Below are 144,179 nucleotides of genomic sequence, written 5' to 3'. Positions count from 1 at the left end.
GCCCACTTGCAGCCATTCTTCTTTCTTTCTTTAGGTAAGAAAATACCTCTGAAGTGATACTCCAATAGGACACAGGTTACGTAGCAAATTTATAAAATAAGCTGATCCTGTACTACTAGTTCTTGAGGAAGATTGAAGTACATATTCAGTTTAGGCCAGAATTCAAATCAATCTATAAAATAGAAGAATTTAAAACTTGGAAGTACCCTATTCTCTTCTTTTTTAAAATCAGGTTAAGTAGAATTTAAGAAAAAGTGGTAAGTGAAAATAAGTAGAAACAATGGCATAATTTACAGAGTAAGGAAGCTATTCTCTCTTAGCCTTAATATTACTTATGAAAAGAAGAACAGAATATTTTGTTGGAGTGAACAACGATGACATTCCATCTCTATTATAGTAGGAGACTGGTGCATTGTGATGACAGGAAATGAAAATTGTAGCCTACTATCCCTCAGGACAAGCTGGATTGTTTCCAGATTGACAATATAATTCCAAATTCCATTTTGTAACAGACACCTGGAGTTATGCCATTTCTACAATGAATTAACTGGAGTGTGAAAATACAGCATCAAAACAGTTGCAACTAAAATAAGCCTGCAAATACGTATTCTTACGGATGTTTCTATAGCTGGTTTAATTTCTTATCCTCTCATGTAAAGCTACTCATGTATCTCTGTGTGTTTAGCAGATTTGTGCAAGTTTAGTGCAAGGTGGACCCTGCATTGCTATAGTTGTGTTTTTCTCCTATTGCTAGCTGATGTGTCCAGTTATAACACTCTGTATGACTGGACTAATAAAATAATGAAGTGACATATAAATATATGCTATTTACAAGTATTACCCATGACCAGGACCTTTCTTAGCTTACTTTCAAGTACAGCAGTAGTAGACATCACGTACTTTGAAAACCAAAATGAAGAAATTCATCATTGTTTGTCCTATGCTCTCTTTACTTTCTCCACAATCATTCTGTAAGCCAAGCTGAAATTTCTGTGTAATATTGATAAATTAAAATTATATCCCCAAATAAAGAAGAATCCAAATATTTCCACAAAAAATATTATGATCAAAAATAGGAGAGAAAACACATAAACAATTTCATGTTCCCATTTAGTAAATACAGAAGCAATACAAATAGAACTACTGGTTTTCAGCTGAAAAACTCCAATCAACCTGTAGATGCCAGTAAAGAACTAGTGAAGTCTTCTGCATTCCTTTTCGTTTTAGTATATTTGTTTTCATTTTCATTTCATACACTCACATGTATACCCCATACAGTATTAAACAGTAATTGCATCAATTCCTCTTGTCGACAATGCCCCAGAAAATAAAAGCCCAATATACCTGTTCCGTTCGCCATACACCTCTTTCTTCCACCACCCTCCAACTTTCTATCTTCCCTCCATCATCCCCTCTACCCTACTTCCCCTCGCCCTCTACCACTCCTCTCTCCATATCCGCTCCCCCCTTCCCTTTCGCCTCCTCCTCCCTTTCTCCTATCCCTCTTACCCATCTTTCTTCTTTCCTACTCCTACTCTCCTCGGTGTATTTCCACTATATGTTAATGTTTTGCTTATCCTATTTTTAAGAGAAAAATTAGAGAAAAACAGTAACATGTGAAGTCACATTGCATTGAGATCTAACACATCGTGTCTAGCCTAATGTATATCCCTCCCTCCACCTCCCCCCCGACCCCACTCCTCCCCCCGACTTCCCAGAACCCGTACACCATATGGATTTTTAACAAACACAGTCTAAAATCTATTGAGAAAAAAGAAATAAAGAAATTAATAACATCTCTACCTTGATCTTAGCTTCTTCTTGCTAAGCTAACTTTAAACAATTTAAATCATTCCTGATCTTAAGCATAGGCTAACTGGAATTTCTTGGTCCCGTATTTATTTTGTATATAGTCAATCCATTTTTTCCAGTCTCGTTTATATCTCTCATTTGAGTGATCTTTAAGATATGCTGATATTTTAGCCATCTCGGCTAAGTTTGTAACTTTCAATGTCCATTCTTGAGTTGTAGGCAAGTCTTCCTTCTTCCAGTATTGCGCCACCAACAGTAAGTCTTCTGCATTCCTTAATGGCTAGAACTTACTTTGTGTTATAATTAAATGTTGCAAAATACCTAATACAAACTAATGAGTTGTAAGTACAATATACAGTGAAACTGAAATTGTTCCTCAACGCAATGTAATAACAATCCTAGTACCAAAGCCAAAAATCTAACTAGCACAATAAATTTAGTAAGATAATAAATATGTACATCAGATCAACAACTAACATAATGTCGGTAATCTATTTCAAAACATTTGATCCCAGTGAATTTCCATAGGGTAATGAACTTAGCCAAAAATCATCTAAAGTCATAATATTTTTTCCACTGGAGAAGGACATCAATAACATTGTTTTTAGTTCCTCTTTTAAAATTATATTAACTCAGACCCTAACTGAAAGTTCAAAGGAGAGCTTCATAAAGTTGGCATTAGATAAAGCGAACCCAGAGATAACATTTTGTAGTCCAGATGAATGGAGTTGGCAATAACAAATCGGCTAGTTTATTCACCAAGGCACACCCGAAAATAATAAAGCATGAAAGAGCATCTGAACTGAGACAAGGAATCTAAATTAATAGAACGACTGGATTAATAGCCAATGTTCTTCTCATAAAGACAGAAGGATATCCAAAACAGTTTTCATAAGATATATAATACTGCAATCCATACATCCTGAAAATAAAAGGGCGGGGGAGTAGAAAAAGGAAAAGGGAGGGTTTGGACAAAAAGAATAAAAGACAATATACTAAAATAAATGTTGGGTCTTTTGTTTTACAATAGCATAAAGCCCTTGCAGCAAATTTGAAATTGAAGTTAATTGGTCTATAAGATCTCCCTGCATTATGATATGCTTCATCCTGTATTCTTCAGAATGGCCTGAGAACGCTGGCTTCTTTGATATCTCTTGAGTCAAGATAACTTGAATGTCTCCTTTTTAGCCTGAATTTCTTCTAATTTTTTTCCAGTTCTTTCCTTGGGGATGTTTTGCAACACTGTTGGAATCTGGGTCTAAACATAATCTATTGCTTCTTTGAGAAAGATTTAAATAACATGTTGTGTGAGGATACTTCTGCTTGTGTGGTTCAATTATCCCATCCTCTTCCTCCTCCTAGCTCCAAAGGCTTTCTTATCCTGTTAGAAAGGTGTTTAGGGCAAGTGGGAAGTTGTAGAGGGAAAGACGTAATCACTTCCTACTTGGTCTATTGACAGAAGATGTTGGTGTCAAAGGGTGGGAAGTTGAATTTCTGGGCTTTGTGTGAACATTCTAGGCTTATTCTTTGGGACATGCTTTGCAGGTTAGTTGTATGAAAACTGAGTTGTATGGAAACAACTGTAATGGAGGTAATCCTCCCCCCCCCCCCCAGATACCAAAAGGGCTAAGATGCTGAGCTTGTTGATCAGAAAGGTCGGCAGTTCAAATCCCTAGCGCCACGTAACGGTGTGAGCTCCCGTTACTTGTCCCAGTTTCTGCCAACCTAGCAGTTCAAAAGCATGTAAAATGTAGACAAGTAGAAAAATAGGAACCACCTTTGGTAGGAAATTAACAGCGTTTGGTGCACCTTCAGCATTAGTCATGCCGGCCACATGACCACAGAGATGTCTTTGGACAGCGCTGGCTCTTCGGCTTTGAAACGGCAATGAGCACTGCTGCCTAGAGTTGGGAACGACTAGCACATATACGTGAGGGGAACCTTTACCTTTACCAAAACAGAAGGGTGAAAAAAGGTGAGGCATCAAGACAGTACCTTGATGTTCATGAATTTATTTTATTATTATTATTTATGTATTTATTTATTATTATTATTTATTATTTATTTTTATTATTATTTATTATTAATTATATTATTATTTATTATTTATTATTTATTCATTATTCATATTCATTATTCATTTTTATTTTTATTTTTATTTTATTTATTTTATTTTTTTTTATTTTTATTTATTTTTATTTATTTTATTTTTTTTTTATTTTATTTATTTTTATTTATTATTTATTTATTTATTTATTTATTTATTTATCAATCAATATAATGGCCACTTGGAGGTCCAATAACTCTAACTTTTTAATTGATTGATTACCTCCCAGATAGATTATTTCAGAAAGTTACCAATAGGTAATTCATAAAATTTTAATACAAAAATTACTGATAAATTATTATCATTGGGAAGTGAAGTGCTGGTTGGGACGGGGGAGGTGAGAAGATTGGTTGTGGGTCAGACTTCACCATCACAAGACCTACTGACCGCATGAAACCAACCTACAAGCTAAGACCACATACCACCACCCTCATCCTCTAACCGAGCTACAGATATTCACCACAATTGCCAATAAATAGAGTTTCTTCATGCCTCAAATAATAGAACTTAGGAAAATTTATTGAAACTGAATAAGGATTGATTTAAGATTTTTTAAACTCAGCATTGAAATTTGCTGCTGCCTGATGAGGTGATGATCATAAGTTTAAAAAGAATTCATTAATGCCATCAGTGCCATCAGTATATTTATTACTTCCTTAATCACAGGCAACATATTTGAGGAGACACAACATGGAAGGAAAGTTTCACTCCTATATCCTGTTCATTAGCATCTGGCAGGCTACTTTGTGACACAGAATATTGTCCAGAATGTGAATTTGCTGCTCTTCCTTGAAACCTGTTGGATTTTGATTTTTTAAGTCTACATTTGTTGCTTGTGAATGTGTTTTATATGCTTTAATTTTTTTCATTTGTAATCATTATTGTGTTGTATTTTTTTAAAAAATATTTTTGACAGAGCTTCATCCAGGAAGTTTTTGCCTGGGCAAAAGTAGAACTAAAAAATTAATACAAAAAGTACTGATAAATTATTATCATTGAGAAGTGAAGTGCTGGTTGGGCAAATATATGCAGGAAAAGAAAGAAACATGCTTTTAACATGCTAACGCTGAACTTACAATGTTTGACATAATAGCTCCTTAAGAAATTGGGAGTTGTTTGTGGTTACAATATGGTTGTATAAACATATATAACAGTAAGCTGTAGTAAACATCTGTTGGGCTTTGGTTTGGATACGAAATGGTGCAGCTGTGCAACGTGTCTTAACCAGCAGACCCTTCAAGACAGATGCTTTCTGAGTCAGATAATGAGCAGTTGAAACTTGTAGGCTTAATCATGGTCTTACACTAGGCTTTGGCAAACAGAAGGTTCCATAGGGGGAAGTCTATTGCCAGGGGAACAAAAGGTGTAGGAGTGAGCTTGGAAGCTGGAGAAGAATGGAAGGAAGATATTGTGGTTAAACTGGGTTCATTCCAGCATCTTCCAAAATTCCAAATGAAAAAGTAACCAAAGAGTAAAATCTATTTGTTCTTAACCAAGTTTCTAAGTTTTTTGTAATGTGAGGAGTAGAAATTCTTTTCTGGATTTTATAACAGGGAAAGGTTTCTTTTCATTGCAAGGAGACAGATGGCTTTGATATGCCACACAAGGACAACTATAAATGAGATCAAACTCTATCCTCTATGGTCCATCACAATGGATCACTGTTCAATAATGTAGCTTACTAAAGTAATAGATTATACAGAATATCCCAGATGTCTTAATAGCATAGAGCAGTCTCATCTCAATTCTCAATTTTGGTCATTGATTTTTAAATTTCTTTGATTTGGGGAGTTAATGAGCAGAGATACATTCCAATTTTCAGGAATGTCCAAAAACAAAAATTGGATTTATATTCTGCCATTCTATTAGATGAAAGTACAAGAAAGCAGCTGGCAATAATTTTACTTGTTTTGTTCCAGCCATACTTTCCCTCTCCCCCTCCTACAAAGATGGCATGCTTTTTTTAGAAATAAAAGCATTACTAGTGAATTTTGAGAAGAAACAGCAATGGTCATAATGAATATGAAATGAAAACTGATCACAGAACTGTGGCTTAAAAATCTTGCTGAGTTCTGATAATATATAGGCTATGCTAATGAACACATCTCCTTATCTTTAACCAGACAATTCTTCCATCGCACACTGTTTAGAAGAGTATGCATAGACTCTGGCTTGGGCACACTCTTCCAGTTTGCTACTTGTAGCCAGTAAAACAGACTTTACCAACATTCCCAATTCATTGTCCCCTAACTGATGCCTATGCTTCACATTAAAGGTTTGTAACAGAAGAAGACCATAGGAACAGTTCAAGGAGTCAGTCACTGAAAGCCCTGGTCCAAGCATAACAGTCAAGGCTATGGTTTTCCCAGTTGCAATGTATGGCTGTGAAAGTTGGACCATAAAAAAGCCTGAGTGCCAAATAATTGAGGCCTTTGAACTACGGTGCTGGAAAAGATTCCTGCGAGACCCTTGGACTGAAAGGCGATCAAACCAGTCAGTCCTAGAGGAGATCAACCCTAACTGCTCATTAGAAGGCCAGATCCTGAAGATGAAACTCAAATACTTTGGCTACCTAATGAGAAGGAAAGACTCATTGGGGAAGAACCTAATGCTGGGAAAGATTGAGGGCAAAAGAAGAATGGGACAACAGAGAATGAGGTGGCTGGATGGAATCACTGAAGCAGTAGGCATGAGCTTAAATGAACTCCAGAGGATGATAGAGAACAGGTTGTCCATGGGGTCGTGATGAATCAGACACGACTTCACAACTAACAACAACAATAGCCATCCTTTGGACCCAAACTCTGCTTATTTATCAACTGATATTTATTAATCACCTCAGTCCCTTGTTTTTACTTTCACAACAAACCCCCCAAAACTTCACCCTTCCCCTACAAAAAAACCAGTACAACAGACAAAAACGTGCAAACAAATGTACAGGTGTCCACCCAGAATCAATTGGCTGAAAGAATTTGGAAGGTCCTAGTATCATATTGAGAGGGTACTCCAGCAGTTGAAAATCTGCTGCCTTGTCCCCAAGGAGCAGAAATTTTAAGCAGACCTTCTTGAGATGACCTGACCCAATGGACAGGGTTATAAAGATAGGGCAGATAGGGCAGGTGACACAGATCTTCAGATGAAGACCTATCGATCTGGAAAACAAGGAAACCAAGGAATACTAAGAATGCTAACACTAAGTACTAGAATGTAGTAGAATACTATACTAGTACTACATTATATATTAGAATAAAATATTAGAATACTAAGAACTAAGGAATGCTAAGAAGCAAACATCTGGCATGGGTAAATTTATTAGCCTAACATTGAGGATCAGGAATGAGCAGTGTCAGTTGTGCTCAAGTAGAGACTATGAGCTTCCTGTGGTTCAAGATATTTAAATACCCAGTCCTGGAACAAACCTTGCATAATTTATCTCCAGTTCCTTGATATGCAGCTTTCTTAGAAATGCTAGAACTTTCACTCACAGCAAGTACTGTAATTCCTTTTGAATTTGACGTGTTTGTGACTTAAAATTCAACTAAACTTACTCCCTATTTGAGAGACTATGACAATCCCAACTTCTAAATAAGGTATCTGAATCTCAATTGTTGCAGAAACCAAAGTTTGGTAAATTTATATGACTCTATTAGTATATACCTTCAGACCCAATAAATATTCAATTTATTTTACTTTAGTTATTGATAATTGAAATGCAGACCTGAATACAAGAAGACCAGCATATCTACACACGTGAAAATCTACGAATACATATATACATCTGGAAACCAGACCTAGTCAATAAAGAGATGGCAGCTCTGAACACACTTTACTCGCACAAGCACAAAGCCCAAAACACCAGCCTGAAGATGGTGAGGGAGACTTTGCCGAAACGTCGCTAAGACAATCTCAATCTTAAACGGGAAAAGACCCGAATACAACAAGACCAGCATATCTCTATCTCTATCTCTATCATCTATATCTCTATCTCTATCTCTATCTCTATCTCTATCTCTATCTCTATCTCTATCTCTATCTATATCTCTATCTCTATCTCTATCTCTATCTCTATCTCTATCTCTATCTCTATCTCTATCTCTATCTCTATCTCTATCTCTATCTCTATCTCTGTCTGTGTATACCACCAAATCCAAATAAAAGCCTCTCCATCAGTGAACAGATCCAGCAAAGAATCATCCCAGAGAAAAATCTTCCAGATGCCCCAAACTCTATGGCCTCCCCAAGATACACAAAGAAGGAAACACACAGACTCATAGTCAGCTCCATAGGCTCACCTCTACAGAATCTTGCCAAATTCCTCACCAAACAACTCCAACCCTACGCAGAATCCATCACCTCACATGTACAAAACTCATTCCACTTCATAGAAACAATAAAGAAACAAAACCTACAACCCAGTGACCTACTTGTGAGCTTCAATGTCATATCCTTCTCACACAAGTGCCTATAAAAGAAGCTGTGACAGCTATCCAGAATAAACACAACCCCCACTAAACACATCCTGGACCTCACCAACCACTGCCTAACCAACACATAATTCCTCCATAAAGGACAAAGATACAAACAGATAGAAGGAGCACCCATGGGATCACCCCTCTCACCCATCATTGCAAACTTATACATGGAACATTTTGAAATTAATGCCTTAGATAAATCTGAACACAAACCCAAACTCTGCCTTAGATATGTTGATGACACTTTTGTGATTTGGCCACATGGGAAAGAAAAACTGGACAACTTCCTCAACACATCTCAACAGCCTACACCCCAAAATACAATTCACTATGGAAATAGAAGCAAACAACCAACTTCCCTTTCTGGATGTCCTAATCTACAAAAAACCCAATGGCTTCCTAGGACACCATCTACCAGAAAAAAACACACCAACTGCTATTTAAACACACAATCCCATCACCAGATCAACTGTAGCCAAGACCCTCATCTCCAACCAAACACCTAGCTGACAAAGACCACCTGAAAACTGAATTACACACTCTCACAAACCTATTAATCTCCAACAGATTCCAAAGAAAAACAATTACCAACCTAATCCAAAGGCAGACTCCCCCAAAAAACCAAGTCACAGAACAGGACAACGGCATCGCCCTCCTCCCTTACATCAAAGGCACCACAGATAAAATCAGCAAATTCTCCAGAAACACAATATCAAGACAGCCTTCAACACTGACCAAAAATAGCCAACATTTTAAGAAACCCCAAGGACAAAATCCAGCTAGAAAACCAAGGAGTCTACGAAATACCATGCAAAATCTGCCTGAAACATACATAGGACAAATGAACAGGAGAATAAATGCACGCATCACAGAACACAAGAACGCAGTAAGAAAAAAAGAAAAACTTCTCCCTTTTCGAGAACTTTAAAGCTACAGGACATGAAATTAATTTTGAAGGAACCAGGTTAATCTCTAAACTGAACATTTCAACAAGAGATAATTATGGAAGCTATCAAAATAAAACCCCCACAACATGAATACACGTGATGATACCTCCCTCCTACCAGACATCTGGAAACCAGCCGTAGTCAACAAACAAGCCGCACCCACCATCCAGGGCGTTACAACATGAAACAACAACGGACACACAGCCAGCACCAATCAGCACCAATCTACCAATCATGATACAACAACCACCAATCATTCCACTTACTGAAACAAAGCCAGCACTCCACACACCCCCACCAAAATTTATAGAAAGACGGCAACTCCAACCACGCTTTAAGCCCAAAGCCTGAAAATGGTGTGTGTGTGTGTGTTTGTGTGTGTGTGTACATATACACACATACACATACATACACATAAATACATACATATACACACACACACATATATATTATTCTCTCTCTCAGACACACATACACAAATATAGACATAGCTGAGGTGGCGCAGTAGTTAGAGTGCAGTACTGCAGGCCACTTCAGCTGACTGCTATCTGCAGTTCAGTGGTTCAAATCTCACCGGCTCAAGGTTGACTCAGCCTTCCATCCTTCCGAGGTGCGTGAAATGAGAACCCAGACTGTGGGGGCAATATGCTGACTCTGTAAACCGCTTAGAGAGGGCTGAAAGCCCTATGAAGCGGTGTATAAGTCTAAACTGCTAACTGCTAACATAACAATATACACACATACATATTACGATGTATTTAGCACAAGCATTTTTTTCCCATTATGATGAATGGGTATCATAAGGTGAGGCTCCTCTCAAATCATATCATCTTTGGCTCTAAAAATTGGCTGTCTTTATCCATTGTGAAGCAGGCAACCATCACGTAGCATGATTTATATGTGTATTGAGAAATGTGGTAGTATTTCTTTGCGGGTTCTCCCAGCTGTTTAGCTTTCTTTTTACTCTAATAGCACAAATAAATTTAAAACACCCATTGCAAAGTTTTTTCATCTTTTTTTTAACAAAATCTTTGGAGAGAAAAAAGGCAATCTATCCAATTTAAATCTCACTTTTTATCCTACATCTGTCGAGGTATGTTTCTCATTAGGGTTTTAAGGAATTTCCGTTTACAGTAAGTACAGTCTGTTTTGGGGTGAGGTCATTTGTTTTGTTTTGAATGGCTTCTTTATGAAAGAAATCTAATCCAAGAACACCCTTAAAGAGTGTTGACACTACAGGATATTAACATTAATGTCAGTACATATGCAACTTACAATAGTAAAGTAGGTGTAGTTAGAAAGTATAGTTGTATCCAAAATGGTTACATTCATATGCTTTCTAATTCAAAATGCTTACTATTTAAACAATAGTTAATTGCTATTATTTTATTGTCTGTTTGCTTTTATTATCTGATGCTCTTCTTTTATTGTATTATGTACAATATTGTGTATTCTTTCTGCTCATAGTCCTTGATTAAAATAGTAGATAAAAACCCCGGGAAAAGTACAAGTTTTAAGCATGCTCAATCTTCTTAAACCCAGAGGTAAATTTCATAAGAAATGCATTGAGACAATCCTAGTTAACAAATATTATTTACTAAAAAATCAGATACCAGTACATTTTGGGTGAATCCTCAAGTCATCTGTTTAAACATTGACAATACTTTATAGTTTTAATAAGGTCAGATCTTTCTAGAAATTTCATCCCTTTTGAGGCCTAGGAAATAAAGTGCAGTATACTTTTTTTTTAAGTGCTCAACCAATATGTCTACATTTAAAATCTTTTTCTTTCTTTCCTAAGTAACAGCTACTGGTAAGGAATGCATCCAGTTCTGTTAATTGTCAGTTTCCAAAGATAGTCAACTTTTGCTTTCAAAGAGAAGTTGAATCCAGGCCTCACGTTAACTGATGGTCTCCAAATTGGTCCAAAGTCTTTTTTCAGTGGTGGAAGAATCTCAAATTGGCTTACTTTGAACGGAATTGTATGGTTGTCTGTTCATTCTACTCTTGACTTTTTCTCTGGCTGCATTTCAACAGCCAATTATTTCTATTCCAAACAGATGGACACAGGTGGGGATATACGCAGTACACACCAGTTGTCAGTTCAAACCCAATCTATGTCATCATCCAAGAAAATCCTTATTAGGGTACCCCGAGAGATTCTTTTCAAGACTGCATGCGTTTCTTTCCTCTAATCTTTAATCAAGAAATTGATTTGGAAAGCAAAGCTTGGGTTGAGGCAAATGGAAAGCTTTATTTCACACAGAAAGATTGCATTCTCGCCAGCAAATAACATTCCATCCTCCTGATGATAATGAGTTCAGCCCAGAAGGTATTGGCTGCTCATTATGGCTGGGATGAATTTTTTCCATCCTGTTTGAACTGACCTAGGGGAGTCATGTCTGTTTGTGATTGCATTTCTGTGACTTGGGTTCATTTTTTTTTATAGTCTCCATTCAGTTACTAGTATCACAGCTTAACAGGTCAAAAAGGCCAGGAAAGGGATAGGAGAAATAATCTTGTCATTGAAATTATGTCATTGAAATTATGGCCATAATGCTTTGAAGGGAGGCTCCAGTAAAGATCAAGAACAATGCAAAGACAACAGGGACCCTGCTGGAAGAAAGATGAAATCATTGTCATTCTATATACCAGTGTTTCTCAACCTTGGCAGCTTTAAAATGTATGTAATTCAACTCCCCGAATGCCCAGATAGCAAGGCTCACTTAGACAGTGAGATGGGCAGTATCTAAATTTGATAAATTCTGGGAAAACAGCACTTCTTGAACACAAGACTTCACTATAGATAAGAGACTTCATGGGACCAGATTCATGTTATAATGCAAGGATTCTTAAAATTAACATAAAATTGAAACTTGAAGTTTTCCTTCTAGCATTATTAGACAAGAAGTTGGAAAAAGATTTGGAGCTTTGTATTGGTATTATGTTGTCTGCAGCAAGAATTCTGTAGGCGCAGAGATGGAAGATATATCAATCCCACAACAGAAAAATGGATGGAAAAAGTGACGGAGCTAGCAGAGATGGTAAAACTGACTGTTTAATTAGAGAAACAATTATGTTTTGACTTGGAAATTGCTTCTGAGCTTTGTCTATGTGACAGAAAAAAAACCCTCTTAACTTTGGATTTTGCTGATTAATCTAGTTTATTGCTGTAGAAACGGCAAGCACTTGTTAAATTGGTGAAGTAAAATAGGGATGTGATTTTATTTTGTATTTTATGGTGCTGAAAAAAGTTGAAAGCCAATGCTTTCCTCCCCTTTCATCTTACATGTTTTCCTTTCCCTTTCTTCCCCTTCCCCCTTTCTTATTGATAGGCCGCTTAGTGTACATTCAAAGTGACAATAAAGTTATTCTAAGTCTACTCTAAGTCTTCCTATTATGGGTGAGTTGAAAGAAGAGTTTCCAATTCTATCCCCTTGAGTACAGGTTCCCCACAAAGCCATGTCTTGAGTCTACTACTGTTCACTGTAATGACCCATGACTGCTGTGCCAAATCTGCTACAAATCATATTGTTAAGTACACAGATGACATGGCATGGTGGGTCTTATCCAGCATGACATTGAAGATGCATATAGGGAATGTCACATTCCGGCGTTCACGTTGCATACAAACAGAGATTCAGTTTGCTTGGTGAAAATTTTTTATCTCTATATAAGAAACTACCTGATAACCAACAGTAAATGACAATGATACAAAGGTAATCAAATCCAAGTCAGTTCTAACCAAGTTAACACCATCACCCATATGTATGTATGTATGTATGTATGTATGTACCCAACCAGCTCCACCCACAACTCTACCCAGATGACACCTTCCCACCATCACCAATCACCATGACCCACACTCTCAGCCACGCCCCCACTCGGTGTCATCATAGCCTCTTCCTGGTATTCGAGCAAAAGAGTTACATCAGAATAGGCAGTTGCACCCGAGTAGAAGAGTTACATCAGAGTAGGCAGTTGCACCCAAGTAGAAGAGCCACATGCAGCTACAGGCTCAATCGACATCAGAGCGGGCAACATCAACGTGGCAGCATTAGTGGCATGTAAGCATGGCCTGAGCGGGCATGGTGATGGACAGATTCCCCCTGCATGGCAGCCTGAGGGCTGACAAGGAAAAGGTGAAGGCTCTGGTGGACTGGTGCAATAATAATAACCTGGTTCTAAACAAAGGAAATCATTGTAGATTTTAGGAAGAGCCTACATATTCATATTCCCTCAGTATCAAGGATGTAGCTCAGGGGTAGGTTCTGGCTGCTGCTACTGCCGGTTCGCTTAGGGATGCGATGCGCCCGCTTGATGCCCACTACACACGCATGCGCAGTACTAAAAGAAATTCTTCTGTGCATGTAGCAAAGCCAAAAACAAGATGGCGGTGCCTATAGTAACTGGTTCAGGAGCATGGCAGGCCTGGGTTGCTGTTGGTTCCAGTGACCCAGGCCTCCAAGTTACTAACTCTTTGGCTGAACTGGGCCGAACCAGTAGGAACCCACCTCTGATGCAGCTAGTCAACAGTATCAAGTATCTGGGGGTACAGATAATTAACAATCTGAACTGGTCTTTCCACACATCATCCTTAGTGAAGCATGGAAACTAGCATCTGTATTTCCTGTGTCGGAAGAGGAGAGCATATCTTTCTCCTTCTGTCCTGGCCACTTTTTACAGAGGCACAAGTGAGAGCATTTTAACAAAGTGCATCCCTGTTTTGTTTGGTGGCAGCAGTGCCTTGGATAGAAAGTCCATACAGAAAGTGATAAGGACAATCAAGAAGATTATAGGACGCTCGCTTCCTATTATTCAGGATACTGCTTATAAGCTCTATGTGCTTAGAGATCAAAGCATTGTTAGAGACCCCACACACCCACTTTATGGTTTGTTTTTGTTGCTCCCCTCTGGGAGGAGGTTTTGAAGTATTTCTAGCAGGATTACCAGATTCTGTAATAGCTTCGTTCCCTATGCCATCCATCTGATTAACTGGCAAAATTTGTTTCTTCTCACCATGTACATGTATACATCCAAACTAGACTGTGTTGTTTCTTTATAATATATGTGGATATATGCTTATGCATGTGTCTGTCTGTCTGTCTGTCTGTCTGTCTGACTGTATTTATTTATTCATTCATTCATTCATTCATTTATTTATTTTGCCATGTTTATATACAGTAGTGTATATTAGAGGTGGTGATCTTTTGAGAGCTGTAAATTTTCATTTTAATGTATGCCGATTAATGTACATTCAAAGTGACAATAAAGTTATTCTAAGTTTAAGACTTCCTATTATCTTTATTTTCATTTGTATTTTATACTATGATAATCTTAATAAAATTCTTGTGGGGGGGGGGGGGGAAAATATACTTGTGCAGCAGCCTAATGTCTCAGGAACTATTCCAATATTAAGAGCCAAGATAGTGCTTGAGTATAACCAGAAGAGGGAGGGACAGAGGAAGAAAGATAAGATCTCCCACCATCTTTGGTAGAAGTAATTATAAGCCATAAACATTGTGATAATCTTCCTCATGGTATTAGTTTTTGTCACTTTCTTGCTGACTGAAAGGAAGTTGCCCCCCTCTGGCTCATAAGAGATCAGGAGGAGGAAGAAGAAAATGGATCAAATCAGCAAATAAAAAAAAAAAAACAATTCTTGCTCCCAGTTGCTAAGAAAACACTGTGACAGGATTTAATTTATGTCAGGCCTCATTTAGGTTCATCTCCAGCACCCGTTTTCAAATGTAGTAAAAATTGATGGAAGAATGCAACCCTCCGGCAGTGTCTGATGAGTTGAAAGGGCTCCCTCCATCTTTTAACTTGTTTTTAATTGTGCTTTTAAATGTATTGTTTATGGTTTTAGAGCTTTTGTTTGTAAATTGCCCATAGTCACTTAGACAGCGAAATGAGCAGAATCTAACTTTGACAAGTAAATAAATAAATAAAATAAGAATACAGGGGGATTGATCCAATTATGGACCTAGCCCCCCCACACATACACACTATTAAAGAATAATCTTTCAACATAGATTTGGAACCAATACGTTTCTTTTCTTTGCATTTTTAGAAATTAGGTACTGATGTGAGAAAAAAGTAATATTTGGATACGGGTTAATCCTTCAAAGGATGTGATTTGGCTTAAGGATCACCAGTCAATTCAATACTGTGCAAATACAAAAGAAATATCAGGATATTGCATATTTTAAAACAGATATTACTATACATTTACAAGTTTAAAGAAAAGAAATACTAGGGCTAACATGATAGCAGTATTCCAATATTTAAGTGGTTGTCACAAAGACTGGATCCATTTATTCTCCAAAGCACTTGAAGGCAATAGATAGAAACTAATGAAAGGGAAAATGAACCTGGAACGAAGGAGATATTTCCTGACAATTGGAACAATTAATCAGTAGAATGGCTTGCCTACAGAAGTTGTAGGTGCTCCATCACTGGAGGCCTTTAAAAGATTGGACAACTATTGGTCTGAAATGATAATGGGTCTTCTGTTTGAGCAGGGAGTTGGACTAGAAGACATCCAAGGTCCTTTCCACCTCTGTTATTCTGTTACAAATGATTCTTATTCACAGTGCTTATGAAAATAATAAACTTTGAAAGATAGTCTTTTAGCAATCAGATACAGTATTTTTCAGGGTTGGGTTCCTGCCAGTATTATTACCGGTTCGGTGCCTGAAAAATTTTGTTCCATGTGCATGTGCATTTACACTTAAAAAGTCTGCACATGCACACACCATTAGAAAAGGAGAAAATTACATTTTTTTTTCAATGAAGATTGTTCTGCGCATGTACAGAAGAGAAAATAAAGATGGTGGTGCTCAGGATAGAACCGGTACAGTCACGTGTCCGGCCAAGTTACTATTTATTCGACCAAACTGGTCCGAACCAGCAGGAGCCCACTTCTAGTATCTTTTGCTTTTTTTTCAGCTAGAAATATGGATCCAACTTATTCTGAACAGTTGGTCTCCCTCATTTGCCAGTGAAGAGATGGCAAAAATGATACAAGCGTTTTAACTAGACTAGGAAATGTGGGAAGGTAATAAATGGAAACAATTCAACATTTAAAAACAGCAGTGAGGTATCACATGAGTCAATGTTAAATTCCAGAACTGAAATATTTACAGAATTCTAATTTATGCTGCGGGATGGAATGAAAAGGTTTCCAAATTCACAGATAACAATTTAGTTAGCTTAGCCATGTCAGATGGCCCACAGAAAGTTTCAGCAGAAAAGTTACACTTCGTCAGTTCAATGTTTTAGTACTTTAATCTAAAAAGTAACAATCTTTGTCAATGTTTAATTCTTTAAGAATCACAATTTATTCAACATCTAACAAATAACTTCATTCCAAAACTGTAAGCACATAACTACACAGGAAATCCATTTATCTCCTGTTTGTTTTTGCTCATTTTTTGCTTCAGTTTAGACATATGGAACTACTAAATTGATTAGGGAAAGAGCACTGGGAAAAGGGTATTTAATCTTTTTTTCATGCATTTTTTCCATTTGAAATTCATACTTTTAAAGTGGCTATTAGCTCTATATGAGCATACATCTCCTGCAGGGGAAAAGTCCTAAGTTCAATTAGTTTCTCTTATACTCTTGCTGGAAAAAGCTCTTTCCTCAAATCCTAAGAAGTCACTGGAACAATATCCCAAGCCAACATAAGATAGCTTCCTATCTTCTCATTTCAGTCCTACTTATCCTTTACTTTCTGTCACTAGCACTACCTGTTTTTGTACTGAAGTACAAATAAAAGGCAAGTAAGATGACAATTTCACTTCTTATACCAGAGAACGCATTTATTTCTTCAAACTATTTCTTCATTTAATCAATTTGCCAAATGCTTTGGGTGGCTTGCAACATGATTATTTAAAATAGAAACAAAAATCACAATAAAAACAATCAAATTGGGAGGATGCCAATTCAGAGTAGACAACATTTAAAACCCAATCTGTATGGGAAGATTGAAATCTTTAACCATTACTTTGATCTCAGTGATGATGTCACTTTAAAAATACAGTTCTTATTAGATGAGATGTGTGTTTGCATTATCATCACTAAGTTATAGAGGCCTTTTTATGAAAGGATTCAATCCTGGGAATCATTAGCATGAGGGAGACACGCCTTGTGTCTGTTCAATGAATTTCATTGACACATTCCTTTATGTCATCAAAAAAGACTAAAGTACTTGCAGTGGTTCAGTATCCCAGAAAAAAATGGGCTGGACCTTGTCTCAACCACAAGTCCATTGCTTCTCTCATTATCTGCATCTCCCTGCTGTGTTACTTAAGCAAACATTTAACCCTAAGAGTCAGAGATCAACCAAATTCCGCCCCAGTTTAACAATAGCTCCATATTTTCAAAAGCCTTCCCCTTAACTACACATTTACAATTATAATTAACTGGCTGTTTTAAAGTCTCATTGGAATCCACAGCTGCTTTCAGGAATCCTAGACTTTGATTTGTATTATACACCCTTCCATTCCCCTTTGTCCACAGCCTTGACACCAGATTCAAATGAATTGAATGACCTATGGAAAAAAAGACATCTCATGCTCGAACAGAGAAAAGTTTCTCTAAGAAATTCAGCCTTCAGATTAATTCAAAAACAGGTTCTATTTTGACAGAAGGATCACAATGCTTTGACCTGATTATCAATACCAAAAAGAACCTGAGGTGATCATTAACAGGCATCAAACTCTCTAGTTTTCTGTTCTAAATTTGGCCATTGCTATGATTCTGTTGAAAACTCCACAAGAGTTATTTAACTGATATATTCCACGGAAAGTTGTTTAAGAGATATAAATCAATTAGCAGAGTAAGCTTGCCTTCAGAGGTTGTGCTTCATCATTGGAGGTTTTTAAGAAGAGACTGGATAGCCATTTGTCTGAAATTGTATAGGGTCTCACACTTGAGCAGGGGGTAGTCCAGGTTCTCTTGTGCTGTATTCTGATTTATTGGAGGTGCCCAGAAAACCACTGTAGTAATAGGGGACTTTAACTACCCTGATATCTCCTGGGAGACAAATTCTGCAGCAAGTGGAATATTAAATAGGTTTCTGACATGCATTGCTGACAACTTTATCACTCAATAGATGAAGGAGGAGGCGAGAACTAGACAGACAGTTATATTGGACTTACTAAAAGGAATGAGGAAACTGAAGGAGTGGAAGTTGTAAGAACTTTGGGAGAAAGTAACCATGACATACTACTGTAGAATTCACCATAGTGCAAGGGTAACTGAACAAAATCAGACTACACTTCTTTTAAGAGAGCTGACTTCAACAAACTAAGAGAAAGAATAGAAAGGATTTCATGGATTGGAAATTCTAGAAGGGAAAACAGTTCAGGATGCTTGGGAAGCTCTAAAAATTGAGATAATTGCCCCAACAAAACAGAGAAGGAAAAACAAGAGACTCCCAACAAGGCAAGCTTGGTTACACAAAGTTTTCTGACAAAATAAGGGACAAAATATAAAAGGACAAGTATAAAAAATGGAAAGAAGGGCTTCTAAGAGCACTAGCAAATAGCCCAAATTTGCAAGGACAGATTAAGGAAGGCTTAGCTCAGAATAAGCTAAGATTTACAACAACAACAACAACAACAACAACAACAACAACAAAAATTTTTCCCGATATGTTAGGAGTAAGAGGAAAGTCAAGGAAATGATTGAGCAACTAATGGGAGAGAATGGCAAGAAGATGACAGACAGCAGGGAGAAGCCAGAACTGCTTAATTTTATTTCTAAATCTGTCTTTACACAAAAGGGAAAAAAAATACTTCAACCTGTCAAAAGCAGCACTGTGGAGATAGAAAAGACATGCAGGTCAAAATAGGCAAGGAATTGGTTAGACAGTACTCAGCTTCTCTCCTGAAGGAGCTGAAGGAGCTGGCAGATGTAATTTCAGAACCAATAAATGAAATCCTTGAGAGCTGCTGGAGTATGGGGAACTGCCAGAGGACTGGAAAAGAGCCAATGTGGTTCCAGTCTTTAAAAAGAGGAAAAAAGGGTATCCAGGAGACCAATCAAGTTGAGATTGATACCTGCAAAAATCCTGGAAATGATTATTAAGCAGCAAATTTGTGAGTACCTAGAAATGAACAAAGCAATCATTATAAGCAGATCATGCCAGACAAATCTTATTCCCTTCTTTGATAAAGTGACTAAATTAGTGAGCCAGGAAAATACTGTGGATATAATAGGATTTCAGTAAGGCATTTGATATAATAGACAACAAATAGAACAATGTGGATAGAAATAGAACAAACAGAACCCAGATGGATTTGCAGTTGGCTGGCCAATCAAACTCAGCAGGTGGTCCTTAATGGAATTACATCTATGTGGAGGAGAGTATACAGTGGGGTTTCCTCAATGTTCTGTCTTGGGTCCAGTACTCTTCAATATCTTCATAAATGATTTAGATGAATGGATGGAAGCAGATTCATCGAATTTGCAGATGATGCCAAACTGAGCAGAATGGCTAAACATTAGAAAACAAACTCCAGATTCACAAGGATCTTGACAGACTTGAACATTGGGCCCCATCCAACACAATGCAGTTCAGTGGTAAAAAAAATGTAAGGCCCTGCACCTAGGCAGGAAAAATCAAATGCATAGATCTACCTGCTTCAACAGTAGTAAGTGTGAGATGAATCTACGCTAGCACGCAGTGTGCTGCAGCTGCCAAAAAAGCAAAGACTGCTTCAATCAAGATTTCAAGGAGTGATAGTATCACACTCTACTGCACAGAACTGTATGGACACTTTTGGAATACTGTGTCCAGTTCTAGTCACTACAACATGAAAAAGATGCTGAAGCCCTACAAAGAATGCAGAGAAGAACAGCAAAGATGATAAAGGGTCGGGAGACTAAATCCTATGAATACAACTAATGCCATGGTTATACTCTCTCCTTCTCTGTTGGGAAATTCTAACACAGGGGATTCTAACTCTCAGGTTCTGATTTAATATTGGCACCTGGATTCATTACGGTTCTTTGTTGAGACAGCTGGTTCCTCTTCTCCACCATCAATGTCCTGCAGCTGCTCAGCATTGGAGTCCTGACATTCAGTTAGCTGCGCTAGTATGAAAACGTGCTTTATTCACAAGCCTTCTAGAGCAGGAGTGAATAGCTTGAGGGCTTCAGGTTAAATACAGATCCTTGCTTCCCTAGAAAAATTCTAAGATCACACCCCCAATATTGTGCATAATGGCAGGAGTAATTTTATTTAGTCATTGTGGTTTTTCTCTTTGCAAACCTGCCTCCCCCAGCTTTTTTGCTCCTCCCCCAATGAATAGCTCTGTACACTAAGACATTGTATGCAAAATGCCCTATTCCCATGATGGCGAATCTATGGCACGTGTGCCACAGGTGACATACAGAGCCCTCTCTGCAGGCATGCGAGCTGTCACCCCAGCTCAGCTCCACGGTGCATGTTTGCACACCTCCCACTAGCCAGCTGATTTGGGGGTCTCTGCCATGCATGCACGGGGGGTGGGGTGCATGCATGAGACCAGTGGTGCCTTCCAAAAATTTTTAGAACCTCTTCTGTAGGTGTGGCCTGCTTTGTGGGAGTGGCTTGTTGGCCATGTGACCAGGTGGGAGTGGCTTGCTGACCATGTGACTGGGTGGGCGTGGCCAACTTGTAAAATGTGGTGAAACTCACTTAACAACATTCTTGCTTAGCAACCAAAATGTTGGGTCAGAAATGCTGGCATTTGAAGCATGCAAGTCTTAAAGCTATCAAGTTACAAGACCCTTGCACTCCTAATCCTTTAGGGAAAAAACACCCAGGGGTGTTCAAACTTGACAGCTTTAAGACTTTAACTCCCAGAATTCTTCCTCTCGCTCTTCATCTTGATGATGTGCGGATGGGCGGGGGGGAGGGAGCTGGAACCGGTTCTAAACAGCACTGTAGATTTGTGGAACCTCTTCTATAGAAGAGGTTAGAACTGGCAGGAACCCACCCCTGCATGAGACACATGTGCATGCACGGGGGAGTGTGGCACTCCCCCCCCGTACCCCTTGTTTGGTCTCAGGAGGCTGCAGGGCCCAAAATGGGCCACGGGGTGTGTGTGGCGTGCACTTCCACACCCCATCTTTGGTCCCAGGAACTGCAGGGAGGCCTGCTAGGCCCAAAACGGGGCAGGGGGGGTCACACCTGCATGCATGGAGATGGTGGGTGCATGGGGGCCAGGCATGCATGCACAGGGGGGAGCTGTGCCAAGGGGAGTTGCGCACACTTTGCATTATGGATGTGGGCACACGTGTGTGCACTTTCTGCACATGAGGATGAAAAGGTTAGTCATCTCTCCCTTATTGTTATCCTTAAACTCTTTCCACATTCAAAGCAGCCATTTCAATTTTCTGCCGCTCTTTCTCTGATAAATCCCTTTGAAAATTGGAAGGCTGAATTGCAACACTTGACATGGAAAACACTCTCTACCAATTGCTACCTCAAAAAACCCTTGTCTAAATATAAAATCTAGTTTTGGCAAGGGGAAAGTGCTTGTTTGATGGTGGATAATATTTCACATAGACCTTTGTGAATTAGCAAAGGTCTGAGGGGGATATCAGAGGAAGGAACTGGGAGCTCTTAGTAAAAACAATTCATTAGCCACAATGAGAAAAACTACACTATGTACATATCCCTCTTTTAGACATTTACTGAAGTTTGCTTTTATTGGTCTCAGGTGTAACAAACACAAATAGAGAGCCAAAGAAAAATACTTCCTAAGAACAGTTTCAGTTTCCAATACGTTCTAACTTCTTGTTCCCAATTCATGCCATCACATACAGACTACTGAACAAAATTAACATTATAAGCTTCAGGGGGAACCCCTCCCCCACATGTAGTTGTATGTTACCTACAACTTTAAACTATTAGTGATAATGTTTGATTCCTCCCCAGCAGAGAGCACTATACACACCAGGGGTGGTTTCCTGCCAGTTCTAACCTCTTCTATAGAAGAGGTTCCACAAATCTACAGTGCCATTTAGAACTGGTACCAGCTCCCTCCCCACCACCTGTCCGCACATCATCAAGATGAAGAGCGAGAGGAGGAATTCTCGGAGTTGAAGTCCACAAGTCTTAAAGCTGTCAAGTTTGAACACCCCTGGGTTTTTTTCTAAAGGGTTAGGGGTACAAGGGTCCTGTAACTTGACAGCTTTAAGACTACCGTGCTTCAAATGCCAGAGTTTCTGAGCCAACATTTTGGTTGCTAAGCAAGAGCGTTGTTAAGTGAGTTTCACCACATTTTACAAGTTGGCCATGCCCACGCAGTCACATGGCTGGCAAGCCATTCCCACAAAGCAGGCCACACTTACAGAAAAGGTTCTAAAAAGTTTTGAAACTCACCACTGGTACACACTTAAATAAAAGATGCACTTGAAAGTTGAAATTATCTAAAATCATTTGAATACTGATGTCCCCACTTGAATATTGAAGTATAGAAAGCTTTTCTAATGCTACCAATACTTATACTATAAAGTAGAAAATAAAAAAAATGGCATTATATTCACCTTTCAAGTAGATATGAAATTTTTTTCCTTCGTTCCTTCCAGGAAATTAATCTGTAATATAGTCTTTGGTGCAACTCATTGTAACATGTTTGTCAGAAAAGCATTAGAATATTACTTTCATCAGGAACTGACTGTTTAATTACACTGGTGTATTTTGTGTGTGTGTGTGTGTGTGTGTGTGTGAGAAATTTATTATTTCAGATTAATTAAAATTCTGTTCCATATCACAGCAATAGTGAAACCGAATAATCATTCAGAAGGAAATATAAGAATCACTATGCTATAAAGTTTAGAAATTTGATAGAAGCAAAGAAGGACTACCTTAAGCGATTGAAATAGGATCATTTTGTAATAATCAAATTATAAAATTATGTATGTATGTATGTGGCTAATACAACTGCCTGATATGTAATACAGCCCAGGTTCGATTCCCAGTAAGGTAAGGTGACCAGATTTTCAGATTGGTAAAGAGGGACACCTTTGACCGGGGGGGGGGGGGGGCCTTGATTAAAAATCAACAAAAATTTTCATACAACGCAAAAATAGTATTGTAATATTTTTTTTTATTTCAACATAACTACAATTTACAAATATAAATTGTAACTGTTGCCAAACATCAAATTTTTTTTTCTATCCTACATACACCCTTCCTTCTACCCCTCCAACTTTCATTTCTCCCTTCCAACAATCCCCTCTTCTACTTCCCCTCCCCCTCAGCCATTCCTTTCTCCCCTTCCCATGCCCTCCCATCCGGGAAATCCAGGAAGGAACAGTTGCTACTACTCTAGGCAAAGTGTTTCCTGCAGCTCTATGGTACTTGGTCATTTTTCTTATAAAATGAGGTAAAAGGTATTGTAACTTAAGACTGAAGACAGAGGCTCTGGTTCGGTAACGCTGTAACCAATTTAATATAACAGTAACTATTAACAAAGTATCTAAGGAAGACTGGCTGTGAGCACGGTAGAAACAATTGTAACAAAGATTAGACCGGTAGTCTGTGGAGAAGAAGCAGCAAAGCAGTTCCAGGTAGACTGGTATGTTCGGCTGCCAGTTGAAGAATCAGTTGACAGTTGGAAGAGCCTGCCTTTTATATACCAACAGCTCGGCAACTGACAGGCACGTCTGATTGGCTAAGACGCGCCTGGCTGCTACCGAGCTGTCATTCGTAACTGCGAGGACTTTCTTTCAGTATACAACAAAAGGGGCGCGGGGGGGGGGTTCCATTTTGTTGCTTTAATGTTTTAATATCTTCAATGAAAGTACTGAGACAGAGAGAGGGATTAGACAGGGTGTCTTTTGTCTTGCCCCGGTTAGGATTTCTTAAGCAAATCCACTGGGCTTTCAACATGAAGCCAGAAAATCGGGACATTTTTAAAACGCCCCGGGACACGGGACAAATGGTTATAAAGCATGACTGTCCCACTGAAATCGGGATGTCTGATCACCTTACAGTAAGAGTATGACTAGCTGATGAGAGCTAAATAGCTTGAAATAGATCTATACTAGTCTCCCTTTATTTATTTATCAGCACAAATGCAACACACACACACACACACACACACACACACACACACACACACACACAAACACACAATCTTTACACCCAAAAGTACCAAACTTTAGCTTCTAGTGCTGAGCCTGCATCCCCCATACAAGTGACAATAGCCTTGCAAATGTTAATGGTGTAACAACTGGAACTGAGCCAAGCCCTTGGAACGAAGTTGTGCCAAATTCTTTGTTATTGTTATTAGATCTCCTTTCTCACCTTAAAAATAGAAAAGTAATGACATTACTTTTCTAAACTCTTTGTTTTACTCTAGAAACCTAGAGTACATCTGGAGTAAAAGTATGTCATATATTTTACTATGTAATTTTAAATAATATTATAAACAACATAACAGCTAATTATTGGGACACTGCTCTCCTGGCCAAAGTGTATGGTCATCTAGAGCACTAATACAAAATGCAAAGCATGAGTGAAGAGACTACTTACCCTTGCTATTGCTCCAACTATATACAGTAGTACTTGCCTTGCTATTACTCAGACTATATACAGTAGTGTCATTTAATTCTAAACATACAGTTCCATTCTCAGCCGTACCATATGATATATTGAATATACAGTATTACTTGGTAAAGAAATAAAAATAATAAATTATGCTGGTGGTGGGCTTTAATTCTGAAGTCACTATCAACACATCTTCATTATTTTAATTTGTAGATTTGTTTAAGACATTTGATGGGAGAACAAAAATGTTAATCTACATTTAAGAGGCAGAAGATACATTATGCAATTTCCCACAAGTATTTTGGCAACTTCCAAAAGTATTTCAATCCATCTCATCCCTTCTACCTGAAAACAAATCTTGTTATAGCCAGATGTTTGAGTGCAGTGTTGCTGATCAAACTATATTTTTTTCCATTTAGCCTTGATTCCTTTTACATATTGTATCTATTTGATCCTGCATAACCAACATGTAGGGAAAGCTTTTCCATTTGATGGTGTGAGGTATTCTAAATGTAGAATAGATACCGAATGGTGTCACATGACCTGCATTACATCCCCTAAATTATATGGTTATTTATATGCCATGGAGGATTTTGTCTTGCTACTAAAGGTGAAAGAAGTTTCAATTCCTTGTAAGCAAATCTTATATATATACTATATAGCATATATCTCTTATATACATATGTATATTGTATAAACAGCGGTATAGAATCAAAATCATATGAAGTATTGGTGTAGCTTTATAACCTGGAATACTGTATCCAGTTTTGATGACCACATTACAAAAAAGATGTCAAGACTTGAAAAAGTGCAAAGGAGCACAACTAAGATGATTAAAGGTCTGGGACAAACATATATGAAGAATGTTTGCAGGAATTAGGTATGACTGTCTAGAGAAAAGAAGGACTAGGGGGTGACGTAATAGCAGTTTCCCAGTATTTGAAGGGCTGCTACAAAGAAGAGTGGTTCAATTTATTTTCCAAAGCATCACAAGAACCAATGGATGGAAACTAATCAAGGAGAAAACCAACCCGGAATTAAGGAGAAACTTCCAAAGCGGGAGATCAATTAACCAGTGGAACAGCTTGCCTTCAGAAGTTGTGGGGGATTTATCACTGGGGGTGTTTAAGAAGAGACTGGACAACCACCTGTCTCAAATGGTATAAGATCTCCTGCTTGAGCAGGGACTTGGACTTGAAGACCTGGAAGATCCTTTCCAGCTCTATTATGATTGATTGAAAAATCACCAAATGCAGCAGCAAATCTCCATCTACATACACTTTTACAAAAAAAGAGAAAACTCATCCTTCATAAAGAAACATTCTGTTGTGTTAAAGAGAAAGGTGAAAGAGAAAACAGAATGACACAAAAAGAAATAGTTGCAGCTCAAAAACAAACACTTCTTTCTTTGGCTGACTCTTAGGAGAACTATGAGACTATCAATCTATGAGCTCATAAAACTGAGACTTTAAAAGGGAGAATCAACAGAGTCCCAGTCTTTCCTGTTTCCTGCCTCACAGCTTCCCAACAGGGACTAACTGTTGTCCCTAACAGATTTCCTCCTGGCTCAATGTAACCTAATTCCCCCTTGCCCTCCCCTCCGGCTAGCTGTCATTGTAAACTAATGGAGTAGACCAGGCATCCCTCAAGAGACATCTCATGTTTGACTCTGCTTTCCCCTGCCAAACTAAACTTTGTAAAAGAAGTTGTTCCCAGTGCTCTTTATATTCTGTTCAATGAATGCTTGGCTGAGCAACAAATTTGATTGCAATTACATTAGCATGTTTCCTTGACAAATGAGTGGCTAATGGGGGTTCCTTACCATTCTTTTATTTATTTATCGTTCTGTCTATCTTGAAGGGTTGCTAGCTCAGCAGCTTTTCAGAGACCAGGTTGAATAGGTGCCAATGAACCAGTAGACTGGCTCTGGTGGTATTTCTTGAATCTGTTCTATAAAGTAATAACAAATCAGAAAGAATGGTTGGAGCATTCAAAGTTAAATGCATTTTCTGTGGATTATAATAAAGTAGCTTATGATCAATTGACTGTTCAGCTTGCTCTATTTTTGTATGGTTAAAATCGGGCTATGCTACTACATTTCGTATAGTACATTTAGTGTAGTATATAATATAATGAATGCTGTCTTTGTGCAGGAAAATATATGTTCTGGTTTTCATTCAATGTGATGAAATTTAATGAAAATTAGCTGTGGACACCTATGGTGGAAGGTGCTGTTTTTGCACATATTTTGGCTCCAAAATGGCCAACAGAAGAACAAGAATGTCATGTTCTTTCACAATCAAGTCTCTAGTTATTTGCAGGATTTTTGGATTGCTTCAGATCCATTACATTTCAATCCTTAATTTATCAAATTAATCAAAATTTTAAATCATAAGAAACTTCATACATGAGGGTTTCCTTTTCAAATTACAATATGTGGGCACAAATTGCATGTGACCATCCCAAGAAAGAGTCTCTGGAAGGTGAAAACAATATTGCACTCTGGCAATACTAGCCACACCCCTTTTTTGACTATCATATTCATGGATGTATGTGAGTATAGAAAGATTGGAGCTTGTGACTTGGTGTGACACTATTATCCTTTTGACATAAATAGGAAGCTTCTGAAAATATGATATTATCCACAGCAGGGGATACCAACTTTTCAGACCTCAGGGACCACTAAATTCATAGTTTTAAATCCCATGGACCACTAATATCATCTGCCTAATAACCAGCTGGGTAGGCGGGGCTAGGTGGTCATGTGACTGGGTGGGTGTGGCCAACTTAATGTCACTTACATCGAGGGGCGCCTCAACAGCCTCTACTCGCCCCATCCAGCCACTCCTCACCTTCTTGCCCAAGCTCCTTAGGGCCCCAACAGGAAGCAGTTGCTGGAGCTAAGCAACCACCATTAGAAAGAGTTGGCAAAACAGCTCAGTTCAAATTGCATCTGACCAAGAAGGACACTCTGTAGAAGCACTATGAGCTTAGGCTTTCTAAGCAGAGGGAGGACCTGCGGGAATGCAAGGCCAGGTACCGGTGCCTGGAGGCTCAGATGGTCAGCCAGTTCCAGGCCATGATGCAGTCCCACTGGAACAAGGTTAAGGTGACCAGACGTCCCGCTTTTGGTGGGATAGTCACGCTTTTTCACATTTTTTCCCACGTCCCGGTTTTTTTTTTTAAAGTCCTGATTTTTTTTAAAGTTACGAAAAAGCCTCCAGCCGCCTAGGCTCTCCTAGCAACTGGGAGCATATATTCTTCTTCGAGATGAGTGCATTCCCGCCCACGCGTCCCTGGGAGCCGTTACCAATGGCTGAGGGAGGAGAAGACTTACTCCATGTGAAGACCACAGATTTCCCCTCACAGATTTTTTCTTTTTCTGTTGCTTTGAGCAGCCCCTCCCTCCCCCCTCTCTCTTCCTTTCTCTCTCGGAGTTAGCTAGCAGCTGCCTCCAAGGCTGTCCAAGCTCAGCCCCTCCCCCACCCCCACCCCGGACTGCTGCTTCGCCTCGGCTGCTCGGGGCTTCTAAATTGGCATTGCGTGTTGTTTGAGGAGGGGATTACTGTGCCATAGAAACACAGCGTATGTCTCACGTGGCTGATAACCTGGTCTCTACAGAACAGGTAATTTTAAAAACTTCAGAGCGAAACCAGAAAGAGGGGAGAAAGAGGCTGAAGGAGTGTGTGCACAGAAGGGGGATTTTCTAAACCCCATTTAATCCAGGGGAGGGGGAGAGAGAGAGAGAGAGAGAGAGAGAGAGAGAGAGAGAGAGAGAGAGAGAGAAAGAAAGAGGGAGTGTGTGCATGGAGGTGAGATTTTCTAAACCCCATTGAATCCAGAGGAGGAGGAGAGAGAGAGAGAGAGAGAGAGAGAGAGAGAGAGAGAGAGAGAGAGAGAGAGAGAGAGAGAGTGCACGGAGGGGAGATTTTCTAAACCCATTGAATCCAGAGGAGGGGAGAGAGAGAGAGAGAGAGAGAGAGAGAAAGAAGGAGTGTGTGCACAGGAGGGGGGATTTTCTAAAAGTCCCATTGAATCCAGAGGAAGAGGTGTGTGTGTGTGTGTGTGTGTGTGTGTGTGTGCGTGTGTGTGTGTGTGTGTGTGAGAGAGAGAGAGAGAGAGAGACTATCACTAAGTGTTGTAGCTTATGATTCTTTATGAATGTATTCTATTTTATTTTTTTTATGTACACCGAAGACAAATTCCTTGTGTGTCCAATCACACTTGGCTAATAAACTATTCTACTCTACTCTACTCTACTCTACTCTACTCTACTCTACTCTACTCTACTCTACTCTACTCTACTCTACTCTACTCTACTCTACTCTACTCATTTCTATTTCAATTCTAATAAGGAGTTTAGCTTCTCTCTCTTGAAAATGTAAGCTAGCATAAGGCATTATAATGCAAGCTAGCTTTAGCTTTCAAACAGTTCATTTAGTGACCAAAGTTACAATGGCATTGAAAAAAGTGACTGACCATTTTTCACACTTAGTGACCATTTTTCACACTTAGCGACCGTTGCAGCATCCTCATGGTCACGTAATCAAAATTTTGATGTTTGGCAACAGATTCATATTTATGATGCTTTCAGTGTCCTGGGGTCATGTAATCACCTTGTGTGACCTTTTGACAAAATATAAAATTTTTAATCAAGCCCCCCCCCCGGCCCCCGGTCAATGGTGGCCCTCTTTACCAATCTGAAAATCTGGTCACCTTAAACAAGGTCCTCTGGCTCTTTGCCACCAGCAGCACTTCCCTCCAGCCTTCACCAAAGCAGCACACCAGGAGGCTAAAGCAGAGCCCAAGTGAGAATTTCTGCCCCCCTCTGACCAGCACAAAAAGACCCCAAAGAGCGAGATACTCTGCAGCAACAAAAATACTCCTTGCATATATCTGGCCCAGGGTCCATAGTTTGAGGACCCCTGATTTAGTGCAATATAAAAATACAAATAATTTTCTGCAGACCACCCAAATTTTCTCGTGGATCACCAGTGGTCCACAGACCACCAGTTGGTGACCGCTGATCTACAGTACATAACATGATGTAAAACTTGATTGTCTAGCAGTCGAAAAATGACATGACAATGTGGAGCTTCAACTGTTAACAATACATCCATTTAAAATCTTTATATATGACAAATATCCAAATAATTTTCAATTCTTGGATGAGATGAGAAAAATAATTAAATAATTATTTTCAAAAGAAAAACACCAAAATCAATTAGTACATTCATAAAATGCTTGCAGTCATGTTATTATTTTAGAATATCAATACTAATTAAATGAATACAAGTAAATAAAAATGCATCCAAAGATTTTAAGATAATTATTTTATTAGGGACAAAAAAAAATAACAAAATTGACAGCAAAATTGACTTTGGGTTGGATTCTATTACATATTCGTCACTTTGAGATTAATTCTATGACAATTTAAAAAAAAACCTAAAATAAATCTTATATGAAACTAAAAATAATGAAGACATTGAATTTGGGACATAATCAAAAGGCTCCAGTATGATCTGATTTTAGCAATGAAATTCCCTGAATTAATGCTCTCTTTTTTTGCTACGATCAATTATGTAGATATATTTAATTGAACTTTGAACATTTCTGTGTGTGTTCTTTTTTTTAAAGTACTTCATGTATGCAGTCCAGGATCATGCAGTTATGCGCATAGATATTTTGAAATATGTACTTATTTATACAGAAGCCTTTAGCCCAGTAGAGGCAGCTAAGAAAAATATTGGTGTGTGTGTGAGAGAGAGAGGGGGGCGGGGGAGAGAGAATATAAACTTTTATTTCTCAAATAATCCTAAAAGTATTATAATAATTATATGTTAAATTTAAAACAAATTCTTCAGAAAACAGGATAATATCATAGTGAAGAATTAATGATGGGAAACAGTTTAAGATTTTTTTTCTAATGTGCTCAGCACCTAATTTAAAAATTAATTCATAAATATTGTTATATTATAACATAATATCTGTTCAGTTATTAAAGGAATTTGCCTTCTGGGCCACAACTTAATCTAGCTGCAGTAATACAGCTTATAACAATGGCTTTCCCATTTCATTTGTTTTACTTTTCCTGTTTTTTAATTCCAACCCTTAGAATGGAATGCTAGTAAGCTGAAGCCACGTGAATTGGAAAAGAATCAGTTATCAGTGTAACAGTTGTTTTGAAACATTAAAAGGAAATACATTAATGGAGTTTCTAAAAATGCAGATGTTCCCTAAAGTGGCTATGTTAATAATTAAATGTGGTTTAGTGTGAAATATGGTTCATCGTACAGAATAATGATAAAGTCTATATATGTTTATGATAAATTTTAAAAAGTTGTACATGAGTTAGATGTGTTCATTAATTAGCCTTCTAAAGGTTATAGGTAAAGGTAAAGATTGCCCTCACACATATGTGCTAGTCATTCCATACTCAAGGGGGTGGTGCTCATCTCCATTTCAAAGCCGAAGAACCAGCGCTGCCCAAAGACATCTCCGTGGTCATGTGGCCGGCATGACTAAACACCAAAGGCACATGGAACACTGTTACCTTCTCACCAAAGGTGGTTCCAATTTTTCTACTTGCAGTTTTACATGCTTTCGAACTGCTAGGTTGGCAGAAGCTGGGACACATTCCATTACGCGGCACTAGGGATTCAAACTACCGAACTACAGACCTTTCTGATTGACAAGCTCAGCGTCTTAGCCACTGAGCCACCACTTCCCTTTTCTAAAGGTTATAGGAAAATGTTTGTTCAAGTTTTAAAGCTATAACGAGTTTCTCAAATTGTACCCTTTTTTTGTTTATAAAACTGCCATTCAACTCTTTCTGAAATTCTCCATACAGGCTAAAATGCAGAAGCATTTATGACATTTATATTATATCATATGATATTGTTTCATTGGTGTGGCCAATAACAGAGGAAGCCAGTTTGAAATTATCATACTGGCACTCAATATCCATGACCAAAGGCACTAATAGCTCTGTGGAGTATATTGTAAGCAAAGTTTATATTCTTTGCATTTTCCGATGATCTAATGAATGTTTGCAATTTGAGTAATCTGTAAGAGAAGGATTTTGGAAAAAACAACCCAAACACATAGATTCTGGAATTAATTATAGATAAAACCCATATAATGGTCCACAATACACAAGTAGGCTGCAATAGTTATATAGTAGAACAGTGGTTCCCAAACTTGGCAACTTTAAGACTTGTGGACTTCAACTCCCAGAGTTCTCCAGCTAGAAGAGCTAGCTGGAGAATTCTGGGAGTTGAAGTCCACAAGTCTTAAAGTTGCCAAGTTTGGGAACCACTGTAGTAGAAGATTATTGAGACCTGTGTATGGAGATTCTCAGTCATTCAGGTCATGGTTGTCTCAAAGGTGCTTTTTCAAGAGGCAACTGGACTTTCTTGGTTTTTCTTTGAAGATGTTTCACGTCTCCTCCAAGAAGCATCTGACTAGATGTTGGGAATGGAAGGATTTATATTCCTACATGTTTGGTGAATGCTTCCATTTCTTGTGTTTTGATCTCGACCGAGGTATTATCCACATACTGTACCTATACCAATGAGTGGGTGAAATTCCTGTGAAGGTGTTGGTTTCTACCTCTTCTATGTAGATATTGGCCATAGGAATATTAAATTCTTCCATTCCCCATCATTCAGTCAAAACTGAAGAAGCTTCTTGGATGAGAAGTGAAACATCTTCAAAGAAAACCAAGAAAGTCCAGTTGCCTCTTGAAAAGGCACCTTAGGGACATTTTTGGGACCTATATCCACGGGAAAGGCAAAATAAGAGCATCTAAATTAAACTACAAACATATTGTAAGTAAAGGTAAAAGTTTCCCTGTCAGTCATGTCTGACTCTTGGGCACTGTGGTCATGTCCATTTTTTGCCCAAGGGATCCAGCATTGTCCATGAATAATTTCTGTGGTCATGTCTCCAGTTACCTTCCCCCTAAAGTGGTACTTATTAATCTACTGGCATTTGCATGCTTTATAGTAAGGCAACAGTATTATATCCCGGAGGAAAGAATATTCCGAATTCTTACACTTCATGTCATCCTGAAATTCTTAGTTTTCATTATGACACATATGTTATTCCTAGAAAATGGATATATCCTAAAAGCTAGAATTAGTTTGCAGATTGGTGTTTTTCAGTTCCAGAAATTGTCATAATTCCTTCTTAGATAACTGAATAAAGCAATAATTTGGACTTGTTGGCATATCAAATTTAAAAAGTAGCCTGTTTGTGGATGCTATTATTGCAAATCAATCTTTGGGACAGAATAGAAATCTTCACATTTCTTAGGTGTATTGTTGTCTTCTTAATGAGTTACATTTGGGAATCAGAAAACAACCACCACTATTTAATTTGAGAGCATTTTTTCTCCAAATCATATGATTTTATGATTGTGTGAGTTCATATACTGCTATATACAATATATGAATCAACAATAACAGCCTATTTATCAGGTTATAGAGTCCAGTGATGCATCTTTGTTTTTTCATCTATTCTTGTATCAGTAACACACAGTGCAATCTGCCAACCAATTGACAAGTGATGGAGAAGAATTAATATTGAGAGTTCTGCCTAAGACCACGCACATAAGCTCATATTTGTTGGGTATTAAATGAAATCGATGTTAGACACAGGTTTAAAGATACCAGCTTAACAAATGAGACAGAAGAGACCCAGCCCAAGATAAGTTTGTAATAACATCAACTAACATTAACTCATCTGGCAGCCTCCCTCTGCATATTACAGTAAGGGCTGACCAACAATACAAATCAATGATGGAAGTGCTTTGTATTTGCTCAGATGGAACTGGACATTTTAATAGGGGGGAAATAGTTTGGTGGTGATCCTTATCTGTTAATAGCAAACAAATATTTTAAAAATGGTCTGCATTCCACACCTTGGAAAAGATAAATACATACGTTTGGATCCTATTACCATTCAAATAATAATAGAGGAATGTAGAATCCAGATGTGAGACTAGAGGGAAAAATACTTTTTTGCTATTTGCTATTTAATGTCGGTACAAGAAACAAACCGGATGGCATTGATTCTCCAGATTCTTTCTTAAAAATGTAAAGTTGTACAAAAATCTGATCAAGGTGGTTTTGTAGGAATGTAACATTTAGCCCTTCAGCTGTGCTCTTGCCCAAGACTAAATTTATATAACAAACCTCTATTACTCTACATGAATGATCTAAGTCCCACTCAACTATGTGATTCTGTTCTATTAATATTTACTTAATGTGTCCTCCTGATTCAATTCATTTGATCATTAGATACAAATTAATTAATTGGTATGCAACCCAGTTCCTAACAACTCTGGGCCTCTTACATGGAAAAATATTAAAATCAAGAAAATTGAGAAAATAATGAGACAAAACTGAAAATATAGAAGTTGACAAGGATGACAAAGGATGTGATAGAAAAACAGATCCATCTAATTGAAAGGTCACCCTCATCAAAGGTCTTAGCAAAACACCAGTATGTGTGTGGGGGTGGGATCTGGATCCCAGAGGAAACCTCATGCTACAGAGATGGCACACTTCCAAGGTCACAATAGATGGCATTGTTTAATCAAAGGAGCCCAAGGGACACCAACCTTGCCAGATACTATAGAAGACAGGCATTCCTTCAAGTAACCAGGCAGCCAGTACAGGCATATTGAGGCCATATCAACCCCTGCATCATGGCATTCTGAAAATCGAAGCTTCTGGGTAGAGCAGCCTCAGAGAATGCATTGCAGTAGTCAAGATGTGAGGTGGCCAGGGCATGAGTGATTACCTAAAGGGCTTCCTAATTGAGGAAAGGGTGCCAAGGTACACCAGATGCAACTATACAAGGCGTTCCTGGCCACAGGTACTACTACCTGCTCAGTGAGCAGTAGTTGCTTCAATTTGCACACTTTTGCAATGAGGAATGGAGAAGTGCAACCCATTTAAGGTCAGAAATATATTATTCCCAGATCTAGGTGATGTAAACTCCCATAGTAATTCAGTCTTTCTAAGACTGTTGGAAATGGTTCGCCTCATTCAAATCTACACAGACTCCAAGCACAGGACAGAATCTTGACAGCCTCATTTGGCTTTCTTGAGGTCAAGAGATATAATTCAGTATCAAGGTACTTTTATTAGCCAAACACAAACCAGCAGATGACTTCACCCAACAGTTGTAGGGTTTAAAAAGGCAGGGAGATGTTGAACCTGTTTTGATGATTTTTTTTAAAAAAGGTAATAGTCCAGATAATGTAGAAATTTCATGTGATGAATTCCATCACATCAAAAAAAAAACCCATTAAGCCATCAGTTCCATAAAAGGAAAAACCGTAAAGTATTTTTTGCCTTATTAACGTTGGATTAAATTATTTGAATACGTTCTCAGAAAGCAGCAATCTGATGAGTAAGAACTACTGTTGCAGTTCTGTGTAATTTTAACAGAGAAAGAAGGTTTTTTTTAAATTGGAAATATATGGGATTGGGGTAAATTGTGAAGTGCTGAGGCCACACTTCCCATATATTAAAGAATGGAACTACAACCTTGCTTTGACTTGCCTATTGGTTAGTACTACCACTTATGGTAAGGTATCTGTTGCCAACCATTTTACGCCTGACAACCCATATCCCATTTCTGTCTTAACTTTTAGAAACAAGGAGAATTCTATTGTCATTCCAAGAAAAATGTATTTCCTATTGATGGCACTGAGGAATAAGTCCAGGAAAAAAACCTGGAGAAAACCCAGTGGTTGAAAGTCAAAGATGAGTAAGAAGATACAACTCCTCTTTGAACTTGGCTGTAGTTTCATTATAGTTTCATTTTTCTCCAATTAGAAACATTTGCCATGAAGTATTATTTGGCTTCCTTGCTCATTGTTAAGAATAAGCACAAATCATACTTGGACGGTACTCAATCTGAAATACTCATAGATTTTAAGATATGAAAAAAGGCAGAATAGAAGTTGAAGTGCAGTATTTATCAGTAGCCCAATTAATTTCTTCATAACCTGCATTTTTAATTCAGAAAATGCATTTCGTCGGTGTAGCTTAGTTGTGGATTAATACAAGTATTCAAACCTGTTTCCTATTCCCCTTTTCTTCCATCTCTGCTTCTGACTCTTTGACATGGTTTTTATTTTTTTTTTGAAAACAGAACTTTTTTATTTTTCTTTAAAAAAAAACACAAATATGTCATCATTTGTCAATCATTAAGACATTGAAATACAATTTTTTTTGTGTGTACCCCTCCCTCCACCCCCCACCCCCCCTCCTCCTTCCCCCCCCCCGACTTCCCAGAACCCGTACACGGTATGGATTTTTAACTAACACAGTCTAAAATCTATTGAGAAAAAAGAAATAAAGAAATTAATGACCTTCTAGATTGACCTTAGCTTCTTCTTACTGAACTGACTTTTAACAGTTTAAATCATTTCTGATCTTAAGCATAGGCTAACTGGAATTTCTTAGTCCCGTATTTATTTTGTATATAGTCAATCCATTTTTTCCAGTCTCGTTTATATATCTCATTTGAATGATCTTTGAGATATGCCGATATTTTAGCCATTTCGGCTAAGTTTGTTACTTTCAATGTCCATTCTTGGATTGTAGGCAAGTCTTCCTTCTTCCAATATTGCGCCACCAACAGTCTTGCTGCAGTTATCAGGTGCAGAATCAAATTGGTCTCTACCACTGTAAAGTCAGTACATATACCTAGTAAAAATAACTGAGGAATAAACTTTATCCTTCTTTTAAAAACATTTTGCATGACCCACCATATTTTTATCCAAAATGCCTTAACCTTTTGGCAGGTCCACCATATATGATAATATGTAGCGTCGAGAGAACCACACCTCCAACATTTAGGCTGTACATTCGGATACATAGAAGCCAACTTTTTAGGATCTAAATGCCATCTATAGAACATCTTGTAAAAATTTTCTCTCAGATTTTGAGCTTGTGTAAATTTCACATTTCTTACCCAGATTCTTTCCCATGTATCCAACATTATTGGTTCCTCAATATTTTGAGCCCATTTTATCATACAATCTTTAACTAATTCTGTTTCCGAATCCATCTGTATTAATACATTATATATCCTCTTTATATGCATTAAGCTTTGATCTCTTATTTGTTTAAACAGATTATCCTCAACTTGGATAAAACCAATTTTTTGGTCTATTTTCCACCTAGCCTGTAATTTTCCACCTTCCACCTTCCACCTTCCACCTATTTTCCACCTAGCCTGTAATTGCCCATACCTTCTCCTCTTTTAATACCTCTAAAGATTTTAATTGTAATACCCCCCTTTCCGAGGTAAGAAGCTGTCTGTAAGTAATTCTGTCCTGTTTTTGTGCTGTATTCATATTTTCAATTGCGTGTCTAGGAATTGCCCACATGGGTATCTTGTCATTTAATTTATATTGGTATTTCTTCCAAACCCGCAATAAAGCATTTCTTAAAATATGACTTTTAAAATTCTTATCCAATTTTTTGTTGAATAACAGGTAAGCATGCCAACCAAATACCAGATCGTGTCCCTCAATATTCAATATTCTATCATTGGTTAAATGAGTCCAATCACTAATTACAGATAATGCCACTGCATCATAATATAGTTTTAAATTAGGTAGTTTCAATCCTCCTCTCTCACGTACATCTTGCATTATTTTCATCTTTACCCTCGGCTTCTTTCCTGCCCACACAAATGTGTTGATACCCTTCTGCCATTCTAAAAGGTTCGCATCTTTTTTAAGTATAGGTAACATTTGGAAAAGAAATAAAAATTTTGGTAAAATGTTCATTTTCACTGCCGCTATCCTACCCAGCAAAGATAAGTGCAATTTCTCCCATTTTTTCATCTCTGTCTGTATGCTATGCCAAAGTGGTTCATAATTATGCTTATATAATTTCCCATTTGAAGTTAAAATGTTAACTCCAAGATATTTGACTTTTTTAACTACCTCACATCCTAGCATCACTCCTAATTCTTCCTTTTGTTTAATATTCATATTTATAGCTAATATTTTGGTTTTTCCTAAGTTTATTTTAAAGCCCGACACTTGACCATATTGATTAATCGTATTCATTAAAACCATACTGGATTCCTGCGGTTGTTCCAATATTATGACCAAATCATCCGCAAAAGCGCAGACTCTATATTCTTGCTGCCTAATCTTGATCCCTTTTAAACCATCCAAGCCCCGTATTTTATTCAACAATACTTCCAAAGTTATAATAAACAATAATGGGGACAAAGGACAGCCCTGTCTTGTACTTTTTCCAATTTGAAAAGAGTCTGTTAAACTTCCATTGACTATGATTTGTGCTGTTTGCTGTTGGTATATTGCTTTAATTGACTGTAAAAAATTATCTCCTATCTGCATTTTTTGCAGTATCTTCAGCAGAAATTGCCAGTTAACTCGATCAAAGGCCTTCTCAGCATCCAAAAATATAAACGCAGCAGGGATCTGGTTGTTCTTTCCCAAATATTCTAATGCATTAATAATTAATCTAACATTACTTTTCATCTGTCTCCCTTGTATAAAACCTGTTTGGTCCGTATGTATCAATTGTTGAATGACCAACATTAACCTATTTGCTAATATTTTAGTAAAAAATTTATAATCTACATTCAGTAATGAAATAGGTCTATAATTTTTGGGTTGAGTAGTATCTTGATCTTCTTTGGGTATCAAAGATATAAACGCTGTCTTCCAAGATGGAGGGACTTTACCTTCCGTTTGAATCATATTAAATAATTCTCTAAGAGGTTCTACCATTTCTAACTGTAAGTTTTTATAGTAAACCGCTGTCAAGCCATCTGTACCTGGTGCTTTCCCTGACTTTAATTGCTTAATTACCTGCAGGATTTCCCCCGAGGTTATTGGTTGATTCAATTTTTGCCTGTGTTCTTCTCTAACTGAAGGTATTTTCTCTTTGTCTAAATATTTGTCTATGTCTAAACCATTAATTTTATCCCCTTTATACAGTTCTGTAAAAAATTCCCAGAAAGCCTTTTGAATCTCTTCCTGTTGAAACACCTCCTTCCCTCTATAAATCAGTTTAGATATATTTTGAGTTTTCCTTTTTTTCCTAATCTGATAAGCTAACCATCTGCCAGGTTTGTTTGCATTACAAAAAGTATTGTGTTTTGCATATAATAAATTAGTAGCTACCTGGTCAGAGATCAACATGTCAAATTGAGATTTTAATATGTTAATAGCTTCCTTAACCTTTGTATCGTCTGGGTTCATTGTTAACTCCAGCTCTTTTCTCTTAATTTCCTCTTCCAGTTCTGTTCGTTTTAACCCTTGCTTATTTCTATGTGTTTTATTTATATTCATCAAAACTCCTCTCATATACGCTTTGCTTGCGTCCCATACAAATTCCATAGATGTACCCTTATTCATATTCAAAACAAAATATTCAGATAGTAATTTTTTACAATCATTAATATACTTTTCATATCTAAATAAGTTTTCATTCAATCTCCAAGACCTTCTTGCCTGCACTACCCTTCCCAACTCCATCCAAACTGGGTTATGGTCCGAAAGGACCCTAGCTGCAATCTTTGTTTTCTTGACCCTAGAAAGCAAATCATTAGTGGTTAGAATAAAATCAATCCTTGAGAGGGATTGATGCCTGTCCGAGAAGAAAGTGAAGTCATATTCCTCTGCATTTCTTTCTCGCCAAATATCTCTCAATTCAAAATCATCCATAATGTCAAAGAAAGATTTGGGTAACTTTGCTCGCATCTTGGTATTTAGGCGGGAAATCTTCTTATCTCTCTTAGTGTCTATCACTCCATTCCAGTCACCCAATAGTATACAGGAACTATAGTCCCACTGTACTAATTTAGCATGAAGATTTCTATAGAATCTATCTTGCTGTTGATTTGGAGCATAAATTCCCAAAAGTAATGTCTTTTTCCCTTCTAAGATTAAGTCTAAAGCAATATATCTTCCGAAGGGATCTGCTTCTATTAATTCAGCTTTCATATCTTTTCTTAAGTATACAACTATACCATTCTTCTTTTCCATAGCAGAAGCTGCAAAATGTTGACCAAGTTTTGAGTTGATCAAATATTTTTGATCAGTTGACTTGATATGAGTTTCTTGCAAACAAATTACATCGTTCTTAAACTGTTTGAGATAATGAAATATTTTCTTCCTCTTCTGTGGAGAGTTCAGTCCGTTGACATTCCATGTTAAAATCTTAGTTGTCATCTTTGGTTGGTTGAAGCATTTTTAGAGCTTCCTGCACGGCCTGTTTAACCTTAGGTCTAGCTCCTCCCACTGCTTCCAGATTTGTTATTGTAGTTCCTTGATCGATGGCCGATGATTGTTGATGCTGTTGCTTTTTAGCTTGTTTCTCCATACGTCTAGTAGTCATGCGGCTAGGTCTTGGTTCCATAGCACCTTGCACTTCTAGAGAAGAGAGATGCTCCATCTTGTCTGGTGGTTGTGTAGTTTGCTGTCTATCCTGTCCTTCTTGTGGTCTTTCTCTAGGTCCAGATGGTGCAGGGTGTCCGGCCTTCAATATATTATAATAAAAACCTCGGGCTTTCCATACAGAGTTGAGGCGGTACCTTTGCTTATCAAATGTAAATATGATGCCAAATGGTGCATCCCATCTATACTGTATCTGACGATTTCTGAGTTCTTCGACCAAAAAAGCGTAGTCTCTCCTGGCTCTTAACATTTGAGGTGGTATCTCTTTCAAAACAGCCAGGTCTTGACCGCCAATTTGAAGCTTAGTGTTATAAGACGCTTGCAGTACCATATTTCTAAGCTCTCTTGTAGTAAAATATATAACGATGTCTCGAGGAAGCTGCTTCTGCTTTGCCAGCCAGGAGTTAACGCGGTAAGCTTTGTCAATTTGCCAGTCTTGGTTGGTCCCTGGTCTTCCCATCAGGTGGTCAAAAGCTTCCGATAGGATCTGTTTCAGGTTCTCCTGTTTCTCCTCACGCAGCCCCCTTACTCTTAATGCGAACTCCATTTGTCGGTACTGTATCATAATAATTTCTTTTTCAGCATTTTCCACTTTTTGTTCCACCACCTCTGTTTTCAATGTCAAGTTAGCATTGGCATCATTAAGAACCTCTAAATTATCTTCCACTCCAGAAATATGTTCTGTTAATACAGTTACAAGACTCAGCATGTCGTCTCTAATTTTATCAACCTTAGCCTCAAATTTCTCATACAGCTCCTGTTTAAGTCCTTTTATTTCACTTTTAATTTCTTCTTTCATTTCTTTTATTTCCTCTTTTCTCTCCTCTCTATTATCTCTAAATTTATCTTCCATTTTAATTGTCTGTGCATTAAGAGCCTCGCTTAGATTATTCAGGAAAAATTCTTTCGTTAACACATCCCCAGCAGGGGGCGTAGGAAGCGGAGGCTGCAGCTTTGTGCCAGGCACTGAGGATGTGCCCCTGGAAGTAGAGGGTGACGACTTCAAGTTAATATTTGGTTTTGAGGCCATTTCAAAATTTATCTGCCTGCAGTTAATAAAACTCTATTGCCTGAATATGCAGCTTTAAGTAAAGAGGCTTTTATTTTGAAGTTTAAGGCTAGGCAAAACTTTCAGTGAGTAAACATTGTAACAAGACCGTTCAGCAGATTCATCACCATTTAACTTCCAGATAAGCAAGGTTAATGAAGGAGTAAAATTCTTCTATTGTGAAACCAAAACATATGATAAGCAATCTCTTTTGTTTTGAATTCTTGTGAGGATTAGCAAAAAGTGTTCGTTATTACCGGAGAAACCAGCCTGCTCGGCGCCATTTTAAAAGCCTCTAAGTAAATAATTTTTCGGAGGAGAAAAAGAAAAGAAGCTAAAATGTTGATAAACAATTATTGTCCACGCAGTAAACGGATTCAGCTCGTGATAAGATTAAATCAAACAAAACTTTGAGCAGAGTGGGGGAGACCTACTTTGTCCTGCACAAGGCAGTTTGAAGTTCCCAGCATGGACAGCCATTCTGCCTTGGGCTAGCCCCCCTTTCCTTGCAAGCACAAAGCTGCAAAAATCGAAGAGCATTTGCCAGCAAAACAGTTTCCTCTTTCCTTCTTGCCTGAAGGATAAGAAAACCTGATAAGACGTCAGATGGAAGATCCTCTAAACAGGTACGTAGCCAGGAATTTGGAGGCAGCTGATTTTTTGCTGCCACCACCAGCAGGCTCCTCCCAGGAAGCCCGACATGGTTTTTATTAAGAACATTACTCTATACTATTTCCTGTACAAATGCATGTAAAGGAGGCAGTTTACAAAATAAAATATCCATAGGAAAACTAAATTAAAAACAATATGTACTATACAATAAAAAGTTGGTGAAGAAAATCAAAGAAGAAACAGAACCTGTTAATCCAACATTTAGAGAAGCACTGGGTCTTCTATAGTGCTTAAAATAGGTATCCATAAGCAGCTTGCAAAGTCATTGAGGGAACATTACTGAAGGTAGGTACTACCATAGGGAGTCTCCATCCATGAATCACCACCAGTTGATATTTTGGAGGTGTAGCTTTCCATCACAATCACATTAAACTTTAAAAAGTACTTGGGGCTAAACTGTGACTTTAGACACATCAATACAGAGGTGCTAGGGTCTACTCCAAAGGCACACCTAATAGTACTTTTTAAAGCCATTTCTTACAAATAGAAATAGAACCACCATAACAGCTCAGGCTCACAAAGATGGTTCTAGAGGATGCAATAACTGGTAGTATCAAAAGACTCTGAGCATTTAAACAGGATTAACAAAGTCATGTTCCCTCTTTTTCTTCTGAATTGGATCATCAGTCAGAGTAATCAGGGCAAACAGATTCAATCTCGTAAAAAAGAGTAGAAATAATTGGTTTCTTCCAAGAATACCTACCACAGCACAGATATCACTCCCTCAAGCACTTTGGCCCAAAGATGGCATTTATCTTTCAGTAATAGTTGGAGAAAGCCTCTAGATTTTTAGGGAAGTGTCTTCTGAGTGTGAACATGCATACCAAATATCAGAGATTAATGAACCATAACGAATACTTGTGAAATCTCCTTTACTCTCTTATGGTCAAAACTGTTAGTTTGACATGTCAGAAATGTCCTAGAAGGACCATTTTTTTTTGTTGCAAAAGTTGTATCCCACAAGATATTAGAGTATTCCCAGTCCTCTTTCACTACTTCATGCCTCCTGGGAAGATATGCAGCTTGTTTTTGGAAGGTTTTATGCAAGTTTTTCCCTTGGTTGGGCAGGCAATAGTAAACACCAATAATACCATAGTTTAATTCAGACACTGTGTAGTATTGCCAAGTTCATTCACTTAACTTTCTATTAGCAATAGCAATAGCAATAGCTGTTCTGATCAAATATATATACAGTACTTTTAACATATAGCCATTCTAGTGTTTCTGTTTATTCTGAATAAATAGTATCCTTAAATTCCTATATTCCAACTATGGGGGGTCATTTCATCAGACTTCCATTTTATATATATTAACTTTGTTTTCCCTTTCTTTACTAAGACTTAATCTTATTTGCTATACTCTGAACAGTAATGTATAGACAGCAAGAGTCAGGAACCTGAAGCAAATGTTCTTTCTGATTTTTCATTCAGTAGTATAATAGATTCCCAATAAACAGCAATCTCACTTCATTTTATATTGCACAAGTCTTTATATGAAATCTTTACGCAACTGAATTTAAGTTTAAGTTTCAAAGTTGCCATACTTCTTATGAACATATATCTATTGGTCCGGGTGAGCTGAGCCTGCACTAGAATCATCAGATATTTCTGAACATGATTCCAAAACTCAAATTTCTCCTGTTGACACTATTTGAGTAGCCATTTACACATCTATTTTTTATTTTTTATTAACAAACATGTAAAATACACACACACACAAAACCTAGACGTACACCACATTTACACAATACAATATGAACAGGAGTTTCCTGTTCTTTCTAATAGCAATTATCAATCGATACCGCTCACCTTATATTATTTCCCCTTCTATTGTATTTCATCTATTTTTATTTTGTTTCTCTCTTCCTTTTTCCCTGGGCCTTAGTAATGGACGAGAATACAATCTGAACCCTAAGGTGCTTAATTTTCCCCCCCAAGATAATCAAAATCCATCTTTGATATGATTGTAGCTGTTCTTTGTAATACAATTTGTCCATGCATTAATTAGCAAGAAGGGATAACTGTCAGTAAACTTGATAAGTCTTGGAATTTGTTCCACTTCCTTGGTCTATGTTCCTGGCATACACATTGTTTTGTTTCTTGTAATTTTGAGTCAACAATCCCTATTTTTTTAATGTTTTTTTTTTCATTCAGGGCACAGCTGCATGCCCTCTGTCCTGTCCTATTTTTTGTTCTGCCATATTTTGTTGCAGCAAAACAAGCAAGACTCAGATTGTTTGCTGTTTTGCTCTGTGAGGGCCATCAATCTTTTTTTTTTGAGTTCCAATAAGGTAAAATATGTTTTACAATTCTGGTTTTTAGGACTCTCTTCCATTGGGCTTGCTTGATTTGATTGTTTTCCTTGCAGGGAGTTGCTTTCTCCTCATTTCTTGTAACAGTGCCTCCAGTTTTTGAGTTGATCAATCTTCTTTCTTATGATCTTTGATTAATTGATTTTAGGCTCTCAAGATAGTATTGACCCCTAGCAACTACGGAGATAGATTTTCTCCAGAAGAACTGGTCCCAACTTGGCTCTTTAGATCTTCCAACAGTGCACCCGTTACCTGTGTAATTTGAGTACATTTACCTTGTTTTCTTCTCCCCGTTCCTTCCATCTTTTCTGGCATTGTGGACTTCTCCAGAAAGCTAAGTCTAAGGAAGTTTATAATGTCTCCAAGTTTTCATCATTTTCATATGGGCTAAGCACACTCATCTACTTTTCCAATTCTCTGACAGCTTTTTTTTATTAAACTGTAACAAGTGGCAATACTATAAGACTTCTTTAAAAAAAACTGTTTGCCAATATTTAATTTCTGTTCTGCTTATGATTATTTACCATGCCTTTCATTTTTTGCCCTATTTAAAATTATTAATTTTGAAAATGTATCACTTAGATAGATATTAGAGAGAAAGAGACAGACAGACTGACAGACAGACAGATTGCTATAAGTGTAGTCATGTTAAATTTGAAAAAATGTAAAAGAAAAATAGATACAAAATTAATAGGACACAGCAGGTTTTAGAATAAAAATTAAAAACCATCCATTTTGTTACCAAAAACGTATTCTGGATTTCATTGCAGTCATCTGTATTTCTCATATCTTTGTGCCAAAATACTGAATTTGAGCATTTTTAAAAAACTTTCTTTCATGGTAGCGTCCCTATCATACAAAATCTCTGTAAAATGTTATTAAACCAAATTTCCACCCATTAATGCATGGTGATTATTAAGTAGGATATTAAAATTGAAATGAAAAGCAATTAAATAAATAGAGTCTTGTAGAGAAAAATACATCACACTTCTCTGAAATTTCCAAATTGTAAATCGTAATGGTTTGTGAGAATGACCTTGGAGATAATGGGAAGAAGGGACGCTGCCTAAGGAACAATCACTTAAGGGAGAGCATTGCCTACAAATGCCTTACAACCAGAAAAAGAAACTCACAAAGGAATCTAGCTAATCAGGCAATAGGAGATTCTGTTAACAAAGCCTTAATAATAATTAAAAAATAGAATCAGTTCATCTAGACATGTTTTCTACATGGGAAAACTAGCATAAATGGTGATTAAGATGTTTTAGTGCATGCATGTCATCTTTACTGTCATTAGAGTTTTGAAAAGCAAACAGCTAAAAATATTCTAAGAGAACTGCTCCTTATGTTTGTTTAAATTTTTCACTTTAATATGCATAAGGGCAGGAGGGAAAACAGCAGAAAGAAGTAGCATTAAATAAACAAAAACATCTATGATATTTGTTATTTATTAAATTTGTATAGCCACCAATCTCACATATTTGACTCTGGGTGGTTCACACAATTAAAATAACAGAAACTAAACAATCAAAACACTGAAATAATTCAGTCTAGTTTGTAATCCAATGTTTAAAAAGTGATCACATCATGTAATATTATCACTTTTTCCATTACACTGATAAAGAACCAGCTTATAAACCAATAGGAACCAGATGTAAACAGATGTAATCTTTCTAATGTTAAAAATGCTTCCCTTTTGAGTGCTGATTGACATATCCATATTTCTTCATATAATGCTCCATGTTTTGGGTTTATAATGTACTTTATAAGGAATACAACTCTTAATTTTAAATCTTTTCTATAATATTCCCAATCATCGAGTTTGCCTTTTTGTCACAGCCACCATAGCTGCTGTGCATTTATCCATGCTGGGTGAGGCTGATGGAATTTGGAGTCCAATGCACTTATAGAGCAGCAGGTTGCTTGACCATGAAGTTAGCTACATCAATCATTCTGAAGCCAAAGTAGCCTTTGTGCAGAGCAGAAGACACGGAAAACAACAGGAGGAAAATAAAACAAGGACCAAAAATCTGGCAACAAATAAGAGGCAAGGTTGAATGTAGCAGAAGAAATAGGACTGCTGGTCATCAAACCTATAAAACTGTTATATGCTGGCCTCTTGGACTTAGAAACATTAGTTATTCATAGACATAAAAATAAAAAGAGGTCTAATAATGGAAGAAGTCATAGCCCTCCTGACCCAAGCACTAGCAACAATGCTAAGAAAACAAAACAAATCATTCCTTAGCCCAATAGGAAAACTAGTGAGGCTCTCCATATGGCATTAGTTATAAAAATAGTTCTGGCCCAGCTGTTTCTTCCTTTAGTTTCTTGCCTAACAGACTGTTCTGTGAAAAAAGAATTAGTCACAGAGGCCAACGGTGAGTCATCTATTGAAATGACAGAATGCAGATTATTGTTCCTTCTCCCTCATCACAGGCTCTGCTTCTTTTCATCAAGGTAGACATCTCTGGAATGTCAGGATGGGGGAAAAATGAAGGAGGTCATCTCACTTCCAGCCATTGCTTTCTCAATGAATCGGTGTACTCCATCTTTTCCTTAATTCAGTGGAAAGGCATTTTAGATAAGAAGCATATTTGGTCAGAACTGGTGAAATACTTAGCCGGACCCCTTTGTGTGTTTTAAACAACTGCATTACAATAGACACACATGTGACCTATTACTACAGCAGAGATACACATTTTCCATATTTCCTTTGCATATTTAAAAGCACAAACAGTGACCATTTAACAAGGAGAGAAATGTCTAAGATAAACCATGTATTGCTGCAATTTGAATATAGAATATATGAATATATTCTACCTTACTTTTGGCTAGCTGTCATGGATTCTTCTGGGTTTCTTAGAGGCTATAAAAACACACATAAGAAATGCTATTTTTAAGGATGGCCTATTTAATCAAACAGGAGCTTGCAATGTTGAATATCAAGTAGTATAATAATGGTGATCCCCTATGATCTCCTCCATATTTCACCACAGTGTAACTCCCATCATTCTTAATCATTACTATAGTCATAAGGAGCATTGTGGTTTGTGTGGTTAGGATGCTGGGTTGGAGGTTAGCAAGCCCATGTTCAACACCCAAGTGCTGCTATGGGACAGCCTGAGCTCTTGGTCTTTGCTCTAGCTCCTGCCAGAGACATGAAAGAAGCCCCCAATTGGATGTCCCCTGGGCAGTAGAAATGTCACTAGCTAATCCTTTCAACCAGGAAGTGCCTTGAGGCTTCCAACACAAGTCCAATGAGATGATGGTCATTGTGTGATCTTAACAATCTAACTCTTAATACTGCTATTTAATTTTATTCACTGGTCATCTTTCTTTCTGACTACTGTTGATATCTAGGTTAAGTTACCTGGGCCCACAATAATTGTGGGAGAAGTTGTACATTCCTATTGTTAAGAAATCACTCTTGTGTATGCTTTGCAATGGTCTTTCCCCTCCCCTAAGGTGACCCGATTTTCAGATTGGAAAAGAGGGACGCCCTTGACCGGGGGGGGGGGCTTTTTTTTAAAAAAAATTTTTTGTCAAAAGGTCACCCCAGGACACTGAAACCAGCATAAATATGAATCTGTTGCCAAACAAAATTTTGATCACGTGACCATGAGGATGCTGCAACGGTCGCTAAGTGTGAAAAATGGTCGCAACGGTCGCTAACTGTGAAAAATGGTCATCAGTCCCTTTTTTCAATGCCATTGTATCTTCCTGATTATTAAAGTGCAAATTCACTGTGTCAATCATGACTCCTGAGTCCATTTCAAAGTATTGTGCATAGAAATTTTAAAAATGGCTTGTTTCAATTTATTTTGGATAGAATCTTTTTTTAAATAGTCTAAGACAATTTAAAAAAAGAATCAACACAGAATACCACTATTTTAAAAAATCATATGCACAATAAATAAAATATTATTTTAAAATACATTAAAAAAATAAAAGAAAAAACCCGGCTCACTTACCAACAGGCAGGCAGAGTCAGCAGATCTTCGTAGCGATGGATGGAAGCACACAGGGAGCCTAGTATATACGCAACTGCAGTAACAATGACAATGATGAAGGATTGGATTGAGTTAAAGAATAAAAGAATTCTGATCTTAGAAGGCCATGACCTGCAGGCAGGCTGGCATAATTTCTTATGGAATGACAAACATAAAACGCACAAATACTTTCAAAATCATTTAATTGGAACTTTAGTGCAACAATGGCTCAAAATAAAAAAAAACACTATGTGAAAACCCCAAATTGGCTATCACCAACAGAAAGAACGACACACCCAAATTTTACAGATTGGAACAAAATTCTAAGATACAGAGATCTAATTGATAGACAGGGAAATTTAAAAACAATTGAAGAATTGGCAGATCAGAATATGAAAGGTGATTGGCTAACCTACCTCCAAATTAAAACTAAATACAATAAAGACACTAAAATATATGGTATTGAAACAGAACCACACAAATTGGATAAAATTATTCAAAGTCTGGACAGAAAGATGATAGGGAAAATATACAAATTCCTCTTGAAGTATCAAATGGAAGAGGAAATTGTAAAAGAACCAATGATAAAATGGGCACAGAACTTTGGCTATAACATTGAACTAGACAAATGGGAAAAATTTTGGGGAATAAATTTAAGAATGACACTATCAATCCCATACAAGGAAAACCAGTACAAAATGCTTTATTATAGATGGCATCTGGCACCGTCAAGGTTGGCCAAAATTTCAACAAATACCTCGCTAAATTTCTGGAAATGTGATTCAATACATCATGGCACATATTATCATTTATGGTGGACTTGTGAAGAGGCAAAAAAATTCTGGAAAAGGATCAAAAATTGGTTGGAAGAAATAACAAAGGTTAAGTTAGATTGGAAACCTGAACTCTTTCTATTAGGAATTATACCGATGAAATACAAAAAAGAAATACAATATCTAATACTACATATACTTACAGCAGCAAGGATCGCTTTCGCCCAGAAGTGGAAAAATAAACTAAACCTAAATAAAGAAGAAATAATAAGAAAAATTATGGACTGTGCCGAAATGGATATATTAATGCAGTGTTTTTCAACCTTTTTTGTGCAAAGGCACACTTTTTCCATGAAAAAAATCACGAGGCACACCACCATTAGAAAATGTTAAAAAAAATTAACTCTGTGCCTATATTGACTATATATGACACAAGGTGTTATATAGCAAATCAGATACTAAGGCCTAATGCCACAGAGGGGAGAGAAATTCATAAGTTTTCAAGATTTCCTGCACTGCTTCAAACATATACACTTAATACCAATGAATCCACAGCTATTATTTGATACAAGAAGATGGGTATGGAGAACGGAAAGAAATTTAAATTAATAAAAAAAGATGCCACTGAAATCATCCGTTTTAAATTATAATCCCTCTTCCTGACAGTGGATCAATAAAAAAAGATTATGCCCAATTCAAACTGGAAAAATACATTTAGCTCAAAAAAATAAGATCGTCATGGTGATGAAAGAACATGGCAAGTATCCCTAGGAATTATCTATCTCCAGGCAAATAAGGAAATACCTGTTGCTCTGGTCTTTAATGCAATTCTTGCTTAAGGCAGAGCCCTCCCCCCCGCCCCAAACGACGAGGCAAGCCACCTTGAAGCAAACAGCCTCCGCCACAAATTTTTTTTAAAAAAAAACCATGCAGTGGCAGAAATGTCAGTTGTAGGAAAGCCGGGGAAGAATGGCTGGAGGGGGAAGTGATTTTATGAATTACCTCTCTCTCTCTCTCTCTCTCACACACACACACACACACTCTCTCTCTCTCTCTCTCACACACACACACACAGATGAAAGAACATGGCAAGTATCCCTAGGAATTATCTATCTCCAGGCAAATAAGGAAATACCTTTTGCTCTGGTCTTTAATGCAATTCTTGCTTAAGGCAGAGCCCTCCCCCCCGCCCCAAACGATGAGGCAAGCCACCTTGAAGCAAACAGCCTCCGCCACAATTTTTTTTTAAAAAAAACCATGCAGTGGCAGAAATGTCAGTTGTAGGAAAGCCGGGGAAGAATGGCTGGAGGGGGAAGTGATTTTATGAATTACCTCTCTCTCTCTCTCTCACACACACACACACACACACACTCTCTCTCTCTCTCTCTCTCACACACACACACACACACACACTCTCACACACACACAGATGAAAGAACATGGCAAGTATCCCTAGGAATTATCTATCTCCAGGCAAATAAGGAAATACCTGTTGCTCTGGTCTTTAATGCAATTCTTGCTTAAGGCAGAGCCTCCCCCGAAAAAATGCTTCTGCCGGGCTGCGAGAGCCGCGGAAGCCACGTGGAAGTTGTCTGCACGGCTGAAAAATGGACTCTGTTTGCTGGGCTGGGGGGAGGAGACAGCCCCCTGCCTTCTCCCCCTTTGGCTTTGCGGAGTTCACAGCCAGCCCCTGTGCTGAGCTGGCACGGGCGGCAAGTCTGGATGGAACCATGTGGAAGTTCTCTGCGCGACCGGCAGCCGCTTTTTACTCCCGAGTAAAAATTTTACTCGGGAGTACTCGGGAGTAAAAAGCGGCTGCCGGTCGCGCAGAGAACTTCCACGTGGTTCCATCCAGACTTGCCGCCCGTGCCAGCGCAGCACAGGGGCTGGCTGTGAACTCCGCAAAGCCAAAGGGGGAGAAGGGGGCTGTCTCCTCCCCTCAGCCCAGCGCCTCCCAATTCCCACGGTACCAAATAAGACAATAAGAATAAAATAAGTACATTATTTACAAAACATGATTTATTTTACTCACCACCAGTAAGCGCAGCTGCAACCCCAACAAGAAAGACAAAATAAAATGGAGACTCGCGCATGCGTCCTCAGCTAAGGAGTCCAGCCAATCAGTGAGCTGGTTGGCCAGCTCACTGATTGGCTGGAGTCCAGCCAATCAAATCAGTGAGCGGCAGGCTGGGCTGGCTTAAATTTGTAGGTAGGATAGAACAGAACGATGAGCCAGCCCAGCAGCTGATGGGCGGGAGCTGCGAGCACCAAAAAAAGCGTGCCTTTTTAAAAAGTGGGCGGGACGCGGGAAAATGCATCAAAAAGCGGGGGTGTCCCGCCAAAAGCGGGACGTCTGGTCACCTTACCCTCCCCCAAACAATAATCTTCCATTTAGACCTTTTATGGTTCTCTTAACTATTTTCTGTGTATTTGTTCACCTCATAAAATGAATTAAACAGAGAAAGATGGAATAACATTTGATCATGTTCGGATTTTTATATGGAAGCATGTAAAATGTGCTACCAAGTGTTTCTCTTTAAGAAAACTAGTTAAAGTGTGTACTACGAATTCTTGACCTTTACCGATTTATAATTTACTACCAATAAACAATACCAAATGTTATATATTTTTTACTTCAGGGGGTCAAAGTTTGTTCCTGCTGGAAAAACAGTAGCATTTGCTTGTATGTAGTAAGCCAAGAAATCTTACAGGGGTATTATGCCAGGATATATTGCCATTAAAATCATTACTATTTATGATAGCCAATAATAAATAACATTTATATGGCTGGGCATACTTTTATTTTTTCTTCCTTCCTTCCTTCCTTCTTTCCTTCCTTCCTTCTTTCATTCTCTTTTACCTCTTCTTCTTGTATCTTTAAAAACAATACAAACTAAAAAATGCAAACTAAGAAGAGGGAAGAAAAGGGAAAAACATATATCCACTATAGCCATTGATTTAACCAATGAATTCACTACTATAATATGAAGAATACATTATATAATTGTAAGATAACACAGAAACTCTGCCATTGTAACCAATAGTGCTACATCCTTTCCTAATAGGGAAATATGTCTGAGATGGAACAATGTCTTGAGAGGCAGTGGGTCAGGATATCTAACAATGACATTAGAGAAATTTGGGCTCTTTTGAGGAGACTTATTAATGAAACTTTATAAATATTATAAACCATTGTTTCTCAACCTTGGCAACTTGAAGACGTCTGGATAGGTTGCTGCCAAGGTTGAAAAAGACTGTTATAAAGTCTTCAACTGAAAGTCACATAAAAACATGCAACATGCTCCAGAACAAAGTAGTTGGTGAGGGGAAACCTTTCAAACAATACCAGATGTTGATGATTATTAAAGATAATATGCAAATGATATTTACCACAAAATATTGCATTGCGGAATGTTCTTTTTTAATTGTTGCAATAGGTTGGGCATGACTTCCAATTAAATGCTTCAATTTGCATTCCATTACCTTTTCCCAAATCAATTCTATAAACCTTTGAGTTATTCCAGATCTGCTGATACACCCACATTTTATCTGTTTCTGTGTTTTGGGAGGTGGGTTACTTATTTGGAGAAAAATCATCATTCACCCCTGAACTTGATAAATAAGAGGAATAATCTCTATTATCATACACAGTAATCAAAGCAGTATTTAAAAAAATTTATATACTAACTGGTTGGTATTTTTTATATACCAACTGATCTAATAGCAGTGCAATGAAGCAAGTCATAATAAAATAATCTTTTGAATTATTTGGAATCAACACTTTTTGGTGCCTTAAAATAAAGCATTATTTATTTCATTACCATTGACATGTATATGATTTCAAAAGAAGCATGCAAATCCTTTAAAATAAAACTTCAAAATTGGAGCATTTTGTTAATATATTGTACATCATTTTGGATAGCTTTTCTGGCTATAGAGTCTTTCATGTCAAAATACTTAAGATATTTACATACACGATATGTAAATAGGAGGAGATAGGTCTGTGATGGTAAAACTATGGCATGCGTGCCACAGGTGGCACGCAGCGCCCTCTCTGTGGGCATGCAAGCCGTCACCCTCTGTGTGCATGGCCAGCTAGTCGTCTGGTCTTTGCCCTGCAAGCGTGGGGGACAGGGCACATGCAGGGGGATGTGCATGGATGCATGGAGGTCAAAACATGTGCGGCGGGCCATGTGCAGAGGGTTAGATGGAGCAGGGGGAATACAGGCATGCGCAGGAGTGGGACATGTGTGTGGGGATATGAACGCATGTGTGTGGGGCCATGCATGCATGTAGGGAGGTGGGGAATGTGTGGGAAGAATGCATGCATGCATAGGAGGTGGGGTGCATGCAGGGGTGCATGTGCACGAGCGGGGGCAGGGCATGCACAGGAGCCATGCACACATTGCATTTGGTGGCTTTGGGCATGCACACATGCATTTTTGCATACACGTACACACTTCTGGCAGCCACTCCGGAAAAGGTTAACCATCATTGGGATAGGTTGACTTGAAGTAGCAGTTGAACAAGGAGTTTCTTGACTGGGGCTTTCAGATCTGGTTTGCAAAAAATTTGATAACCACTAGATTGCAGCAAAATAGTTATTCATATTTTTGCAGGTCTTCTCATGAGCAACTGTGCATTAAAAAAAAATCCTTAGATGCTGGTTCTTGTGGAAGGCAACTCAGCATCAAACCCTGACGCTTTATAGAAACCTGAAAAATTGAAAACATCACAGATAGAAATTAAAAACATAGAATATGTTTTATGCGCTAAATCAAAATGAAAGATTTATACAATCCAGATCCCCGTTTTTCAGTGGCCGAGAAGCACGACATCAATGCAAAAGTATCATTCTATTGATGTTCCCTAGCAATTGATACTGAGAGGGAACACAATGGCTACTATTCATGCCAGCTATGCAATATCAAGCTGGGTACAAATAGCCTTTCAAAGTTATCCACCAAATCTGTGTGCAGAGTAATTGGGAGGACAATTTCTCTTAATTTCTCAAGGACAGGAACAATTCTTCAATAATCTCTCAGGTGTAGACTCTTCTAGGTAGGTATCTTGTAGGTATCAGGAGTGGGTTCGGGCAGAGACTACTGCCGGTTCACTCAGGGATGCATTCCACGCATACTTGATGTACACTGTGCGCACATGCACAGTATAATTAAAATTGCTCTGTGCATGCGCAGAAACAAAAAACAAGATGGCGGCACCTACGGCACCACCAGGAGAACCAATTTGGAGATGTGAGAGGTCTGGGTTCTGTAGGTTCCAGCAACCCAAGCCACCAAGCTACTACCAGTTTGGCCAAACCAGTCCGGATTGGTAGGAACCCTCTGCTGGTTCCTTCTTCTTCCAACCTGGTGACCTTGAGGCAGTGTCTCAGGGAGATACAGAAGTTACTTTCGTTTTTCCCCAAGCATTCTCCCTCCTATCCACCCTCCCCAGAGTTCAAGACAGACTGCCACTGCATGGTAGTGAAGCCTAAGCAAGTCTCCAAACTTCTCAGTTGAAAGTGGAATATTTTTTCCTCATGAGAGTAAATGAAAATGGGTAGGAAAACATTACACGAGAATTAGTCTGCTCAACATTAATACAGATCCATTCATGTTGTATTGCATGACAGTATTTGAAGCACTTTTCCTCACTTCACTGAAGGAACATCACTTCACAAAGCTTCTTTTGGGCAGCAATCCTCAAGTTGCAAGTATGTACACGCAACACCACACTACTTCACAAGCATTCTGAGAAACAATGTTGTTTATTGTGCAAATAAATAGATAGATGATAGATTGATAGATAGACAGCAGACAGACAGACAGACAGACAACTTGGGAAACCCTTGAAACCCTTGAACCCAAACTTCCTCCACACTTTACTTGTATTTTAGTGCTTTACAAGGAATCCTTTCAAGTGTTTTCCACAGCTTTATTATGTAGCCATTGTGTTTCATACCCAATGATGCCCTGTCCTCCACTGGTTTCTCTAAACTCTAGCTAGTTGTCAAGATGTCAAGACTGTTAGTCAGCATTACCTTTTTAAAATTTTTAAGTTTTTTTAGTTTTTAAGAGCTCATATACCAGTGCCAAAAAACCAAGAGTACAATAATACTACACGATAACATAGTTATTATCAGCACACTAAAATCATCTGAAAACAAATCTTTATTACCTGTATATCCCTTGTTCATGACTCCTTTAATAAATCAACCCATAAACCAACCATGTAGTATTGGCTAATCCCAATGTTCTTAGCTGTACAGATAATCCATGAGTAAACTGTTTGTTTAGAGACTGTTTGAAGTTACAACAGCACTGAAAAAAGTGACATATGACCGTTTTTAAAACATATGACCTTTGCAGCATCCCTATGGTCATGTGATCAAAATTGGGATGCTTGGCAACCAGTTCATATTTATGATGGTTGCAGTCATATGATGGTCATGTATGATTATCTTTTGAAACCTTCTGACAAGCAAAGTCAATGGGGAAACCAGATTCACTTAACAACCATGTTACTAACTTAACAACTGCAATGATTCACTTAGCAATTGGGGAAATAAAAGTCATAAAACTTGCCAAAAGTCACTTAACAATTGTCTTAACCAGAAGAGCAGCTGGCTGCCACACACAGGTGCACCATCCAGCTGCTGTCTTCTAGATTCTGGCACATGCATACGCATGCACACACATGCACACTCCAGTTTTGGCCCTCTGTGCCAAAAGTGTTAACCACCACTGGTATAGGGTCTCCTGCTTGGCAGTGGTTGGATTAGAAGTCCTCCAAGGTCTGTTCCAACTCTGTTATTCTATATTCAAAAATGTTTGCCGAAGAAGTTTCCTCTTATTTGTTCTTCTGTTGTCCCTTCTGCAGGAGGATGCTGTAATTTATAAAAGTCATCCTGATAGAAAGCTATCAATAGAAGTAATAAATGCAATGTGGAATAATTGAAGCAACACCTGTTTTAAATTCAATAAAAGTTTTGCCTCTGTCCTAAAAAAAATTATATGGCTGAAAAATACAATTATACACAAGGAGGAAGTTGCTTCAGTGGCTAAGTATTTGTTCAAATCAAACAGACATTTTGAATGAATTATTCATTAGATTTTAGATCTCTCCATCTATAAACAAAATCTAACAAAGTTAAATAATAAACACACAAAGTTATACAGATATATAATTTTCTCTCACACACACCCCTACATATTCACATATACAAACAAGTCAGAATATTGCACCCAAAGTTGAAATTACTAGCTTGAAGCTATTAGTCAAATTAGCATCTCTGCAGATCTGATGCTTAACTTGGAACTTTTTTAAATTCTTGGCAAAATCATGCATATTTTCTATGGTTAAACATGTCAATATTAGCAGAGTGCAATGAACATTGAATTTCGTCATTTTCCATGGAAAGCAGTGGTATGTGGTGTTTATATTACTCTTCTCAACAACAACAAAAATCCAAAGGTTATTCATCTTTGGAGTGAAACAAGACTTTGTACTCCATTCAGTTGCATTTTTAAAAGGAATCTCTGTTTAACCAAGTATAACTCTAAAGTATTCCTAATTTTCCAAAAGTACAGGTGTTGTTTTAGATATACCTAGAAATATTTCACTGTACAAATAACTTAAAAAAAAAACTGCATGTGAAAAATCTTTAAAAGCCAAAATAATTGCTTTTTATCCATAAATTATAATCTGCTTGTATACTAATATTGTCTAATACGTCTATTTTTGTAGCACAGGAAAAAGGTTGTACAATAAATGGGACAAAATGGATCCTGCAATGCTGTTGGATCTGAAAAGCTAATGTGACTTGCTTAAAATTGCGTAATTAAAGAAATAATAGCTTTCTGGATTTGTGATTAATTAACACTTGATTTGGGCAAAATAACCTTGTACTTAGTGCCTAAATGTTTGCTGTTATATTTGGGATAGAAAATACCAACTACCCAAATACAAAGAGACAAGTGTTTATGGCTTCATATATTTTGTGACCTAGGCTATCATTATCATATGATTTCCTTAAGCTGGATATCACATGATATGATATTCATGAAGTAAAGAAAAATTTCAGCATGACATTTCATAGGAAACCTATGTTGTAAATAATCTGGAGATGAAACAGAAATAAGACACAACTTCTTAAAGGTAGATGTAGTATGTATTTGTAAACACCAGTTACAGAAATAATTATAAAACTCAAAAATTGTTTAATAAGAATCAGCAATCTTCTAAAATACTGAATCTATGATTTAGAAAAGTTTTGCTTTGAAGAACTCAAATATTAGAAAATTTCACCCATTCCTCAGCAGTGATTTTCACTACAACCAGATGACCATCCATAATATGCAGTCCACCATTTACTGGTTTTAAAGTTTACCAATTTAACATGTGCTGCTCCATCAACCTCAACTATTCTGTCTCAACAAGACTGAGTAAGTGGTACTGTACTTAAAGATTTAATTCAGGCAAGTTAAGCTAAGTAACCAATGGTATCTCTTGGGTCCATTTACCCAAACACTAAGCATCACTTTCTACTAGGGAAATCAAATCACTCTCCTTAATGTAGGGTTGGGCAAGACGGGATGTGTTTAGTGAGATGCTTTAAACTATGGGTTTAACCACCTTTCAAATTAGCTAACAGTCACTTGAGTTAGGGCAACTTCTGGAGTCTGGACACAGGTCTGGTGTCTTTTGAGAGTATTAAAGTAATACTCTCAAAAATAATTCAGCTGACACAGACTGGGGAGGAGTGGCAGTGAAATGGAAGGAAACCCCCTCTGAAACCATCCCCATCTTCAGTGATAGCTGATTGATGCTAGAAGGCATCATAATTGATTTCATTAAGAAAATAACCTTCCTTAATTTAAAAAAAATCAGTGGCTAAGAGCAGCTGAAATACAGAATGTTACTGAGGGAATTGAAAATAAACAAAAGAAGACAAAATTGAAAAACTGACAGAAGAAGGAAAGCCATTGATATACTCCTAGAATAAGAGAGAGGAGGGGGAAAAGGGGAAGGGAGAAATTTGAAGATGAAGGGCCAAAGTATCTATAGCAGGGGTGTCAAGCTCAAAGTCCAGAAGCCAAATCCAGCCCACAGGATGCTTACGTCTGGCTCACAAAGCCACCCTGGAAACAGCGAAGGACTGGTCCACAGTGCCTCTGTCAGCGAAAATGAGCTCCCGAGCTCCGTCTTTGGCGGAGCTGGCACAGTGCTCTGGCTATGGCAGGGTTCCCCCCCCCCCAACATGGTCGAGCTGGCTGTGCCCTTCCCAGCCCCACTGAGGTCAAACACAACCCTATGCATTCTGCAATGAAATTGTGTTTGACACCCCTGATCTATAGGGGGAATCCCAGATCATGCCTTTCTTTAGGCTTCTTTACACTTCGCTCCAGCAATGAATGGTACAACTGGATAACTGAGCAGCAGAATGTTGGAAAAGGACAATGAGGCATGAAAGATGAAAGCTAGATAAAGAAAAAGGCATCCTAACCTCTACACTACTGCTCACTCAATAGTACTCAGCATGCCATTGTCAAACTATAGAGTATACTCTTGTAATGGAATAGAAAGCATTTCCTATATTAGTTGTTTATATAATTTATTTTGCATGAAGTTACTCAGCGCTAAGATGAGAAGGCAATAAGTTTAATAAATAAATAAATAAAATGCCCTTTCAAGTAATCTAGCAGTATGATTTTTATGCTCACTGAATTCAGAAAGAAAAAGTTTATTGACTTCTTAGGATACGAATGAACTGACAGGTTCATTTGACCCAACAGAGAAGAATAATTCTCACGGTGGAGATCTCTACAGTGCCCAGAACCTTTATAAAAACACCCTCCTTTGCTGAACTTTGTCCTCTTTTAGGAAAAAAAAGAGAGAACTCAGAAATATAATCCAAAATTAAGTCAGGATACACTGAACTGAAAAGCTTAGTTATGAGAAATTCAGCATTGCCATCTGATTCAACTGCTCACTGCATGTTAGCCATTTCTTTGTGGTTTATAATATTGTTCCATGCTCAAAACAACTATTTGGATTATCTGGAAAATTTCATTGGTAAGGTTAGGGCTTCAGGAAATCCCAAGCAGCCTTTCTTTTAGATGGGGGCACACATTAATCCCAAAGCTTGAATAGTAGAGAAAGTTATTGGATTTAGTCATTTGACCATATAAAATATATAAAACTGATATAAATATATACAAAGAGATGTTTGTGTAATTAATCTCCCTTACAGTTAACCCCAGTCTGATCTAAATATTGTGTCCTCTTCAAAATGGCCTTTGAAACAAAAAGTGCAGTCTTATTAGTGATATGCAGGTTCATGTAAAAAGCTTGTTATTTAACTTGTTGTTGGGGACGTTTTCTAATTACTAGCATCCAGGGGTGGGATTCAAAAAATTTTTTACTACCAGTTCTGTGGACATGGCTTGGTGGGCGTGGCGTGGTGGGCATGGCAGGGGAAGGATACTGTAAAATCTCCATTCCCTCCCCACTCCAAGGGAAAAAATACTGCAAAATCCCCATTTCCTTCCGATCAGCTGGGACATGGGAGGCAGAGAATAGATGGGGTGGGGCCAATCTGAGGTGATATTTACCAGTTCTCTGAACTATTCAAAATTTCCTCTACCGGTTCTCCAGAACTGGTCAGAACCTGCTGAATACCATGTCTGCAAGGATCGCTGTCATGGTCATCATCATCATAGAAAAAAAATCCCACAGAAGTTGGTAGGGAACAATGAAGACTTTGGAAAAGATATTTAGCAGTGATGCCATGTATTTGACAGAGATAAGAATCATGCAAAGAATATCTTTCCTTGTGACACCCAATGGATGCAAACATGATGTTGGAGAAGACTGCCAATAATAACATGAGCAGCCAAGAAAGCAAACAAATGGATCATAGAGCAATCCAGAGATTTTACCTGAGATACAAATGACAAATTAATATAGTCTGAACACTTTATGGGAAGACCTAGCTCTCTTGAGAAGTTTGTCATTGGATCTCTAATAATAGCTATGTTGAGCTAAGAGAGCCAGTTTGGTGTAATGGTTAAAGGTGTTGACTAGAAATCAAGAGATTGTGAATTCTAGGTCTCCTTTAAGCACGTAAGCCATTATATATATGTGTCTGTGTGTGTCTATTTAGAGTTACAACCCCCGGTATGCCCAAATATGGGAGGAAGATCACTATTTCCATTCTCTGTCCATCGGCTCGTCACAAGAGACCGTCTGGATGGTCTCTTGTGACGAGCCGATGGAAAGAGAATGGAAGTAGTGATCTTCCTCCCATATTTGGGCATACCGGGGGTTGTAACTCTAAATAGATACCTTTCACCCCGGCTCAGCTGATAAAGAGTCGAACTCTGTGGCTTAGTGGTTAACACATCTTCCTAAGATGCAATACCGCACAGGTTCGAATTCCAGTAAGGGTATGGCTAGCTGATGAGAGCTAAATAGCTTGAAATAGATCTATACTAGTCTCCCTTTATTTATTTATCAGCACAAATGCACATATGTGTGTGTATGTATATGTATATGTATATGTATATGTGTGTATATATATATATATATATATATATATATATATATATATATATATATATATATATATATATATATATATATATATATATATATACATACATACATACATACATACATACATACATACATACATACATATATATATATATATATATATATATATACACACACCTGTTGTGGCCCATATGTATACATATATGTATACATATATACATATGTGTGGCATAATATTTGATGATGACAAGATGTAGTGATGGGAAAGGCAGAAGGCAAAAGAAAAAGAGGATAGACTTAAAGTGATGGGCAATTATTGAAAGACCAAAAGAAACAGGTTAGGAACAGATCACCCCAGAAAAAGCTCTCTGTATTGTTTCTAAGAGTCAGCATTAATTGTATGGCATATAGTCAAGAAACAAAAATCCTTCCCAATGATTTGCTCCAAAATCAACTTTAATAACAATGTGTCTCAAACATGCTTTGACTTACATTTTTTTCTTATATGTGTTATACATTTCTGGGTAGAGTGGAGGAGTCAAGGATGAGTTTGGAAGCTTTTTACATTTTTCAACAAAAAAAGAGGAATAGGAAGATTCCAAGGTGACAAGAGCAGCTGCTTCTTGTGAGTAACTTGCATCAAATGAGATTTTTGCAGTTGGCTCGTGAGTTGAGCAGCTGGGAGTAGAGGGATTTCCACTGAACTCACAGACATAAATTCCTACCAATTTATGAATTTTCCATAAACCATAAATCTAATTTTTTAATCAGTTTTGGAACTTGCTTCTTAACTGCTTTTCAACTATTAAGAACCCTTTGATCAATAGGCCCTACAACACATCCTGAGACAATTTCCTTTAATACTTAGTGAAAGAAGTTTTAAATATAATCTTAAGACATTAAAAGGATTTGCTTTTTAATCAGCAGCAAAAAGGTGATCAGAACATTAATTCTGGGAAGTTATAAACAGACGAAGGATTTCAGTGAATTTGAGATGAGATTTTAAAGTTAATCATAAGAATCCTTCCTATGGGAATACGCTGTTGCTTTGAATTCTTAAAAGAAAACATGATAGGTTGGGAATTTGAGGATTGGAATTAGAGGGAATCCAAAGGAATTAAAGATTGCAATTTAAAAGAACACTTAATTTTGCTTTGACTCACTTGAGTTATTTCTAAAGTGTATAGGACTGCCAAAATGATGCACCAACTAATGAGATTTCAAGCACTTGGATATTATGTATTGCTCATTAGAGCTCTCAAAAGCATATTGAAAATGAAAGAAAGAATTAATTAATTTATTGATTATGACTATACAACTAGATTAAGAGAGACGTACCCTGTTTCCCTGAAAATAAGACCTCTCTGGATAATAAGCCCAATCGGGCTTTTGAATGCATGCGCTAAAATAAGCCCTCTCCTGAAAATAAGCGCTCCCCGAAAATATTTAAACGCATGTGCAGCCAGTCCCCTCTGGTTGGTTGCTGCACAAACACTATAAGGTGAGGCGAGGCCAGAGGGGAGGGAAAGGGAGGGGAAACATGCCCCATGCACTCCACATGCCCTTTGGGTTGCCGCTCCTGTCATGCTAATGGCCACTGCAAAAAGAGAAGCAGGCCCAGCGACAGGCAACACAGCAGCAGCCATGAATTTACCATGCTCGCTGCCTCCCACACCTCAAAAATAATAAGACCTCCCTGAAAATAATGCCAAACGTTTATTTGGGGGGGGGGGGGGCAAAAGAAAATAAGACCCTGTCTTATTTTGGGGAAAACATGGTAGTTAACCACTCTGAGCAGTATAATAAATATGCCATGTAAACATTTACTTCTATATTCAAACTTTAAAATTTAAAAGTTTTATTTTAGAAAATAGGCCCTAATGAAACAATAGTAACACCTGTCTTCTACACCTCATTTTGGCATATTGTATCTGGGCAATTAATTTCATCTATTAAATTGGATGGCAAGGGATAATCTATTTTAGTTTTTTTTTAAATCCCAGATGGAAGGATTTGTGGTTGTGCAGTTTAATGAATTTTTCCTGAGTTCTTTGAGTGCCCAAAATGAGGAGGCATATTAACACACTGAAGTTAATCCGGGCTCTTGGCAATAGTTATATTCTGCCAGGAATATTGAAATCTAATATTAGCTCTAAGCTGTCTTCTGGCCTCCCTTGTTCCTTGTCCCGTTACCAAATTGGTAACATACCTCAAAACTGGGGTGTGGCTATAATTGTTTCTTTCTTTCTTTTTTCTTTTTAAAAGCTGAGCATAGTAAGCAAGCCTTATCCTCATTATTTAGAATGGAAACTGCAAGAATCAATGGAGAAGGAACCATTCTGGACTTTAAGCAAGCAGATTTTAGGTTGAAATAAAGGTAAAGGTTCTCTTCACACATATGTGTACAATACAATATAAATACAAATTCAATACAATACATATGTGCTAGTCATTCCCTACTCTAGGGTGTGGTGCTCATTTCTGTTTCAAAGCCAAAGAGCCAGCGCTGTCCGAAGAAGTCTCTGTGGTCATGTGGCTGGCATGACTAAACGCCAAAGGTGCACAGAACACTGTTACCTTCCCACCAAAGGTGGTTCCTATTTTTCTATTTTCATTTTTATGTGCTTTCAAACTGCTAGGTTGGCAGAAGCTGGAACAAGTAATGGGAGTTCACTTCGTTATATGGCACTAGGGATTCGAACTGCCAAACTGCCAACCTTTCTGATTGACAAGCTTAGCATCTTAACCACTGAGCCACTACATCCCTAGATTTTCACCTGACTGAGAAACATATTGATAAACCTAAAACTTTTCCCTATGTAGACTTTGCTATTTGCATATGACTTAATACTGAGACCTAAGGATTTTTTAAAGAAAAACGTTGATTTTTGTTCAAAATTTGGAGTCATGGAAAGCATACATTTTGACAAAAGTATTCAGATCCTATAGAGGACCATGGATCTAGTGGTCTCATAGACACAAAGAACTTCGGGTGTCTTTTTTTTAAAAAAAAACCTTCTACTCAAAACTTGTAGGATGTATTTATGCAGTTTTGAAAGTATTTGTTTCTTGACTTTTAACTCAGCTGTTCTACAGTTCATAGATTAAGGGGTTCCTTATTGTAGTCAGTGAAAAAATGTACAAAGTTTATAAGAGTGGCATATGAAACCCTTAATGTATATCCAGTGGAACTCTGAGATTGCAGACTGGCCTATTGAAGGTTAAAATAAAAGCAGGCCATTAATTATTCACTATTGGTATGAACACTGTTCTTTTCCAAAAAGACTGGTAATTCTTGTCTTAACCAAGCAAATTCAGTTGTCATGGTCTCAAGCAGTTTTGGGACAACTCTTACCATGTGACGTCTCTAGAGCAGAGGTGTCAAACCTGCTTTATCATGGCATCCTCACATGACTTATTGCGACTTTCCCCCCTTTGCGAAACCAGGCAGGGGTGTGGTCAGCACATGACGCATCTGAGCTGCAGGCCACAGGTTTGACAGCAGCGTTCCCAGCGACTTTCTACATCTCTTAGTCAAAGATAAGTTTTTACAGCTTAACCTGCTCTCAGAGCTCATCAGAGAGCAAGACAGAAATGAGATAATAAGCTGGTTATAATTCAATTCTACTAAAGATTTAAAACCAGGCTTGACATCTTATCCTCAATTCTTCCGAAATTTAATATATCCCTATACTATAACTTGTCCAATTTGATCTGGCCCTATTGAATCCATTCTTTATGTACTGCTGCATTGTTTCTTTTCTAACGACAGCTGAAGAAACCTTCTTTTTCTTTTGTTGTCACATTAAGGTGACCAGACGTCCCGCTTTTGGCGGGACACCCCCGCTTTTCAATGCATTTTCCCGCGTCCCGCCCGCCTTTTTAAAAGGCACGCTTTTTTTGGCGCTCGCAGCTCCCGCCCATCAGCTGCTAGCTGTTCTGTTCTCTATCCTACTGATGAGCCAGACCAGCAAGCTAGCAGCTGATGGGCGGGAGCAGCGAGCGCCAAAAAAAGCGTGCTTTTACCTACCTACAAATTTAAGCCAGCCCAGCCTGCCGCTCACTGATTGGATTGGCCTGGACTCCAGCCAATCAGTGAGCTGGCTGGGATGGGAAATTTTCAGCACGCCTGCGCGAGTCTCCATTTCCTTTCGCCAAAAGACGAAAGAGGTTGCAGCTGCGCTGACTGGTGAGTACTAAGAGCCGCAAGCGGATGGTGTGAGATCGCCGCCCGGTAGCCGCCAGAAGCCGCTCCCGGCCGCGGGCCCCTGCCCTGCCGTGTCCAGCGTGTCTTCAACAGCAAGCGGGTTGCCCGCCCGCCTAGCTGCGTTGCCCACATGCGTGGGGATTCAAGAAATCCGGCTGGATACTTTGAATCCCCGTGCGTGTGGGCAACGCAGCTAGGCGGGGGGGGAGCTTCGCTTGAGATGACCAGGCTATGCCCTCCATAGCCTGGTCATCCCAAGCAGAGCCCGCCTAGCTGCGTTGCCCACACACGCGGGGATTCAAGAAATCCGGCCGGATACTTTGAATCCCCGTGCGTGTGGGCAACGCAGCTAGGCGGGGGGGGAAGCTTCGCTTGAGATGACCAGGCTATGCCCTCCATAGCCTGGTCATCCCAAGCAGAGCCCGCCTAGCTGCGTTGCCAACACGCGCGGGGATTCAAGAAATCCGGCCGGATACTTTGAATCCCCGTGTGTGTGGGCAACGTAGCTAGGCGGGGGGGGACTCCGCTTGGGATGCCGGGTCATGCTGTTGAATACGCGCTGCATGCAGCAGGGCAGGGGCCCGCGGCCATGAGCAGAGCCAGCCACTGCTCCCAGTTGGGACCGGACGCCCTTAACTTAGCAACCCTGCATTGCTCGTAATCTTGAGGCTCCACGCGAAAGGGCCGAACGCGGAGGAAAGGAAGGCGTGTCGGGCATCCAGATCACAGCGAGGAGAAGGAGGAGGAAGGTATTTATTATACTTGTATTTATTATACTGTGGATTTGGTCTGCATCAACCTGCCGCCTCCCCTCACCAGGCAAATCGCGGTGAAAACTCTGGGTGAGTCTCCGCAGAGAGCTTGGCGGGCAGCTGGCTGGACTTCTAAGAGGTGGGGGGGAGGAGGCAGTGGAAGACGCAGCAGCTCCTTGAAATGGGGGAGCAAGCCTTTCTCCATTCAACAGATCCAATATACAGAGTTTTATTTTTTGACCCTAAAAATATTGTCACTGAGGATGACAGAAATTTCTTCATCATTGCTATTGGCCTCAAGTAGCAAATAATTAAACATGGTTTTTAGTGTACTTAGTTAGCTATCTGCTTTTTAACATTACATGGTATCAGTTTCAAGAATGCATGCAATCCTGAAAATTTGTAACAAACTTGTTGAAGGGCCTATGAAATATTTTCTAGTTTAGTATAGAATAAGTATTCTTAATAAAAGAAAAAGTCATTTTTATTTAATCAATTGCATTCCTGTTTATAATGGCATTAATTAACTAAACTGGAAATAAATCTATGTTTTGCTAGAGTTTTAAAATTAAAAAACCTTACATTTTGTTGCTATTATTTTAATCAGAGTTTTGCCAAGTGAAATTATATAATGGTTCCTCATGTCTCTGTAATTTTCTAAATCTCATCCAGAAGTACCACAGAATCTGGCATTTTCAGCAGAATGATGCTGATGCTAATAAAACATCCTGATTTTTGGTGAAAGGATGGAAAGAGGAAGGAAGGAGGAAGAGAGATCTAAAGAGCAGAAAGACAGAAGGCAGATAGGCAAGAGGAAGGAAGGAAGGAGAAAGAATGGAAAGGAAGGAAGGCTAGAAGGAAGAAAGAGGGAGGGAGGGAGGGAGGGAGGGAGGGAAGGAAGGTGAAAGGAGGAAGGAAGGAAGGGTACTTCCACTTGTAGGCCTGGGACTGAATGCAGGAGGAGTCTCTCCATAGGATCAGCTGCTCCTCTGATCATGGTCTATGAAAATGTTACTGCCTGCCTGATGCAAATTTAGACAGATGGTGCTTTGGGCTGCCCCTCAAATCCCCCCTTTACTCCTCCCCCTGTAGAATTCAGCCCCCTGAGTTTTGCCTTTGAGGGGCATGTGTGGTTATGGCGGATGGCAGAGTCAGCTGGAGGTTGAGAGGGGATTGGGGCTTTTGTCCACCTGTGGAGTTCTCCCCATGGACAGGATGGGATGTTGGCATGAAAGGGATCCGGGCACAATCTCACCTGTTCCAAGTAAAGTTGCCTTTTGCAATTGGCTACCGGTAATCCTCGACTTACGACCAGGATTGATCCCCCAATTTCTGTTGCTAAGGGAGATGTTTGTTAAATGATTTTTGCCTCATTTTGCGACCTTTTATTGCCACGTTAAGTGAATCATGGTGGTTGTTAAGTCAGGAACATGGCTGTTTAGTGACCAAAATTACAATGGCATTGAAAAAAGTGACTGATGACCATTTTTCACACTTAGCGACCATTTTCACACTTAGCGACCGTTGTGGCATCCTCATGGTTACGCGATCAAAATGTTGATGTTTGGCAACAGATTCGTATTTCTGATGATAGTTTGAAATGGTGACAGTATAAATTATTGCTGGTGTAATACTTAACAATGGTTTTTAAGGATTTCTTTTATTTATAGAATACCTTTTTATTATTTTGGGGGGATTTTTACTTTTAAATTGTTTATAAAATGTATTTACTACAAGAAATGTTCCTTTTTGCAAATGTGATCTTTGCAAATCTTTGTGATGCAATATGTTCAGACCAGGTTTATGTGTCTCAAAGTGGCTGCTATTCTATGGGCAGGCCAGGTTGGTGCAAGGCAGCTTTGCCAGATTTGGTGTGTTTCACCCTCATTGAATTTTATATCGTATAAAGAATGGAAGGAGGAAGGAAGAGAAAAAAGGAGGAAGGGAGTGAGTGAGGAAAGAAGAGGATGGAAGGAGGGAGGAAGGAAGGAAGAGAGGGAAAGAGCAGAAGACAGATAAGGTGAAGGTAGATAAGCAAGAGGAATGAAGGAAGAAGTGAGGAGTCTCGAGGAGGGGGAAAACATTTAGTGACCAAAGTTACAATGGCATTGAAAAAAGTGACTGATGACCATTTTTCACACTTAGCGACCGTTGCGACAATTTTTCACACTTAGCGACCGTTGCGACCATTTTTCACCCTTAGCGACCGTTGCAGCATCCTCATGGTCACGTGATCAAAATTTTGTTTGGCAACAGATTCGTATTTATGCTGGTTTTAGTGTCCTGGGGTGACCTTTTGACAAAAAAATTTTTTTTTAATCAAGCCCCCCCCCCCCCCCCCCCCCCCGGTCAAGGAATCTGGTCACCTTATGTCACATCCTAATTTGTTCTGACAAATTCTAACTTGACTTCTACTCAAGAACATGTTTGTGACATTCAGTGCTGCAAATCTTTGCTTAGAAGCAATTGCCCTTTATTTAAAAAAATGAACTGGGTTTTACCCAAGTATGGAACATTTTAGGCACTGCCTGCATTGTTGATATATAAATGCTATTTTATGTTATTTTTATTTGGTTTTTCTGACTTCAGATCCTTTAAAATTGTATCCTTTAGAAAGGCAGGCAAATCCCTTCCTCTTGTTTTTCCTTCTTTTCAACTTTCAACCTTCCATAGTTGCAGAAAGAAGCTTAGAAATCTCCCCAGTCCTGAAATAAGGGGATGACAGATAACCCTTTTCTTTGCCCTGACAAATTTCCAGAGTTTTAATATCTGTGTATTCCAATTAATGGTGATTTTTTATCTTCATTGTATCTGAACAAAAAGAATTAATGACACTGTGATCCAATCAGCTCTTATTGCTGTTGGGGGAGCAATAATTAACCTTACAAAAGCCCCCCTCAACTAACCTGATTTTTCAAAGTCATGAGTTAATTTTATTGGCATAGAAATCAACTTTTCTCCTTGTGGTTTATAATAGGATAATATATAGAATTCTTGGAACTGGAATCTTAATAACTGCAACTATTACATGCACATTTTCTGTCATTACAGCTATATTGGCACTTATAAATAGAAACCTTTCCCAGAAGCCTAACAAAATTTACAACAGAGAAAAATCAAAATATCAGCTCCTCAAAGCCCATCTCGCTTTGAGTCAGAAGCAGACAGCTTTTAAATTAAAACAGCAAAGAGACAAAAATATTATTCTTTTTACAGCCCACCCAACTCCCAATGACTCTGGATAGCTTATAATTTTAAAATATAAAAGTTACAAAAGATAATAAGAAAACCACATAAAATTTTCAAAAAGCATTCAGCAGAGGCTCAGCCTTCTCACTGCCCAGAGCCTGGGAGAATAGCCAGGTCTTTAATAGCTTCCTTGGACATCATCAGGGTAGGGCTTATCCAGATCTCATTCCAGAGAGCAAGTACTGCAACCAAGAATGCAGGTTTCCTGGGTCCCAGGATATGACAACGCTCAATCAATCAGAACCAGAATATGCCCACTCTGCCCAAACACACACTGGATAGAAACAAATGGGCCCTCGAACCACTAAATCTTTATGCCATGAAAGGCTTTATATAGTGTATGATGACCAGCATCTTGAAACCAAATGGCAATGAGATAAAATGTGCATAATAAGGCATGTCCATCCCTGACCATCTACTGCATTATGGAGTAATTTTAACTTCTGAGTAATCTTCAAGGGCAGCCCCATAGAGTACATTACAGTAATCTATTCATGAGGGGACTAAGGTATGAGATACTGTCTGATGTGACTCTAGGGAAGTACACAATCAGCATGCTAGATTTAGCCATGGAAACGCCCTTTTGGCCACAGTTGTCACCTGCTCACTGTGCAAGAGCTATGAATCCAAGACAATCTCAAAGCTGTGCACCAGTCTAGAATGGGAAAGTGCAACCACACCCATGTCCAAAAATAAAGACCCACAGAGGTTCAAATATTCACAGCCTAGTAGGTCAATAGAACCTGAGTTTCATCCTCCCCAATTCACAATAATGACTAAAATCCTCCCAGGTTCCTTTTGTGTGAAAAATAAGGGGCAGAAATATTAGGTATGTTTGTCTCTTTGAGCTTTTTACATATGCATAAAGTTGAGAACAATTAAGACTAAGACTAATACAGACTAAGACTAAGACAGTCTAAGACTAAGATTAAGAAAGACTAAGATTGAGAAAGACTAAGGCTAAGATTAATATTAATATTAAGAAAGACTAAGACTAAGAAAGACTAAGGCTAAGGCTAAGGCTAAGGCTAAGATTAAGAAAGACTAAGACTACGAAAGACTAAGAAAGATTAAGGTTACTACTAGAAGGAATCATACAACTATATGTCCTTCTCAGGGGAGAATCATACAATCAAGATGCACATTAAAAAGGGCAGGTCTTCTAATTTTTTAACACTTTCCCCACAAGGGTGGGTTCTGGCTGCTGCTACTGCCGGTTCGCTCAGGGATGCGCTGCAAGTGTGCGCACCCTTCGCATGCATGTGCAATGTAAAAAAAAAAAAAAACAAGATGGCGGTGCCATAGAGAGAACTGGTTTGGGGGCATGGCTGGCCGAGTTACTACCTACTCGGCTGAACCTGTCCGAACCAGTAGGAACCCACCTCTGCTTCCCCACCACTCTAAAATATAATGCATTTTATATTATCAATAATATAGTGTATTTTAAAAAAAAAACATTAATCAATTATGCCTGAAAGTTTTAAGCATGAACCCATTAAAGCTGGGAACATTTGTCAGTTACATGTCACCAGAGAAATTGTCTATATCAATGGTTCTCAACCTGTAGTCCATGGACATCAGGGGGACAAAATGTCACCACAGGGAGTCTCCGAAGGCTTGATGAAAAGTTAAGATTTAAATCTTGAATTAAATCTTGGTGTTCCTTAACCATGTTCTGTGGCCACAAAAGTTATTTAATGGTGAAGAGTAGTTTGAGAACCACTGTTCTAGAATGTGTAAAGGTATCTCAAATTTATGATGCAAATGTAAACAAAAGCTGACATTTTATTCTGTTTGGTGGACATCTAAAAAGCCAGAAAGTTTTAGATTAAAATACATAGATTTTAAAAATTAAGAATATTTTTAAAAACTCATATACAATTGAAACTGGAGGCATTTTTTTCAGGAACTGATGACAAACAGTAGAAATAAGTCATGCAGTTTGTATTTTATGGGTTTGATTATTAGAAATAATAGATTATAGAAAAAATAACCATAAAGCAAGACACACATTTATAACTATTCTATATAGAGAGAACATGTAACAGTCCTAGATAGTGCTTACTTATTCATTGAGTTCAGTGAAGCTTATTCTGAAATAAGTTATTATGAAAGCTGTGCAAATCCTTCAGAAAATATACTTCTCAGTTCATAAGAGGACATATCTCTCTTTGAATCTTTAAAGCAGCGAAATCATCCCTACTCTTGCATTGCTGCTTCATAAACTGTTCCTCTTTTGCTTCTGGAGTGAAGTGAAGAAGCAAAGAATGTGCTCAGCTCTAATATTTATGTAAACAAACTCTTAACTCTTTTCTTTTTAAACCAATGTCATTTGTTTTCTGCTGAGATTGGATCTCTATCAAAAAATATATGAACTTCATGTAGGTTAATAAATGTGAAAACACTTATGCAATGAAAATAACAGAGAATGTAGCTCCTTGTTAAATATACAGACTATGAATAAGTGTGTTTTCAGATTCCACACATTTTATCAACATATGGTAGAAATTTCTGTCATTGTGGTCAGGAAGAGTAGTACTAGTAAATTATAACTTAGAATTAAACCAAACAATTTAAAACATCCACAGACAAAACAGCAAATGGAGAAAGAGCTTTAAAGAGGAACAGAAGACTGAGGAAAGACTAATAGTTAGACACAAAGATCCTCTTAATGAAATGACAAAAACATATTCTTTGCATATTTTGTGGGATTGGGTTTTGATTTTGCATACAGCGTTTTCCTTCATGTTATGAATTCATGAGCAGCCCTGCATCCTGTAGGATTAGTAAACCCGATAAAATTGATATCGTAGCAAGTTCTGAAAATTATTACATCCAAGACACACGTGTGTTCATGTGCTGAATTCTAAATCGGTTTCTTCATTTCAGAAGATTTGGCTTGTAGCCACAGATGATCAACAGACAAATAAAGACGTACAGTCATATTTTTAGAACATTTGGGCCTTGATCCACCTAAAAGCAAAAAGGTAATGACTTTAGCAGTTTTAAATCAAATACTGTTGGAAAGATACACACAAAATATTAGAAATATTTTCTCGTTGATTAAATGTCTCCAGCTTTTACTGAAGGATGAAGGAAATGGATACTTATTTTTATTTTTAAAAGGCCACCATATAACACAAGAGGATGTAATATGAATTACATTATTCCTTTATAAAATGTAGTGTGTCCAATTAATGTGGCATGTCTTCTCGATAGTTTTCAATACCATCGGTCATGGCATCCTTCTGCACCAGCTCTGGGAGTTTGGGATGGGCAGAACTCTGCTGTGTTTTCCTCCTTTTTCTGGGACTGGTTCCAGTCGGTATTGATAGGAGGGGAGAGCCCTTCTGCAGCCCCTACTTTGTGTGATGCCTCAGGACTTGATCCTTTCTTCACTCCTGTTTAACGTCTACAGGAGGCTGCTAGGTGAGGTAATTTGATCATTTGGTAAGGTGTCACCAGTTTACTGATGTGACCCAGTTTTATATTTCCACCCTAGGCCACCTAGATGTCCTGTTCCAATGTCTGGTAGCTCTGAGGGGCTGGATGGGGTGCAAAAGACTTTTACTCAACCCAAGCAAGATTGAATGGCTTTCATTGTTTGGACCTTCTGATACCAAGGACCTTCCATTGTTGCTCTTGGGTGAAGTGCCACTGCCTCAGAAAGACACTGTGCACAATTTAATTTAATTACAGCTTTGAAACCAGTCAGAATCAGTTCTACTGTGAATCACACAACATGGCCTTTGAGGCAGAAGCCTAATACGTTACAAAACTATATTGCACATTTCTGACGGCTTCTGTTTTTTAATGTCTTAGACCAGTGGTTCCCAAACTTGGCAACTTTAAGACTTGTGGACTTCAACTCCCAAGTTTGGGAACCACTATCTTAGACCATTTCAAACTAAATGGCATTCTTTGACATCCCTGTGGCTTTTAGTCTGCTGCAGTATTCCATTCAAAGTGTTAACTTGTGTCTTTCTTCATGCACTTGGAAATATCACAATGAGAGGACAAAATGCAGTACATAGGCATTTTTAATGATGATCTGCCCTTTTTCACTTTGGGTCTTTGTGCATTACAGAATTTAGTAAGCGGCTTTCCTACTTCCATTTTAAAATTCGTTTTCAGTGATACTGCCGTAACCTTTAACAGAACAAATGAAACACTGTTCAAAAAGTTCAGATTTTTTTTCCAGAGCAGTGTGATGTACTAGGTCTCCCCTGCTTCCTCCTCACAACCCAAATGTTATTTATGTCTCAGATATTTTGCCAAATTTCTGCTGAAAACTTTTAAAGAAAGAAAGACAGAGATAGAGAATGCAAGTAGCCAGAAGGACATCTGATACAGTCTGAATTGGATACCTGTGAGAATCAGGTACCCAATTCAGTTTTAAATGCAGGTGACTTTTGGTATTTGGTGTTTCAAAAGATGTCTAATATTTGTGGGAATTGTTTTGTGTTTTGTTTTATGGGGAAGTACTTAAAATGAAATACAGTATATTAGTAAAGTCTGTATTGGACAAAAACTGGGAACAAAAGATCATCTGAGTGACTCTTCTCTTTTATCTTTCTGATATTTAAATGGTAATTAATAACTACTGCACTGCCAAAGTCATTTGGCTACTTTTCCTCTTTGTTAGAACCATTATTCATTTAATTTTAAATTCACGTTAAAGATGTTATTGTGCATTCACTTTGAAGTCAACTGGAAAGAAGCATTAAAGAAACAGATAATCTCACAGACTGGCTTGCTGCTTGCCTGGATTTTGTTACATGAAGAACCTTAACTGCAAAAGCAAATGGCACAGGGATATTCCCAGTGCTGTGAAGCTACAATAGAGCCTTCTTTTTCAGTCTGGGCCTTCTTGGTGTGCTTGATCTGTTTCTTCTATCATATGTCCCATAGATTTGGGAAGCACTGTCTACCACCCTTTCATAAGACAAATATGTAGACAATTGCCAAAAAATTATTTCTGTATGAAATGTTTGCATCACTTTCTGTATGTGTCCCTTCCAAGTTAGTGTTAACTGTTGATATTGGCCTGGACAAGTGCCTGCAGCTTTCCTGACAAAATTTAAGAAGTAGTTTGTCATTGCTTCCTTCTTAAGGTTGAGGGAAAGCGGTTGGCCAAAGGTCACCCATGTGGCTTTCACACTTAAGGCAGGACTAGAGCTCACAGTTTCACAGTTGCTAGCCTGACGCTTTAACCACTACACCAAAGTGGCTCTTGAAAATCTCTTAGTGTATTTTCAGTAATAAATGATGAAAGCAATTGTGCACTTCAGTTTGTTTAGATCAGGGGTGGGTTGCTGCTGGCATTAGTGCCGCTTTGGCACTCAAAAATCTCTGTGCGTGCACTCACTTTACTCATGTGTACCCCGTGCATGCGTACATTTGCACCTAAAAAGGTTTGTGCATGCGCAAAACATTAAAAAGGGGGGAAATTACATTTCTGCAATGAAAATTGTTCTGCGCATGCACAAAACTGAAAATCAAGATGGTGGCGCCATAGGAGAACCAGTTCGGGGGCATGGCAGGCCTGGGTCGCTGCCTATTCCAGTGATCCAGGCCGCCAAGTTACTACCAGTTCAGCCGAACCAGGCCGAACCGATAGGAACCCACCCCTGGTTTAGATCGAGGGGAAAAGAAGCCAAACATAGGCTGGGGAAAGTGGGGGAAAGAAGTTCCCGACTAGAGTGGGTTTCCTCTCTTCGCTTGGGTGCAATGTAGAATAATCCAAATAGTTTGTATTATTCCAAAGCCATACTGTTTTCTGTTAATGACTGTATATCCTGCTACATTATTTATTTTCCATCTTCATGCAGAAGAGGCACAGAGAGCCAAATTCTTTACTTGCCAGACACAATTCTCTAGAAATCCTGACAATATCACTTTTTAAAGATTCCATCAGCTCCAAATTTATTCCTTCTGCATTTAAATTGATATTTAGAATATTCAGGCTTGGCAAGCAAACACTCTAATGCAGCTGCTTTATGTTGAAGATGCAGAAGATGAGAGATTGTTCAACTGAACATAATCTGGCTGTTACGTTTTGTGGCTGGGAGACAACTCAACTGTTCATCAAGCTTTGATAAAGAAAGAAAGAGGCCTCTACCTATGCTGACAACAAATTATAGGCTAGGGGCCCTTATTGAACTCTTGACTCTATAGAAAGGCCAGATTTGATTTTAGTTTCTCGGCTCATTTGGATCTGCTAGGTTGATATGCACCAGTTTCTGCTTCATCCATTCTGAATTGGTAGTCTGGAAAAAAAAAACTGAGATCAGTTGTCTATGAGCTATTATTAACCCATTTATAATGCCCTGCCTTGCCTTCTTTCTACCTTTCATCCTGTTGAATGGAGACCAGCATGAATTTGGTTCTTCAAGAAAAATTAGAGGGAAACATTGGAAAGAAGTAAAATTTCAGCATGCTTTTCTTTTCTTCTATAGCGTAGATAATCTGTGGTGAACATATCATGCTTCTTCAAGACTATGACATATTTATAACAGGAACCATGGGGTGGGTTCTGGCTGCCGCTACTGCCCATTCACTCAGGGATGCGTCCCACGCATGCATGTGTTCATGCACAGTGCAACAAAAATTGGTCTGCGCATGTGCAAAAGGAAAAAACAATATGGCGGCGCTATGGCGCCACTGAGAAAACCAGTTCGGGGGCGTGGCAGGCCTGGATTGCTGCCGGTTCCAGCAACCCAGGCCACCAAATTACTACCGGTTTGGCAAAATTGGTCCAAACTGGTAGGAACCCACCTCTGATAGGAACATCTGTAAGGGAATCTGACCTTGACTAATCAAAGAGAGAAACAGCTGTACCCATAAAGAATGTTGGGCAAGAGAAAATATCCTTTTCATCATCTAAATTCCACTGTTTTTACTTTAACCTCCCAACATGATTTTTCACTTTCCAGAAATCCATTTTATATTCTCTCTTTTACTAAATGGAAAACAAAGCAATTACTTGACTAAATAACTGATTATGTTTAATTAGTTGACTAGACAAATTTTATGAGGTAGAAGATGGAGACTTCAAAGTCATATTTGTTAACACAATAAACAGATGGGATTATTTCTAAAAGAACAAAATAGTAAGACAGCTTTATGAGATTAATTAATTAACATCCTAATCCTATAGAGCCAGGAGAAAGGTACACAGAATTATTGGGATGTGCTCCCAGATAAGTATGTACAAACATAAACAATCAAATATTTCAAATGGAAATAATACTCTTCATATAGGTAAATGTTCCCCCATACACATATGTGCTAGTTGTTCCCAACTCTAGGGGGCAGTGCTCATCTCTGTTTCAAAGCCAAAGAGCCAGCGTTGTCCGAAGACATCTCTGTGGTCATGTGGTTGGCATGATTAAATGCCAAAGGTGCATGGAACGCTGTTACCTTCCCACCAAAGTGGTCCCTATTTTTCTACTTGCATTCTTACGTGCTTTCAAACTGCTAGATTGGCAGAAGCTGGGACAAGTAACGGGAGCTCACTCTGTTACATGGCACTAGGAATTCGAACCGCTGAACTGCTGACCTTCTGATTGACAAGCTCAGCGTCTTAGCTACTGAGCCACCGTGTCCCATTAGTCTTCATATAAGATATACTAAAAAAGGAAAGCAGTCGATTTTTAATTTTTTTTTTGTTAAAACTGTTTTTCCTTTCTTACATTTAAAGTTGCTTATTTGGATTACCAATATAACCCAGTTATTAAAAATAGTTCCTGTTTCAACCTTTGCTATTAAAATAAAGATGCCCTCAATATGTGGACAAGTCCATGCAACAATCTCGCCAACACAACTTTACTCTTCCCCTCTTTCAAAATATGTTTTTCTACTTACCAAGTATAAAATTGTTCAGACATCAATGATTTCATGGAGCCAAGGACAAGTTAAGGTTCTAAGAATAAAAGCTTTTGAACTTTGAATAACTGTCCCACAGTAATTAATATACGGCTTCCTTTGAAATCAAAAACCTCACGATCAGTCATAAACAATGTGCCTTTATTGTTTTCCATTTAGTACTGGGGGAAAAATGAAATAAATTTCTGAAAATTCAAAAATCATATTGTGAGGTTAAAGTACAGACTCTGGAATTTAAAAGATGACTCCTAGAAGAAGGGGGTGGGGGGGAGAAAACATTTGTCTCTGAGTCTCACCAAAGATTCTTTTTGAGCATAGTTATATGGCTCTTGGACAACTCAAGAACCATAGAATTCCTTACATTCCATTCTCCAAGACTGCTGCAGGCTCTGATCACAGAGGAGGGAATCTGACACTGGAACCATTTTCTTTCCTTCCTGCCAACTTCCATTGCTGGTCCCTTTCCTGCCAGTAGCTGGGCCTTCTCAATATGGAAGGGCATGATTTGAGGCATACTCTGGGCTTTCTACACACCTTTACAGTAACAGTTAAGATGACTGGCGTCAGTGTCTGACAGACCATAGGTAAAATAGAAGATAACTTCACTTCTTCGCACTTTTTGTTTCTCACCAGAGAAAAAGCCTCCTGACTCTTTACTCCTAGTTCAGGTTCGAAAGGCCACGATACAGTATGTAAGAGATGTGCAACAGCTGGTCAGAAAAGAAAGCTAAGTTCACTTGAGAAGTGAAACACTGAAATAGTGGCTTTCTTCCCAACCAGAACTTGCTTTGACTAAAGAGGGAGTTTTTTTGCAGGAGCAAAATAAAAGACAGTGTGCGTTTTATGCACATGGTTAGTTGGCTGCAGCAAGCTGACCTGTTTTGTTCCCAATAATGATACATGTGTAAGTGCAGAAGTTAATGAGTACTGCTCCAGGAGCTAATTTTTTTATAGAACAAAAGTTAGTCACCTAACTTCTGTAGAATAAATATTCATGTCTTTTCTACTCCATTCACAATAACTAACATTCAGTTAAGGAATACTATCCAGGGCATTCCATATTTAAAAAATACTCCAACAGAATATTATTATATAACAATTCAAATATTATATAACACCACTTCAGAAAATTGGTTTAGTGGTTTGGTCTTAACGATTAAGACACTGGGCTAGAAACCAGGGAGTGCTTAGGCATGAAAGCCAGCGGGATATTTTTGGGACAGTCACTCTCAGCCCACAATATTAGGCTCGGGCACAAGCTGGTCGGTCAATTCCTGTCACAATCAATTAATCAATACTTGGATGATCTGGGAAAAAAGTGGATTCAGCACTTGTAGAAAAATGCTGGGAAGAAAAAAAATTAGATGTCGCAAACTTACATCTGAGACGCAATAGCCTCTACAGAATGTCAGAACTGAAGAAGCTTCTTGGATGAGAAGTGAAACCTCTTCAAGAAAAAAGCAAAGCACAGTTGCTTTTCAAAAAAGCACCTTTGGGATAACCATGATCTAGATGACTAGAGAAGTGGCACATAGTCTTAGGACCACATCCTGTATTACCTCACAAACGTCTAGAACAAAACTTCACATGTCCTTCTTGCTATGGCACAACGATGCTTTACAAACTATTTATGAATTCATCTGCTCCATTTTATCCTCAGGCTTCGGGAAGCCTAGAACTTTCTTTAGTTATTCCAGTTATTCCAGTTTGGAAGGGATGTTCCTTCTTTTCCTGAAACAAAACTTTGGAGGTGAAGTATCTTGGGGAAAACATAGTCAGTAGCAATCAGTTGCTCAGCTCCAATTGGCCTAGTAAATCTGCTGTCAAAACTCCCGTTGCTGGAACTGCACCTCCAAGACTTCTCAGGCTTTGGCTATGTGCGACTGGACACTGGTTCTTTTTTTTTTTTTTTGCCTTTGTTTGGAATACTGAATATTTTGCCTATGCAAAAACAATTCACATGGAAAATTGGCTTCAGGATACACAAAGAAATGGAAGATCCAGAACTCTCTGGCTCTGTTTTCTCTATTTTATAATTTTATAATCCTATAAAATGTTCTACTAAAAGCTGCCATCTAGAGGTCATCCAGGTTACAACCGATTGGACTTTTGAAAGCACAAAGAAGGGAAGATTGTTTTAAAAGACTACATAAATAATTTTTTTTAAGGTAAGTTTGCAATAGTGGCAAATCTCCAAAGTACTCAATCTCCAAAGCTGCCTTGCCATATTTTCAGAAAGGTTATTGGCTTTTGATTGTTCCAAATCATCATTTCATGAGCCATTTATACTACCTACAAAAAAATAATGTACTTTTAAAAATAAGTCTATGATTATGACCAGAGAGGTGGGTTTTTTGTGTATTTTGGATTATTTTGCAAATATTGAATACTATAGTATTATCACATTGTGAATCACTAAATAACTATGTGGTCTGCTAAGGTGTGCCTATATACCCCAAGGTAAATTTAGAACAACTTGCTCTGACCTGAATGTGTTCAGGAGCACAATTATTTTATTTTCTCTGCAGCATTGAAACTTGATATATTTCCAAGCATGAATTCAAAGTGTAACATTTATTCTAATTCTCTTAAGGAACAACATTTCTGGCTTTCAAATTGGCAAATAACTTTTTGTCTTAACTTGTATTTTTCCTTTATCATCTATACAACAGTAAATCACACAGTTTCAAGAAAAGGTTAAGATTATTGTTATGAAGAGCAATCGATCAAACTATTGTTAGCCATAAAATCATTAAATTACACATGACATGGATTAGTTTCTTGTATACGGTACCATGACATTCTTCTTAAACCACAACTAAAAGCAAAATGATAAATGAAAACAGAACACACAAATACCAAAGTCCACAATCCATTGCATGCTTATTCGAGATAGCCATTTGTTTGACATAATACACCAGAGGTTTAAGCAGGAAATATGAAATTTATTATGATAATGTGGATTTAGCATTTGTATCTATGAAAAACAGCTCTATTTTTTGCACAAGCATATTCAGACATGTTGGATCTCCTTATCATCATGGCATATGTTTTATAACAACTCAGATTCCCTCCCTCCTTCCTTCCTCGTCGTCCTCCTCCTCCTTCCTCTCACTCATTCTCTTCTTCTTCCCATAATGTCCCATATATGCTGAACAGATATTCTTTTAGCATTCATCTAATCTGAAAGAAAATAACCCTTTTAAAACTTGGTGGCATTATCTTCACAGAAGGTAAGGAGCTTATCCTAAAAAAACATGTATATTAAATGAGATATGGCTTTTTTGCTATTTTATTCAACTGATAGGATACATAATGAAGGATTAATTATTTCCTACAGTTTTGAATAGCTAATTTAATTCAAAAACAAGGTAATTTGTTAATACTGAGAAGTCAAATCGAAAAAGATCTGGTTAATCAGAGTTATCCAATAACCCCTGAGCTGTATGGGGATACTACCACATGTTCCAAATATTCAACAAGAATGGAAAGTGAAAATAGTATTTGACATCAAGGAAAGTACTACTGATAAATATTACATCATTTCATAATTCAGCTTTATGCCTAAAAATGGTAAAGGGAGGAGCCATGGCTAAATGGTAGATCATGTGCTTTGCATCATCAGAACAATGTTTTCCCAAAGATAATGACAACCTTCTTTCAATTGATGGTTTCTTTCTTTCTTTCTGATACCGTGTGTTTTCACAGTGGACTTCATGTAATGAATCCACAAATATATTATATTATAATATAATATAAGAGCCAAGGTGGCGCAGTGGTTAAATGCAGCACTGCAGGCTACTGCTAGATCAGCAGTTCAGCGGTTCAAATCTCACCGGCTCAGGGTTGACTCAGCCTTCCATCCTTCCGAGGTGGGTAAAATGAGGACCCAGATTGTTGGGGGCAATATGCTGACTCTCTGTAAACCGCTTAGAGAGGGCTGAAAGCCCTATGAAGCGGTATATAAGTCTACTGCTATTGCTATTGCTATTATAATATAAATAGAATAAATAAACAAAGAAACACATTTTATTATCACACCCAGCAGTATCAAACCTTAAATTGTAGCACTTTTGCTTTATTCTGCTTTCTGGGAAAATTAACTTTTAAATGTGCTTAAACGCATGACCGCAATTTATTAAAATTAATTGTTAGCTGTTTAGGAAAGTTCCAAGTACTACTCATTAAAAGAAATATTGTATTGGTCATTGTTCCCTGCTAATGATTGTCTTGTTGAGCAGTGTTGTCTTATCCATTCTCTTCACAAAATGTTTGAAGAAGAAACTGAACTTTGAACTTTCTCTCATTTGTTTTCCGTTTTTCAGATTCTCGACCAACAAGGACCATGTGATAAATCCTGCATCGTAAATACTGGCGTAAACTGTTGCTACAAAAGGCAGCTCATTTACTAGCCAGAAAGTGGATGCTTCTTATTTTTTTCTTATTAAAAAGAAGAACCGGAAGCTTATTAGAGGATTATTGCGTTACAATAAATTGCATGTTGGTTTTGGACTTGAGCCAGAGAATCCTGAGTTCAAATTTCTCCTCAGAAACTTTATGGGTGGCTTTGATATATTTATCAAGGAGAAAAAATCAAGTCTTAAAAAAAGTAAAAAATCAGGCATTCCAAATAATTATGTATTTCCAAAGTTCCCAAGTAAATATTATTAGAAGTCCTTTCTCTCTTCCTTCCAATTAGGCTGAATATGAACTTTCCTAAGTTCATATTCAGCCTTATTGGCTCTTTTCTGGCATGCCAGATAGGACATCAAGTGATCAGCAAGAAGGTTATAGTTTATACACAACCTTTGCATGGGAAAGGTTTCCACTTCAATTGCAAACATCACTCAGAAGCACTGGGGAAGCCCCCATATAAACTCTGGAATGTAACTTTCAGTCAATCTACCAAACATTGAACCAGGTGGACCAATGGTTAACCTTGAAATAAACCAGCTTGATTTGTTCCTTATGTTAATGATAAAAAATATTATTCCAATTATGAATTGTCAGAGAAAAAGACTAAAGCCCAATTTTCTTCTCTTACTTACCTGAACCATAATTATTGAAATGCCCTAGGGATGAACAGTGTTTAATGCAACCATGTGTGGACCATGATAGATGAGTGAGAATTAATTCCTATTGCTCAAGATCTGCAATGAATTGATTATGGATAGCAAATACTATTCAGAAAAATTACCTGTGCTCCATACGTTCAGAGAGGAAACTGAACATAATTCTCAGCTCAATTTATGTACCTTGTAATCATAAGATCAGTTTAATTTATATTTGCTTTTGAGAGAAATCAGTATGATTTAATTTGTAGAATACTGGTCACCCTTCTATAAACCAAGATTAAGAATTAATGGGATAGCTTCCAAAAATATTTATAAAATTGATATTTCATCTGTAATATCATTTTAGATGTCTAACTTACAAAGTAACTATTCTACTGCTTTCTACATAATCACTTCTCAATTTCTTTTATGTTTCTATTATAAACATAAAAACTGACAACCTTTTGGAAATTTAAATATTATGAAAAGTAGTATTTTCAAGTTATAATCTACTTGAGAAAGCTGAGAGTGCTTTGAAAATCTGCCACTTCAAGACCCTTAACATCAATTGTAGAGTTTTATACCACAGCAAAAAAAGTCATAAAAATGGACACTTAACAACCTCCTTGCTTAGTGGTGGAAATTCCAGTCACAATTGTGGACATAAATTGAGAACTACCTGTAATGTGAACTGATTAGGGGGTAAAAGAATTCAGACTAAGATTTAAAAAACATGGCTGAAGATATGACACAGTACTGAATGAAGCTTGTATTAGATTACAGTGGTTTCTTGGCACTCAATTGCTTTGAAACTCATCAAATTTTGTACTCAGCTCATTTTGACATGTAAATTTTGTCCTGGTACTCATCATTCATTTAATACTCAATGCACAAGCTAGAACTTGTAACTGTCAACTGCCTTGTAACTCCTTATAGGAAAAAAATGTTTGGTACTCATCATTTTTGGTACTCATCACACCTCCAGGAACCAATTAACAATGAGAAAAAGGTACCACTGTAGTAGGATTTTTCAAAAGGACCAATTTGTGAAATGACATGTTTCTATTCTACAAACACTGGGTGGAAGTGGGATCCTATCTTTGAATTATTCTGTTGAGTTACTTCTCCTTTTAAAAATTATCTCACATTCTTGAGGAATTCTTCAGGAATTATTGAAGGAACGCAAATACATCAAGTGGGATTTTTGAAAGACTGCTAGAAGGGAACAGAAGTCGTTGCTAGAGAACCAAAAATACACAAACGTGGGCATGGACAGTGTCACTTAAAAGCAATGACAGCTCTAAACAAGTGGCTCTGGGAACTGTCCGCTCAATGTGATTGTCTGCTTCATCTCTAGGAGAGACAAATTTGTCTGCATCTGGATAACAATGAAAATGGCATTGCCAAATAGCCTCTAAATTAAGAACAGTCATTGGAGCTTTGGAGAAATTCTGCAGAGAGAAAAAAAGATGCACATTACTCAACAATCAGCTTATTCAAGCAACCTGTTTTGACATAAAATGATTTTCGACAACTGACCCACCCAGAAAGTTGGGAAAACTAATAAGAACATCAAAAGTATGGATTAAATTTAGGAATTCTGAAAGATGAATGTTCAGGAAGGCAACACAAATAAGAAGCCAGCAGTACTGAGTATCAAATGTTCCTTGGTACTGCATGTGTTGATGCCTTTATAGAGAGTTTAATTGATTGCATAAATGAAATGAATTGCAGAAGTGTTTATTTTAAAATTATTCCACCTGTTTTACCTCCATTTTCATTAAGGTATGTTACCAGTAATGCAAAAACAAAATCACACCATTAAAATCTTTTGCAGAAGTAAGTTTAATCATAACATATGGTTTCATATACACTTGATTAATTAAAATATTGTTATCAGAAAAACAAACTCTAAGCACCGAAGATGAATATTTGTATTTCTTTTGCAAGGAAAATATTCCCCTGATACTCTGTAGTGATTATAGTCTGTGAAATAAATGTGTGCCTTAATTAAAACTGTGTGCTCTCTTAATTGTAGATAAGCATGAATTGAAGATAAATAATGTCTTGCAATTTTCTTACTTGCAGAAGGGGGGGAATGGAAAAAGAGTTTTTCACTTGGAAAGGAGCAATTCTCCAAGTGTTTCCAAGAGGTGGGGGACTCTTCTTTTCCCCAAGTTCATTATTACTTGTTTCTATGTCACTCTGTAGTAGCATATTAGGAAGAAGTTTGACCACCAGAAAGAACAATGATGATCCTTGAAGAATATTTGGAGAACTCTCTGTGAGGTTGCATTTTTTTCTTAAGGGCACATGAAAAAAATCCCTAACAGTCTCTCAAACAAATATCTTATGAAGTGAGTAATCTCAATTTTAAAATGCAACACTAAGGGGAAAGATATGAAAAAGGGTTCATCTGTATGACCTACTTATGAGCCATTGACCATCTCTTGAGGGCAGGAATGAATAATGTTGTCCTTCCCTGAACTTAGTCCCCGCAATTTGTTCTGCTCCATATCAAAAGTGATGTTATCGGAAGCTTTCAGAGGAGTTATGGCAAATGGAAGATGGCTATGTGAAATCAGGGAAACTGACTCTGGCAAAGACCAAGGAATCAGTGGGGTGAACCAGATAGAAAATACAACTAGGTGAGCCAAATCTACTTTATTGTAAGGCTATGTTAATAGAATCTTGCAAGTCTGAAAGTACAAAATTTCCGTAACCAATTTTAATTGCTTGATCCATTAGGATCCTTTCAAAGTTTCTATCTCTGACCGTTCAGTCACTGTGCCTTTCTTGTTTAATTGTTTCCTAGGCAGCATCTTTTCCATCCTTTCCCCAAGTCATTCCTACATTACATTACACTGTGAGACTGGTTCCTCCCTGAATAAGGAGAAGATAGGAAATCACCACATGTGCTCTGGATGTTCCCGGTGAGGAAATCTCCAGATAGTAGTTTTCCACAGGTTAGAGAAGGGGTGTCAAGTTCATGTCATCACAGTGGTGTCATGTAATGTATCAGGACTTTTTCTCCCTTTGCTAAACGGGGTGTGAGTGTGGCCCACAAGTGATGCATCCGACCCATGGGCCAGGAGTTTGACCAGCCTGGGTTAAAGCATTGGAAGATGACAGAATTAGCCATTTTGCTTGCAAACATGGCAGAGCCTTTTAAAGGACACCAAATTCACACTTTGTAATCACTTTTGGACATTGCTTCTTAATTCTTCTAAGCTGTTAGAAACATTTGGAATGGCATTTTTGAAAACACTGGGTGAGCCTGCCTTCAATCGTGAATGAAAGAAATGTTTAACCACAAGCTTAATAATTTAAAGAATTAAAAATAAACTGGAAAAACTTAAATATGATTTTAATCTTAAAAAGGTATAAATGGACAAAGGGTCCACATAAAAATGTAATATTAAAACTTTTATTAAAAGATTTTGGAATTCATAACATTTTGTGGGCAACAGATCCTGTATTTTTACAGGATCTGTTTTTACTGAGCATAATATAAATAAATAATTTCATGATTCCAAAAAATGGACACTAGAGGGGACTAAAGATTTCAGGTAGATTCCACCTTCTATACTTCATTTCATTGTAGGCAATCTCCTCCATTCCTATTAGTTAATGTGTATTAGGTCAGAAGTTCTCCAATTACTGATCACTGCCCTCCACAGCCCCCTTTTTTTAAACATGGAGAAACAGAGAAAACCTAGGTTTAGTTTAGTTTTCACTGATGGGTTTTTTTTAACCTAGTGCAACTGACTAAAGCTCTAGTAGCCCAAACACAGAGAAATGGTAAAACTGAACCTGTTCTGTTGTTTTTTTGATATGTCTGTGAGGAAAATGGAAGCAGGAGGATCCACCAGTCAGAGTTGTGATAAAAGGAGAGCATCAGGCCATCCCTGTGCCAAACTGGAGGAGTAATAGCAATAGCATTAAGACTTATATACTGCTTCACAGTGCTTTTACAGTCCTCACTAAGTGGTTTACAGAGTTAGCGCATATTTCCCCCAACAATCTGGGTCCTCATTTTACCCACCTCAGAAGTATGGAAAGCTGAGTCAACCTTGAGCCTGGTAAGATTTGATCTGCCTGTTGGCAGCCAGTGATCAGCAGAAGTAGCCTGCAGTACTGCACTCTAACCACTGCACTGAAATCTAGAAAGGCGGTTTCATCAGTCATCTCATTTCTAATTAGTTCATGCAAAGAAGAGAAGTAACTTAAGGATGCAGGGTGGAAAAGCTTAAACACTGACTTATTTACCTGAATATAAGATAAGAAGTCAGGCTCTGGTAACACGAACATAATATTTCATGAAAAAATATTTCAAGTATGAACTCCAAATTCCAAGGTTTGTTGTAAATACCAGGCTACTTGCCCAGTGTCTAAAGCACCATTGCAGATGGTCAGGGACAGTCTGCCTATCAAGCAATTATTTGTGCTCTAGTTTTTCATTTGGTGAGCTGCTCAAGTCATCTTTTGTTACCTTCAAAGTAAAGCCAATGCAAAGGAATTGCCATTAGGGTTGCCGAACCAGAGCATTCTTCATGGGACATTCTGTTCCATTGACTTCAAGTTGTTTTGACACTTCAATAAGATCATCCCTCAAAATAAGTGAAATGATGGGTGCCAAAGAATGCTAAAGTAATTTGTGCTTGCAGAGGTCTGGGAGTAGAGATAAATATACATTAAACAGTTATCATTTTCAAGTGACAGCTTTACCATCTTAACCTACAGGTTAAGGACCTTGCTCACTTTCTTAACTTTGCTATAAACATTTGTTCAAAGTTTCCAGTGAAATTCATTTACATATCTATGTAATACAAAGTTCATGATTCTGATAGTTTACAGAGTTCCATCTGACATTCCTTTCATGTTTTGAGGCAAAGAGCAGCTTGCCAGCATTTAGTTGTGGTAATTTTTGCTCCATTTGGTATTTACCAGAAAAGTTAATGGATATGTTTTGTGCCAAAGGAGAATCATGGGCTGTTATAATGGTTAATCATTAGGTATTTGGCTCCAACCTACTTTAGAGTTTTCTCTTTAATTAATGTTGGCAATTCAAGTAGCTGATTTGAATATATGCTCCATTTTTTAAACTCTGACTCACTGTCAACAAAATACCATTCAAGTTCAAACTGGGCAGAAAGCTGACAACGAAACACAAAGCCAACTTCAGATTTGGCCTTACGTATGTGGCAGAAGATAAGTAAATATAAATCATTATCCCCTCTGATAACTATCTCAGGTGACTGAGCAACTATTTTGGCAGTGGATTGAGGCAACTGTAAAATCAATTTGTGTTTTTGCATACTTAGAGCATTCCCGAATGCAACTGAAATATACAAGGTTAAACATTAAAAGGGGGGATACAAAACCAAACCACCTGACAAAACCAGTGAGCTTTTAATTGGCATGGGGTAATTATGTTAGTTGACTTAATAGGGATGAGAAAAGAGCTCAAGTAGACTGGAGTTGCTCCATCTGAAACATCTGAGAAATTAGGGTGTCTTGTGAAAACATTATGAAAAAGAAGAGAAAAGGAAAGAACAAAGACTCAAATTCTGGTTTCTGAAGTCAATGAATGCTATGAGGTTACACATGCTCATGGAACTCTGAAAAGGAATGCTTCAGAAAGATTAGAAAATGATCTTCTGTCATGTTCTAAAGGTGCTTTCTCAGGAGGCAACTGGACTTCCTTGTTTTTCGTTGAAGACGTTTCACTTCTCATCCAAGAATCTTCTTCAGCTCTGACTGGATAGTGGGGAATGGAAGGATTTATATTCCTTTATATTCCTTTCAGACAGCTGCATCCTTGTAGAGAGTCTTTGAGGCCACCTGGAGGTTTATCTGTGTCCTCAGGGTCACCTGAGTAGTGCTGTTGATTCCAGTAGTCTGCAATTTTTCTCTGGAAATCCATTCCTAGTCCCACACCATTCAAAGGGCATTCATCCCAAATTGTATAGCTAAACTTCTGTAGAGATTCTCAGTCATCCAGGTCATGGTTGTCCCCAAGGTGCTTTTTCAGGAGGCAACTGGACTTTCTTGTTTTTCTGTCTTGTGTTATCTTTCCCATTTTTCAGAAGTTATGTTCTGATGCTGTATAGCTCTATAATATTTAGTCAGGAGACTAGTAAACTAGTCTTTACTATATGGCACAAGTCTTTGAAGGTGTGAAGAAGAACAATAGCAACATTTTTGTCAGTTCCTCAAACTCCCTGACAACTATTGGAAAAGATCTGAACAGCAGTAGAAAGCATCTTTGGTCAGGAAGCTTTTTAGAGGATAGGAAAATGTGCTATTTATATCTGTGTATCACTTTGAAGAATGTGCCCCTCCATCTTCTGATGACAAGAAGACCAGACTATCTTTCTGGAAATCACCTACATCCCTTAACGCAAGTCCCAAGTTCATATTTGTAAGCAGTTATGTGGCATAATCAAATTATGCACAAATTATAAATTTAATAGATTAATTCTTTTCAGATTGATAATCTTTTGAAAACCTTAGTACAATTTAGATATAATGAGAGGTAGTCCTTGATTTAAGACAGCACTGAAAAAAGTGACATGATCATTTTTCACACCTATGGATTGTTGCCACATTCCTATGATTATGTGATCAAAGTTGGACGCCTGGTAACTGGCATGTATTTATGACAGTTGCACTATCCTGGTGTGATGTGGTCACAATTTGTAACCTTCCCAGCTGGCTTCTGATGAGCAAAGTCAACAGGGGAAGCCTTATTCACTTAACAACCACATGATGCATGTAACAATTGTAGTGATTTGCTTAACAACATAGGCAAAAAAGCTCATAAAATGGAGCACAACTCACTGAACAGCTGTCTTGTTTAGCAATGGAAATTTGGGGCTCCATTGTGGTCATAAGTTGAGGACTATCTGTAAAGCAGGCTTCACCCAATTAAGAAGGCCACTCATAATGAGGAAAATTCTCATAATTTCATTAGGCTGACCTTTAAGTAGAAATTGCCTTCGAGTAAACACTAACCTGCGATAACACTTCAAATAGGGCAGGGCTCTCAAACTCCCAGCTTGCGGGCCAGATGCGTCCCATTTAGCGAAGGAGAGAAAAGTCCCGATATGTCATGTGACCCCGCCGTGACAATATGAATTTGACACCCCTGAAATAAGTTATTACCTTTTCTACATAAGGACATGTGGAAAATATTTTTGAAGCATTTGTAATCAGATTACAAATCACAGCTTTTAGAAAATAATGCAGTTTTTCCTAAATTCATATTTCCCTGAAAATATCCTTCCCAAAGCAAAGCTGGCTTCATCCCTTTTGATTTTCCAGAAGTCCTTCAAATACTGCCATCAATCCTGGGGAGGAGTCCAAAGAACTGGTGGGATAGTGAGATGGGTCACTAGATTTTCTCTCCACTCAATATTTCTTCTCTGTTTAGCTTTGTGCTTTTTTTAAATGTAGTCTCAAAATGTTTAAATAACAATTGCTGTTTGGATATATTTATTGTTCCCTAGCTATGCTGTATGCCACCCAGAGTCACTCGTTTGGGAAATGGGCAGCCATAAAATTTGTCAAATAAAAATGCAACTGAAGGATTGGCATCAGGGTTTCACATCATCTGCTGTCTTTCATGGGCTGTCTTTGATCAATAAAGTTATTCAACTGAAGGATTTAATATTATGATCCAATGAATTTTTCTCGAGTAATTATTACAAAACATCATATTATATAATCCTCGTTTAAGAACATGGAAGTTAGTCAAGTCCACATTCTGCTTTATATTAACATGCATATTAAATAATGCTCAGATCATTGTTTTGTCCAGTAAAAAATCCTTCATTCAAGAAGATTCTTTATTTTCCTTTTCATAGAATATCTTCCTTGGCTCATGTGCTTGAATATTCTCCACTTGATCTGTTCTGCAAACACTTTCCTGAAAGACCACCCACTCTCCATGACCTGCTTTGGCCTCAAGTGGTTTTATGCTAATTTTCACCTTAACTCCCAAAACATCAAAAATACTGTTAAAACAAAGCAAAACAAAATAACAATTAGTTCCATAATCGGTAAGGAATGGATTCTTTCAATAGGAATATGCTTATCAAGTCAGTTTCGGATCTTCTTTCTTTCTACATTATCAGATTGTTTGTTTGTTTGTTTGTTTTGCAGGTGGCAGGAAGGTTTATTTGTATTTTATTCTTCCTTGAGCTTTCTACATATCACCAGCACTTGAAACAACTTTTGCAAACTTTTATTCAGTAAATATTCTTCTATTACAATGATGGCTAAACTTTTTGTCATCACATGCCAAAAGCGTGCCCGAGAGAGAGAGAGACAGTGCCAATGTAGACCGGCATCCTTAATGCAATGGCAGTGCGCCACCCTACCTGCGCATGCACATGCAACTCACTACACTACATGTGCATGTATGTGCAACCAACCCTCCCCCCATTTTGGGCTTAGTAGACTTCCCTGCAGCCTTGTGGGACCAAAAACGGGCCACAGGGAGGCACCGCTCCCCCATTCCCCAAGCATGTGCACTACTCACCCATTTATGCCTCCATCCTTGGCCTTTATCTTAAAATAGGCATGCTGCTTTATGGGGCAGCATAAAACAACTATTCCCATGATGGGAATTGGATTTAAAATGAAGATAATGCATAGGGTTGTTTCTCCCATTAGGAAATACATTATTGTTCTTTGAGAAAGAAATGTCTAGTTTCCTCTTCTATTCTGACTCAATTGGTGGAATGGTTTAGGCTATTTCTCCTGTGCTTAATCAGGGATGGCAACAAGTTTTTAAGGCCAAGTTACCAGGAAACATTCCATTCATTCCATGTAGCCAGCATTTGAAATGAACAATTGTTGGATTAAACTGGCACCGTTTCTCATCTGCTGCTGCCAAGCAATAGGCATTTAAAAGTAAGAAGCCATGAAAGAGATGTGTGTGGTGGATACGCAAGAATAACTAAGTCCATAATCCCACTAAAAGACCACTAGGCAATTTGTGCCCATTAAAGCATAACTGTGATTTCACCAGCCGCTGTTGAATTATATATCCAACAAGTCAGAAAAATCTTAGGAGACATCCAAATGAGGCAAACGCTTTTTGGATGAAACCACATTAATATCAAACGTTGTTACTGTTGTATATGTTTGTGTGTTGTGAGGGATAGAAGCAGGAGCCATGGAATTATTATTAGTAGGTGACAAGCGATTCAGATTCTGTTACAACTGTCACAGTATTTATACTCTCAGGTACCAACTGTCATTTAACTGTCATTACAACCACCAATCACAGGCTGTGCTTTGCCCGACCAATTAGAACGCAGCACAGGCTGTTGCTGGGCTATAACAGTTACTTTGTACAGTGCTAACAAACCTTTGCCTAATATAAACTCTGCTCTTCTAAGAAGGGATGCATTAGTCCTTAAACTTTCCAACTAAGAAAAAAAAATTGGAAGAAAAGAAATGGACTTTTGATTTTTTTTTCCAGCTTATTGTGACTCTTTTGTCAGCGGATTTCATTAAGTCTAAATCAAAATATTTTCACTCATCTTAATTTATTTTCAAAGGAATACTAATAGCATTCATTTTATAAACTAACCAGCAGATCTACTATTTTACTGCTTATTTTAGTCATTGGGATTTTCAGAGTAAGTGTCATCTTGTTTGTAACTGACTTGCCCACTGAGTGGTTTTTTTTAAAGAAAAACAATTAAACATTTAACTTTAACCAGGGTTAAATATGATTAAATTAAATATTAAATATGATTAAATTCAGGGGGACATACATGTGATTATGATTATCTAAAAGATAAGAAATCTTGTTAAACATTTTGGTGTGTTTTTTAAAATGCAGATTTAAAAGAGGATATGTTTGATGAACTTCTACAGTACTTGCAGGCTCAAAAGTCAAAGTCTACTTCTGTTCTTCTGAATATTTTTTTTCTTTATTGGAAATTTTAAATTATTTTTTTGAATAATTGTAATTGTTTAATCTTGAGAATTAATCAACATTACCGATGCCTGCAAGGAGAGGCACTTTCTCAACCTTCTAGGTCACGGGTGTCAGACTCAAGGCCTGGGGACTAGATCCGGCCGAGGGGGTGTTTAGATCTGGCCTGCATCCCATCTGGGAAACATCAAAGAACCAGCCTGCAGTGCCTCTGCCAGCAAAAACAGAACTCAGGAGGGCCATGCACATCCCTCCCAGGCTCCATTTTCAGCCATGCTGACCTCCTGCAGCCCTCTGCCAACAAAAATGGAGCTTGGAGAGGCTACACGTGGCCCACCTGGGCTCTGTTTTCAGCCATGGCAGCGCCCTGCAGCCCTCTGCCAGTGAAAATAGAGCCCATGCCGGCCACACACAGTCCTCTTGAGCTCTGTTTTTGCTGGCAGAAGGCTGCAGGAGGCCATTGTGGCTTAAAATAGAGCCTTGATTAATGACATCGAGCTGGCCATGCCCCTGGCTATGCCTGGCCAATTACCTCCCTTCGTCCCATCAGATCGCACAGAGTAGGCCTCCTCAGAATTCCATCCGCCAGTCAGTGCCGACTGGCGACTACGCGGAGGAGCCTTCTCAGTTGCAGCTCCGACGCTTTGGAACGATCTCCCCGTGGAGATTCGCACCCTCACCACCGTCCAGACCTTCCGCACAGCCCTCAAGATCTGGCTATCCCATCAGGCCTGGGGATAAGACCCTAATCTCGCCCCACCCGAATGCTGAATGAATGTTGTGTTTTACTGGTTTATTTTTTTATTCACATTTTTTTTCTTGTGTTCTGTCTTGCACTCCCTTCCTATTAATTGTAAGCCGCCCTGAGTCCCCTCAGGGAAAAGGGCGGCCTATAAATGTCAAATAAATGACTAAAAATAAAAAAAAATGGCCACACCCTCCAAGGTCAAACACAACCCTGATGTGACCCTCAATGAACTTGAGTTTGATACTCCTGTTCTAGATGTATTGAATTTCAGTATCCATAAGTATGTGTAGGATAGCCAGTGGCCAGGGATTATAGGGATGTAATTTTAAAACATCTGGAAAATACCAGTTTGCATATCTCTGCAATGGCTGAAGGTGAAAGATCTATACACCCAGGAAATTTTAAGTCTGAGAAATGAAGTTATTTGAAGCTTCCTTTGAAGTTTTGTAACTGTGGTCCAGTACAGTATCATAATTCTTTAGTAAGGTTACTAGCATTTAGCATTTGCTAAAAACAACAATAAATCAAACGACAGTCTCAAATATATAGAATATCAAAGACTGAGATTCTAATCCTTGTATATCCATGGAAATATGCTTAAAACATTTACCTAATGGAGCATTACCAGTTGTTTATAATAATAGATGTTTGGATGGTTCCCACACATTCTCTATGGTTTAACAAATCAACAAAGAAAGTTTGTTGATATCATCTTTTATATTATTGAGCTAGTTGAATTACTCATTTCTGGACAGAAATGGCAAACACTTCTTTCTTCAGAAATAAACCATGGATTACCATGGGAATTTATTACATGTAATTATAAAGTTATTATCCCAAAGATGCTTTTTCAGGAGGCAACTGGACTTCCTTGTTTTTCGTTGGAGATGTTTCGCTTCTCATCCAAAAAGCTTCTTCAATTCTGACTGGATGATGGGGAATGGAAGGATTTATAGTCCTTGTGGAAAGGACTGTGTTGTAGCCTGGAGACGTTGTTTCGTATCCCCCCACCCTCTGTTGAGAGAGAGCTGTTCAATTTTGACATAGATGGCCTATTTTACCCCTCTTTCAAACCAGTGGTCCTCTCTGTCCAAGATGTGGGCATCCCCTCTTGGACAGAGAGCACCACTGGTTTGAAAGAGGTTCAAAGAGGCTATTTATATCAAAATTGAACAGCCCTTTCTCAACCAAGGGGGCGGGGATACAACATCATCTATCTCCAGTCTACAACTCAGTCCTTTCAGCAGTTCCAAAAAAAGGCTCCACATCCATTTGCACTACTCAGGTGACCCTAAGTAGGACACAGTTAAACCTCCAAAAGGCCTCAACAACTCTCTACAAGGATGCAAATGACCAACTGGAATGGAGTATAAATCCTTCCATTCCGCACTATCCAGTCAGAGCTGAAGAAGCTTCTTGGATAAGAAGTGAAATGTTTTCAAAGAAAAACCAGAAAGTCCAGTTGCCTCTTGAAAAATCACTTTTGCGACAACCATGACCTGGATAACTGAGAATCTCCATAGACATATAAACTTCTTATAGCATTCATTTATTCTGTATAATTAATTACTTTTTTATTTTTTTATTTTTTATTAACAAACATGTAAAATATACACACACACAAAACTTAGATGAACACCACATTTACACAATACAATACAAACAGGAGCTTCCTGTTCTTTCTAATAGCAATTATCAATCAATAGCGCTCACCTTATATTATTTTCCCTTCTATTGTATTTCATTTGGATTTCACCATTCTTAACCCTCTTATTTTACTCATAACTATTATTTTTTTAGTTTTGTTATATTCCTTCATTGATTCTTGTTTCTTTCCTCCATCCACCTATACGATTTATCCCATATCTGGTAGAATTCTGATTCTTCTTTTCCCTAGATTTCTTTAGTTTGTCCACTTCAGCACAATCCATAACCTTTCTTATTATTTCATCTTCACTTAGAATTAATTTGTTTTTCCATTTCTGGGCAAAGGCAATCCTTGCCACCGTAATTATATGTAGTATTAAATACTGGATTTCTTTTTTGTATTTCGCAGACATTATTCCTAATAAAAAAAACTTCAGGTTTCCATTCTATTTTAACCCCTGTTATTGCCTCCAGCCAATTTTTGATCCTTTTCCAATATATATCTTAGAAAATTAATAATTAATTACTTATATTGTCCAACCTATCCTTGTATTTCAATACTTAACAAAAGGTGGTCAAAGGAACAGATTTAAAAACTGAGGGAGGAAATGAGAGTGGGAGAGAGAGTTCAGTAAAACATGTGCCTCTAACATGCCAGAGCATTTTTATACTTTATTTTTTAAAATGTGTGTGTGGGAGCATCAGATAATCTGAGATGAAATACAGTTTGTGAAGAGCTCCTATATCTTTATTCATCTTAAAGCCACATTAAAATTCATTCAGCTTTTCCTTAGAAAATTCCAGCTTAAACAAAACATTCTCAGATATTTATTCCATCCTCTAAAACCCTTACTGGGAATGGTTTTTCCAACCTCTTAATTGGAATCTGTTCCCGGAATTTAATCCTATTGATCTTCTGTTTCATCATCAGTGAAAAAGAAAATCTGAAGAAGAGAAAGAATGAAGAAAGGCAGATATGAAAAGATAAATGACATGTAGAATTAAACAGCAGCAAGATAGGTTGCAGACAGGTGTATGATTACATGTAATTTATTACTAAATTTTGCCTTTTCCAATATCTTTCAACATCTACTCTTCCTGCATTAGAATAAATGTGTGAGCAAATCCAGCCTAAGAAATAACAAGTATATTACAACTAAGAGTTATAAAAAACTTAGTTTGGAATTTTGGCCGTAACAATATGAAGACTATCAGGCTTAAACAGAAAAGTGTATTCAAACTGTCAGGGGGATTAACAAAACAAATTCTAATAAGTTTTTCTGCTTCTGCTTTTTAAGACTCATTGCTACTGCATAGTCCAAGAAATGTGTCAACAACCTGGCTGAGTTTAATAGTTATTATGGTAGACTGACCTAATCTTAAAAGTTTTTTCTCTGTTAGTCAAGGAGATTAGATGAGAATGGAAATGACAATTTATTTATTAAGAAATATTGGCATTTTTTTTCTTTAAAAAGAAAGAAAGAAGAACATTAGAATGGCATAACAGGGATCTCTTAATTTTTTTTGCTGTATTTTATATCAGAAATTTCATTTAGGACATCCAAATTAGCTGTGATGTCTGTAATTGTTAAATCTATGACCAGAAAATCTTGTGGTTAAATAATAAAATCTTATTTAAAATCTATTTAAATAATCTTATTTAAATAGAAATATTTCAGAATACCTTCTTTCATTTTTTTGTATTTTTTTCAGAAAATAAATTCAGAAAGATCTTAAATCATAAATGTTTACCTTTTCTTTTTTTAGATACGAATTCAGATTTATGGGGAAATGATACTGAGCAGAATTATGAATAAAGCCAAATGAAGCTGGTCCAGACTCAAAACAGACATACTGGCCCAACTCTACCTGCATGTCAACCAGGCTGAGATCTATGCAACCCAAAGGACAACTTACAGTAGTTATAAGTATATATTCTCTCCAAGGACAATAAAAGCAAAGCTCAATTTGATTTATTCCAAACTGTCCAGCCCTTTTAAGGCAATTAAGACCAATTTTTGAATGAATAAGAAAAGTATAATAATTTCACACAATGTTTGTCAAGGCAGGAAAATACTAGAAAGAGAAATATTGTCTCGTCTAAGCATTCCCAACACAATTGTCTGGTCTCACTTTGTGGGAATAAAAGCTCTTTGTTTCTTTCTATGATACATGTGAAATGATCATCAGTGGCTCTGGTCCATCAGTTTTGGGTAATAAATTATATTGGAAATAGTTTAAAACTTTAATTTATAGCTGTTAAAACTGCATGGAAATGGATGGTGATGATGATGACTATAAAGTTTTGAAAGGTGAAATCACAGAAAATAAGGAGTGCCAATGCAATAAATCCTTTACTCCAGGTATTTACAATATTCTATATCTCGATGCATGTCCCAAGTTAAAAATAAAAAGCAACAGCAATGAATCCTACAACAGCCTAACTTGTGTTAAGTTCTTCAAAACAGATGGTCACCAGTTTCCTTCAATCTATGACAGTCCTTGCTCAGAAATGGCTGAAGAACCTGGTAATCTGTCAATCCTGAAGCTAACCCAACCAAAGCCATCTTGGAGCGTCAGTGTTGTCACTGCTGCCACCACCATCCCAGCATGGCTTCTTCTGCGGCTTCCAAACCCTGGAGGTCGACTGCCAAGACTTCCAGCAGTGGCTGCTCTGGGAGTATGTTCTATGATTCCGGCAGCTGGCCCACAACCAAAGGCGCCAAGCCGCAGGAGCATGGGGGCGGGGAAAGGTACTCATGCAGCTTGATGCCTTCATGATACTCCTAGGTCAGTGAATGACCAGCTGGAAAGGGGGGTTGCCAGGTGGCTGCTCGGGAGGATGGTCACCTCATGGCTTCTGTATTCTGCTGCTGTGACAGTGCAACACAGCTGTTTACCCCTGAGGCTTTATCCAGCTCTTTGGGAGCCTGCTCTCAAGAGATCAGCCATCCTGCAACCCCAAAATAATAAGCCCTCCCCAAATAATAAGAGGGTCAAAAGACCCTGTCTTGTTTTGGGGGAAGCATGGTAATTGCTTCCCTGGATAATAATTTAATACTAAGCTGCCAGACTGTCTTGATTGCCACTGGTTAATAGTTGCTGGTTGTGTTGTTGTTTCAAGAATCTTGTGACTGATCCAAGAATAGCCCATTAAACCAATGAATTAAACTCAACCCTAGAATCTTGTGCCTTTCAAGATTCACTTCTCTCAGGGGGCATTCCCTACCGACAAAGCTTCAATTCTCTTTGTTTTAATTTTTCTTTTTAAATGTCTAAATTGTTATTTTTTTTCTGTATGAAGTGGAACTACACTATATCAAAAGAGATAATATGAGAAGGTAAGGCATCCATAGTTGTTTTTCATTCTGTTTTTATTCTGATTTTAATTGTTAGCAGACCAGAATCAGGCATATGATTTGAAATGACCTGTAAATTAAATAAATAAACATCTCCCTTATGTATTTCAATGCTTTGTCACACTACAGTAATTCCTCTTCTTTTTACTCTCTGTGCAAATAGTAGCCCGACTGTGTATGTTCTTCTGAAGGAGGCAGGCCTATGCTACATTTACCCTACACATTTCTTTTCCTGAACAAATCTTCTTTCTTCTACCCAGAGTGAAAGCCTCCTAGATTCCATGTGGTCTAGACAACTCTGAAAACTTGGCAACCTCCTGAAGTGGTTAGAAAGGTCAATCTCCCTTTGATCAAAAGCAGGACTGGACATGATTAGTACTTGGATGAGGCACCTCCATCATTCCCAGAGCTTTAGGTGAGGTTGAGTATTTGGTAAATATCTCAGAAGAAAACAGTGGCAAACCACTTCTATGGTGTTTGCATGGCTGCCAAATAAAATCAACTGATGTGTTTATGAAGTCATTTGGATTTGAGCTCAGCTCATAGGAAACTTTTATCGTTTTTGAGGTTCTTACTTTTTAAATATAGCAGAAACTGATAGAAACCCTTGGACCAGGATCTATCCTTTCCCTGTTTAAAAATATGCCACTATTCTGAACATTAGACTTTCCAGTAGTAATAGGTTGGTGGAAAAAAGTAAACAATGTTTGCTTTTAATATTGCCTTCTTAAAATAAATATATTTCTTTAAACAATGGATTGAATTTTACTAAACTTTCCAGACCCTGTCTTCTTTACTCAAAGTTTGCAAAGTTTAGATTCATTACAAATTAAAAGCTGTATTCTTATTTCTTATTTTCTTATTGAACACTACAGAAGGCTGCATCTGATTTTCACATCATACACACACACACACACACACACACACACACACACATATATACATGGAATATTTTTTTTTTAAATTATTTTTATTAGTAAAAGAAAAATACAACAACCAATAGCTGGTAAAGGACAATACAACATCCACTCTTTTGCTTTACATTTGACTACGTTTCAAGACATTCCCGTGATATCAAAATCATTATAGACATCAAAGGTTAGGTATCTTCTTCCCTCCCTCCCTCTTTCCTTCCCTTGTTTCTTCTTTCCCACTCCCCTTCCTTCCTTCTCTCCTTCTCTCCTTCCCTCCCTCCTTCCTTCCCTCCTTTCTTTTCCTTTCCTCCTTTCCTTCCCCTTCCCTTTCCTCTCTCCATCCCCCTCTCCTTCTCTCATACCTTCCCCCCTCCTTTCCTCCTTCCTTCCTTCCTTTCTCTTCTCTTACGTTCCCTCCTTTCTTCCCTCCTTCCCTCCTTCCTATCTACTCTCCTTCTCTCCTTCCTTCCCTCCCTTTTTCGCTCCTTGCTTCCCTACCTTCTTCCCTTCCTCCTTCCTATCTTCTCTTTCTTCTCTCCTTCCGGAAGATTTTTTTCAAATGCATGCACATCTGTAGCCTACACAATTTGTGTATACAATAATATAGTCAATTGAAAAGATTTTTTTCCCTTTGCTCTGTGGTTTTGTCATCATCCAAATGTGGCTATGGCTTATTTAACAGCCTTCACTAAAAAAAAAAAAAAAAAAACTTGTGTATATTTTTCAAAGAGAAGGCATTTGGTTGTTACAAAACATATCTGATAAACTACATCTGTTAATAAAGATAATTCTCTGATATAATATTTTTTTTGCCATATCTTCACCTAATCCTTTGCCAGAAGGATTAAGAGGGACATGATAACTGTCTTCCAGTATTTAAGGGGCAGTTACACGGAAGATGGGATTGCCTTATTCTCCAAAGCAGCAAAGGGCAGGAAGAAATAATGGGTGGAAACTTGTTAAAAAGAGATCCAACCTAGAAGTGTGGACAAATTTTCTGACAGTGAGAACAATTGAACAATGAAAAAGCTTGCATCCTGGAGTTGTGTATTCTCCATTAATGGAGGTTTTCAAACATAGACTAGACAGCCATTTGATCAGGATGGTATAAGGCAGGGGTGGGTTCCTGCCAGTTCTAACCTTTTCTATAGAAGAGGTTCCACAAATCTACAGTGCCATTTAGAACTGGTACCAGCTCCCTCCCCACCACCTGTCCACATATCATCAAGATGAAGAGCGAGAGGAGGAATTCTGGGAGTTGAAGTCCCAGTCTTAAAGCTGTCAAGTTTGACCAGCTCTGGGGGGTTTTTTCTAAAGGGTTAGGGGTGCAAGGGTCTTGTAACTTGACAGCTTTAAGACTTGCGTGCTTCAAATGCCAGAGTTTCTGAGCCAACTTTTTGGTTGCTAAGCAAGAGCGTTGTTAAGTGAGTTTCACCACATTTTACAAGTTGGCCATGCCCACCCAGTCATATGGCTACCAAGCCATTCCCCCCGGTCACATGGCCAGCAAGCCACTCCCACCTGGTCACATGGCTGGCAAGCCACTTCCACAAAGCAGGCCACACCTACAGAAGAGGTTTTAAAAAATTGAAACCCAAATGGGATTTTCCCATGCATTTTGCCAGGAAATGTACATAAGGCCAGCTCAAAAGGCATTCCCGCATACCAATGGGCTCCGAATCCAATGGCGATGTCCGTTTTGCTCTGCAAATTCATGGAGAGCTGCCCATAAGCCTAAGTGGAATTTTCCCAAATGGGATTTTCCCATGCATTTTGCCAGGAAATGTACATAAGGCCAGCTCAAAAGGCATTCCCCCATACCAATGGGCTCTGAATCCAATAGCAATGGCCCTTTTTCTCTGCAAATTCATGGAGACCTAACCCTAAACCTAAGTGAAATTTTCCCAAATGGGATTTTCCCATGTATTTTGTCAAGAAATGTATATAAGGCCAGCTCCAAATGCATGCCCCTTCCTAACCATACCAACGGGCTCCAAATCCAATGGGATTTTAACACGTATTTTGCCAGGGTTAGTGTTAACTCTCCATTAATTCGCAGAGCAAAATGGATATTGGCATTGGATTTTGATCCCATTGGTATGGTTAAGAGGGGCAGGCCTTTGAAGCCTGCCTTCTGTACGTTTCCTGGCAAAATACATGGGAAAATCCCATTTGGGAAAATCCCACCAAGTTTTAGGGTTAGCTCTCTATGAATTCACAGAGCAAAACAGACATCACCATTGGATTCGGAGCCCTTCGCTATGGTGAGGAGGGGGCAACCTCCTAATGGCTATGCACAGCCATTTTGGTGAAGGGGGCAGGATTTCGGGAGGCAAAAAATACTGTGTTTGGTATATTAGACACAATAAGATTGTCACCCTCGGCTTCCTGGGGGCGTGGCCTGTTGCCGAGGAGGGCTCCACCGAGCTCCTCAGAGATCTGGTCTGTATATCTAAATAACATCATAGATAGCACCCCTTTTTGGCTAAGAAAGGGGCAGGGAGGGTAGCTCCGTAGACTAGGGTCTATTCGTAAGCCACAGCCTTTTTCTTTTTTTGGCTGTGGAAGAGATTAGATCCAGCCGAAGCGGAGCTTTTATCTCCGGCCATTTCTTCTCAGCTGCCTTTTTTTTTTTTTGGCAGCCCCAGACAGGCTAGCCCCCCCCAGGACAAAACAAAGTTTTTTTCAAGCTAGATTTGATACGGGAGGGTACCACCCCTGTGAGATTTATGCTTTTATTACTATCTTAAATACCAGCACCATTCGTCTTAAAGACTTCTTTGTTTAAATAGACTACAAAATGGCGATTTCTCTCCGTGGATGATTACTGGATGTACTTAGCCGGGCTTATCTTCCTGCAGACCGCTCCTTAACAAAATAAACTCTTTTTCTTTGGAAATAGAGGGGAGCGAAGCGCTGCTTACTTGTTTATTTATTATGGCACCCAGATCAAAGAAGCGTCTTGCTACAAATATATCTAAAGAATTTAAAGAATCTTTTCTGGAAACACAGCCTTTGTCTCCTACGCCCTCTACTGGAGAAGTTTTAACACAGGAATATCTCTTTAAAATCTTTGATGCCTTTAAGCAAGAACTTAAGGAATTTGTATTGCAACTTTATGATGATCTAAAATCTAAAGTTAATCAAATGAAGGCGAATACGTTTGCAGCCGTGTCTGCCCTGTCGGATTACTCTGCTGAAATAGAGAACAAATTGGAAAGTCTGGAGAAGGCTAATTTTGATTTGACTACCAATATTCAAATTTTACAAGAAAAAATTAGAAATAACGAAGAACAGCTTATGATGCTAAATTTTGATAGGAAGGCATTTTCAATAAGAGTCAGGGGATTCCGTGAAAAGGAGCAAGAGAATTTGAAACAGACCTTTGCTGAAGCCTTCAGCCATGCGCTGGGAAGCCCGGGACTTAACTTTGATTGGCAGATTCGGAAAATCTATCGCCAGAACTCATTGACAGCGGAACAGCGACAGCTCCCGAGGGATATAATTATACATTTCTCTACCAAAGAATCTAGAAACGCGATTGTGCAAAAGTTTCATAATAACAGTCTCCGAGTTGATGACCAGGACGTGATTGTCTTCAAAAATATACCTTCCCAGATGTTGAAAGCAAGAAGGGACTACACCTTTTTAACTAAAGAGCTTAGGAGTCAACAGATTCGATACAGATGGGAGGCCCCTGCCGGCATCACGGTTACATTTGAGAATCAAAGATTTCGTCTTAATTCTGTTTCAGAGGCTCAAGATTTCTATTGTAGGATTCTGAAGGCGGGATTTCCTGATGCGCTTGGAAGAGAGGAGAGACAAGCGGAAGGAGAAAGCAAACGGCTGGCCATGCGGCTGCAAGATGGAGGGGGTAGCCCCTCCTCCCTCGGAGAAGCAGAAGAACGCAGATCAAGAATTTAGATACTTCAAAAGACTTCCTAAAGTTGAGGACTGAATGGGGGTTTGAGACCTCTCTCCGGTAGAAAAAGTGGACTAATTTTTATCAGAAGGGAAAGCTGGGTGAAACTACTTTGAGCTAGATTCTAAAGTAACGTTAGCATAAATTTGATAGTGGTTAAAAGAATGCGGAATGATTTATGTTGTTTAAACTTTGTTAGATGGGACTATTTTAAAATAGAAGGTTAACTGACTCCTGCTGAAAGTATTATTTGAATATGATCCATGCTATTTAACTTTTATTTGAAGGGAAAGTTGGTTGTAATAGTTTTGAGTTACATTTCAAATAAACGCTAGTATAAATTTGATAGTGGTAAATATTAGACAAGCAAGAGATGAGGGTAAAATGCATGTGGAATGAACTACGTTATTTGAGGTAAATACCAGACAAGCAAGGGAAGAGGGCAAAATTTATGTTGTTTAAAGCTTATTAGAATAAGAAGCCGCTTGGGATTATGTTAAGATAACTGTAAAAAGAATGCGGAATGATTTATGTTGTTTAAACTTTGTTAGAAGCGACTACCTTAAAATAGAAGGTTAACTGATTCTTGCTGAAAGTATTATTGGAATATGTGGAATGATTTATGCTACAAATCGCTCTGAGTTATATTTTAAACAAATGGTAGTATAAATTTGATAGTGGTAAATATCAGACAAGTGGGGGATGAGGGTAAAATACATGTGGAATGAACTAAGTTATTTAAATTCTATTAGAAGGGGAAGTCGGTTGGAATTATCTTAAGATAGAAATTGATTCCTGTGTAAAGTAATATCTGATCTACGCTGCTTAACTTTACTAAGAAGGGGAAATCTGGTTAGATTATTTTGAATTACTGTTTGAAAAAGGGGTAAAGAAAGATCACTTACGTTGTTTAAATTTTACTAGAAGGGAAAGTTTGATTACTTGTCTGTAAAGTTATATTTGAATATATGGCATGAACCACGTTGCTTAAATCTTATTGGAAGGGATCATAAGGTTTAGGAAGGGAACGGGAGAGCCTACAGAAGGTCGGGGTAAATAGCAAAGAAGTAAGAGATGAGAATAAAATATAGATAGAATGATTTATACTATTTAAGCATAGATAAAGATGGGGGGCTGAGATCAACACAAAGAGTGGTTTCTTTTTCTCTTTTTTCTCTTTTCTCTTTTCTCTTTTCTTTTTTTCCCTTTTTTTTCTTTCTCTGCTTTTTTTTTTTTTTTTGATATATTACTTTTATTTTTTAATCCATATGTATACAAGATATTTTAGATAGAAGGTAGTGCCAGGTGTGGGCCCTGGGAAGTCGGGAGGATTAGGGATGGGGATTGTGGGGGGTGGGGTGGGGGGTGTTAATATAGTTTTAATAAGAACAAGAATGTATTTATATACGGTGGTTCTTTTTTTTATTATTATTATTATTATTATTTTCCTTGGTTCACTTTACTTTTATCAGATCAAACAACACTCGAATAAAGGCATACACCAAGGAGGGAGGTAGAGGGAAGGAAGAGGGAGGAGTAAGGAAGGAGTAAGGGGAATGTAAGGAGTAAGGGGAATGTAAGGAGGGTGTCTGGGGAGTAAGGGGAGAAGGAAGGTTTGAGGGGAAAGGGAAGTAGGAGGGGAGTGTTAGAGGGAGAAAGGAAAGTTGGAGGGGGTAGATGGGGTGTATGGAGGATGGAAGGGTTAGGTGGGGTTGTGAATGATGAGTTGTGTTTCCTTTTTATTTGTTCGTTTTATTCCCTTTTTCTTTTTTTTTCTTTTCTTATAGTAAATACCCTGTATATAAATGATTGCAAATGGAATGTGAAAATTGAATAAAATATTTTATACAAAAAAAAAAAAAAAAAAAAAAAAAAAGATTGTCACCCTCTTTTTTGAGGTAAAAAGGTGGGTCTTATAATCTGAAAAATATGGTAGATTCTCCTAGCCATAAGTCAAGACATTTCAGATTGACTTGATTTGTGGGTCTTCCCATTGATAGTCACATCTTCACGTTTAAATGTGTAGAACCTTCTCCAAATGAATAGGAACCCTACAATAATCACCATTCCTGGCTGTTATATGTATAGAGTTATATGTACAGAATTAATTCTTACAAGTAGTCCATATCACAGAATCAGTTTATTATTTTTACATGAAGTTATTCAACATATTAACTTCAAATAAAGTTAGAGTGCCATAAAACAATTAAAAGTACAGAATAATGCATAGTAAGAATCATCGATTAAAAGAATATTATAAACTGATAATTCAGTATGGGCAGATAGCATTGAACACTGGAGACCCACAGTCAATATTTTAAGCAATCACACCTTTAATTATGCAGCCTTTATGAGGTCTGGTGAACAGGAATATTGGGGTAAAGTGGCATGGCCAACAGCAATCCCTAAAACCTTTATTAAATTTATTAAATTTGAGGAAAGCCAGATTGTACAGGGTTGTGTAAGACTTCAAAGGAAGAAGCATCAACATGGAGCACATGCCTATTGCCCTATTTCAGGAAAGGCCATGACTCAAAAAGTCTCCTGCTGTTACCCAGTTCATCCAGACTACAAAAATGTTAAAATAGCTTTTCCTTCTGTGAAGCTTCTTTTCTGTAGGGTATAATTTTGCCGCCTCCATATAAAATAATTAGGGTGAAGAGTTATGAAACAACATGTAATGCAGGCAATGAGTCACCTACCTTGGAAGAGATAATTAAAAATTAAAGATTGTTCACAGGCTATGTTCACAGAACCGATTTGATGTCTGATAGAGCCAGGCTTACGTAGAATAGAAGTCTTCACTCCATGAGTCCTTTGCCTGTTGTTTTATGTTACTTTATGTTAAGGATCATGTAAGTTGCTACTAAAGGGAAGGAAAATCCAGTCCTACCAAGCAAAACAAACATCTATATTTCATCTCCATGTATTTATTGCTCTTTTTCATCTGAATAAAATAAAAAATAAAATAAATGTTCAATCTGTCATTTTTTTATATTTTCATTATATCAGACAGCCCAGACTTTATGGACTCTATTTATAATAAAATCTCATGGACTTTCAGAGCTGCTTCTTCTACAATATAGCCAGATCCACAATGTAGTAAAAGGTGCAATCCTATGATAATTTTGTAGTGCTACTATAGTTGCTGTTGATTATGCATATAAATTATGCATCTGCACTTATTTTCTCAGTTGGATTTACCTTTCAACAGACCCACAAAAAGATTATGCTGATAAATTAAATTACATTATTAAATTAAATTACATTAAATTAATAACATGACACCAAACTAATCTGGTGGGTTTTTAAAAAAAAAATGCTTTGATGTCATATGTTTTTTATGCAGCATGGGGACCAATGCTTTGAGCTAAACTAAGTTACCAGGAACTTTAGAGGCAAAATCCAGTTTAGAATAATAACATCTTCTGAATACTTTAAAAAGACATTGCAAAAGGTTAGACTTGATTAATAGAAAACAAAGTTACAGCAACCATCCTTAGTCTTGTATACGCTGAACTTTAATTTCCTTGGAATTATGAAAGCTGAAGCTCAGCTCAGCTGGAAGACACAAATTTGGGGAAGATTGAGTTAGACTGATTTGCAAAATCCTTCCAATTACTACTCCCTTCCTGTTGGCCATCTATAATCATCGTGGTATATGAATGAGTAAACAGTGAAAGTCAGATTTAAATATGGATATAATCTCTGTACTTCTGGGTGACACATTTGATTTCGTTACATTCTATTCCAGTATTCAGTTTTAAACTAGCAACATATAATTTATATCTTAATGGCTATTTCTCAGGAATAATATTAAGAGTATGTCATTCTTTTTACCATGTGTGATTTGTTGCAATATCTTGCCTGTTGCTATTGTTAAAGAAGATGGATTAGGACTTAATAACAAAATTTTTGAGTGATCAGCAAGCAAACAAGCTTGAAGGCCAGATGCTTCCAGATGGTTATGTTCTCGGAACTTGCCTAAAATGCATTTCAGACATACACACCCAGGGGTGGGATTGAAAACTTTTAGCAACTGGTTCCCTTTCTGGTTGCTGGATGGGTGTGGCCATGGTGGGTGTGGCCTACTCAGCCTCCTGCACCATGGTGGGGGGCGTTTTCACCATCCCTAGACTCCTGAGGCTTTTCTTGAGCCTTCAGGAGGGTGAAAATGGCCTCTCCCAGGCTCCAGAGGCCCTCCAGAGGCCGGAAACTGGCTTGTTTCTGGACTTCTGGAACTTCTGGGAGGCCCATTTTTTACCCTCCTAGAGCCTCCAAAATGGGCTGTGTGGAGACTTCTGGGAGGGGAAGAGTGGGTGGGGCCAGCCAGTCTTTCAACTACTGGTTTAGAAAACCAGATGTAAATTAGCATCCAGTTCTCCCAACTGGTCCAAACCGGCTGAATCCCATCCCTGTACACACCAATATATCTACTTGCAGGAGATGCTTTGTTAAAATACTGCACGCTAAGTTGGCCTTTTTTGAGATTCAGTTTCCTTCCAATGGGAAATAGACATATGTATGTGTGCAAAGTCATGATTGAAGTTGACAGGGTCTAGGGAGACCCAGGTACAAATCCATATTCATCCACATTGCTCTTTGGGTGGCCAATTAGAGTCTCTCAACTCCATCTAGCTGACAGAGTTGATGCCGTGAAGATAAAATGAGAGAAGATACTTTCATATACATCAGTGATGGCTAACTTTTTTGTCGAGGTGTGCCAAAAGCAGGGGGATGAGGGGTTATGTACATGCAATGCCCCCCTGCATGTGTGCACAAATCCCCCCTGCGCATGTGTGCAGGCCTCACTGAAGCCTCCGGACTTCCGGGAGACACCCTAGGCCGTTTTTCACCCTACCCAGACTTCAGGGAAGACTCCTGAAGCCTGGGGAGGGCGAAAAATAGCTCAGCACACAAGCCGCAGGTTTGGGAATGGACTTCTGTGTTGCCTGTTGGGCTGTTTTTCACCTTCCCCAGGCTTCAGGAGTCTTCCCTGAAGTCTCCGGAGGGTGAAAAATGACCAAAAATCAGCTTGCCAGTGTGTGCATGTGTGCTGGAATTGACAGAGTTAACACCTAATGTGCCCTCAGAAATGGCTCTGTGTGTCACCTGTGGCATGCGTGCCATAAGTTTGCCATCACGGATATTGAATCAATTTGAACACTTATTGGAAAAATAGAATATACTTTTTGACAAATATAATAGAATTGCCATGCAATATACCTTTCATTGAGCAGTGAACTCTGCTCTCTTGAAAATGTGTTGATTCAAATAAAACATCTTTTACAGTAGTCCCTCTTCTTAACAGGGCCCACCTGACTTCCCTAGGTCGACTATTTGGATGCCAAGCATCCTATTTCTCAAGATTTCCTTCTAATATTACTATGTTTTTGAAAAGGGTGAAAAAGAACAGCCTTGATTATATATATATATTATTTAGCTTTCCGTCGTCTGAGCTGTTCCAATGCAATCAATACCATTCTCAGTCAGTTCTATCACAATAAATTCAGAAAAATTCAGGACATCTATCTCATTTGAATGCATTAGCATTGTTTAGGAATTTATTTCTGAATTGTGCATTTGGATGAACCCAAAATCCATTGATGAGCAGGATACCAACTCAGACAAACAAGCTAACAGTAAACAATAATAATTAAAGAACCATGAAGAATACTCCCACCAATGTTGATAAGGCAACCCACTAGTATATAAATAGAGAGCAAATCTCACTCCCTCTCTGACACTGTTGATGTTACCTAGTTGGGTAATGAAGCATCTGCAAGAAAACAACCAAGTTCAGGGAACATCAAGGACTCCATGTTTCAACCCTGAGCTACAAATATTCTCTTCTAAGTGTACATATCTCAAGCCATATTTCTAAAACTTTGAGGTTTCAGAGTAATTTTCTTCAGGGAATAGAAAAACTTCATTACTAGGCAGGAATCCCTTCAAATTAAAATGTACTTAGTGATCATAAAGTAGGACCAGTCCAGTTCCAACATAATGGGAGTGGACTTTTATTTATTCATTCAATGATTTATTCTATGATTTCTTACATATCGGTTTGTTTATTCTTGTTCACTAAAGACTCTCCCCTGCCTCTCAGATCTATCTGATATTTTATTCTTAGCCATCCATTTATTTCATGTGATTTATGGTAAGGTCATAAAGTCATCACAGCACCATGACTTATTCCTCTTTCTTTTGATGCTATCTGCAAGCAATTGTAAAAAAACAAAACAAAAAAGTGGGAAGTTTTGAATGTGCACCCAAGTTCCACTGTTGGGTCACACGTTTTTGCAGACGTGATGTAGAAGCTTGGAGGGACTTCCTGAACATCTGTTTTCTTGCTTCATTTTGTCTGGCTCACTTAATTTCACATCCTAAATTATATCTCTATTGCTGGAAAGAGATTGTTTGTCTGTCTTTTGAGAATTGGGAGGATACTTTGTAGTTATAATTGCTTTTTTTTAATGTGAATGTTTGGACTTCCAAGCACAATTGCTTTTTTGCCAATTCCAAATTTTGATTGCCAGTTTGTAAACAATTCTTGACTCAAATCTTTCATTTGTAGAATATTTAAATCAGATTTATGTAAATAGGATTAATTTAAGTGTGGGAAAATAAGAAGAATCATAAGTAAAGACTCATTTTGGCCATGATTATCAATTCTGGGTGTGTATATCACGTAAGTTCACAGCTATTTTGGTGATGATCATCTTCCTCCTCATCTCTGAATGAGTTTTGATCCCTCATGTCACGTTTTACTAATTATCTTCATCTCTAGTTTCCCTAGTAGTTCTTTAGTGCTTCATTATTTGTCCATATGTTGTATACAGAATATATATATATATTCTTATGGTCTTGTACTTTCAGCTATGACCTGACTATTTTGGAGACTCATGGTAGAGTGCACGTGTCAGCAACCTGAGGCTCCAGAGCCACATGCGGCTCTTTCATCTCTCTGCTGCAGCTCCCTATGGCCCTGTCATGGCAGAGGGATAAAAGAGCTGTAAAACCCAATATACATCACAACAAGCAAAGTATAATCAAATGTGGTGAAGGCTCAACTGGGAAATATGTCTCTGTTTTTACTGGCTTACTAGCTTTGTCTTATCTGGTTTTGCATTTTTTATGTGTACTGTCAACTTAAAATTAAACAAACATTTTAACCAGCATAACAAAATACAATTTGAACCAAATAGAAGGTCAAAATAATCTTTCTGGGACTTCCTAAAAGAAATGACTGGTATGTTGAGCATTCAGAATAGAAGGCTCTCTAGATTATTAAAAACAACCTTAGACACATGCATGTACATCCATAAAAATATGTCCATTAATTCCAGGTCAGCAAGGAAGCATAATAAACTGCTATAGTTTATTATTAATTAAATTACTGAACTAGAAATCCTAGAAATTTAATGAAAAATCAAAGCTTTGGCTAGATGCTCCAAAATGGTAATTCTGAAGATATGCATTCTTCCATCTATCAGGATTTTCTATCTGAATATTGCAACAAATTATATCAAATTAACAAAATGAAAAACAAAGGACAGGTGCCTTGTTCTTTTTTAAAAAAAAAAACCATAACATTGTCCGTGAACAGAGTGTTCACATAAAGTTACTTACTTCATTTTTGGTCCACATGTGTTGAAAGATGATAGCCAAAATAGGGTTCACTTAATTTTGAAGATGGAAAATAACTCAGATCAATTGACAAATCCATGAGAAGCATCAGACAGACAACTTATGTGGAGGTGGAATTGGGAGGCAGGGGGAAATGAGATAATTGCAGGAAGATTGTATAAGCATTGGGGGGATCTGTTTACTGTAGTTTCAATGATGAAGAATTTGGAGTGGAGCAGCCTCATAAGACCCATCTCTTCATTGAAATGGGCTTTCGCCTGTCCTTAAAGAAGAGAAAACTTTGCTGGCATCCACAGCTCGTATTCTGGGAAGGTATGCTCAAAGTTATGTTTGCTTTCCAATTAATAGTGTTGCAAAACTAACCATTGATCCTATGTGACTGTTACATTCAGTCATTAATTGATTAGCTTAATGTTACAATTTGGCAGCTAACTGTAAGAGTTTCCCGATTATGTTGGCCCCAAGTCACCAAGTCAGCATGATGTGATGCGTCATTGAAAGTAATACAATCATTGTTCAAGGCATAAAAAACCCACTGACTTCTGGACTGGAAAATCTCCAATAGTGTATGAACCATGAAGATCATACTGGAGTTGTAACAAGTGAATCACTAGTATACTGGGGAGCAGAGGGAAGCGGGGGGGGGGGGTAGAGGGGAGCATTAAATCTGTCACCAATTGGTTCATTCCAAAGTTATAATTGGAAGAAAATACATAACAGATTTTGATTGCTTAAATAAAGCTAAATCTTGTAACAGAAACATTTTAAAGAACAAATATTAGCCAGGTCTATTTTCATTCAAATATTGCTCAATCCTGATTCCCAAATATTTCTGGGATATCGTTGCAGCCAATTGTCCTGTTTCAAGTTTCTTTGGTGATGGATGCCTCCTCAGACCTCATAGCTCGTAAACCTGCTCACAATTTGTGAGTCACCATCCTGAATGCATCAAGCATTTCCATCTCCTAAGTACATTGTGTTAATATGAGTTTAAGAAACCTTTTAAACTCTTAATCAGCAATTGCTAAACAACAGCAACTGCGTAGGACGGCAAAGATTGCAAGATGATGGGTGAATTGCAGGAAAATGTATAAAATGAAGAAAAAAAAAGTTCTAACTTAGTTTGTAGAGATTCTCAGTCATCCAGGTCATGGTTGTCCCAAAGATGCTTTTTCAGTTGCCTCCTGAAAAAAAGCACCTTTGTAACATAGTTGGTAAGCAGCTGTTGGTCCTGATGATCCCAACAATGGAGGATCTCAGCTATCTAAGACCTGCAGAGCCCTCTGGAATCTCCTGAAATCATGTTGCTCCAGGCTTAGCTATTTGCCAGAAGATGCAAGATCTAAATGGCTGTGAAATAAGTGATCACAGCTATTACGGCCCATAGACAAATCTGTGGTCAACAAGATAGGTCAGAATGATCTGCAGGCAAAAAGGCAATTGGGCAAAGCAATGGGACAGAGGCTATGTCAGAAAAAGTAAGTGACAGCATAAGAATTTTTTAAACAATAATGTGAGTTTTTACAGGTTGAAAACTCTCTTACATTCTTTCAGAGTTTTCATTTAGTAGAAACTCAGAAATTAATGCCACATAGCTATGTGGCTGTACCTACTACCTTCTGATCCTCTATTATGACTCCTTTAGAAAGAAAAATAGTATATAGCTAAAAATGAAATTTTGCCAACGTTTTCTAAACTTAAATTGTTGCATATTTAATTCACCAGTGTGAATATTGCATTAGTCCCTTGCATGAACATTTTAAAGAACAAATCAGTTGGACAACCCAGAAGGGATTTAACATAGCTGAGTTTAACTGATGGCTTCTTTGCAAGTTAACCTTAACAGCACAGCTTGTCTACAATGCCTCATTGTTTGACTCTTTTGGGGTGATAAGGTTGCTGGCATTCAGTTGCTTGCATGATTTCAGCTTTTTAAAAGAAGTATCTGATATTCTTGGTATTAAATAGCATTCTTCATTTCTAGGCACACAACCTAGGCACATTTCAGTGTTCCTATCAAATACTTTATCTCTATGTTAGCATTAATAACTAAACATGCAGCATGCACTACCAACTATCCCATAACATTATGTCAGCACATTAGCTTTCTTATCACTTGGGTGGCTCTTAATTTACTTTTAAAGTAGTTGCACAATATTTGTATCCACATCCAGTCCAACTTTATACTAGAAATAGGAGAGATTATCACTGATTGAACTGAACCAAGAGAAACTTCTCAGTCCAAGAACACTTGCAAATGCACGTCTGTATTATTAGAGTTAATGCACAATTGAAGGCGCCTTAGCATGTCACCAAATCCTCTGGTTACAGGGCAGCAAGAGATATGAGGATGTGGTTATTGAAAATGACTTTGCACATTTAAGCAGCACTCAAAGGCAGTAGTCAGGAATTTAAAGATAAGCGTATGTTTAAGAAGAATGCAACTCAAGATCACAATAAGTACATTGAAACCCAATGCGTGCTAAATCATAATGCACATTCAGAATTAGATATTGTATCACTATTCTAAATTATTTGCTGATTTGGCATCAAAATAAATGCCGTGGTTTGTACTTTAACATGAACCAAATGTGGTGATATAGCAATAGCACTTAGACTTATATACAGCTTCACAGTGCTTTACATAGCCCATTCTAAGCAGTTTACAGAATCAGCATATTGTCCCTAACAATCTGTGTCCTCATTTTAATGATCTTGGGAGGATGGAAGGCTGAGTCAACCTTGAGTCTGATGAGATTTGAATTGCGATGCTGCTGGCAATTGGAACTCAGCAGAAGTAGCCTGCAGTGCTGCATTCTAACCACTGCACCACAATGGCTCTTTTGTATACTTTATAATATACTACAAAATAATTTATGTGCTTGGGCAATCATACCAAGAAGATCCTTGAATATGCCAGTCATATATTTTGATGGTATGGAATATTAACATGTGAAAATATTATTGGGCAAGATTGTATCCATACATTTTTCTTTGTTTTGTTATATATGCTAGACTGGTGCTTCTGTCTTAGCAACTTTAAAATGTGTGGACTTCAACTCCCAGAATTGCCCAGCCAGCATTTAGCAAGGTTGAAAAACACTATGCTAGGCAATATAACAGGACTCCTGACTTTTTTGCTTCTAGATCCTTTTGAGATGCAAACTGTATACAGCACAGAAATGTCTACACTACACTAAAAAGTAAAGTCTCCATCAAGTGGCCTTTGATTCCTAGTGATTTCATGACATGATATTTCATGTCATTTTCTTGGCAGCAAAATGGAAATGGATTGTCATTGCCTTTTGGGAACTGATTTTAATCTCTTAGTCTAACCTATAACCCTGAAATTTTTAAGAAGCTTAAAAATATGCTAATCAGACCATACCAGATAAGGTCAGCCAAATATCTGATGAGTTTAATCCAACTAATATCAGCTTTTTAGATTTTAAGGATCTGGTTATTAAAAGATCCATATACTCAAAAAAAGTACCTTTATAATAAAAGATAGAAGGCAGGGTAATGTTTTGTATTTAAACTGATGTTAAGAAAAATGGGACAGAGACTACTCTTTCAAAAGATCAAAGTTAACCAATATTACCAATTTTAATTGTATATTTTTAATCTGTAGACATCCATATTCATATGGTTATATCCAAGAATAATGCAATAAAGGTAAAGGTTCCCCTCATACATATATGCTATTCGTTCCCAACTCTAGGGGGTGGTGCTCATCTCCATTTCAAAGCCAAAGAGCCAGTGCTGTCTGAAGACGTCTCCGTGGTCTTGTGCCAGCATGACTAAACGCCAAAGGCGCACCGAACAGTTACCTTCCCACCAAAGGTGGTTCCTATTTTTCCACTTGCATTTTCACATGTTTTCAAACTACTAAGTTGGCAGAAGCTGGGACAAGTAACAGGAGCTTACTCCGTTACGCGGTGCTAGAGATTCGAACTACTGAAATACCAACATTTCTGATCAACAAGCTCAGCCACTGAGCCACCGCCTGCACAAATAATAATGCAATAAGCATCATCAAATGAAAGATTTTCACAACTTCAATAGAAGAAATGCATAGGACCACAGACTGACTAAAATTTGCTAAATAGATGGGATCTTGAGGAAGGGCACAAATATTTTTCTAGCTAAAGTTTATTACTGCAATATAAAAACATTGTGTTTTCCCAACAGACTTCAACTGACAATAAAGAAATATACTAGGTTAATAAGGAGATCTACTAGCAAAGAAAACAAAAAAGCAAGACGGGTGAAGAAGTAAAAAAAAGACGAGTATTACTGTATTCAATCCCTATTCAGAGTCATGTCTTGGCAAGGTGGGTGGCATATAAATTTAATAAATAAATAAATAAATAAATTCAACCTATGGAGATGTATAAAATGTTGATGTAAAATTGAGTAGGATCAGTTTTAGTAGTCCTAAATAATTTCTAATCCAAGAAATTTTGTGATGGTACCAAAAAACCTTCTGGCTAGGAAGGATTTAAATTTAGCACAGATTTGGCCAGCATAATGTCAGCTCAACAAGTTAACTTTTAAGAATTGGGTTGCCCATGGAATTAGATCTATTGGGAATATTTAATTGTTCTTTGATCTTTTCCCATAGCTAGTTGCAAAAATGAATGCAGACAAATCTAAAAACTGTATTGAGATGACATCATAAAATGGCATGAGAAAAGTTGCAACCACCATCCATATCAGCTGTCTCTGGGGTGGAGGGAGAGAGGGGCAGAAGGCAACAATTTTATAACTGAAGTACTAAAACTTTAGCATTAATTCCATACAAAGTCAGATTTTGTTCTGTACTCACATATATAGTAGCTCTTTTAGAAGCATATTGAAAGCATTCTTATCATAGGATTATAAACATTTTGTGATATGGAATTCAATAAATAAAGACTCAACATAAACAATGTTATGGTCTTTCCTTGAACTTTCCATCAGTTTCTAGACCGAGACCTTATAGTTTGTGTCTGTGTGTACATTTTAGAAATGTAAAAGTTCTTTAACATATGATCTGTTCCAGTCCTTGCTTTGGTTTCAAATAACTACAATTCACTTTGATTTTGGGAAGAAATCTCACAGTTAAGATTCTTGAGGAGATGTTGAACTTTATTGGTAAAACACTGGATTTCCCACTTCACAAATTGCTATGGCCACATCAAGTCTGGGACATGGATGATGATAATTTTACATAATTGGAAGTAATCTTCCTATCCTTTTTAAGCAATGGATCCAGAATATGAATCTATTATCTATTTCTAAAATATGTTTGTCTTCCAAAAGTAGATGATGATGTAATTTGTTTTATATAGATTAGATTTTATAACCATAAGGATTCAATTATGTCACTATCAGTGGTTATTATATGGAACGTTTCTTTTTTTTCCTGTTAATTAACTTTTTGTTGGTTATAACACTACAACTATCTAAGGGTTCACACACACACACTTTTTTTTTTTTTGTTATACTAACTTTTTCTATCATGGCTGTTTCTTTGTCTTTAACCATTAAATAGAAATTATAAAAATGTAAAATGGAGGGGGCAGGAGAAAAACTGCATTGTTTGCTGTTTAGGACATGTCTGAAAAATATAATCTTTCTCTAATGTTGCATGACAATGTTCCCAGGAAAAAATAAATAAAGGGACTTTCTCACTGATATCTGTTTAACCATCTTTCAGACTGATTTCTTTGTTGTTAATGAAATAACAGGAAACAGTAATCACAATGGATTTTTAAGGAGAAACTATGACACTGATGCACTTGAAAGGAAAATATGTCATTGGAATTTTTCTCCAATATCTGCAATTCTTTTAAAATGCAGCATCAACATTGTGGAACAGCCCCCTATATGGAGATCAGACTGGATCTCTCTTTGCTAGATTTAAAAAAAAAACTTCTTAAAAGACCAAGCTGTTTCAGGCAGCCAATTTGGGTGACTTTAGACCAATCATTCTCTCTCAGCCCAATTCACTGTTGTTGTTGCTGTTGTGGAGAAATTAGAAGAAAGGAGGAGTATTAGATATGTTCGCTATCTTGAGTTTTTTATGAAAATAACAAAAATGAGATATAGAATAAATAAATAAATAAATAAATAAATAAATAAATAAATAAATAAATAAATAAATAAATGAAAGCTAACCATGTTTGTGAAGCTAACCCAAGTGTTTAGTTTATGGTTCAGTCATGAGATTTAGAAAACCACCCCTGCACTTAAGGTGATACAAATGGGAGGTTCTGGTTTTCACATTCCAGCTTTCAATTTTCTAAAGCTGCAATGAATGGGCTGTGTTTCTTTTGGGCCAGAAGCAAAAATGTATTTACTGAAAGGGATGAGGGAGGAGTGGCTGTCTTATCTTGATAGTGTTATCTAATTTTGTAATCATTTATTGTGAGTATAACAATATAAATGAAATTAATCAGGGACGTGATCTTGATATTCAATGTTTTGTTTATAGGCTGTTTGCTCTGCAGCTCCTCCAATTAATGCCTCTGAACCTGCTGTTGCAATCCAAGCCAGAAATCTCAAGATAAAAGCAATTAAGGAAACTTCACCATGTATGTCACTTCCGTTTTCAAAATTGGAGGAAGAAGAACAGGTGACTGGGGAGAAAAAGGGGAAAATATTTTTAGTCCATGTTATCATCATTTTTGAAATCCAATGCCCAATTCTGTTTGTTCATTTGAAGTACAGTAAATAAGTAAGAAGTGAGGAAGCATTCACAAACTTGAGGTGATGAAGAGATTAAAACACTTGCTGAAAGTGCCATCTCAGACCTTTGGAACTGCCTAGTTTAAAAGGAAAAGTGACTAATGGGAACGTGACTGAGGATGACAAAGTTTTAATCAGAACAGAGAAGCCCTCTTCTTTATTAGGAATCATGAACCAGCAGGATTTATCAAGAGATGTGGCTGGTGAAGATAGGAAGTTATAGTTGCATGTTATGATTACTGGAGTCATACCATACCTGGAGTAATGGGTCTGGTTTTGACTGCCATAAGTCAAGAAGGGCACTGGGGAGCTGATAAGAGTGCAGAGAAGAGCAATGAAAATGGTGAGGGACTTGCAACACTATATCCTATTAAAAATAGTTAAAGGGGTTGCGTTTATTTAGTCTGAAGAAAAGAAAGCTAAGGAAAGAATTATAGAAGCCTTCAAACGCTTGAAAAGTAGTCACAGGGAAGAAGGTATAGATTTATTCTCAGCATTTCCTGTCAGCATTTCCTATAAGAAGAAGAATCAGCAATGGAAGATTTACAAGAAATGATTCAAACTCAAAACAAGGAAATTTTTTCTAATCGTGAGAATTTGGATGTTCTAGAACAAAGTTGTCAAGCCAAAGTTGGACAGTGATTTGTTGGGGATATTCTTAGGATTTGACCTAGAATGAGACAGAAAAAGAACAAATAGGGAAATCTCTGCATTCAAAAATCATAGAATGTTGTCCATGACTATTCTAAAAATTACAAAAGTTACTGTATTTTTTCTTTAGAAATTACAGTTTGAAAATTATGGAAAAGGCTTAGCAGTTAGACTTTAATTTGTTGGTATTAACCAGTGAAGCTTAATTGAAAGTCAGATTACATATTCCATGAAGAGCACTTCTATTAAATAAAATTGTTATAGATTTGGCCAGTGTTTTTCAACCTTAAGAACTTTAAGAAATGTGAGCTTGTACTTCCAGAATTCCCCAGTCAGCAAGCTAATTGGAGAATACTGGGAGCATACATTATAGAATTGTCAAGGTTGAGAAGCACTAGATTAGTATGCTGTAACTGACAAAAAAGGGCCAACGATGTCCTAGTCTGCATTAACAGAGGGATAGAATCAAGATCCCATGAAGTGTTAGTACCACTTTGTAGTGCCTTGATAAGGTCAAAATTGGAATATTGCAAGACTCAAGAAAAAGTCCAAAGACCAACAAAGATGATTAGGGGACTGCAGGCAAAAAGAAGGCCTGAGGGTTAACCTGATAGCAGTGTCCCAATATCTAATGGGCTGCAGAACAAGCAAGGAAACTAATCAAGGAGAGAAGCAATCTAGAATGGCTTGCCTTCAGAAGTTGTGAGTGCTCCATAGAAAAATTGTAAGATTTAAGCAAACCAGGATTTCCTTGAGTAGTATGGTACATTTTTGAGAGATTTGTTTCTTTCCACATAGAAAATGTGGTGATTCCATTTTTCCAGCTGCATACCATAAAGTCTATTATATTTTGTGGTGGCCAGATAGTTTTTTGGGGCTAACAGAATGTCTAAACATAGTAAATTGCCTCTGACCATTCAATCATTTGAATTCACAGTAGATATCTAGATCTTCCCTTGGGTTCCATATATTGCTTTTATTGCTGCACAGCTAATTAAAGATTTCAAAAGTGAATTCTTCTGATTGCAAAAAAACAATCCCCTGCTTTTAACTTCAGTCTGGGGCAGTGCAAACTAATATTTTTCTTTGAGAAATAGATCCTTTTGCTAAAAAATATTTTTTCCAACCCATTCAGTTCATCATAACATCCTGAAACCATCTGCAGGGAACTATTACTGCTTGTAACTAGTGATTATTTTTCTTTGGGTGGGGGAGATTCCTGACTGATATTAACAAGTGCAATTTTCATTCATGTTACATTCATGCTCTTTTATACTATTTATAGAGCTCTTTCCTAAAGAAGGACCTATTTAATCCCCCACCATTTTCCTGTTTCTCCCATGATAACTGAAAAGGATGCATCCATATAGCACATTTAGTAATCTAAATGCTATGAATAAGTTCCTCATTGTATTGCATTGTAGTGGATAATTTTTTTGACCTTCGGCTTCCAGCACTCTTCACTATTAACCATGCCTCTGGATGTGCTTGAGATTTGTGAGAATGAGCACTTACATATATGTACAAGTTCTTTCACAAGCAGAAGACTTGATCACATGGAGAAGACACTGGTTTATTCAAAGATTGGACATGTGGTGAATTGGCAAGGGCTACAAAAATTCTTTGAAGTGGCTGTTCATGAACTCGCAGGCAGAAATAGCCAGGAGCAGCTTCCAAAAGAGATGTGCAATCCATAAAAATGAATACGGAAGATTTTCAAAATATGTATAAAAATCAAAGCAGAAACTTTTATTTTAGGTTTAATAAACAAGGAACTTGGCGGGGGGATTTGAAACTTTGTTGTTATACATGTTGACAGCAATGAGAGTGCTCTACGCACAATGGAAGAATGGCTGGCAGAACTGATGGAACTAGCAGGGAAAATTGTGAAATTAATTTTAATCAAACAAAAGAATACATCCAAAAGAATCAAACAAAAGAATACAAAATAATATTTCTGATTGGAAACAGCTTCTAGAATTTGTGCTTGAGACAGAAAAAAAAATGAAACTTTGAATCTTGCTGATTAGATAAGCTTTTTGTTATGGAAATGGCTAGTATATGCTGTATGCAAAAATAAAAAGGCTATAATGTAATTATTTTATTGTAATTTTATTCTACTGCACTGAAAAGAGTTGGAAATTAATACCTTTTTGTTACTTTTTTCCTTTTTAGCCCACATTTTTCTCCTTCTCTTTTTTCATTTCCACATTTTCCCATTAGCTTCATTTCCACTTGTATTTTACATTTTAATAAGTTTAATATTTATGTAGATTCTCAATCATCCAGATCATAGTTGTCCCAAAAGTGCTTTTCAAAAGGCAACAGGAGTTTCTTAATATTTTTCTTGAAAACGTTTTGCTTCCATCAAGAAGCTTCTTCACATTTCTTGAGTTCCAGAAGTGAAGAAACTTCTTAGATGAGAAATGAAATATTTTCAAGGAAAATACCAAGAAAGTCTTTTAAAAAGCAACTTTGGCATAAGTTTAATAAAAAAATTAATTTAAAAAGAGATGTGTATATCTAGAAACAAACATGGCTGTTTAAATAATTCAAAATAGGTCCCTCCTGTACATTTGAAGTACCGATTTCAAAGAATGACAAGCCTTTGTTTGCATAGTATAGTGTGATGAAGACTCGGCTGCTGTATGAAACAGTGAGGGTATGTTTTTCTTGCATAATTCTGTAGGTTTCTCCATGCAAAGAAAAATTCCCTCAGCCAAAATCTCCTCTCCCCTTTAGTTGAATATTTATTGTTTCCTAATTAATTTCTCTATTTCTTGTTTGCAAAATATGGTGAATGTGTGACTGGTCATGGAATTCTGGGAGTTGAAGTCCACAAATTTAAAGTTGTCAAGATTGAGAAACATTTTATATGTATTTATTTATTTATTTATGTTTTGTCAAACACGTACAAGATAACAGGTGTAGGTATAAACATAAACATGAACAAGGAAGTAAATGCAGATAAATGGGGACAGTAAGACAGGGACGGTAGGCATGCTGGTGCACTTATGCATGCCCCCTTTATGGACCTCTTAGGAATGGAGTGAGGTCCACGGTGGACAGTTTGATATTGAAGCTGTGAAAGTTTGAGGCTGTAACAACGGAGTTGAGTAGAGCATTCCAGACGTTGACCATTCGGTTGCTGAGTTGTATTTTCTGTAATCGAGTTTGAAGCAGTTTACCTTGAGTTAATATAGACTGTTTGCCTGTGTATTATTGTGGTTGAAGCTGAAGAAGTTGTTGACAGATAAGATGTTGTAGCAGACAATTTTGTGTACTATGCTTGGATCAGACCACAGGCGGCACAGGCAGTATACATTGATACTTAAGACACTTCCTTGAAACAATTATAATGAGACTAATCCAATATACACTTAACTGAAAGGAAGTCAGTGATTTCATATACCTTCGATGAGACAGTTGTAGACAAACTTGTTCTTAAAGCCATTTAAAATTATTTATTTACTTTCAGTCAATGTTTAACTATCAGAATACACTGGAATTTTTATTGTTAGACGAACTCCTTACCAACTTCCACTAGGAACATGGTATATCTATTTGTAGAAATACTTCCTTAAATTAGACCTTGCAAATGCTAATATTTGACACCTGCTATTCTTGTTGAAGGTCCCATGACCCTGTAATAAAACTGATTAATGACATGTCACATGAATCAATGCAACTGCTGTTTTGCAAATAGATTTTCTGTGATCTCTTTGACCTCTGCCTGACATCTTTTTATTGTTCAATGTCCTCTTAAATTAAATGTGCTGTCAGTTTACCATTTCTGAGACCAAGGTACCAGTAGCATATCTTCCTGAGGTTAATTATGTAACATAATTTATAGTTTTTTACATTGTTCATTTCCTGCAACAATCACTCTATAAAACATAATTCTTATTCACACAAATATTTTTTCATTTAATTTAATTCTTCTTTAGACAAATATTTTATTTTCATTTCACATGGGTGCTTAGTGTTCTTGATCTAGATATGATCTGAGGTGAATCTATATTTATAATAAACATTAAATAAAAATGTGAGTTGTAGCCTTCATTTCATTTTGTTTCATCTTAACCTATTGCAGAAAGGGAACATCACTTTTGTTCATTTTAGCTTCCTTTTCTAACACCTATTTTCACTCACACTGACTCTCCTTTGATATTGTTTATGAAACTGATATGAAAAAGGAATAATTATTGTTCTATATGGGCATCTTGGTATAGGAGACATATAATAACTGATTGTAATTGTTTATGACAAAACAGTCTACAATACAGCTATATTTTGCAAACATTTGGAAAATATTTTGGATTCCCTAGCTGTTTGCTCAGAAAGTGTTTACATTTTTATGGCCAAATCCTCCAGAGAATCAATCTTTATTTGGCAGTGGGGTGGGGAAGGTTTAGAGTATATTCATATACACTCTCAGAATATTTTCCTGTGTCTGGTCTTTTTTTCCTCTCTGTCATTTGAATGTGGGAACAAGATCAGATTGACCCACAGACATTTCGCTGTCTTCATTTCTTATGCATACAATTTCATGCTGATTTTGACTTTGAACAGTTCCGAAGAGCAAATATATGTTTACTATTCCCACAAGGAGAAAGTTGTATTATATGACTAGCTAGATCCCTTTCTTGGTAGCCATGCATTTAATATTTGTGAGACAAGATCTGCATCTATATGTTTGGCCAACAGATGCCAGCCCAGCCAATAGATATATTAGCATTTGGATGACAGTCAGACACTATATAGAGTTGTTAATAGAGCTATCACTGTTTTCTATATCATTATAGATTTGCCTTAAAGTAAGGACTAAAATAAATCGGGATTTATTTTAGTCCTTACTTTAAGGCAAATCTATAATTTTCTAAGTGGCTGTTTTTCTATAGCAGATTTTCCCAGCCTTTCTCCCTCTAGATATAATGGGATCCAACAAATCACAGTTAATAGGATTTCTTAATCTGAGATCTTCAGATTAAGGAAAGCAATTGATTTTGGGAAGGTTGCAGAAAGATGTTCTTTTTTTAATGAGAGAAAAACATTTTCTAAAGCACACTCTATATGTGTAGGAAAGAATAACACTATCTTTTAAACCTGAGGATTCACACATTCCGGATTAGAATATCAACTGATAGTACAACATTTTTACTCTAAAGCCTGCAACCACCATCCTAGACTTTAAATGTTCAAGATTATTGATTTACTTTAGTTATTAATTCCAGAAATTTATATGATTGCCCATCTTAAAGCATTAACTCCGATTGTTCCAGCCAGCCAAATAAATCTGAGTAGCTAACAACTAATAAAAAAAGTTGACTGCATCTAAATTATTATTTATATAATACTGTTTGTTTGTTTGTTTGTTTCTATAAAACAGATCTCTTATGGGAATAAAACTGTATCTCATCTTCTTGCCTTTCCTTTTTTTTTTCAAAAGGTGGTACTTAATTCTAGAGAAACTGGTTGTAAAGAGACAAAAAATGTCACCCACAAACTTAGTAGTAAAAGAATTATAATTGACCCAAAAATCTTTGCAAGTACACAAGTTTGTGTGGAGATGTGTATAACTGTATTCTTAAGGAAAACATGGGAACATGCCTTTCACCAAATAAGCCCACAGACTGATTAAGAAGTTTGATAACTGGAAGAAAGGATCTGTTTCCTCATTCAGTCTTCCACATCTTCAGGTAGAACACTGGAAAGGATTAGCCTGAAACCCCATAGAATGACTGCTTCTTGTCTGTGCTGAATTTTGAGCTAGATACAGTACATATAATGACTCAGAGCCCTTCACATCCACTGGATCTCCTATTGATAGAGCCAGTCAACTGACATCTCCTCAGTGTCCAAAAAGAATCACCATGGAAGGAATTCCATAACAGTTCCACACTGGTAACAACTCCCTCTCATCTGGCTTCCCAACTTCTGGCTTTCCCTCTCCCAGATGAGGTTCGGTAATCATGGCGCCATGTTACCATTTTCTATTCTTTCAGAATAAACAGAGAAATTACTTTCTTTCTGCCACTCACTATGACTGGCCATATAGTATCGAAATATTTGGTGGGGAAACAGCCAGGAATTGACTGAGAGAAAAGAGGGAGGAGAGGTGATATTCAGCAGGTTCTGACCAATTGTGGAGAACTGGTAGCTGAAATTTTGAGTAATTCGGAGAACTGATAAATATCACCTCTCACTGGCCATCTATTCTCTGCCTCCTGAGTCCCAGCTGATTGAAAGGAAATGGAGATCCTACAGTATTCTTCCCCTGCCATGCCCACAAAGCCATGCCCACAAAGCCATGCCCACAAAGCCATGCCCACAAAGCCACATCCACAGAACTGGTAGTAAAAAGTTTGAATCCCACCATAGGGAGCGAGGGGAAGAGAGAGGGGGTGGAGATGAGAAGAGAATTGCTCTTTCTTTGGGAGTTGTGGCTATGCATCTCTTTGTAGATGCAGTCTGTGGCTGCTTTGTTTCTGTTGGGAGTAGGGGTTAGGGAATGAAACCATTGTCTGGAAATGTTTTCAATATTCATAACTCAATATTGGCTTCAGTAATTGGCAGAGTAAACCTGACTTTCAAGTAGTTTTACTCACCTATTACTACTCTTGCTACTTCTGTGATTTAAACTAGCAGTCTCAGCAATTTAGAGAATAACACCCCCCCACTGTGTCAAAGTTCTCTTCTTTTTTCATATCTGCCAAAATATTTAGTTTCAATATGCGTTAAAGTTAATAAACAATCTCTCTTAATTAAAAAAAAAAAGGCAGACATGTTTTGCTTTTATTGCCATTATTTATACGTATATTATTTTTCCCAGTCATTCTTGTGAAAATAGAAAGAAGGAAGGAAGGAAGGGATGGTAAGTGAGGTTCACTTAGGGGGTTAGGACATAAAACTGATTTATCGGAAGGTGAACTTTTAGATTTTCCACATCAGGTTGACAGGCATCTGCTACAATTAGAAAATTGTTTTCTGGAATTGCATCAGTCTGGAAAATATTTCATGAATAGTTGTTTCCCTCGATGTATTTGGAAGCTAGCTGGAATGGTGGCATATTTAAAAGAGCAGACCAGTGCTCATTCCTCTAAGATCTATGTAATAGTTTTAATTTTGCCTATAATGATATAAAGATGTGTTACTATGAAAAATTCATGTGGAAGTAAGAAATATGTCGAATTGATATAGCAAAATAGAAATGCTAGAAATGCTGGTAGCTATAGATATGCGTAAAATAATTTCTTTACTATTTTCCCATAGTAAAGTTTTATAATTGAAGCTCAAAAGACCTGGCATGGCAGGTGGGACAGGAAAGAGCTAGGAACTATGAAACAGCAATTTTGCATTAAGTAAATAAAACCATATGATCAGATATTGTGTATCTGGATAAAATAGGGGAGGTTATATAACATAGCCAGTCTGGGATAGTGGTTAAAGTATCAGACTAGAAAATGAGAGATTATGAGTTCTTAAGTACAAAGCCAGTTGGATGACCTTGACCAGTCACTTTCTCTCAGCTCTAGGAAGAAGGCAATGGCAAACAACTTATTAAAAACTGCCAAAAAAACTTCATGGACTAATCTGAGCAGTCTCCAAGAATCGGACACATTTGAATGGAAGAAAACAAATGTAGTAATAGTACCAAGTTTCCAAAAGCTCATCTGACAGTTATGCTGATATTCAATCTTAAATTTATAACTAAATTCTGTTAAACACAGTTGAGCAATCTTTTTGAAATTTAGAAAAAAATCTTTTTGAAATTTAGGAAAAAAAACCAATTGATTTGATTTTACTCAGAAAATATTTTCATATTTTCCCCTTCTTTCCACTTAGACTTGTATTTAAACCTTCATCAAAAGAATTTTACATTTGTATAAACTTATTACAATACGTTCTCAATCAGGAATAAGCTGGAAAGATCTCTGGTAGAAGTTACTGTATAGTCCAAGATGAGGCATGTTCTACAAAGTTTTGCTATGGCAAATTATGTTCACATTGTCTCCAAACTACCAAAACCTCTGTAGCTGATATGCTGATGACATTTTATTGTGGGTAACCTATTTCTGACATTTCTGGAGCTCTGATTCACAGAGGAGGATTTTCAAAATCTGGGGTTCATCTTTTAAAAGTGGAAAAATGCAAACTATTTTCCCATTTTTAAGTTAAGAGGAACATTTCACAAGAACTCTCTGTAAAATTAATGTTGAAATTCCCATAAAAAGTCACCAGTGAAATGATTGTTAACGAGACATACGGTAGCCTGCTTAAATCAATGTCAGTCTGTTGGCACAACTTTAATAGAAATGAACTGGCATTTCCATGAAAAAATCATTATTCTTGGCAAAACTTTATTCTATTTATCAATTCTTCTGTGAAATAGCTTTGGAGAAATCTTCATTAGATGCTCAATTTATTTTTTAACATTCTAAAAATTCAGGCTTTAATTGGAAGCTCATTAACTTTTGATTTGGAGACAGTTTTCTCTGTTCACCAGTTGTAATATTATTTCAGTTAAAATGAGGAAAACCTAAACTTCATGATATTCCAAAAGATTATCTTCAATCCAACCAGTTCAATTCAGTAGGAGCAAACATCAAGAAGCACTGTTTTCTTCTATTTTAAAGCTTATTCTAAGATGGAAGCCTTAAACCAGGCTTTCAATTTCTAGATAACCTTCAGTGTCTATGGAAATTCTTAGTCGCCCAGCTCATGGTTGTCCCAAAGCTGCTTTTTTTCAAGAGGCAACTGGTTTTTCTTTGAAGACGTTTCACTTCTCATCCAACCCCATCATCCAGACAGAGATGAAGAAGCTTCTTAGATGAGAAGCTAAATGTGGAAACTCTAGAAAGAGTGCAGAGAAGAGCAACAAAGATGATTAGGGGACTGGAGGCTAAAACATATGAGGAACGGTTGCAGGAACTGGGCATGTCTAGTTTAATGAAAAAAAGGACTAAGGGAGACATGATAGCAGTCTTCCCATATCTCAGGGTTTGCCACAAAAAAGAGGGAGTCAAACTATTCTCCAAAGCACCTGAGGGTAGAACAAGAAGCAATGGGTGGAAACTAATCAAGGAGAGAAGCAACTTAGAACTGAGGAGAAATTTCCTGGCAGTTAGAAGAATTAATCAGTGGAACAGCTTGCCTCTAGAAGTTGTAAATGCCCCAACACTGGAGGTGTTTAAGAAGATGTTGGATAGCCATTTGTCTGAAGTGGTGTAGGGTTTCCTACAGGTTGGAAGGTCTCTTCCAACAATGTTATTCTATTCTATTCTATTCTATTCTATTCTAAAAAGCAGAAAGTCCAGTTGCTTCTTGAAAAAAAATGCACCTTTGGGATAACCTTCAATGCCTCCTCTGCCACACACACAGGCATTGATATAAACTTAAGTGTTTTAGAATGGAATTGTTAAACAGGCAGAATAGAACTTATCAATGCAGCACTGAATATGTTGAATGAATGTTTAATAGACTCAACAAGCAAACTATAGGTTTTTATACGAATCACTCCCAACCAGGCCTGATGCCTGCTAACATATAGTAAGTTAGTGATGTGTTTGTGAAACATGGCAATAAGAAATCAGTTTACCCAGAAACAACTTATAGTTGTAATAATTTTTATTTTATAAATATGAATATAATCAATAGGGCTATGCAGCTGTCTTCAGATTCAGTTTTTTAAAAAAAAATGGTTTGCAAGTTGTGGCAGATAATGCAACTGTAGGACTAGGCTGCATCTTCACACAGCAGCTGCATCTTTTCCTGGGATAGTATGGATGTCTTCTGCTCTTCCTATTTGATCCCTGGAAATGATGCACCTGCTCTAAATATATAGTAGACAGGTTCTATATGTATGTTCCACTGATCTATGAAGCTTTTAAAGGATGCAACAGATTCTTATACGAGGAGAGATAGGCTGTGTGTTCTGAATTGCTTCTAAAGCAATTGCTAATTAAAAAAATTAAGTAATTTGATATTTCTGTAAAGGAAAAAAAATAGCAACCCAGCTATAAAGCATAATCCACATGAAGTGGAGCACTTTCAGCTCATAGAGAAAAAGTGTTCTTGAACAATACAAGAATATCAAAGGGTATTTTAATTACCGGTACATATTGAATATTTCAAAATAAATACATTCTCTCTTTAAAATGAAGACAACTCGAATATTTAATCTGTATGCAAGAAAAAATGAATCAATCCATGAACTGAATAAACCATAGCCTTGGAACAGAATAAGCATTACTCTGTATCAGATAATGCTACCTAGATTGTTTTACAAAAACAGAAACCATTTAGAAATGTTAATGTCTCCCCTAACCAGTGGTGGGATTCAAAAAATTTTGCTACCAGTTCTGTGGGCATGGCTTGGTGGGTGTGGCAGGGGAAGGATACTGTAAAATCTCCATTCCCTCCCCACTCCAGGGGAAGGTTACTGCAAAATCCCCATTTCCTCCCAATCAGCTGGGACTCGGGAGGTGGGGGGGAGGCAGAGAATAGATGGGAGGGGAAGGGCCAGTCAGAGATGGTATTTACCGGTTCTCTGAACTACTCAAAATTTCTGCTACCGGTTCTCCAGAACTGGTCAGAACCTGCTGAATATCACCTCTGCCCCTAACTATTGTTCTAAACTTTATTATTCCTTTCCATGGGACACATTTTCCCTTGTTTCATCAGAAGCTGGAAATATTATTTGCTTTTACAGATTTCGATTGAGTTTGCTGCTTTCTCTTTCCTGAACTCTTCCATTTTCCATATTAGGTTCTGTGTTGACACTATTTCCAGAAGTCTATTTTAATCACGAGAGCAACAAATCATGTACAAATATTGAAGGCACGCAAAGTTCAATGACAGGAGATGAACCAAGGACCGGATTCTCCTTTCTTTTCTCCGGATTCCCAGGGTCATCTATGCTACTATAGTGACCAAACAGCCTAAGTGGTTAGTCATATAAACAATACTTAAAACCGGATTTGTCACACAGAATCCCTTTTTAAATACTGATGTTCCCTTTTTGTGAGCAAGAACTTTCTTTTCTCAGGGGTAGATCAGCACTCACATATTTCCCCCATGAACAAACAGCCGTTATTCATGAAATTATTCATCTGCTAGTCTGCATCTACCAATATATTGTATACCAATATACCAATATATACCAAAGTAATGATAGTCTTAAAATAGCAGTAGGCCAGAAGACTCAACTAATTTTATACAATGTTTTTTTTAAAAAAAAATTCCTTGCCTTAGGAAAATGTTTACAAGATTTTAAAAAAATCTATGTTAAGTTCTATGTATTCATAGAGCACCGCTTGGCCATTGTAAATGGTCACACCAAACGCCCTTGGATTATGTGACTGCATGTTGGGCACTTGGTCATTTGTCATTTTACAACCAGTGATGGTGTTCTGTGGTCTATGAGCATGATGGTTTCACCACCCCAAGTCACACTGTTTGAGTTGGGCAGCCTTATAAATCTAAGAAGTAAATACAAATGTAAATCAATCAATCAATAACCTCCACAGGGACATTAAAGACATTAATAGTCAACAACTTTATAATTGTTAAGACTCATTGGTTTGCTCCATCTATTGGTTATTAGTGTGAATGTTGATCTTATAATAGCATGTAGCAGTGGTGGGATTCAAATAATTTAATAATCAGTTCGCCCAGGATCAGGTTGGCTGTCATGGGAGGCGTGGCCCATACCCGTCCTCCAGCTCCACTGCAAGTGCAGAACAAGCCTCACACAATAGCCAACCCTGGGAGAACCGTTTTTGTAAATTACCACCCCTAACCCACCCCCCACACCCTCACTATCAAAGTGGATCCTGGGTGCTGCACTGCAATGCAGAAACAGGAACATCCGGCATGAGGGAAGGAGGAGGAGCAGAGAAAAGAAAGAGGTAAAATGGCCTTCTCCTTCCCTCATGCCAACCACTCCGTTGCCCATTTCTCCACTGCAGCGCAGCACCTAGGATCCACTTTGATGGGGGGGGATTATGGTTTACATTATATCTGTAATTGGATCTGCCAAGTATAATGCCTGACCAAGCTTAGCCATGCTGTTACAGTTCCAGTAATTATGCATCTGGGTATCCAAAGTCAAAAATATTTTCATATTTTTCATAGGGTATTGCAAAATATTGGTGTGCACTTTCTTTAATAGGTAACATCTGAAGAAAGACTTAGGAGAAACATTTCTAAATAAATAGCTTATGAAATAACCTAAATCTGAAAAAAAATATAGTGATTTTCGCTTAAAGTACAGAGTGTACCTCTCCTGAACATCATTTCCCAATCTAATGTGTAACTTATAAGAGGATGTGAACAAACTTTTAATATGATATCACTGGAGAATTGAGAATATTGGAAAGACTAAGTCATGATTTCTAACCAAATAATACACTTTGAATTAGAATCATCAAATTCACTAAAATATGTACTGATAAACACTCCCCCAAAAAGTATTTGAGAAATCCTCTCAAATGTTGTTCTATTTTAAAATAAAAGTTTTCATCTCCGAAATCTTTCATGGATTAAGGAATGCCTCTTATAGAGAATATAAAACCTAGCAAATATGCAATTCGCAATGTAATTAGATAAAAAATGTTAGGGTCTTTATATAATGAGGAGGAGGAAGAGTCGGAGGAGATTATAAGGAGGAAATTCTAAGAAAGTTATTGTTCTTGAAATAAATTCACCAGGAAATAGTGAAGAATCATTATATTTGCCATTAACTTAAGTTTAAGCAATTGTTAATATTTCCAACATAAATTTCATACATTTCTTGTACTAAGATTGCTGTCTTATTAAAATCAGAAATAAATAATCTGGTTGTTATCTATCAATTTATTAATAAATGCAAACTGGAAATGTATATATTTATTCTGTCTATATGTAAGATCGTTCATGTAATTTTTTTTTCTTACTATTGTCTATGGATAGTTTCCTCTATGGATGCAAAGAACAATTCCATTTAGTTTGGTTCTGTACCTATTATATCAACTCCCGCTTACTTTCTCAAATTACAATTATGCCTGGATGAGAACAAGCTGGCTAGGGAGAGGATAAAGTGGGGTTTGATAGTGTGAGTGACGAGTGCTGTGTGTCTGGGTATACTATGCTTGCAGATAGCACCATTGAATGTCAAGGAAGTTACAAGTTGGAGTACTATTGTTTTTGGGATATCTGGAAATATATTCCAAGCTAAAATTTTGATTTCTCCAGCAAAGAACTTCTTATCGTGGAGACCAACATACCCAGATGGCCAGCCAATAAATTATATAAATAAATAAAATAAGAGTTAGATGAGGCATGATGGCATTTCGCTTGTAGAGACCTCACTTTTCCACTGCCTGGCATAACACATATTTAAAATGAAGGCTGCTGCAACTTCTAGTCATGCTTTCCAGGCAATTCTGCTCGAACAGCAGGAAAAATTCTCCTTCACCTCCCTTTTGAAAGGCTTTCAGATGTTTTGAAAACTGCAAATTCTGTCTCCCCTTAATCTTATCTTCTGCAGACTAAACATCCCCAGTTTTTTCAGCTGTTCCTCATAGGATGTGGTTTCTTGCTCTTTCATCCCACCAGTTGCTCTTCTCTGAAAGTGAGCATTTGTCAATGCCTCATGTCATGAGTAAAGCAGGACCAAGTAGAACATTGCATCCTGTGACCTGAAGATTATATTTCAGTTAATACTGCCTTTAATACCTTCTCAGGTAGCCTTCGTCTGTTCTGTGTTTTGTTTTTAACAGCTGCATGTACTTGCTATGCAGTTCTCCCATTCAGCAGTCAACTAAATTACGTCTAACTGGTGTAGGGATTTCAACATAAAGGCAACCCACCTACAGTCTATAGAGGCCAAAAAAAAAAAATAATCACAGGACAGAATATAAAATAAAAAACACCCCTCTCTAAAAACTCTCCTTTTCCAACTTTACAAACAATCCTTGTTCACGTTAATGAGTTGAACAGAGAAAAAAGTAACCCTATGTTCCACACATGATGGATTATAATACTAAATTTATCTAGACATTTTCCCTTCCATATTGGGTAAGGTTGGTTTAGGATTTCAGATATATTCATGTTTTTCAACCATGCCATATTAAATTGTAGGCAGTATCAGATTAATCTGTTCCTTGAAAATTGTAAAGCAGGTAAGAATTCTGCTTATTATTGACTCTTTTAGGCCTCAACACTGTTTTGTTTAATAAAATTTGAAATGATATTGTGATCAATTAGTGTTTTCCCCTGCCCCATCTTTTTCTTGTTTTTCTTGCAATATTTGTTATTTTTGTCCAACTTCTGCAGAGAAATTATTATGTTTCTAATAAAGGAACATTTTCCTAAGAATAGGATTTTGAAATTTTAAATAATCTTGAAAAATGTCATTAAAATTTGCCAACTTGAACAACATCACACAAAATAAATTTGCTTACAAGAAACACACCCTTTGAAATGGCTACAGAAACTGTGCTTCCTTTCAGCTATAGAGTATCTCAAGAAATCAGATTAATTCTAGTTACTTACTGAATTTTCAGTTCTGTGCATCAAAGTAGAAAGTACAGGGTGTTTTCTAAAAGAAAATGGGAGGGGGGACAGTTTGCATTTCATACCTTAAGGCAGTACATCACGTCCAACTAGAATGATTGCTTAAATACAGCTCCCAAGACTACTATATTTAAGTGTCTTTAAATCCAATTGCAAGGTGATTGCCACCACGTGGTAAAGATCAGATTTTCACAAGTGATGTAGAAAGGCATACAAATGATAAGATATTTATTTTTTTGAAAAGCTCAGCTACCTTGCAGCTGCCTTAGGATGACATTCTAGTAACCTCTAGACATTGGTCCATTCTAGTAACTTCTGCTTCTGCTTTTTGTCGCCAAAGACTGCTGTCAAAATAATCTGTTTGTCAGGTCATCAGAATGTTGGAAATGCAAACAGATATAGGAAACTAGGTTTTATTAACATACTACCATATGTGATGGACCTGTCCATCGGCAAAAAAGTATTGGATAAGGATAAAAAAGTGGCTAGAGGAAATGGTAAAACAACAAATAGATTTAAACCCAGAGCTATTTCTATTAGGCATGTTAACAGGGAAATATAATAAAAAGCCCAATTCTTGATGCTACACGTAATAACAGCGGCTAGAATTGTATATGCTCAAAATTTGAAAATAGGAAATATACCCACAGAGGAAATGGTAATAAAGAAAATATTAGACTGTGCTGCGATGGAGAGGTTGACAATGGAAATGAAAGACAAAGGAGAAACAGAATACTATTTAATTTGGGATGTATAGTATAATTGGTTAGATAACAGATGCAAAGATTAGAAACTTAACAATGAATTAAGAAATTAGAAATAAGCATAAGTATAATGATAAAAATAGTTATTGTAAATAATATTATGGTAAGGTGTTATAAAAATGTAAAATACAAAATAAAATATCTAGAATGATAATTATATAGAGATCTGTGTTAGAAATATGGGAACAATAGTTACAAACATGATACTGTATAGTAGGAGACATAATAGTATGTATAATACTAATAGTATGGCCTTGTCCACCTGATGAAGTGGACAAGGCCATGGGAGCGGTGAGTGCCTCCACTTGTATACTGAACCCGTGTCCCTCCTGGCTGGTCTCGACCAGCAGGGAGGTGACACGCGGCTGGATCCAGACGATTGTGAACACCTCTCTCCAGGAGGGAATCTTCCCACCCCTCCTAAAGGATGCGGTGGTGAGACCCCTCCTGAAGAAATCGTCTTTGGACCCAGCCATTTTGAGCAACTATCGTCCAGTCTCCAACCTTCCCTTTGTAGGGAAGGTTGTTGAGAAAGTGGTGGCCTCGCAACTGTGACAGTCCTTGGATGAAGCTGATTATCTAGACTCTTTTCAGTCGGGTTTCAGGCCTGGTTACAGCACGGAAACTGCTTTGGTCGCGCTGATCGATGATCTCTGGCGGGCCAGGGATAGGGGTCACCCCACTATCCTTGTGCTTCTTGACCTCTCAGCGGCTTTCGATACCATCGACCATGGTATCCTTCTGCGACGGTTGCGAGGGGTGGGGGTGGGAGGCACCATTTTGCGGTGGTTCTCCTCCTACCTCTCGGACAGGTCGCAGTCGGTGCTGGTCGGAGGGCAGAGATCGACCCCAAGGCCCCTCAAGTATGGGGTGCCGCAGGGTTTGGTCCTGTCCCCCCTCCTATTTAACATCTACATGAAGCCGCTGGGTGAGATCATACGCCAGCATGGGATTAAGTATCACCAATATGCAGACGATACGCAGCTGTATCTGTCTGCCCTGTGCCAACTCAGCGAAGCAGTAGAAGTGATGTGCCAGTGCCTGGAAGCTGTTAGAGTCTGGATGGTAGCAAACAAGTTGGCACTCAATCCAGACAAGACCGAGTGGCTTCTGATGTTCCCTCCCAAAGATTGTCCAACTGTTCCATCTCTCAGGCTGGGGGGCGAAATTATACGCCCCTCAGAGAGGGTTCTCAATTTGGGAGTCCTCCTGGACCCACAGCTGACTCTAGAACACCATCTGTCGGCTGTGACCACGGGGACCTTTGCCCAGGTTCGCCTGGTGCACCAATTGCAACCCTACCTGGATCGGGAGGCCCTTCAGACAGTCACTCATGCCCTTGTGACCTCAAGACTGGATTATTGTAATGTGCTCTACATGGGGCTGCCCTTGAAGAGTGTTCAAAGACTCCAATTAGTCCAGAATGCAGCCGCGCGAGCGATTGTGGGTGCACCAAGGTACACCCACGTTACACCTATCCTCCGCGAGCTGCACTGGCTACCTATTAGTCTCCGAATCCGCTTCAAGGTGCTGGTCGCTACCTATAAAGCCCTACATGGCATCAGACCTGGGTACCTGAGAGACCGCCTCCTGCCGGTTACCTCTCTCAGACCAATTAGATCACACAGGTTGGGTCTCCTCCGGATTCCATCTGCCAGCCAATGTCGGCTGGCAACTCCCCGGGGGAGAGCCTTCTCTGTTGCAGCTCTGGCCCTCTGGAACGAGCTCCCTGTTGAGATCCGGATCCTTACTACCCTCCCGGCCTTCCGCAAAGCCATCAAGTCCTGGCTGTTCCAGCAGGCTGGGGGGAGCTGAGAAGCATCTACCTCCACAGAAATTGTGAATGTTGGTTTTGTTTTTAATATGTTGTCTTTGTCTCGTTCCCCCCTTTCCCTTGTCTTTTGTGAGCCGCCCGGAGTCCTCCGGGAGTGGGCGGCATACAAGACAAATAAATAAATAAATAAATAAATAAATAAATAAATAAATAAATAAATAAATAAATGTGGATATAGCTGCTATATCACTGTTGCAAAGTGTGAAACTGTGATGTAAAACAAAGAAATCTGTATAATAAAAAAAATCCTTTAACAAAACAAATAATCTGTTTGTGAGATCTGGATACCAATCCCATACAAATGACCTGCCTTCTATGTCATCCCATGCACAAGTACCTTAACAACCAGGTTCACAATGATGGCCCTTCACAAATTCAGACAGTTCCTAATGATGGCCTTACTTTGGGAAAGATCAATTCTGACTTAGTGACTTCTTCAGCATTTGCAGAGGAACTAGTTATCTGAAATAAGGCTCAGGGAACTTGCTGACACACCTGTCATGGAATATTGCAGGCTGGTGAACCAGATCAAAAGACTCTGAGTTTATGAACTGAGGTTGAAAAAACACTGAACTGCGTCACAAATTCAATATTGTACTTCAAGACATTTGAGGTGCCAGTAGTTATTATATAAATGGTTATAACTTCTTCTCCCTCAACAAATATATGTAATGGAAACTTTTTTCAAGAAAATTTAATTGTAATGTTTAAAATATTAAAGGAACGCTGGACCAGTATTATACATTAATTTTTTAACAAGCCCTGCACATGAGAAGTTACCTATTGTGTAAAGAACTTCTAAAATTGCCTTTGAACTATGAGCTAATTCTATCTACAGCCTAAAACTATTGTAAGCTACCTTGGTTGTTTACAGAGAGAGAAAGATCAGAGCATACATTTCAGAATAAATAAATAATAATAATTAAAACACAATGCAGAACAAATAGAAAAAAAGTGGAGAAAAGGAATTAAATTTGGGCAATGGATATTAAAGTTATGTCACTTTTGGCCTATTTGAATGGAAAATTGTGACTTGATTTACTCTAAGAAGACTAAGTGCTGGATTTGGTTGTTTTATTTAAAAGGAAGGGCCCATCCAGAGACTAAGGCATATTATTTTCATGCAGAATTCATGAAGGATTTCTATGGAAATTATGCCCTCTTTCTGCTATGTCAATCCTCAGAGGTGGGCTTGGTCAAGAAGCAAATTCTTCAAGAGGAATTGTGTCTCTATTTTATTGGGATAGGCTATAGTAAGAGATAGGTAGGCTATAGTAACAGACAGGAGGCATGCAGTGGCTAAAACGCTGAGCTTGTTGATCAGAAAGGTTGGCAGTTCAGCGGTTCTAATCCCTGGCGCCACGTAACAGAGTGAGCTCCCGCTACTTGTCCCAGCTTCTGCCAACCTTGCAGTTCAAAAGCATGTAAAAATGCAAGTAGGAAAATAGGGATCACTTTGGTGGGAAAGTAACAGCGTTCCCTGCGCCTTCGGTGTTTAGTCATGCCGGCCACATGATCAAAAAGACGTCTTAGGACAGCACTGGCTCTTTGACTTTGAAATGAAGATGAGCACCAGCCCCTAGAGTCAGGAATGACTAGCATATATGTCCAAGGGGAACCTTTAGCTTTAGTTTTATAGTAGCAGAATCTTGAATGTCTGGTAGCATTTTCTTTACTTCCCTCTTACAAGGAAGTTAGAGCAGAACTAATTTGAATGGGTTTTTCCCCCTGTCCTGGACTTAATTATGTTTTTCTAACATAGAACATAGAATTCTTTATTGGCCAAATATGATTGGACACACACAAGGAATTTGTCTTCATTGCATAAGCTTTTGGTGTACATACAAGCAACAAATGATAATCATAATTATAAAATGCAACCATCTTAAATCAGAGATAGAACACTCAGTGATAGTCATAGAATGGTAAAGCAATCAACATAAATCATAATAAGATACTAAATAATAGCAATCAACATAAATCATGGGATACAAGAAGTTATAGTCATAAGAATCTAAGGAAATAGGACAGATGAGAAGGATAATAAGTAAAACAGCTCTACTTGTTGGTTTGATATCCTAGGGCATAGACAATGTTGTGTGACGTAATTGTTTGGCAGAGTGATAGCATTATGTGGGAGGACTTCTTTGTACCTGGTTGTTTTGGCGTGCAAAGCCCTATAGCGTCATCTTGAGGGAAGAAGTTGAAACAGTTTATGTCCAGGATGTGAGAGGGTCTGTAGATATTTTCACAGCCCTCTTTCTGGCTTGTGCATAACTTCCACTGCATAGTTTTTCCAAGGTTAGCTCTGAGATTCTCCACAGCCAAAGTGTCACAATAGCTTCTGAACTTCTGCATCGGTGTCTTCATAGCATCACCCAGCTACTGCTGAAGCAGTATAAAGGCTGTCCTCATTACTGTTATTTTGGCACAATGAAGCCTGGATGACTCTAGATGATGCTGTTGCTAATGGGGAAATGAACAATGGATAAAATGGAATTTTGCATTCTCCCCTGTTCCAAGTAGTACATGTTGTCCCTTGCTTGGGGGGATGCATATCTCATGAGCAACATAGAGGGAAGAGGAGAAACAAAACAAGAAGGACAAGAACATTTATCCCAATGCAAGAGCCTTTTCAGAAATCAGATACATATATTTAGTCATACATGTCTAATCTTGTAGACATCATTTTATATTTAGGTACTGCCTAATCATCTCTGACATCAGCCAACTGACTGTGCTAGCTGAAGAAGAATGCAGGGTCTTCTAAACACACAAGTGTTTGTGCGCTGCCTTCTCTTATTTTTATAAGACTCAGGGCAATTAAATATTGCTCAATAATTAAATATTAGAGGCCACCAGTGATTTAACGTTTGTTGCCTCCTTGTTGACTCCAAGCTTCTATAGCAGTGATGGCTAACTTTTTTCTCATTGGGTGCCAAAAGCGGAAGGAGCACAGGGGGGTCATGTGTGGGCATGCCCACACCCATAATGCTATGCGCGCTTGCACGTTGGGCCAAAAAAAGGCTGAAGTCAGCTGGCCAGCACACGCATGCGCGCTGGAGCTGACAGGGCAACACCTTGCATGCCCTAATAAATGGCTCCACGTACCACCTGTGGCATACGCGCCATAGTTTCGCCATCACTTTTTTTTCCAAAACAAATCAAGGAGAGACAAATAATTGTTCCTTCACATGATTTAAGAAGTAGGCAAAAGTCCATCCAGAGTTATTGAAGTCTATTATAGAAACTAGTTCTTGTTTTGTTATGTGATTTTCTCTTCTTTTATACTCATCTATATGCAAGGAAGTTTTTTTAAAAATCTCATTAACCAGCTATCCACACCTGGATAATATATGAGGGAATAATCGATGTGAGGAAGCAGGGTTTCAACCAGGATGGCACAGCATGTGGCAGACAAATATACAAAGCACTCTGAATAACAGAGTTGGAAGGGACCTTGAAGGTCTTCTAATCCAACCCCCCCCCCCAACAAGCATTTTCCATTCCAGATAATCAAATGTACAGCTGGCCAAACACTTCTACCTGTGCAAAGCCTCTAATTAGATCTGTGGTTTATTGTCTTTTTGTTTTTTCAAATTGTTGTATTAAATTACCTTTCTTTTTTTACTGAATAGGCTAATTAAAGATCGCAATAAAGATATTTGATATGATACCTGCTTTGAGGAAAGGACAACTGCTTTTCAATTAGTCTTTAATTGTAAGACTTAAATATGCTGAATCTGAATAGATAACTTTTGGCTCTGTAATGTTATGGATAACCAGCCGACTGGTTGACAAAGCTACTGTATATACCATCTTAAAGTATAGAGAAACTTTCATCCATATGTTTTACCAGCCTAGCATCAGCAAATTTCACAGGCCATTATAATTAGGCAATGACTGACATCAGCACGAGAAAGACATTGAAATCTGAGGAGGTGTAGACAGCAGCATTTATCCCTTTGACCAAAGGAATATAAGAAATTGCTTAAGGATATTAGGCATCTTTAGGAATAATTTTGCATTAGAATAGGATTACTAACACATTACAGTCCAGACATTTTCAGCAACAGTCATTGGCCATACTGGCTAGAATCTAACACCTTCTAATCTTTTACCAATCTTTACTTGTACTCTCATTTTCTTGAGTCATTTGTTCTTTGGCTAAATCTCTCTCTTCTGTGCTTCCAACTATTCTCCGAGTCTCCAAAACTGGTGGGCAGCTATTCAGGCGATTGAGTCCAATTTGCTACTCAGAGCAGGAATCCAAACTAAAACATCTCTCTGACAGATGTTGCTAAGCATGTGGCAGAAAAATGAGACCACAAAATTGTAATCCATGGAATTTGTTCCATTATTACATTAAAATAACCTTTTTAATGGTTGAGCAAAAAAAGAGGGGGGAAAGTTCTAAAAATAAAAACAAGAATAGAAGATTGTTTCCTCTGACTGGTTTTTTTAAAGAGGTAGGGGTATCTCTATCTTTAAAAAAATATATGAGCTCAGAAAATATTTAAGATACTAATCAGCAGTGGGCTACAAAATATTTCCTTCACATTTTAATTTTAAAATATTCCTCCACTCTGAGGATATACTTACTATCCTACATACCTTAGTGGTTCCTACTGTCAGTTACCATATACAACCATTATTTAAATCATTTTATTTATATTCCATTATAGTTGGCTATTATAATTATTAATTTCCTCATTTAAATTCCAGAGAAAGCTTTGGATATTCTAAATCCACTTTTCTGCTGCACTTCCTTAGGATGCAATTACTTTATTTTGTCAGGCAGAATTTCATTTACACATGGCAACAGACATTGCTGCTTCTACTAGCATGTTGCATGCTGAAATGGGCCAATATGTGGATTTTCCCAACAAGTGCCATTATTAAAATAAATCTAAGTATTGTTAATTGTCCCTAAGAATTGGAAAATGTCCAGGTTGTCACACTTTCTTCTACCAACACCTTTCTAAATTGTACCTCCAACTTCCAGTCAGCAAAAATTATTATTTGCCATGACTTGCATTCCAGCAAATGGTAGAAAAGGATCTCCTAAAAAACTTTTGATATGAATTTCTCATTCTAGTTAAAAGGCAATTGTGACCCACAGTTTGGGAATATCATGAGAAACTATAGCAATAGCACTTAGACATATACTGCTTCATAGTATTTTACAGCACTCTATGGGCAGTTTAACAGAGTCCACATACTGCCCCCAATAATCTGCGTCTTCATTTTACTGACCTTGGAACGATGGAAGGCTGAGTCAACTCTGAGCCGAGAAGACTCAAACTACCAAACTGCTGTTAGCTGGCAGTCAGCAGAATTAGCCAGCAATACTCCATTCTAACCACTGCACCACTTCTTTTTACCAAATCCATAAATTTTACCAAGTGACCAAGTTATCCTAATGCCTGAGCATATGGACAGCAATCTGCCCTGCTTACAAATTCTTATATTTGAAAAATCATATGCCAAGTGAAGGTAGAGGTGGAAAGTCATATTGCAAATTATCTCTCTTAAAATAGCATACACAGCATCTGTGGCTTCTCACTTCAGACTACTTTATTGCCTTATCCCATAGAATTACCCTAGATCAGTGATGGTGAACCTTTTCGGCACTGAGTGCCGAAACCAGAATGCACATGCGTGTGCACGCACTCTTCCACTGGAAACCCAAAGTCCAGGTGGCCGGCGCGCATGCAAACCAGGTGGTCTTTGGGTTTCCAGTACTCCGGTACACGCGGTACAAGACCAGCTAGCCAGCGTGCATGTGTGCACCCGAAACCTGAAGAGCAGTTGGCAATGGTGTGCATGGCCACAGAGAGGGCTCTGCTTGCCACCTCTGGCACACAGGCCATAGATTCACCATCATGGGCCTAGATGCTGCAGCATTAAAGTACTCCATTAACTCCCTTCCTTGTAAGATGTAAATGAAACTCAACCAAATGATGATATAACAGAATGCTCCAATTGGATGCTTCCAGCAGGAAATCTGGGGACTTGTCCAATATACCTGGAAGGCACCAGTTTGGGAAGAATGTTTTAGCATAGTTGATTATTCAGGAAAAACTGAAATGAGGTGGTGTTTATGAGATGTTTCCAAAGAGTGAATAAGCCCAATTTATATGCATTGGGTATTTTATATGAGCGCAAGTCCTTTGAAGTTTCATGATTGTTTGCTTAATTTGGTTAAGCAACACATGTGTTCTAAGAAGAAATGTTTTCTTTAAAAAAAAACCAATACTGATCTTCCAGGTGCTACATATAGTTTAGTTTAGTTTATCCTTTATTTGTATGCCGCCCTTTTCCCTGGGGGGACTCAGGGCGGCTCACAGTTCAAAAAGGGGGGGAGACAAACAGTATTCCACATAGAGACAATACAACATATTAAAAAGAGAGCACAACAGTCACACAATCACACAATTCGGGTGGGGTTAGAATCTTAAGCCCAGGCCAGTCGGGACAGCCAGATCTTTAAAGCGGCGCGGAAGGACTGAAGGGTGGTGAGGGTCCGAATCTCCACGGGGAGTTCGTTCCAGAGGGTCGGAGCAGCCACCGAGAAGGCTCTCCTCCGGGTAGTTGCCAGTCTGCACTGGCTGGAAGATGGAATTTGGAGGAGGACTAATCGATGCTTTCGGATCGGTCTAGTGGAGGTAATTGGCAGTAGGCTAGGATATAGGCCTGATACATACATACGTTGCTAAAGTATTGTTTAGTTATTTAGTTATTGAATAAACCATAGTTGACTAGGTAAGCAACAGGGTGCTGAGCCAAAACCAAACAAAAAACAGGGGACTTCTAAGGAAGAAATGACAAACTGGCCTTTTTACTACACTGGCTTTTTCCTTCAAATCTTAAGGGGAAAAGTGTAATACAAGTTTAAGGACTACATTTATTTTTGAACAATCATAAAAGTTGACTAGAATGTCGATTTTGGAAAATTATAAATGGACTAAGAATTGTGGATTTGAATTAAGAACTTGAAATTAATTATAAGAATAATTCTTGAGAGGAAATGCTGTTGTTTTGAATACTTAAAAATACAATAAGATGGGATTTTGAAGCTTGGACACTAGAGAGAACCAGAAGGAATTTAAGATTACAATTAAAGAAGATGAACACATACATTTGATTCATTAATACAGAATGGAGCAAAATACTTTAACATTGCTTATATTAAAGAATATTTGTGAAAAAGAGATTCAGGAGTTGATTCTAAGAGTGACTGCAATTATAGATATATTGTGTTTGCAAAAGGATATAGAAGAGAAGCAAATTTTACCTGATAAGACAGAGTCTAACTGGAAAATAGATTTAAAAATGATGGACTATGGGAAGAACTTATATACTGCTTCACAGTGATTTTACAGCCCTCTCTAAGCGGTTTACAGAGTGAGCATATTGCCCCCAACAATTTGGGTCCTCATTTTACCAACCTCAGAAAAATGGAAGGCTGAGTCAACCTTGAGCCTGGTGAGATTCAAACTGCCAAACTGCTGGCAGCCAGTGATCAGCAGAAGTAGCCTGTAGTACTGCACTCTAACCACTGAACCACTGTGGCTATACTGGTTGTATAAATGAAACTGGCTGCTATCTTAACAAATGAAAACCTGTGAACTGAGTAACTTGCTTATATTAGATTTACAAAAGATATTTATTGCTTATATTTGATTTACAAAAGATATTTATTAACATTTTGTGAAAAGATTCAAAGAAAAAAAGGGAATAAATGAAGTTCTAAGGCATTAATATGGGGAGTAAGGATCAAGTTTGTTAAAAAATAAGAGGAAAATTTTAGAAACAAAAATGTAAGAATATAAAGTTTGTTTAATTGATCAAAGTAAAAATAGAATATATTGTTAACTCTGGTAACCCTTAGTGGATTTTTTCTGATCAGGACTGAATGACAAGGCTTTAAAGATTTGTTTATAGATAAGAGTTGAGATATGAGATCGTTTGTTGTATTATAAGAGGTAATAAATTATTAAAATTGTTCATATTTGATGTTATGAAGAGGAAGTCATTCTTTTATATATATTTTTTTCTTTTTTGCATTTTTCTTTCTTTTCTTTTTTCTTTTTTTGTACTTTCTATTTTTTCTTCTTATTCTTTTAATTTTTTAGTTTATATTAGTTCTTACTTTTTTAATTGTAATGTTTAATAACTGAGTATTATGGACTCAAATACAGACATATAATGAAAGAAGCAACTGTATTGGAATTAAGTTAAAAACACCTTCTAGGAAATAACATCATAAGATGACTGTCTACTTTCACATAAAATATTGGGGTAATTGGCTAAACTGAGTAATTAGCTTATTACCTGAGGATTTTACTGAGAATTTTATTATAATTCTAAGATAACTTGGATAAAATGTATATCTCGTCTATTTTCTTAAAGAAAACCCAAGGCAGATAGAAAGAAATTAAAGACACAAACTTTTTTAAAAGTTTGTTTTTTATTTAGACTTGCATTACTCAGAAGAAAATGGTATAGAAAATGAAGTTCATTAGGATGTTTTTTTATATCGTAAGTAGAATGGAAAATCCAGGCAAGGATTTCAGCATCTAAACCTGTTTGAGATTTGAGATTTGGCAATAATTCAAAGAATTATCATAATTATTTACAAACTACAAGAAATTGATTTGTACAAATTTTTGTGATAAATGTAAGCCAAGTACACTATGGGTGATCCCCTCCCTCCCTCCACCCCCCCTCTCTCTCACACACACAGACACATATAAAGCCTTATAAAAGTAATTCAAAAATTTTTAAATGGAGTTATTTTTTTAAAAAGTTACATAGACTCCAAAAATGTAATAGGAAAAAAGGACATGCTCATAACCTTTCAGTCTTCATTTCAAATAGGTGATGCCCATTGCCAGATCTGTCAACACATTGATTATATATTTTAATTCTTAACACACCTTATCATCTTTTTAGCACACTGAAAATACTTCTAGTTCATTCATAGTCTTGATATGTGCTGGCTTCACACTTTGTGCTATTCCATCACTTACTTTATTAGATAAACCACAGTAGGACACAATGCACCAAGCCAAAACTAAGAAAATCTCAGAATGACTCAATGTGATTTATGAGTCTAACCTCTTAGAGAGTTGGAGAAAGAAAACTGGATGATTTAGCACTTGCTACATAAAGAATAGGACACAGTACTGGGGAGCTGGCATTGTAGCAGTTTGAGAAACCATAGACTAGGAATGTTCAAGGTCTGGTGAAAATGGTCTGCTGGGAAGAAATTGTGAATTTAGGGGGAGAAGAAATCAACAAAACAGTTTTATGACTTTACAGTAAGCAAAACACACACGATCTCACTTCTGGTTGGTCAGATGCTGGAAAATGCAATGGGGACTGACTATTATTTGTTTCTCTCACCATGTACATGTATAGATCCAAACTAGACTGTGTTGTTTCTCCATGTCATTTAATATATATGGGTACATGTGTAATTTTGTATTTATTTATTTATCTTGTTGGGTTTATGTTTATGTTAGAGGTGGACACCTTTTGAGAGCTGTATGCAACATAATTTCATTTTAATGTATAC

The sequence above is a fragment of the Thamnophis elegans genome, chromosome 1 (assembly GCF_009769535.1).
Source record: "Thamnophis elegans isolate rThaEle1 chromosome 1, rThaEle1.pri, whole genome shotgun sequence".
Classification (NCBI taxonomy): Eukaryota; Metazoa; Chordata; class Lepidosauria; order Squamata; family Colubridae; genus Thamnophis; species Thamnophis elegans.
This window is presented reverse-complemented; position numbering follows the sequence as displayed.